This window comes from Odocoileus virginianus, chromosome 18, assembly GCF_023699985.2.
Source record: "Odocoileus virginianus isolate 20LAN1187 ecotype Illinois chromosome 18, Ovbor_1.2, whole genome shotgun sequence".
Taxonomy (NCBI): Eukaryota; Metazoa; Chordata; class Mammalia; order Artiodactyla; family Cervidae; genus Odocoileus; species Odocoileus virginianus.
The window spans coordinates 11,119,975-11,237,341 of record NC_069691.1 but is presented as its reverse complement, the minus strand read 5'-3'; the positions used below and the strand labels follow the sequence as shown (position 1 = coordinate 11,237,341).

Here is a 117,367-nt window from a genome sequence, read left to right as displayed (position 1 = left end):
CTACAAGGGTCTTAAGATGATGTGGAAAAATGGAGAAAGTAACTAATGGCAATATAGTTAGTACATTCTCCTCTTTCCCGCTTGGGTTCAGAACGATTGAGCAGTAAGACAAAATAGAGGCAGATAGGGGTCCATCTTCCCCCTTTTTACTGATTAAAGCCTACCTTGGAGAATACATCATTACACAAGGGTCAAATGGACACTCTAGCTCCATCCAGAATTAGTCAGACTTACGTGCATAGTCACAGCAGTATTGGACCAGGACAGCTTTTCCACCTGGGAAGGATTTTATGGCCTGAGTAACAGAAAAGAAACTACTTACTATTTGCCTCTACTTTGTCTTATCTCATGGACAGAGCGGACTGGTAGGCTACAGTCTGTGGGGTCACAAGAGTCGGACATGACTTAGCAACTTAACCTTTACCGCCCAGTGTAGGCACGGGGACTTCCCTGCTGGCTCGGTGATGAAGAATCCGCCTGCCAATGCAGGGGATGCAGGCTCCATCCCCGGGTCGGGAAGATCCCCTGGGGAAGGAAATGACAACCCACTCCAGTATTCCTGCCTGAGAAATCCCATGGACAGAGAAGCCTGGTGGCCTATAGTCCATGGGGTCACAAAAAATGTCAGACATGATTTAGCGACTGAACAATGTAGGCACAGACCTCCAGAGCAAAAGAATGGGAATCAAGGCATTTGGAGTCTATGCCTAGCTCACTGGGTGGCATTCCTCTGTACTTTCAATTCTGCAATTTGTAAAATACAATTGGGATGGTAATTTTTGTTTTTTACATAACCATAATCAAAAAAGGGGGCAGTTGAATCCTCAAAGGGCTCCATGAGAGAGGCTTACCCCAAGAATTCAGGCCAGTGGAGCTCAAGGCACTGCTCTGGGACGACTCCTTTCAAGGTGGGAGATGCCAGCGGTGGCCCCTGGGACACTGGCCTTCTAGGGTGTAGTGGGTCCTCGCCCACTCCTTACATTCTGTGTTCTTAATGCTGCCCCTCTCAAGGCTAGCTAATCATCCAGTAGCTAACAACTCTCCTGAACCTTGCATATACAAACTGACCAATCCAGAACCCATTTTGCTCCTTCAATCACTTTTTTAAAAAAAAAACATTTTTATTATGGAAAATTTCAAACATGCAAAATAATACAAGTAGTGTAATAATTGCCCATGAATCCATCAGCTTCAAGAATTATCAACATGTGGCCAATCTCATCTCATCTACGTCATTCTCTCGACCCCTCCCCATTTTTTTCTTTTAATACAGTAGGTCCTTGATGGTTATTTACTTTAAATATAGCAGTATGTACATGTCAATCCCAAACTCCCTGACTCTCTCTCCTCGCAACGCTTCCCCCTTGGCAACCAAAAGTTTGTTCTCTAAGTCTGAGAGTCTGTTTCTGTTTTAAACTACCTTCTTTATCAAACTCTCACACACTAAGTCAATATTCCCCTGTCCTAATCAACCCAGCTCCATGTACCAGATGACTGAGGACAGTCCCTACACAGCAGAGCCTGCCAAAATTATTCAAACTAGCTAGTCCTAAGGCTGCTTACACTGCCTTGCCTTTCCTGTGAAAACCACAGTAAAGTCTTGTGCCCCTGCTCCCCCCACCCCTCCATCTCATGATTGGTCCTGGTGCTTCCCATTGTGGTCCTATGCGGTGAAATGTGCCCTTCCTCTTGAAGACTGTAAGGAAAAAGCCATCCTGTCAATGGTAGCTGTCTCCTGAAGTCTTGGTCTCACCGTACCTGAATAATAATAAAGCCTACATTTTATTTTATTTTTTTTCCATTTATTTTTATTAGTTGGAGGCTAATTACTTTACAATATTGTATGGTAAAGCCTACATTTTAAAACAGGGAACTGTCATCAGGCCCTTCCAGAGACCCCAAAATATATCTTCAGGAGGTGGTGCAAAATGTGACTCCATAACACAGTCACTGATATCATTTCCCCTTCTTTCTTACCATATTTGTTTTTAAATCAGTAAGGTGAGAACAGAATTACCAAAAGAGCTAGGCCCTGATTAGCAACAATCTGCCCAGTTTTCATTTATTCTTGAGATTCTAACCATTGGCATCCTAAAGAAAAATAACATATCCGAACATTGATCAGTTCTGCATCTTAAGTATAAAAAATTCTTAAGTATTGTGAACACAAGAGAAATGTAATTTATGCTCCAAGCATTCAAGGTTATGGTCCAGTGAGGAAGTAAAACTAGAAAATATTAAACAGTTGAGATGATTTAGTGTTAAACAAATAGATGTGTTGCTGTTCATTAAGTTGCTAAGTCGTGTCTGACTCTTTGCAACCCCATGGACTGCAACCCTTTAGGCTTCTCTGTCCATGGGGTTTCCTAGGCAAGAATGCTGGAGTGGGTTGCCATTTCCTAGATTAAGTAAGGCACAGTGGGAGTTAAGGAAAGGGAAGAACAGCTTGCAAGTGACCTGAGAGCTAGATCTTAAAGTATAAGTGTAACTTGAAGAGGCAAAGAGGTGGGAGTACTCTTTACAAACCAATTCAAACTGGTTTTAGTCAGGACAGAAAAAAAGGATGTATTGTTTCTTGTTACCAAGGAGATCAGGCATAGGTAGATCTAGAAGCTCAGTTATGTCATCAGGAATATGTTAGTTGCTACTTCCTGGCTTTGCCAAGCACTACTTTTTTCTAAACGTTCCTAGTGAAAGTTCAGGTAAGGCTCAAGTTGGACCAGCTTGGGCCATGTGTTCTTTATTGAATTGATTGCTGTGACCAAAGGATCATGGTCTTCTGACTGGCCACGCTTGGGTCACATGTCCACCCACATGCAAACCTATGGACCAAAGGTAAGAGCTTGATGATTCCCACAGGAAATTCTGAGTGATGTTCGAAAAGGCAAAAACACTTCTGGACATGAAAGTATGACAATCTCTGGCATAGCTGGGGAATAACAACATGAGCAAGGTGGAAAGGAAAGCAAAGACCAGTCTGATTATAATCCATATTAAGAAACAGAGGAAAACGAATTTTGTTAATTCAGGTGCTATAAAATTATTAGAACCTTTCAAAGTCAGAGGGAAGAGATTGAATGAGTCACTAGGCAGTGGTGATTCATTTCAGATTCTAAGGCAGTAGAGTGATATGGTAAAAGTGGTATTATAGAACAATTAATCAGATAAGGACTGGCAGCTAAACTGTTGTGAGAAAGACCAGAAAAAGAAATTGTTCAAATAATCCTAAAATGGCATGATAAAGATTTATGCTACAAGGTAATTGTGAAGGGAAGAGACTAAGGTAAATCTAAATATTATTTTCAAAGGAAGAAAAGATGAAATCAAATATCAGCTCAGTTCAGTTCAGTTCAGTCGCTCAGTCGTGTCCGACTCTTTGTGACCCCATGAATCGCAGCATGCCAGGCCTCCCTGTCTATCACCAACTCCTGGAGTTTACTCAAACCCATGCCCATCGAGTCAGTGATGCCATCCAGCCATCTCATCCTCTGTCGTCCCCTTCTCCTCCTGGCCCCAATCCCTCCCAGCATCAGGGTCTTTTCCAATGAGTCAACTCTTCGCATGAGGTGGCCAAAGTATTGGAGTTTCAGCTTCAGCATCAGTTCCTTCCAATGAACACCCAGGGCTGATCTCCTTTAGGATGGACTGGGTGGATCTCCTTGCAGTCCAAGGGACTCTCAAGAGTTTTCTTCAACACCACAGTTCAAAAGCATCAATTTTTTGGCACTCGGCTTTCCTCACAGTACAACTCTCACATCCATATATGACCACTGGAAAAACCATAGCCTTGACCAGACGGACCTTTGTTGGCAAAGTAACGTCTCTGCTTTTTAATATGATATCTAGTAATAAATAAATAAATAAATAAATGATATCTAGTAAAGTAATACTCAAAATTCTCCAAGCCAGGCTTCAGCAATACGTGAACTGAGAACTTCCAGATGTTCAAGCTGGTTTTAGAAAAGGCAGAGGAACCAGAGATCAAATTGCCAACATCCGCTGGATCATCAAAAAAGCAAGAGAGTTCCAGAAAAACATCTATTTCTGCTTTATTGACTACGCCAAAGCCTTCAACTGTGTGGATCACAATAAACTGTGGAAAATTCTGAAAGAGATGGGAATACCAGACCACCTGACCTGCCTCTTGAGAAACCTATATGCAGGTCAGGAAGCAACAGTTAGAACTGGACATGGAACAACAGACTGGTTCCAAATAGGAAAAGGAGTATGTCAAGGCTGTATATTGTCACCTGCTTATTTAACTTATATGCAGAGTACATTATGAGAAATGCTGGGCTGGAAGAAGCACAAACTGGAATCAAGATTGCCGGGAGAAACATCAATAACCTCAGATATGCAGATGACACCACCCTTATGGCAGAAAGTGAAGAGGAACTAAAAAGCCTCTTGATGAAAGTGAAAGAGGAGAGTGAAAAAGTTGGCTTAAAGCTCAACATTCAGAAAACTAAGATCATGGCATCTGGTCCCATCACTTTATGGCAAATAGATGGGGAGACAGTGGAAACAGTGTCAGACTTTATTTTCTTGGGCTCCAAAATCACTGCAGATGGTGATTGCAGCCAATAGGGGATGAATAAAAGGAGAATCAAAGTGAAAAGCAAAGGTTGTAGCTAGAGTTACAATGATATTACTAATAGAAATTTATATTTAAAAAAAATGGGTTTCTCTTTCTCCCAATACTGCTGTCTCACAAGCCTGCTTTCTTAGCCTACAGTTTCTTTCAGTAGCCTGGATAAAGACTGCTAGAGACTCTAAGTACTGAAAGATTATGGTACCCACCTCCACCATTATATGTATTTCCATATGAAAATATTAAATGATAAAATAAGCATAAGAAGTTTAATGGTCATGATTTGTTAAATGATATTTTTTTACAATCACAAAATCTTCTCATTAGAAATTTATTTATCGATATCCTAATTCACATAATATTGGTGAAATATTTCGCTACACCCCACCAAAGGTAATGAAAACAGTATTGAAGAGATACCTACACTTCCATGTTCATAGCAGCATTATTCACAATAGCCAAGATATAGAAACCACCTAGGTATTCTTCAGTGGATGAATGGATAAAGGAGATGTGGTATATATATATATATATACATATATATATATATACACACACACACAGATAAATAAGAATTCTGAAGTTCTTATTTATAACTTTCAGCTGTTTAAAAATAAAAGTTTATTTATACGATCTTAGTAATTGAGACTACTCAATTGGGAGTATCAATTATATATAGATGAAAAGAAGGAAAAGGAAAGATGAAAAAAAGTACATGAGGTGAAGTGATCTTTTGATGGCGGATGGGACTCACATTAGCATTCAGGCAAAGAGACTCACCTTCCCTTCCAGCTCCGCTTCTCTGGTCACTAGAGCGGAGAATGGATTCCTTATTTTAGGAACCCGGAGAGATCCAGTGATTTGGTGGGTAGAGCATAGACATTCTCTTGCAGGAGTACAATCTAGGAAGCACTATTGGATTAATGGTTCACGCAACTGGAGATATACATGAATGTCTTTTCACCAACTTTTCACCACAATACATTTTAGATATTTTCTCTAAATAACTGAGATATAAATAATAAAAAATGTAAATAATAACTAATAATATTTAATGAATACATACCTTGTGCCAGATTACTATACTAAATCTAAAGCATTTGCATGGGTTAAAATTTTAATCTTCACAGCAAATTTATCAAGTAGGATTATCATTATATTTATTTTATAGACAAGGTGACTAAGCCTCAACATAGACAAGAACTTGCTTGAGGTCATACAGCTATATTTGATTTTGCTCTTTGTGATGGACACCAAGCCCTGGTTTTCACTGCCACGTTATATTCTTTTTCCAACCAATCTCCTAAATTTCTTTTAGCTGGGTGACAATGCTCCAGCCTGAAAGCCAGGATTTTTATTCCTAAAGAAGGAGGGGCAGATGGAAACTGGGAGAGTCTCTGCCACATTCAAGAACACAGTCAGTTTTTCCTCTACTGTTCAAACAGATCACTGTTTTCTTCAGCTGAGGACCAGATGAAGCAACTGGCTTGCATCTAGGGGTTGTATTTTCTAAAGAGTGAGCCACATCCAGCATTGTGGGGGTGTTCATACTCTATGTGTACGAGAGGAACTAGTAGGAGATCTTATTAACTCACATCTCATTCCAGGGACCTCCCTGCCAAACACACATTCATTTTCTGTGTCTCTCTCTTTTTCCCTTTCTTCTTTCCATCTATCCCTCTCACCTTCTCTAGTAAGCTTATATAGTGGACTGGAATTTGTTGTAATAGCATATAATTTTTCTTTCTGGTCTCTTTTCCATCTACTTTCTGAAATTAGTTTTTTTTTTTTTGTAAAAGTTACTGGAGTGGTACAGAGAGTTATATTCTCTCTATCCAACTTCCTCTCATGTGAACATCCTGCTTAACCATACTACAATGATCAAAACTAAGAAATTGGTATAGCATCATTCACTACAGAAATTAGATGCCTATCACCAGTTTTTCCACTAGTGTCCTTCCACTGGTCCAGAATCCAACCCAGGATGTGGCATTCCACTTACTCATCACGTCACCTTTGTCTTCTCCGGTCTGTCACGGCGCCTCAATCTTTCTTTTCTTCTCGTGATCTCGACACTTTGGAAAAGTACTGATCATTTGTTTTATGAAATGCCCCTCAATCGGGCTTATCCATGGTTACACTGAGGCTTTGCCTTTTCGGCAGGAATACCACAGAAGTGACGAGCCCTCCCCAGTGTAGTGTATTGGGGAGTACATGATGTCAACGGCATGTTTTTAATCAAGGGAATGGCATGATACAATCTACAGTTTTGAAAGATAACTCTGGCAGTGAGGTGCAGAGTAAACAAGAGAAGGAAGGTTGTTGTCAAGGTCCCCCTTAAAGGGCTGTTGTAACAGCCTAGGTAGGCTATGAAGGTTGTCTGAACAAAGGTTGCAACTGTCAGGGTGGGGGTGAAGGTCTGAATATGAGATTTCCAAAATAAAATGAATAGGAGCTGGGGAGTTGTTTCCATGAGTGAAGTGAGGTGAGAGAGGAAGTGAGGATAATTCCTAGGATATTAGGATATCAGGTAGATGGGTGACTCCATTATCAATTGGGCCAAGATCTTTGTAATTCAGATTCCCTAATGAGCTTTTTTTTAAAAAGTAATTTGCTGGTGTGTATGGCTGCTATAAGAGGTTGTTTGCAAGTTTGTGATGCAAAGATACGGAGAGAGAGGGCGAAAGAGATCTCCAACTACCACTTTACTCCTGTTTTTAAGTTTCAGGTTTGGAAATGCAGCATCTTTGGTCTGCATCTATGAGAGAGAAGTCAACATCTCATCACAGCCCTCATGTTCTCTGGTTTACATGGAATTTTCATACATCCTTGACAAATGTTTATGAAATATTACAGGAAAGAGTTAATATGTCTGAGTCAGGGGCAAAGGTGACCCCAGGATGTGATGGAAGCCACTGTCCTAGGGCCAGGAGGAGTATTTCAAAGAAGCTCCCTCTGGTCTTAGCCTGGAGTGGTGATGCCAAAATGGAAATTCAAGTAGAAAGCAGTGAAGGTGAATCTTTTCTGCTCATTTCTACATTAGATATAGAGGAGAGGAAAAAAGCCTCAGATTTTCTTAATGTTGGAGAAATCTACCTGAGCTTCCACTGACCTAAAAACTGGTCCTAACCCTCACAATGCATCATGGAGGGAAGAAAGGAGTTTAGCTAATTTGAATCCAGTGGGGTGTGATTACATGTTAAATATGTCTACATCCCAATGAAACAGACATTTTTAACTGGACTGCACATAAGGTTATCTGTAGAGGTTTAAAAAACTATAGATGTTCGTGACCTGTCCCAAGTGATTCTGGTACAGAAGGTGTTTTACACAGAATTTCTTTGATCAAAAGCAGCAGAAATGTAACTTGATCAGTCTCAGCCAACAGTTGGAGTGAGTTGTGAATTATCTAATGCTGCACATCAGATTAACCAACTCAAATCTTAGCAGTTTAAAACACAACTTGTACAGTTTCCTGTGGATCGGGATTTGGTGGAGGTGGCTTAACTGGTGGTTCTGCCTCGGCATCTCTCGTGAAATTGAAATCAAGGTGTCAGCTGGGCTTCAGTCCTCTAGAGGCTTGACTGGGATTGGAGGACTCACTTCCAAGGTGGCTCAGTTACATGGCTGGCAATCTGCCTCTGGCTACTGGTAGGTGGTCCTGTCATTTTGCCACACAGGTTTTTTGCACAGGACTACTTGAGTCTTCTCACAATGTGTTTGCTCGTCTTCCCCAGATCAAGCAATCCAAGAGAACAAAGCTGACGCAGTATTATACAATTTTACAGCTGGGATGAAGCTGTCTTTGAGTGGGAGGAGGGGGGCCATTATAGGTGGGACATCTATTGTTCCAAAGGCTGAGGACCATCCTTACACAGTGCTTTGGGTCCTAGAGCAAATATATGATATATTCCAACATACTATTCATTTTGTATAGGGTAAAAATGATTAAAATGAGTATCAAGGGAAGGCTTGAAGGTGAAAAATAAGAATTTTAAAAGCCTCAAGGGGTGTATGTGACTCACCTCTAACTGTGATAATAGACTTAGATCTGTCTTACTAAGTCTTTAATATCTTTAACATTTGCAGATTCCTTTAGAGTTTCTTGGATGATTTCATAACATCTTATTTGATCTTAAGAACAACCTTAGGTTTGTAGGATGGTATCTGAAAGACAGAGCTAATAATAGTGAACACCCACCGGGTGCCAGGCATTTGACTAAGTACTTTATATTCATAACCTTTTTAACCAAATACCATGAGGTCAGTATTAGTCATTTCAGTTTTGAGGAAGGTTTAGCTTCCTGGGGCTCAGAGATGTTAAGTGATGTGCCCACAATCAAGCATTAGATCCAGAAGGAGAACCCAGGTTTTCCTCTGCCAGTCCTATGTGCTTTCCACTTGGCTGCTTCCTTTTCCAGTATCACCAACCACTGATGCTTTCTTCACAGGCTATGCCCTTGACTTAAGCTTCATCTTATGGTAGATTGGGACTCCCAAAATACAGAGGACCCAATAACTGCAGACCCAGACTTATAGTAACCTAAGTACTGATTTTTTGTTTTCTTTTTTTACACTTTATTACCAGCATATCGGAAAGAAAATAGAAAGGCAAAGGAAAATATATTGAAATAGAAAAGATAACTAATTCACAGTTTGTACTGAAATAAATTCCATTTTTTAGGAAGGTGTACCTTTGTTTTATTTTTATTAAAAATCTGTCTCCAAACTAGACAACTCGAGTGGCCACAAATAGCATCTTGGCATTTCATTTTCGCTTGTTGTCTAGTTGGGTAATATTTCTCAAGTTTGGCCTAACTTTCATGGGTGTGAAAGGACAGGTGGCCTGAAAGATAAGATGCACTTTGTGTGCCTACATGTGTTTGAGTTAAATAAATAATTTTCAAGAGGTAAACATCATCTCTATTACTAATGGCCTCAAACCTCTAACTCCTCTTTTACCATACAAGTATGCAATGTTGTTTATGGCTTATTAAAAGCAACACATAATAAAAATACCTGAGATTATAAAAAATAGATATCAAGTCTCTCATCAAATAAATCTGTTATTTTTAGCTGCTGTATAGCTAAACAAAATGTCCTCCATTCACTATTGTGAAGGTGATCGTAGCTCCTTTTCTAAGCTCTGTATAACCTTTGCTTCAGTAGGGACCACATCAAAATTGAAGTCTGGAGGTTCTCTCCTCTTACATACCCTACATATCCTGGCTCACAGGACACTCAGCCAGTTATTATTGTTGTTCAGTCACTAAGTCATGTCTGACTGTGACCCCATGGACTGCAGCACACCAGGCTCCTCTGTCCTTCACTATCTTCTGGAGTTTGGTTGAATTCATGTCCATTGAGTTGGTGATGCTATCTAACCATCTCATCCTCTGTCATCCCCTTCTCCTCCTGCCTTCAATCTTTTCCAGCATCAGGGTCTTTTCCAAAGAGTCAGTTCTTTGCATCAGATGGCCAAAGTACTGGAGCTTCAGCATCAGACCCTCCAATGAATATTCAGGACTGATTTCCTTTAGGATTGACTGGTTTGATCTTGCAGTTCAAGGGACTCTTGAGAGTCTTCTCCAGCACCACAGTTTGGAAGCATCAATTCATAGGTGCTCAGCCTTCTTTATGGTCTAACTCTCACATCCATACAAGGCTACTGGAAAAACCATAGCTTTGATTATATGGGCCTTCGTTGGCAAAGTGATATCTCTGCTTTTTTATACGCTGTCTAGGTTTGTCATGCTCTCTTTCCAAGGAACAAGCATCTTTTAATTTCATGGCTGCAGTCACTATCTGCAATGATTTTGGAGCCCAAGAAAATAAAATCTGTGACTGTTTCCACTTTCCCCCCTTCTATTTGCCATGAAGTGATGGGACAACATGCCATGATCTTAGTTTTCTGCATGTCGAGTTTTAAGCCAGCTTTTTCACTCTCCTCTCTCACCGTCATCAAGAGGCTCTTTAGTTTCTCTTTACTCTTTGCCATTAGAGTGATATCTTCAGTGAAGCCTTATTCTTTAACCCCCTTATTCCAGTCCCACCAATTGCATAGTCAAGCATTCCGGTTATTATGGTAGAGTGTAGAGGTTAAGAACATGACATTCCAAATCAAATTGGATTTAGCTCTGCCACAACTTGTATGGCCTTCAGCAAGTTATTTTACCTCCTTGTGCCTCAGTTTCTTCATCTGGAAAACAACAGAATCTTCCATTGGGTTTAAATGAGATAATACATGCAGGAAGTTTAGAATGATGCCTGGTACATGGTAAGCACTCTACAAGTGATGGCTACTTTTATTGTCACATGTGTTTTTCATACATGGTTACTGTCTGTCATCATATGGAGCCCTTTCATAGTGTATAGATTAGGTGGCCAAGAGCTGTGGAGGTCTAGCTGCAAGCTAAGGGCAGTGGTAACAGCAAGCTGGGTCACAGAGTTTCAGGACTAGCCTTGTAATACACAGTAGCACAGTGGTTCACCATTTAGGGTCATGAAGTCTTGGGCTCCAAATCTGGTTCCAAAAAATGTTAGCACGGCAACTGGGTAGTTATGCTATCTTTCAAAGCCTCAGCTTTACATAGTTGCTGTGAGGATTAAATAAAGTAATATATGTAAGGTAAACTATCAAGATATATTTTCCAAAAGTTAAGACCATGACTCTCATACAAATATAAAGTGAGCATGTGTAGAAGATTCACTTCACATATGACTGAGAGAGAACAGGCAAAATGGTTTAAAGAACATTGGAGAGAGTAAAGTATTTATGGTGGCTAAAGGAAAAAGGTTGAATAAGATGGTTAATTTAGATACCAAACTGGTTAATGTACATAGCAATAAAACTGTAACATGTGGGGCTGTCTTCTTTATCAGATAAATAATTCACATCACAAGTGAACAAATTTGATTTTCATCACAATCAGCAGTTGTTCTCAATTGGGGGTAATTTCTCCTTCTAGGGGATGTTTGGCAATGTCTGAAAGAAGCCTGGTGGGCTATAGTCCATGGGGTCGCAAAGAGTTGGACAAGACCAAGCAACTGAGCATGCACACATGTGAAGACATTTTTGGTTGTTATAGCTGGGTGTGTGTGAGTGAGTGTGTGTGTGTGTGTGTGTGTGTGCGCGCGCGTGCGCCCGCGTTACTGGCATCCAGTGGGGAGCGAGCAGGGATAGTCTTAAACATCCTTCAATGCACAGGACAGCCCCTGAAAAAAAGAAATATCCGGTCCCCAGTGCCAAAGGTGCTGAGGCTGAGAAACATGGTCTATCAATTTCTACAAGTTAACATCTACTCTTCTCAAGTTTATTAATAAAATGCCCTAATCAAGAGAAAATAGCGAGTCAAACAAAGATACACACCCTGGAAGCGAGCTAACCCTGGTGGCTGGGTGGGTTGGCTAGGAAATGCTAAGATAACTCTGAAAGGACACACAGGAGCCCTGTGGCCTAGTTCTCAGTTTTGGAAAATTTTAACAATAATTGACATCATACCTAAAACATGGTAGGTACTTAGTGAAGGTTAATTATTTCTATAAATTTATAGGCCACTAGCTAGAAGTCCAAACACCCATACAGTAAAATAAATACCATACTTTTACATAAGCATCATCACTGTTGAATATTTTTTCCTGTTTAGATTGTTTCATCATGGTCACTTTGAAGAAAGTCCTCCAATACAACCTTCGGACTTACAGATAATAGATCTGTTAAAAAAGACAAGTTATATTTAAAAATTTTTCCTGAAAGCCTGATTCAAAAAACTGAGCCTCTCCTCCTGCATGAAAAACTTTACTGTCACATTGAGAATATCCAAGATTTCCTTAGGGAATCCATTTAAAGTCTGTTACAGAAAGGATGGTAAGGTACAGATCATAGGATTGCAGGCTGTGGCCCTTTTTACTGGTCAAAGTGTGGGGGCTTTTGACATTTAAAAATTGAAGTATAATTGACATACAATTAGGTATTAGATTTAGGTGTACAACATAGTGATTCAATATTTATATACACTGCAAAAATGATAATCATAATAAACCTAGTTACTGTCACCATATGAATTTATTATTATGTTACTGACTATATTTCCTATGCTTTACATTACAAAGGCAAAAAAAGGAAAAAAAGCAGCCCCACAGTTGCCCAAATTCATCTTGTATAAATCAGTTCAATAGTATTAATATATCCAATGGTTGTATCTATCCACTGGGTCCAATAAGGAAAGAAAAACTAGACTAATATGAACAAGAAAAGTTTGATATAAAGAATTTTATAAATTCTTTACATAAAGATCAATATAATTATTTTTAAAATAATAATATTTATACAAATTTAATAAAGAATAGAAAATGTGCCAAAGTGGCTGTAAATAAGTATATAACATATATTTAAATATATATTTATATAAAGCATATGTTTAAAGTATGTAAAATAAAAATGTATAAGATAAATATATCACATAAACAATATATAATATAAACAAATAATTAATTACACAATTAATGATAATGTTTTATAAATAAAACACCGGCAAGGGATAACATTTTATAAATAAAACTCAAGGAAGACTGCCAAGGAGTAAAGAGAACTTTAAAGAAGATAGAGGTAAGGAATAACCACAACCTCTAGGGCTGAGAAGAAACACCAAAGGAAGAGACTTTACCATATGCAGCCCCGCCCCGCCCCGCCCCGCCCCGCCCCGCCCCGCCCCGCCCCGCCCCGCCCCCGCCCCGCCCCGCCCCGCCCCGCCCCGCCCCGCCCCGCCCCGCCCCCACCCCACCTCCATTACTAATGAGAGCCAGACCTTGCTGGAGAAGGTATTGCCAAGGCTCAGAGTGTCAGGGAAGTAACTGTGGTGTAATGTTGGCTATATATGCTGGCAATCCATTCAGTGGAATCTGGGGGAAATCTGCCTCTAGGATGCCATGGAAAAACTGTTCCCCAGGAGATGTCTCCGCAGAGGCCCTCTGCTACAATTACCAACACACGAGAGCCACTCCTTAGTGGCTCAGACGGGTCCGACTCTTCGCGACCCCATGGACTGTAGCCCACCAGGCTCCTCTGTCCATGGGGATTCTCCAGGCAAGAATACTGGAGTGGGTTGCCATGCCCGCCTCAGGGGATCTTCCCAACCCAGGGATCGAACCAACGACGCCCTCATTGCGGGCAGATTCTAAACTGCCTGAGCCACCAGGGAAGCCCAACTCAGGGGGCACCAGAAGCAAAATCTTTCTCCTGCAACGGCTCTCCAGCGCCCCCTATCGACGATGCTTAGCATTGCTCCACTTGACAAGAGAAAATTATTTACAGGGCCCAGATTCATTTTCACAGAAGCAAAAAGGGATAATCTGGAGCTAAGAGTGAGTAAAATCAGTAACTGACACAAGAGTTATTCTGTAATACTTTTAGGGGCTGACAGTACTGATAACAGTCTGAATAACAGCCAGTGTGGGTCCTCCTGGGCCTGCATGCTATTTGTCAGCTATAGAGCAGTAACTCCACATGATCCCAGGGTCAGCAATATCAACATCACCTGGGAACTTGTTAGAAGTGCAGATTCTAGTACCCTACCCCCAACCAAAGGAACCAGAAACTATGGGGTTGGGGATCAGCAATCTGTTTTCATAAGCCCTCCAAAGAATTCTGGTACACACTAAGGTTTAAGAAGCATTGTTACAACAGTAAGTTCTAGAAACTTGCTGTTCAGGCACAAAGAGAAGAGTCAATAAGGATTTATTTGTATGAGTTTAAATCTCAATCTTTATTTATTTACTTATCTGGCTATACTGCCCCTCATGTGAGATCTTAGTTCCCCGACCAGGGATCAAACTCATCACCCCTTACAGTAGAAGCATGCAGTCTTAAACAGTGGACCACCAAGGAAGCCCTAGTCTCATTTTTTAATTTTGAAGAAGACAACCTAACTTCTCTAGGATCTGGAAGCTACCAGGGAGCATATGATTTTTACCTCTGCTTTTACATTGATGATGTGTTTCTGGACATGTGGGCATGAGTGCATCAACTATGGTCACTTTGGTAAGAAATTCTGTTTTTGACGTGCTCTTATGTACAGGTTTGATGCAGTCCCCAAAGCTGCTATTGCAATTTTCATCTGCTCCTGTGGGTGCACAGATGCGGAGTGTGATGCCTATTCTGCCTTTTCCCTATCTGTGCTTTTTCCTAGGTCTCCACCATGGCTTCAGTTGAAGGAACAGCTTGAGCCACAAACCTAAGGTCAGCACAGCAGATAGCACCATGGAGCTCACATAAGCTCTCCACTGCACCTTGCCCCTCAGATAACCTCAAGAGTTGGCTTGCTTCCTTGACAAGGCTCCAACTGCCCAGAACAGAAAGTTTCCCTTTCTCCTGACACAGCCTTTGCCTTTCCAAGCTCCTTAATTTGCTCCTTTCAAAGGAAAGATGGAGAGATGATGTACTCTCACAAGAGATTTTTCTGCCATTTTGCTTTAAAATGGAAAATGTGTGTGTGGGTGTGCGCATGTTTGTATGCTGGAGGAATTATGGCCTGGCGCTGGTCCTGCTAGTAACTAGCTGCATGGGGTTGGGCAGGTCACCAGCTCTGGTTCTAATTTCTACACTCAAATACAGAGCATCAGATCAGCTGACACTACTCCCAACATTTTAAGATTCACATACTACCACAAGTGTATCCTTAAAAGATAACTTGCTGGGCTTCAATGTCACCCTGCAGTGTAAGAGTCTATGCACAAGGCCCTCTTCTAAACACCTTCCTCTGGGCTTAACATTTAGCAAAACAAAACCTTCTTACAGCAAATTCAACCTAAAGGGATTGAGGTTATTTATGCACAGAAAAATGAAGTCTTCAGCAGATACGCTCCTTTTAGTCTTGCTAAATAGATATTGGCTTGGCCAAAAAGTTTATTCAGATTTTTTCCCATAAGATCTGATGGAAAAACCTAGGGGAGCTTTTTGGCCAATCCAATACCTCATTAACTGCTTTGATAAGAGTAACTAAATGTGAAGGCACATAGTGGAAATGAAATGCTAGTATTCTTTGTTTCAAATTCCTGACTTGTTTCTCATTGAGAGAAGTATATAAAAACATTTCGTTCTTCCCAAAATGATTTGAATGTTTCCATTTTTAATGTCTGTTAGTATCACACACCGCCCTCCCCATACACCAAGATAAATAGCCTCTCTCTGATCTATTTTCACATACTGAAATGGGGAAAGTCAAGTGTGATGCTTCTCAATCAACAGTGACAGTATTCTTTGTGTATACTTTGTGGGGAAGAGTATTTCAGAAATTTGGGGAAATAAAGTTTGAAAAGTCATATCTAGACGTCTGTACAAAAAAAAAACAATCTTGGCACTTCCCTGGGTGTCCAGCGGGTACGACTCTGCACTCGTAATACAGGGGGCCCAGGTTTGAACCCTGGTTCTGGGAACTAGATCCCACATGCTGCAACTAAAGACCCCGTGTGCTGCAGTGACAACTGAAGATCCCACATGCTGCAACTAAGACCTGGCACAGTCAAATAAATAGATATTAAAAAAAATTTTTTTAACTGTTTGGATAAAACAAATTACATCCATCGAAGCTCGAGAAAATAGCCAGGAAGGATAAGAAGAACATGTGGTAATACTTGCAGAATACTTGCAGTTGCTCACCTGTTTCCTCCTCTTTAGTAAAAGTGCTCCCCCCGCCCCTGCCTTTCCTCAGCCTGGCAGCATCCCCAGGCAGTGATTCATAACTGGTTCGATTCTATCCTGACAACTTCTTCCCAGCTTCTTTTGCAGTGAGAGTGGCCAGGGAGCCATGGCCGCTGGGGTCGCTGTTGGGTGATTTGGGGAGCCCTATGGCTGTCTGCCTCCTGTACCCAGTTCCTTCCTTGAGAGTTGACACTGTGCTGGGCGCTTCTGGGGGCCTTCCTGTGACCTCCCGATGATAGCTCCACAGGCCAAGGATGAAAGACTGTGGCTTTTCTATGACACTTTCAATTTGTTGAATTTCCCAAAAACAAGTCTTAAATATGTAATAGTTAGGACTTGAAAGTTGTTTAAAGTTTATCTGAAATTCAAATTTAACCGTGTGCCCTCTAATTGTGTTTTATTTTTCCCCCTTAAATCTGACAACTCTATGTAAAAACCCTAGACTACACATCTTGAACTTTTATTATGTAAAAAGGATTACGTCAGTAAGTTATATTAGTCAAGTTAACATACTGCTTGCATGTGAACTCATTCCTAGTATCGTAATAATTTATAAAAAGTACCCAGCATTTATTATGTTCACTCTGTGCTAGACACTGTGCTAGTTAACAGCGGGTACTTGTAATTGAGTCACAGAGGTGGGTCCTGCCTTCAAGGAGCTTGCAGTCTAGCTGGAGAGACTTCTACGGAATGAGTGATTCTGTAAGTGGCAGAGTAATTACAACTGTTCTCAGCGCTTTGAGGGAAAAGTAGAGAACCTTGAGAGCACCTATGAGGGCGGGTACGGAGAAGGGAAATCCTCGAGAAGTGGCATCGCAAGAGTGAGCTGAAGGAGGAGCAGGAGTTAGCAGACTAGTTGGAGGGCGGGTTGCGGAAGTTTGCTCTAAGCCTCAGGAGCAGTAGTGAGGCTGCGGTGACATGGGAAGAGTCCTGGTGAGTTTGAGGAGGGGAGCTTCCAGTGGCTGAGCAGCAGAGTTGAGTGATGGGAAATGCAGGCAGAGAGGCACTTAGAACGTGGATCATGGGTGCCTTGGGGGCCATATTAAGGATTTCAAAACTTATCTTTACTCTCTACTATACCTACACTATGTACTGTTGGTATCCTCACCTTACAAAGAGGAAATAAAGACTTTAATATGTTTGATCAAAAACATAAAAAGTTATTAAGTGAATGAACTGTAATTTTAGCCCAGATTTCTTTTTTTTTTTTTTAATAGTGTATGTGAGCAAAAAAACCCCCTAATCATTACTGAGTGCAAGCTAGTTACAAACTTCTAAGTAATGAGAGCTGATCAGATGAGTCTATAGAGATTGTTTAAAGTTAATTTAAGAATATATTTTATATTTATGTAAAAACTGTGAATGTGAGAAATCTATTATTAATAAATAACAAGTTGATCAGTAATTTAAATTCCAGCATTGAATGGGGCATCAATAAATTACACAATTATACAGATCACTTATCTGTGCTTTCCAATGCAAGTTGTCCTGTACTGCATACCACTCAAGTCACTGTGGCTTACTTATGGAATTTTAGACAGTGGTTTGGCAAAAACAAAATAAAACATACACACAAAAATCCTTATTTGTTAAGTGACACAAATGATTCAGCAGTTTTAGATACATATGAGAAACAATTACAGCAGTAACAAGGACAAAACACATACAAAAAGATACTGTTGCAAATTGTTGATTTATTCAATATGATCGCTACTCCTGGTAATCCCATTATTTGCAGGAGGTGGGCATCCGGTATGGGATGGTAACAAATATTTTTTAAAAATTAAAAATAGAAAAATATAAAGAGCATACTGTATGTGAGGTAAATGTTATATGATACTTGATATGATACATGCAACAAATATAGACACATTTGCATACATATATAGACTCATCCACACAAACACACACATCAGTAGATTACATATATACTGGATTGTGATCTACATCTTATTTTTTACTTTGGGTCCCATTCATAGAAGTTTGAAAATCATTGGTCTAGTGAAAATGACTCAGTCTCTGTGAGCTATGCTGTATCTGTGCACTTCTTGGTGTGAGAAAAGCATTAGGGTAAATTTAGGTCCATTATCATGGATAGCCACTCACTGTTCCCTGTGTTAAGGAAATCATGTATGACAGAGCAAACAAACAAAACAACACACTGTCACTGTACCAGAGTGCACAGCGTATCTTGGTTATGGTGCTTGAATAGATTCCTTTGAATTTTCCAGTTCACTCCAGGGAAGTTTCAGTCCATTCCAACTTTATGCTGTCACTCGCACACCTTGGGAATAATTACAAAAAGAAAAGAGATTAATGAGGAATTCCAATTGTCATTTTATTAAATCTTCACACTAACATCAAGCTGTGTTAAGATTACAGATTCTGGGACCAGAAATGCTGGTTTTCTGTAAAGAACTAAATTGAGTCCAAATCTCATTGTTTTAATCCTTGTGCTAAATTTAAGCCTATTTTCAGATATCCAGTATTATTTGCAAATCGGTATAATGATCCTTGACTTCAAAGAATGAAATAATTTGACAACTAGAAGAATATCACAAAAGGTGGCTGATACAGTAATATTCTTGTTTTGGAATGATATCCTTGGTTTGAGGAAAGAAGTATTCTTAATTTTTTTTTAAAAAGTAAGGATGCTGCGCTGAATATTTAGTGACTTTGGCTTAGAAAGTCAATGATCAGCCTGCCGCATTCTTATCACACATCTCATGCTAGAAAAGCACACATTTTTTTGTAATCTTTGAAGCATGCAAAATATAAAAATGATTACACTCTTTGACCCAGCAAGTGCTACTTCCAAAAATTTTAAATATCATTCAAGAAGAAGAAAACCAGCAACACACACACATATTTTACAGTATGTTATTTGCCAATGTAAAAATCTTTTTAACAACACTAAATATCTAACAGTAGGAAATGGTTCAATAATCTTATGGCACTTATACTACTATTACTTTATAATTGGAAATTATATTTTAAATTCAACATAAAAAATATCCCCCCAAATTCACTTTATTAAATTTTTATTTTGCAATATTTTATCCCTCTGATTTGACATCTTTCTTCTGCAGGAAGATGTCAATGTCAGGTCTTATAATTTACTTTTAATGAGCAAAACAGAACTCAACCTCGAATCCCTTAACTGGGAGAGCTATTTAGTTTTATAGTTTCATTATATAATGGACTCTACAAAGCTTATTCAACGTTAAATACTAATTTAAAAACAAAAGTAAACATGGCAATTAACCATGTAAGCCATGTAACCATGTAAGAGAGAGATTTAAATTCAATCTTTGTTTCTATTTCATTATTAATGCTTTATTACAATTATGATTCTATATGTTTAGAATAGAAAATTAGTTTATGAGATACTATAAGAAGCCTGAGGTATATTCAACGGAAACATGTGAAGCCCTTCAGAACAGCCTGGTTTAACCTCACTGAGGGTTAAACCAGGCTATGCTAAGGATCTCTCCAGGCTAGCTTTGCCAGGGCACTGTGATTGGAAGAACTGGGAAAGGTGATGGGTTACTATAAATAACGCAGTAACTTATTTATACAACTGGAAAAAAAAAAAGAAAAAAACGAATATAAATCTTGGAGGCAGGAAAAGCTGATATTCCTTGGATTTTATGTCTCCTACAACATTTCTATTCTTTTTTCTTTTTAAACTTTATCCAATATCTCAAATGCAGGCAAGATAGTCTTACGAAGGAATACTTCCTTACAAACCTCTAGGATGTAGGTAAGGAAAGAGGAGGGTGTCATAGACATAGAAATGTACTTTCCTGTGGGTTTTCAGCCCCCGTCAGAACACGCCAGCTTTTCTTGGGTCTTGGACCAGATGGCAAAAGCTGGCATTCAGTATGCTATCTGCCTGAGCTACATGATCAAGGCTCGTTCATTTTTCTCAGCAGATACAGCATAAGGCCAATCGTCAGCACGTGACTTGGTCATTAAAGGACAACTGGACCCAAGCCTAGCCATTATTGAGAGAATGGAAAGGTACAGGGGTTCAACCCCTGTAAGTATCAACATCCTGTAAGTACCCTATCAGGATCAGCAAGGGAGCCAGCAGCTCTCAGGGAAGTGGCTCTGGCTCAGGTGCTATCATTTACAAAGGCTGAGCCGCTCCCTTCACTCTGCATGATCTGTATCCACCGATGCTGGGGCCTGAGCTTCGTGATGGGGGGGCATGCCTTTCATCAGAGCAACAGATGGCAGGGGTGAGCAGGCATACCTGGCAAGGATTTTAAGTTCCACTTACAGGAAGAAATTTTAGTATGGTCCTGACATTTCTTTAAATAGGTTCATGCCTACAGGAAGGGCTGATTCTGAAACTGGGAGTGTGTTAGGATCAATGAGCTGCCTGGCTGGGCTCAAACGTCTAGTCAGTTAGGAATTTACTGAGGACACAGTAAATCTAATTCTTTCTGAGAGATGATGACATTTGCACCAGGGGAATTGCTTCTCACCAAAAGAGCATGTAATATTCTTCACTGCCAAAGTGACTCATACTGTCTTCTCCTGAGCCAGCAGATGACTGCATTTTTATGTTAACCATGAAAAGTGTTAGCTCAAACACTGCCAGTGAAAGATCTAGATCTATAGTTTTGTTTTCCCAGCACACTTTGTCATCCTTCTTCTGGTTTCTACCTCCTACTCTGCCTCCCCTTTGGGGGATTTCTCCCCTTAAATCAGGACACCATTCCTGAGCTACTCAATTACAATGTGAGTACATGATCCACTTCTAGCCAACCAAAGTAAGCCATATCCCAGGCATAGTGATTGGTTTAGCAAAAGTCATGTGACCCAAGCAGGCCCAATCAAAATGTTTCCTGGGACTTTTCAGCTGGGATAATAGGGAAAATTGGTTTAAAAATGTTTAAAATAAGGACTTTTAAACATATGCAAAACTAGTGAGAATAACATATAGATCCTTCTGTACCCAATACACAGCTTTGTTTATCAACTCATAGACAATATTGAAAAAGGATAAAACTGTCTTTTTACTGGGGCTATTGGGTTTAGGAGGATGGTGTTGCCAAAATACTTCATGTCTGTTAGTGGAGAGAGACTGACCTCAAAATACCTTCAAACAGAAAATGAGAAATTGAGGCAGAACCATGAGGACGCCATTGGCGCTCCTTAACTCAGTTGAGCCTGAAGCCACTGCCACTCCTGTACTTTCTTTCTGCTTAAGCCAGATTTAGGAGGATTTCTGTCACTTGCAAAATGTATTGTCTTATTGTCTGACATGAAAACCTTAAAGAAATATTCAATAAGTTATTTTTAAAATCTTGTGTTTATTTTGGGAAATAAGTATTTATGAAAAATCTTTGAGCAATAAAGGAGAAAGAGAACTCTATGCCTATTAAAACAAGATCATCAGCATTTAATTTCACTCAATTCAAAGAGTAATTTCAGTCCTGTTGAAATAATAGCCAGCCATTAAAAATTTTGAATTAAATAACAGAAATATCATTAAGAGAGAGAACAAAGGGTGAATATTTTCACCCTCAAAAGAACTCAAAAAGTAATCAAGTCCCTAGACCCATTCAGAGCCTCTGATTCTGAACTGTCTTCAAAGCAATGAATGAATGGATATGATCACTCTTACATTAGCATTCTGCTATACCATTCTTGGGGCTTCCTTGGTGGCTCAGTGGTGAAGAACCCGCCTGCCTATGCAGGAGACCTAGGTTCAATCCCTGGGTCAGGAAGATCCCCAGGAGAAGGAAATGGCAACCCACTCCAATATTCTTGCTTGGGAAATCCCATGGACAAAGGAGTCTAGTGGGCTGCAGTCCATGGGGTCACGAAAGAGTCAGACATGACTTGGTGACTAAAACAACACCACCACCACCACTCATGGGTATGTAATGAAATATTTTACCTGGTTGCTCCTTCACAATCCACTTTGATTAGACAATACTAACCCTTTTGCTTTGCTAGTTCTTGTGTTAGATCTTCATATACTTGTGAAAAGAGGTCTTCCTCAGATTTTGTTCCATCTAGATAAACTGAGAAGGGGAAAAAAGAATAGTTCAAATGCTAACAGGCTTATAATTAATATGGGATGCTTACTCTGGCATTTTGCATCTCTTGAGGGCACCATAAGTTTAAAGAACCCAAGAACGTAATTTTAAAAGAAATTAATAGCCATTAAAAAGAAAAATATAAAGCTGGATACAATAGGCAAGAGATTTGGGTTATTACAGGGAAATTCAAACTAGCTGATGTGAAAATTATAAAGACAAAAAAGACACAGACTTAAGTGACATTGTGTATACGCCACTTTAGGAGCACCAAATAGGTGCTTTCTCAAAACAATCATTTAAGGGAATAGTTCTCGAACTTCTTTATCAGGATAACCTGTGAAGCTTCTTAAACCATGCTGTGTGTGTGTGTGTGTGTGTGTGTGTGTGTGTGTGTGTGTGTGTCTGTTTTGTGCGTGTGTGATTTCTGTCACGTGTGTGCTGAATCTGCATTCTCCAGGCCATGAGATATATATACATATATATATATTTTAAATTGCCATAGTCAGTTTGGTATAAGAAGTAGGTTATAAGAAAATTTTGTAGGTTAAAGGAAGGAAAGAGTCTTCTAGTCAGAATATTGCAGAGGTAGGGGCAGGTAGGAGAGAACTTTGACTGTTAAGAAAAAGACGCTCTGGAAAGTTTGGAAAGACTAGAATGTGGGGAGGCACGAACAGTATAGAAATGAGACTTTAGATAAAGCAAGGCTCTGCCTTAGCCTTTGGAGACCTTGAGACCCTTCCTGGCTGTTTAGATTTTATCCCAAAGGGCTGGAGACTCTCTGGAAGCATTTAAGCAAGGTAGGAGCATGAGATGGTGGAGGTGGGGGGACAGGCAGTAGTAAGAAGAAGACATCTCTGCAACCAATGGTCCAGGTTGGAAATAGTGTGACCAAAAATGTCACGAGAGGCCCTGGGGATGCGGAAGAGGGGTTGGACTGGACTGAAGAAGGGATCATAAGAGCCTCCAGACTACGGGCCGGTCCTGTGTGCTGTCTGTATTTACCAAAGAGGCCATGACGTCTCTCACGGTAGGGGCAACTCCCTTTATTCTGAGAAGATGTGTCTGCTCTGGTTGCTCTGCCCTCCAGAAGCCTTCTGTCTCCAGCCTCCTGAATCTTCTCCATGTTGTGCTCTGTATCCCAAGGATCTGTTCTCAGTCCAGCCCCGTAGATCCAGGTATTTATATCTAAATCACTGCTTTAAGTCCCGTAGGGATCTCAACTTCATTACTGGCATGCAGAACAGATGTGCATTCCTCCTTGCAAATCCGTGAGTCCTTCATTTCTTCCTGTTCTCCAAAATAGTTCAGTTGCTCAGTTGTGTCCAACTCTTTGCGACCGCATGAATCGTAGCATGCCAGGCCTCCCTGTCCATCACCAACTCCCGGAGTGTACTCAAATTCATGCCCATTGAGTTGGTGATGCCATGCAGCCATCTCATCCTCTGTCGTCCCCTTCTCCTCCTGCCCCTAATCCCTTCCAGCATCTGGGTCTTTTCCAATGAGTCAACTCTTTGCATGAGGTAGGCAAAGTATTGGAGTTTCAGCTTCAGCATCAGTCCATCCAAGGAACACCCAGGAATGAACACCCTAAAGAGGATGGACTGGTTGGATCTCCTTGCAGTCCAAGGGACTCTCAAGAGTCTTCTCCAACACCACAGTTCAAAAGCATCAATTTTTCGGCGCTCAGCTTTCTTCAGTCCAACTCTCACATCCATACATGACCACTGGAAAAACCATAGCCTTGACCAGACGGACCTTTGTTGGCCAAGTAATGTCTCTGCTTTTTAATATGCTGTCTAGGTTGGTCATAACTTTCCTTCCAAGGAGTAAGCGTCTTTTAATTTCATGGCTGCAATCACCATCTGCAGTGATTTTGGAGCCCCCCAAAATAAAGTCTGACACTGTTTCCACTGTCTCCCCATCTATTTCCCATGAGGTGATGGGACCAGATGCCATGATCTTAGTTTTCCGAATGTGAAGCTTTAAGCCAACCTTTTCACTCTCCCCTTTCACCTTCTCCGAAATAACACCTGACAATTCCTGAGCTGTTGTCCTTGACATCTCAACTACCTGCACCCTCCGTATCTGTTCTATCATTCAGCTCCTCTGAATACATATGTCCCATATCACACCCTACAAATCTACCCTTCACAAAGCCACAAGGATCTGACTAAACAAAAATTTTACATCTACCATATCCTTGTAATAAACATCTCTGCAGAGGCTTCCCACTTCCCTTAGGACAATGACCTTTGGCCTTGTAAGGTCTGTACCCTTCCTGTACCACCACCATCACCCGTTGCTTTGTCTTTCTCTACCACAACCCTCTAGCCAGTGGCCCCTGGCCTTTCCACGCACCATACTCACTGTCTGGGTGGTATCCCACCCCCACCTTTGCCCAGTTAAATCTATCACAAAGTGGTTCAAATGTGGCTTCCTCAAGGAAGCCTTCCCTGGTTGCTGAGAGCGGACAGTGCCCCTGAAGCTCAGTGTCACAGTGCTCAGCATAGTTAGAAAGGACAGCTTGTGCAGCAAGTGTGTTTAACGTCTGTTTCCCTGATAGAATGTTGGTTCATAAGACTGGAGACCAAGTCTGTCTTATTTCCCTTGATAACACCAGGGCAGTGCCTTGTTCGGGGAATGCATTCAATCAGTATTTGTTGAATGAATTGACGATTTAGAAGTTGCTACACTTTGACAAGAGTCAGAGAGAGAGAAAAACAGAAGCCAGGAGAGCCAATGAGGAAAACGAGGGTTCTCGCTTACAGTGTCCTTTTACAATCTAATACATGAGAAAAATGCCTTCTAAAATCTTGTGTACTCTTGTGTACTTTGAGGCAATGACAGGTAAAAGTCTTCCTTGAAGGGAAAAAGACACTCACCAATTTCCCAGGAGACATTCTCCATTTCTTTTTTGTGCTTTAGGTACATGGGCCACACGTGGCCATCAAAGTACCCTGGGACGTCCGGAGGCTTGTAGACCCTTGTACTGTCAAAATATGTAGGAAACTTTATGCTGACAGAAACACAAAACTGATAAAGTGAAATAATGGTCAGAACAATGGGGAAATCACTCAAGAGATTGAGAAGGATTAAGACCATACATTTTAGGCTCAATGTCAGTTACAGAGACAACACACGATAGACGTGGTCCTCTGATCTAAAAATGAACTTTGTAACTCACTGACTACCATTCCTAATTATCTTTCCCCCCTCAAGTGATTTATAAAAGAATTGACAATATAAATAATGATAGCAGTATTGTTATGTTGTAGTAAGCTTTAAACTATCAGTGTCCTCAATGGCTGTAGCAGAATACAGGCGAATTAATTTAAAATCATAATCAAAATGAAATTGCTCCATATGGAGATTTAGGAAGGATGAGCCAAATAGCTTGTATTAATACAAGAGCCTTTTCTTAGAAAAAGTAATTTGCATTACTCCATGTCAGTGGCCATTTATGGAAAAAGGTCTTGTTCTTTGTGAAGAGTTCAGGCTTCCCTTGCTTGAAGAATATACACATATACACATATACACATTGTTCAATAATGCTGTTTCCTTGTTTTTCTTAAAGTTTGTCTTTTGAATTAAAATCCACAAAGGCATTTTCAAAACTTACCTCCTCCTCCGCTTACACTCTTCATACGGAATTGTCAGAAAATAGCTTCTATTCCATATAGTGTCAAGGGGCCTAAAATAACAGCATATTTAGTGCATATTTAGTTTTTCCCCCATTCATTCAGAGTCATTAATAGAATGGGGAATGCTTACTTATAATGGAAGAGAAGGAAACCTTCAATAATTAAGATGGGAATTTCCTCAGTGCTTTCCTCATGTGTTGATACCAGAGAGTGTGGTGGGTTTTCCATCCAACAGGAAATGGTGGACATCATTTCCTCCATGTTAAGCGCTTCGAGCACTTCAAACAAGCAGACACAAATATGAAATAAATACAACAAAGGTTTTATGCTGTGGCTTTTTATGATGAGGATATCCAGTGACCTATAAACATCTAACATCGATAAGGTGGTATGTTTGATATATTTTCATTCTGGAAAAATTTAAACACATACAAAAGTAGAGCATAGAGTGCAATGAACTCCCATGTCCCCACTTACCAACTTTGACAATCATAAACTCATTGCTTTATTTGTAACTTCTACTCCCCCTTGACTATATAATGTGTAACATTTCTGGATGACAAAATATTTATAAAATAGTTAGAAAGACAGTGACACACTGGGGAAATTACCTGCAGTATACTTGGCAAAGAATGGGTATCTTTAATATATAAAGAGCTCTTACAGATAAATAAGAGGTAAATCATTAAAATAATTTACAAAGGATACAAATACATAATACTCAAAACTTTAAAATGTGCATACTCAGAGCTTACAGTTTTTAATTCTAGAAAAGCACCCTATAACAGAGATTATCAAAGTGTGGTACTGCATCTGAGAACTTATCTGAAATGCAAATTCTCACTCTTACCTCAGAACAACTGAATTGAGCCATCTGTGTGTAGAGATATTTTAGTGGAAGGTTTTAAAATTATGAATTAATCCCTTTAATAGATATAGAGCTATTAAGGTTTTCTCTTTGTTCTGGTATTTGTTTTGATTAAGCTGCATTTGGTAAGATGGCTAATTTCATTTAAGTTTTCAATTTGCATAAAATTGTTCACAATATCCTCATCTTTTTGATATTTGTGGTATTTGTAGTGATATTGACTTTTTCTGTTTTTCTCTATTTTTTTCTTGATTAGTTTTGATTAACTTTGAGGATCACTCAGATTCATCAATCTGTAAGTTTACATCTTAGGCCAAATTTGAGATGTCTTAGACCATTCCCTTCTCCAGTGGACCACATTCTGTCAGACCTCTCCACCATGACCTGGCCATCTTGGGTGGCCTCACAAAGCATGGTTTAGTTTCATTGAGTTAGACAAGGCTGTGGTCGGTGTGATCAGATTGGCTAGTTGTCTGTGATTGTAGTTTCAGTCTGTCTGCCCTCTGATCCACTCTCTCAGTGCCTACCATCTTACTACTGGATATCAGTAGAGAAATAACTCCAGAAAGAATGAAGGGATGGAGCCAAAGCAAAAACAACTCCCATTTGTGAATGGGACTGGTGATGGAAGCAGGGTTCGATGCTGTAAAGAGCAATATTGCATAGGAACCTGCAATGTTAGGTCCATGAATCAAGGAAAATTGGAACTGGTCAAACAAAAGATGACAAGAGTGAACATCGACATTCTAGGAATCAGTGAACTAAGACGGACTGGAATAGGTGGATTTAACTCAGATGACCATTATATCTACTACTGTGGGTAGGAATCCTGTCAGGGAACGTTTAACGGGAGGATTCCTGCGTGCTGTTTCTCATAAATCCTCTGTTCCTTATCAGTTCCTGGCAACAGGAACAAGTGGAACGGCACGCTGCTCCCAGGACTGAGGTCATAGGGTGAGACACATGCATGAATCTCCTTCAGTAAACATTCTCCTTATGACAAAACTGCTTAGTCTTGATCCTCTTTCTTGAGATATGGATTGTCTCCTGACCTTATGACCATTGCTAATCCATTGTTCCCTTGACAACGGTTGCTGTATGTTTGGTTTTCTGATCTTTATCATTGTCAAAAGAAATTCCTTGTACAACAGCCTATGTATACTCACAGAAAGATCATTAAAGCACCCTTGCTCCACCAGAGGCTTGGGTTCCCATGTCTTGCTTTCTTTCTGTCTCTCTGTCTCCTTCCCTCCCTCCTGCTGATTCTCTGGAGTGTGGAAATCCGCCGAGCTCACTCTCCTGCCTGGGCTTTCAAGACCTCCTCGAGAAGGCGCCTGGTGCCTTCGTGAGCGGCACAAGCCCTGTTCAAGGGTTTTATTGGTTCTCTGCATAAATCAGGGAATATTAGCTTCTTTCTCTCACTTTCTTATCGTTGACTCTGGACCACCAGATCCATTTAAAGGTCCATTGGTCCATCAAAGGACTGCAGCAAGTGGCGCCCGAAACAGGGACCTGGTATACATGGCATCTTGGTCGGAGTGACTCAGGACCAACTGAAGTTGGGACCCTTTTTTTTTTTTTGAGGTTGGGACCTTTTGAGGTTGCTAAGTACTAAGACATGGGTCAAACAGCTGGAAAGCCCCATCATTTCTCTACTTTACTTTACCAATTGTTTAAAGTTCAGGGACTTTCGGTTTTGTACCAACAAATAGAGGCTTGCCTTCAAACAGTCGTTGAATGTAATCCTTGGTTCCCTGATAAAGGCAGTTTTGATTTAGAAATTTGGCACCAGGTCAAAGAAAATGTTGAATGAGCATCCAGACAGAGAAAAAATATTCCAGTTGATTTCTGGCCCCTATGAGCTCTCATTAAAGCTGTAATTCTGCCATTTCAAGGTAATTCTAGCCCTCCCGATATTCGACAACAGACAGAACACTTATTACATGAATATAAATTAGATGATAAAACTTTACAAAAGGCCCAATTAAAACAACATAAAATATTTCAAAATTTTCCTACTAATCCTATCCTGGCTACTCCAAATGCTCCTCCTCTGCCAACAGGCATGTTCTAAAGTCTCTCCTTTGCTAGAATCTAATGATTCTGACAACGACTCTTCAGAGACAATTTCTGACACCAAAACTGGCAATACTTTTCTGGATAATAATGAGGAGTCCTTAACACAGACTCATACTTGCAAAAAATCAACATTTACTCACTCTCCTCCATGACAGAAGCTCTCTGAATTACTGGCTTTGCAATCACAAGTCTCTGAACCCGATGGTTTCTCCGCCTTTCCAGTTTTAAGAAATCCTGATGCTCAAGGGCACATAATACCTCAATATGAAGGTATTAGTTTTTTTTACATGCAACAAATGAAAAAGGCTGTAACTGTGTATGGCCCACATTCGCCTTTTACTAAAGAGCTTCTAAATGCTGTGGCATCTTCTATTGGAAACTTTATTCCCTATGATTGGTGAATTCTAGTAAAAGCTCTCCTTAAACCAGGAGAATATCTTCAATGGACAATGGGTTTCATGATATAGCCAGAGATCATGCTAACAAGAATGCCCGAGCTGGCACTCCCAAAACCAAATGACTTTTGAAATGTTAACTGACACCAGACAATTTGATGCCATAGAAGCTCAAATACAATGCCCTTCCTTGTTGCATGAACAATTAAAAACAGTGGCCCTTGAAACTTGGGATCGAATTACTCCTCAAGGAGAGCCTACAGGTAGCTAAAATAAATAAAAATATTAAATATTTTTATTAAATAAATAAATATTTATTATTATCATTTATTTAATAAATAAATATTTAATAAATATTAAATAAAAATATTAAAATATTACAAAGATCTAATGAAAATTATGCTGATTTTTTAGCTAGATTAAGAACTGCTATTTCCTGTACTGTAATCAGAGAAGAAGCCAAAAAACAGCTTAAAAAATTACTTCCTTATGAAAATACAAATCAAAAATGTCAAAAAGCTATAGCTTCAATTCATGAGACTTAGACTATTATTGATTATTTAAAGGCTTGTTACAATCTAAGATCAAAAACTCAAAAGATACAAATGCTAGCTGAAACAATGGCTGCTTGCTTTAAAAGGAAAAATAAAAGATGCTTTAAATGTGGGTATAAAAACCATTTAAAAAGAGACTGCCCTAAGAAGGCTAATAAAAAACCTCCAAAAATCTGCCCTCACTGCCATAAAAAACAAACACAAAAAAAATACACTGGGCCAAAGATTGTAAATCTAAATTTGATATGAAAAACAAAACAAAACAAAACAAAAACTATTCCAGAAAACTCCAAACAGGGGACCCCCCAGGTCCCCTTCAACAAAAACCAGGGACAAATTCCATCTTTTCCCTCAAACCCTCAACATCTGACAGTACTGCCATCGATATACCAGCCCTAAATGATTTTTTCCTTTACCTTTAAGCAGTCCCTTCTAGAATACCTACCAGACTTTTTGGGCCCCTGCCCCCATAAATCTTCAGTCTTTTACTTGGCCAATCTAGTTTGACTTCTAAAGGAATTACTGTTCACCCTGGAGTAATTGATTCAGATTATAAAGGAGAAATTCAAATTATGATGTCATCTCAGATTCTATGGCAATTCAAAAAGGGGGACAAAATTGCTCAATTACTTCTTTTGCCTTACATTTCTATTAACTCCTCTAATGATGTACAGACAGGCAGATTTGGCAATACAGATAAAAAACAATCCTTATGGACATCATTGGTATCTGAATATGCCTGACCAAATATAAATATCAAAATTAATGGTAAAAGATTTTCTGGTCTCCTTGACACTGGATCTGATATTACTATTATTTCCAAACACTTATGGCCCAAATCATGGCCTATACAAAAAAATCTCTTGCCAAATTGCAGGAATTTCTCAAACCAAAATGCAAGAAGTCTATCAAAGTGTTCAAATCTACCCATGTGAGGGACCAGAGGGCCAACCTACAACATTAAGACCTAATGTGATAGATGCATCCCTTAATCTAATAGGAAGGAACTTCCTTATGCAATGGCAAACTCAGATATACATTCCACATTTTTCCTAGGGGCCACTGCTCATTTTACAAATAATGCAATTATTAAAATAACTTGAAAGAATAACGAGCCTATTTGGACAGAGCAGTGGCCCCTTACAAAAGAAAAATGACAGGCTGCTAAAGAACTTATAGACGACACACAATTAGAATTGAAACATATTAATGAATCTTGCTCTCCTTGGAACTCTCCTATTTTTGTTATAAAAAAGAAATCTTTATCAAGGGTGAAACAGATCACCAGCCCAGGTTGGATGCATGAGACAAGCGCTCAGGGCTGGTGCACTGGGAAGACCCAGAGGGATCGGGTGGAGAGGGAGGTGGGAGGGTGTATTGGGATGGGGAATACATGTAAATCCATGGCTGATTCTTGTCAATGTATGGCAAAAACCACAATATTGTAAAGTAATTAGCCTCCAACTAATAAAAATAAATGGAAAAAAAAAGAAATCTAAAAAATGGCATCTCTTAACAGACCTTAGAAAAGTTAATGTATCTGTGAAATCTATGGGTGCAACCAGGGATCCCATCACCTACTACTATTCCTCAAAATTGGCACATTATTATTATTGATTTACAAGATTGCTTTTTTAATATACCTTTACACCCTTTAGACCAGAGAGATTCGCTTTCTCTCTCCCTTTTCCTAATCACATTGGGCCTCATAAACGATATCAATAGACTGTGCTGCCTCAAGGAGTGATGAATTCTCCCACCATGTGTCAATACTACATAGCTAAAGCCCTTGAGCCTGTGAGAAAACAATTTCCTGACTTTCTTGTTATTCATTATATGGATGATATATTGTTTTCGGCTCCATCTGTTTTAGAAACTCAACACATGTTTGATATAGCTCAACAATGCTTAAAAAACTCTGGATTAATCATTGCCCCTGCAAAAATTCAAACCTCTACACCTTACCATTATTTAGGATTTGTTGTTAATAGACAATGTATTACTCCCCAACTAACACAGATTCGTATTGACAAATTATCAACTTTAAATGATTTTCAAAAACTCTTAGGCGATATAAATTGGATTAGACCCTCATTAGTGAAAGTTAAGTTACTCAGTCGTGTCTGACTCTCTGCGACCCCATGGACTGTAGCCTACCAGGCTCCTCCATCCATGGGATTCTCAGGCAAGAATACTGGAGTGGGTTGCCATTTCCTTCTTCAGGGGATCTTCCTGACCCAGGGATTGAACCCAGGTCTCCTGCATTAGGGGCAGACGCTTTAACCTCTGAGCCACCAGGGAAGCCCCCTAGACCCTCATTCAGTTCAGTTCAGTTGCTCAGTCGTGTCCGACTCTTTGCGACCCCATGAATCGCAGCACGCCAGGCCTCCCTGTCCATCACCAACTCCCGGAGTTTACTCAAACTCATGCCCATTGAGTCAATGATGCCATCCAGCCATCTCATCCTCTGTCATCCCCTTCTCCTCCTGCCCCCAATCTGTCCAAGCATCAGGGTCTTTTCCAATGAGTCAACTCTTCACATCAGGTGGCCAAAGTATTGGAGTTTCAGCTTCAGCATCAGTCCTTCCAATGAACACCCAGGACTTATCTCCTTTAGGATGGACTGGTTGGATCTCCTTGCAGTCTAAGGGCATTGCTAATTATCAACTGACTAATCTATTTAATACTTTGAAAGGTGGTCCTAATTTAAATAGCCCTCATTCACTTTCTCAAGAGGTCTGAGAAGAACTCTATTTAGTACAAAATAAATTACAAAAACAGTTTCTTACTCATATCAGGCTAGATTTACCTCTAGAATTATTTATACTCCCTTCTCTCCATTCTCCCACAGGACTTCTTGCCCAACAAGAACAGCCAATAGAATGGATCTATACCCACTTTAGAGGAATGAAGTCACTTACACCCTACCTTGATTCAACTGCTCTAATCATTATCAATAGAATAGAACTAAGACTCTAATTGGCTCCGATCCTCATAAAATTGTAATACCTATCAATAAATCTCAATTCAAAAACATATTACAAACTTCCACCAATTTCCAAATAGCTTTTCTGAAATATTTCAGAAAAGTTTCATTTCATTATCCCTCTAACAAGCTATGAAATTTCTTCAAAAATACGGAATTTATTATTTCCCACATCATCAGCTCACAGCCTATACCTCAAGCTGAAGTTTTCTATATAGATGAGACTAAAAACACCAAAGCCTCATTCTGGTCTCTCAAAAAATATAAAGTCTTTTACACTAAATTCCATTCTGCTCAACAAAACAAATTATATGCTCTTATTCAAGTTATTTGCCTACATCCCTACCCCATTAATATAGTCTCTGATTCCTTATACTCAGTTTTTGTATTAAAAAATATAAAAACCTCCACCATAAACTCCAATCAACCTATTATTCAACAACTTTTTCTCAAACTACAATCCATTATTAAAAACCACACTTCTCCCATTTATATTACACATATTCAAACACATTCCTGTCTTCCCGGTCCTATGACTCATGATAATAAACAGGCTGATAAACTCGCTTCCTTTGCTGCTCCAGAGAAACATGCTCTGTTGCACAGTGCTGGCTCTCTACACCAGCTATAAAAAAATCCCATACCGCCAGGCTAAAAAAAATATATATATATATATATATATATATATATATATATATATATATATATATAAATAATTGCTCTACTTGTAGACCCCTACATCTTCGACCCATTACCTAAGATATTAATCCTCAGAGATTGCAACCTAATAAACTATGACAGGTAGATGTAATTCATTGCCCTAAACTTTCTCCTTCTTCTTTCCTATATGTCTGTATTGATACAAATTCTTTTAGTTGGGCCACACCTCTTCAAGATAAAGCTACACAACATGTTATAACTCACCTATTAGCTTGTTTTGCTACAATAAAGACTCCTAATTCTATAAAAACAGACAATGGCCCTGCCTATACTTCAAGTTATTTCAAAAAATTTTTATAATCATTTTCTATTAAACATATTACAAGTATTCCTTTTAATCCACAAACACAAGATATAATCAAACAAACACATCACACACTGAAACAACAAATAAAAACAATTTTAAAAAGAGGGGAAAACACAGGAACATCACTATCTTCCTTATCTAAAACAGACTTTACTAGATTCCAAAATAAGCTATTCTCTAAACCTATAACTATTGTTAATACAGCTTTATTTGTTGTAAATTTTTTAAACTTACTGCAGGGAGATATCTTGGCAAGAGCAGAAAAACATTTCGAGAAACTGAAGGACACTTTTCCTCTGCCCATTTGGTACCAAGATGGGTTAACTAATCAATGAAAATCTGGGAAACTAATCTTACAGGGAAAGGAGTATGCTTGTATTTCTCCAGATGAATCCAACGAACTCACATGGCTTCCTCTTCGGAAGATTGGACCTAAGGGGGCCCCCGGCATTCAAAATGGAGATGAAACAACAAAAACCCCAGGAGGAAGAAATTCCAATATGGCCATGGCAGCTCTAAAGACCTCCAGAAACCACCGCCCTTGGAGATATCAACCTTATAATCTCCCCTCTTGGGGACAAATAAAAACCCTTACTAATCAAGCTGAAAATCTGGTTTCTCAACAGGAAATACCTCGGAATCAAAAAAATATTTTTGTCGCTATGCTTGCTTTGCTTGCTTTTGCTTCCCCCGCTCAGGCTGACTTGATTGATTACACTTATTGGGCTTATATACCTAACCCCCCTTTTATTGTAGGTTGTAGAATGGACAGATATAGGACCAATTGTATCCACTAATGACTCAACACATATGCCCCCTCCTTGGAGCTTGGAGGGGCCCTCTCATCCTGAGGAAGAAGGAAGACTAATTAACATTTCTCTAGTATGAGAGGAGCAACCCCACCTCCAAGGAGCGGCTGCTGCGGGCGCAGGAGGGCTGAGAGGAGCTACTCCACGTTCAAGGTCAGGAGGGGCGGCCGTGAGAAGATAGCCCTCCTCCAAGGTAAGGAGCAGTGGCTGCGCTTTGCTGGAGCAGCCGTGAAGAGATACCCCACATCTGAGGTAAGAGAAACCCAAGTAAGACGGCAGGTGTTGCGAGAGGGCATCAGAGGGCAGACACACTAAAACCACAATCACAGAAAACTAGCCAATCTGATCACAGGACCACAGAAGTGTCTAATTCAATGAAACTAAGCCATGCGGTGTGGGGCCACCCAAGATGGTCAGGTCATGGTGGAGAGGTCTGACAGAATGTGGTCCACTGCAGAAGGGAATGGCAAACACTTCAGTATTCTTGCCTTGAGAACCCGATGAACAGTATAAGAAGGCAAAATGATAGGATACTGAAAGAGGAACTCCCCAGGTCAGTAGGTGTCCAATATGCTACTGGAGATCAGTGGAGAAATAACTCCAGAAAGAATGAAGGGATGGAGCCAAAGCAAAAACAACATCCAGTTGTGGATGGGACTGGTGATAGAAGCAAGGTCCGATGCTGTAAAGAGCAATATTGCATAGGAACCTGGAATGTTAGGTCCATGAATCAAGGCAAATTGGAAGTGGTCAAACAGGAGATGGCAAGAGTGAATGTCGACATTCTAGGAATCAGCGAACTAAAATGGACTTGAATGGGTGAATTTAACTCAGATCACCATTATATATACTACTGTGAGCAGGAATCCCTTAGGAGAAATGGAGTGTCCATCATAGTCAACAAAAGAGTCTGAAATGCAGTACTTGGATGCAATCTCAAAAATGACAGAATGATCTCTGTTCGATTCCAAGGCAAACCATTCAATATCACAGTAATCCAAGCCTATGCCCCAACCAGTAACGCTGAAGAAGCTGAAGTTGAACGGTTCTATGAAGACCTACAAGACCTTTTAGAACTAAAACCCAAAAAAGATGTCCTTTTCATTATAGGGGACTGGAATGCAAAAGCAGGAAGTCAAGAAACACCTGGAGTAACAGGCAAATTTGGCCTTAGAGTATGGAATGAAGCAGGGCAAAGGCTAATAGAGTTCTGCCAAGAGAACACACTGGTCATAGCAAACACCTTCTTCCAACAACAAAAGAGAAGACTCTACACATGGACATCACCAGATGGTCAACACCGAAATCAGATTGATTATATTCTTTTTTTTTTTTTTTTTTTTTTTTTTGGATTATATTCTTTGCAGCTAAAGATGGAGAAGCTCTATACAGTCAGCAAAAACAAGACTGGGAGCTGACTGTGGCTCAGATCATGAACTCCTTATTGTCAAATTCAGACTTAAACTGAAGAAAGTAGGGAAAACCACTAGACCATTCAGGTATGACCTAAATCAAAGCCCTTATGACTATACAGTGGAAGTGAGAAATAGATTTAAGGGACTAGATCTGATAGACAGTGAGCCTGATGAACTATGGACGGAGGTTCGTGACATTGTACAGCAGGCAGGGATCAAGACCATCCCCATGGAAAAGAAATGCAAAAAGGCAAAATGGTTGTCTGAGGAGGCCTTACAAATAGCTGTGAAAAGAAGAGAAGCGAAAAGCAAAGGAGAACAGGAAAAGATATTCCTATTTGAATGCAGAGTTCCAAAGAATAACAAGGAGAGATAAGAAAGCCTTCCTCAGTGATCAATGTAAAGAAATAGAGGAAAACAACAGAATGGGAAAGACTAGAGATCTCTTCAAGAAAATTAGAGATATCAAGGGAAAACTTCACGCAAAGATGGGTGAGATAAAGGACAGAAATGGTAGGGACCTAACAGAAGCAGAGGATATTAAGAAGAGGTGGCAAGAATACACAGAAAAACTGTATAAAAAATATCTTCATGAGCCAGATAATCACAATGGTGTGATCACTCACCTAGAGCCAGACATCCTGGAATGTGAAGTCAAGTGGGCCTTAGAAAGCATCACTACAAACAAAGCTAGTGGAGGTGATGGAATTCCAGTGGAGCTATTTCAAATCCTGAAAGATGATGCTGTGAAAGTGCTGCACTCAATATGCCAGCAAATTAGGAAAACTCAGCAGTGGCCACAGGACTGGAAAAGGTCAGTTTTCATTCCAATCCCTAAGAAAGGCAATCCCAAAGAATGCTCAAACTACCACATAATTGCACTCATCTCACATGCTAGTGAAGTGATGCTCAAAATTCTCCAAGCCAGGCTTCAGCAATACGTGAACTGAGAACTTCCAGATGTTCAAGCTGGTTTTAGAAAAGGCAGAGGAACCAGAGATCAAATTGCCAACATCCGCTGGATCATCGAAAAAGCAAGAGAGTTCCAGAAAAACATCTATTTCTGCTTTATTGACTACTCCAAAGCCTTAGACTGTGTGGATTACAATAAACTGTGGAAAATTCTGAAAGAGATGGGAATACCAGACCACCTGATCGGCCTCTTGAGAAACCTGTATGCAGGTCAGGAAGCAACAGTTAGAACTGGACATGGTACAACAGACTGGTTCCAAATAGGAAAAGGAGTATGTCAAGGCTGTGTATTGTCACCCTACTTATTTAACTTACATGCAGAGTACATCATGAGAAACGCTGGGCTGGATGAAGCACAAGCTGGAATCAAGACTGCTGGGAGAAATATCAATAACCTCAGATATGCAGATGACACCATCCTTATGGCAGAAAGTGAAGATGAACTAAAAAGCCTCTTGATGAAAGTGAAAGAGGAGAGTGAAAAAGTTGGCTTAAAGCTCAACATTCAGAAAACTAAGATCATGGCATCCGGTCCCATCACTTCATGGCAAATAGATGGGGAAACAGTGGCTGACTATTTTTCTGGGCTCCAAAATCACTGCAGATGGTGACTGCAGCCATGAAATTAAAAGACACTTACTCCTTGGAAGTAAAGTTATGACCAACCTAGACAGCAAATTAAAAAGCCAACAAAGGTCCGTCTAGTCAAGGCTATGGTTTTTCCAGTGGTTATGTATGGATGTGAGAGTTGGACTGTAAAGAAAGCTGAGTGCCGAAGAATTAATGCTTTTGAACGGTGGTGTTGGAGAAGACTCTTGAGAGTCCCTTGGACAGCAAGGAGATCCAACCAGTCCATCCTAAAGGAAATCAGTCCTGGGTGTTCATTGGAAGGACTGATGCTGAAGCTGTAGCTCCAATCCTTTGGCCACCTGATGTGAAGAACTGACTCATTTGAAAAGACCCTGATGCTGGGAAAGATTTAAGGTGGGAGGAGAAGGGGATGACAGAGGATGAGATGGTTGGATGGCATCACCAACTCAATGGACATGAATCTGAGTAAGCTCTGGGAGTTGGTAACCGACAGTGAAGTCTGGCATGCTGCAGTCCATGGGGTTGCAAAGAGTCAGACATGACTGTGCGACCGAACTGAACTGAACTGAAAAGGAACAGAATTCTTGGGGGTTTTTAGTTGTACCTATTGATGGTTCCATGTAGCACACTTCTCTACCATCTTTTTCCAGATATATATGACAGGCAAAAAAAAAAAAAAGTGCCCAGGGAACTCACAGCAATGTCATTCCTCAAGATCCAAAGTCCCTAGTCAATATGCTCTCTTCATCTTTCAGAGTCTTTGTTTGTTGTATTCTATCCAAGGTTTTTAGTTATAAGAGGGAGAAATAGCAAGTAATGGGTCCAAGCCATCTTGGGTAGAACAAGAAGTACCATTAATTTTAACATATTTTCTTTACATTCGGTTAAAAATATTTTCTAATTTTCATTGTGATTTGTTCTTTGACCCATGGGATATAATGAAGCGTCTTGCTTCAGATAAAATATGATGATGTCTGGGATCTGCTTCAAAATAATACAGAAGGAGAAAGTGGGTAAGGGTATAGATGAAATATAATTGGCCAAGAGTTCATCATTTTAAAAGCAGAATGGTGAGTTCATGAGAGTTCATTATACTTTTTTGGCCTCCTTTTGTATCTGCTTAAAATTCTCCATAACAAAAAGTTTTTAAAAATCAGAAAAAAAACCCACTGATTTTCAAACACTTTGGAGTTTTCTACTTAGTCTTTTGTTATTGAATTCTAATTCAGTTCTCTGTAATTAGAATATATCTCTATGTTACTTCAATACATTGAAATGTATTAAGACTTAAAAACATCCAAAGTCTGACAACCTGTTAACATGTTTAGTTGATTTAACTTAATACAGCTACTGATATATTTGATTTAAAGCTATCATTTTATGCCATCTTCTATTTTTCCACCATCGTTTGATATTTTAGTTCTCTATTTTTTACTTCTTTTATATTTATCAGCTATATTTTGCTATATTTTAATGATTCCATCTATTTATAAATGTGATAGCTATATACTTTAAAACTATTCTTTTGGTAGTTATAAAGATTTCAACATTACCTTGACTTACCTTAAACTTGTACATTTACCTAAAGACCTCAGAATTCTGCTTAGGATAGATTCCTAGAGGTGGGACACTTGAACACACGGCATGAATATTTTAAGGTCTTTGGGACATATGCTCAACCTCCTTTTCAAAAAACATTGTACCAATTAATATCCACATATAAGTTACATTAATGGGCCCATGCTATTATTAATTATTATTGCTTCAAAAATCTATTCATTAGGTAAGTGGGAAAAAATAAGTTTAATTCTTTAACTACTTCTGAGGTTGACTTTTTACTGTACATTCATTAATCAAGTAACCTTATGCTTCTGTGAATAACTTATTCACATCATTGGACATTTTTCATTTGAGATATTAGTGTTTTTCTTTTCAGTTTGTAAGAACTCATTTAAATTAGGAATAAATCTTTGTCAATTACTGAAGATATTTTTTCCTTGCTTAACTCTTACTTTGTAATAATCTTGCTCACTAACCAATAGAAGAGGGGAAGAGAAAAAAATATATACTGTTTCAAGACACAGGAGCAGATAGTCAGTCAAAGATTTTGCCTCTCTTAAAGCTATCATGTTTCTCTAAGAACTGACTACACAACATTTTCCCTCCCAGGTTCTCAAAGTTAAAAATAAGGAACGTATCTCATGGCTCTTTAAGAGAGCTAGTTTGCATAAGTACTCAATGATCTTATTAAAAGTTGACAAGACCATTATATATGGTTTACTAGCATGATATTCCTTTAAAGGTATAAGTAGATGCTTTTCTGATGGACTTTACCCTATTGGCTTCAAAGCAGTGTTAGAGTGGGTAAGGGGTTGAAGTGAATCCATCTAAAAAATATTTACTAATCTTTTTTGAGCAGTGACAAGACCCAGTACTTAGGTCACTGGGAAAGTAAGGTCAGGAGACACATAGTCCTGAGTTTGACCCAGGCAAGATGGGACAAAGATGATTGTCTAGGTAGCTGTTTGTGTCCTATGGAGGGATCAGAACAACAGAGACCTACCTTGCCCCACCTTCAAAAGAAAAATCTATTGTTCCAATGTTTTCAGTTTTAACCATAAAACCGGGGAAAGGGTTTCATTTATTTAAACAGCTGAACATATATCAGAAACCCTTACAAAAGCATGCTTAAAGTAAAGTAACATATTTAAACTTATTCTGAGACTCTCTTCAGAGATAGCAAAGTTATTTGGGTTTGAAAAAGGAATGAACATTACCACAGGGTGTTCTGTAAGCTCATCTACTTACCATCATACTGCAGAAATCCATTTTCATCTGTCTCTATCTCAGACTCTGGCTGGAAGAACAATAAAGTACCCATAAAAACTTCAGTGCAGAAATAATACAGTCATAGAAGGAGGAGGTGACAAACCTTTAACAAATGCTTTGGTGATGAGGATAAATAAAATCAAAAATAGCTCCCATAAGTGTGCCATCTGGTGGATCAGTAACACTACTGCGTTGAGCCTGTCTTCACTACAACAGCTCAATCACTTAGCAAAGGATTTTGGATGTAATTCAAGTAACATTGCTATTGTAACTGTACCTAGCAAAGGATTTTGGATGTAATTCAAGTAACATTGCTATTATAACTGTTTCGATTTAAATAAATTATTTGAGAAGTTTCATAGATACCTTAAAAAAATCATCCTGAGATAGGACACTGCAGTTTGGAAGGTGTTTCTGCAAATTCTTAGCCAGTGTTGTCTTCCCACCATTTGTCACACTGAACCGAAAAAAGAAAAAAAAAAAAAACCAGAGAATACTGAGCAGGAAGGTGCATTAAAAGAACATAAAATATTTTAAATTGACATTACAAAAAGGATATTTCACACAATATGTAATATCTAAGAAGAATTAATTCCTTTATAGATGATACTTCTTTGTTTGGCAAAACCATAGGCCCAAGTAGGTCTCAGGAAACAAACGACAGGATGAAGCAGAAAGGTAACCAATTGCTGGGCAAGTGAACTGGGTGATATTAAATACGAAGACTTAAATTACAGCTACTGTATTGGAAGTAAATTTTTGTCTATGCTGAAACATTTACAGGTTCACACGGTACTCAGAGAAGGTGAGCAGCCCATCTTAGCACAAGCGCATGGAACTGTACATGCTCACTATGATTCTGTCTCAGTGTACAGTGAAGAAAAGTGGGGGAGTGGCTTATTAGAAGCCCACCTATCAAGGCTTTTCATCTCCAGTGGGGTGCCTCCTTTTCCTCTAATCTGTCTCCACTGGTTGGGCTGGCTGGGAGGTCCATTTAGCTTCCTGCATCCGGTCAGTTACCTGTCTCTTCTGGCTGGACTGTGACATCAAGGAGAATGGGGACCTTGACCACCTCCTCCGCATATGTATCTAGTTTTCTGGTACTCAGAAACAGTGCATAGTGGGTGGAAAGCACTTCTCCACTCAGTTAACTCAAACAGATTTTTTTTTTAACCTGGGGCTGACATAACTCTAAAGAGTCCATGGACAGATTTGAGGTCTTTGTGAACTTGAAAGAAATTTACATCTTTATTTTCACTAAATTCTAACAGATTTTTGGCATTTCATTATAAATATAAATCATAAACAACACTATTGTTAATAGTACCTGTGACTTTTTCACCAATAGAAATCACAAATAGATAGTTTCATAACATGTTGCACTTGGAGTAGACATCTTGTATTAATACCATTGATACTCATTATTACTTCAAATTTACTGTAGTTTTTAGACTTACCACTGGACAGTGCTATTTAGTGAGTTAACAAAGAAGCACGTATATCACAATGCTACAAATTTGCTTTTAAAAATACTTTTATAACTGTATTATTATCACAGTTGGTTTCCTTTGCATTCTTGTCTTTTATTTTGTGCACTTAAAACCACTACTGTAAGAAATCAAGACTTCACCATACCATCAAACGTCTATAGTACAAAAAACTCCTGACTGCACATGTATTTGTAAGAACCTGTGCTTATTCCCCAGTAAGATGAACTGTAATATGTTTATAATCTAGAAAGGGGAAAAGGATCTAATATTTTTTCATCAAATTGTTTACTAGATATAATTCAATTATTACCCAAATACCTTATACCTACAAAGTAAAAGGAACTTGATTCACAAGTTTTTGTTGTTGTTGTTTAACCTTAGTCCACACAATTGGGTTGGACATAGGCAACCTCCTTAAAAATGGAAAAGTGGGGACTTCCCTGTTAGACCAGTGCTTAGGGCTCCACGTTTCCAAAGCAGGGGGCCTCAGTTTCATCCCTGGTTGGGGAACTAAAGATCCCACATGCCATGTGGCATGGCCAAAAACAAAGTAAAATGTAAAAAAAAGGAAGAGTGGGAGGGTGGGCTTACTCTATGAGAGTAAATGCTGTTGTGAGAATTTTTTCACCCCCAACAAAAATGTCTGTAATCCATATTGAATGCCCATAGTTCAGTTTCTGAATTTTGGTTTAAAATACATAGTAAACAGGGGTAACTTTATAGCAGTATGAGCAATCTGGCTCGAAAAGTATTATTTTCTAGACCTACCTCTTTGGTTAAGATCATGTAACTGAACTAACACATTCCTTTTCACCGACTTAGCTGGAGCCAAGGAAAAATAAGCACCCCATTTTTTTTTAGACTCAGAGGAGATGGACCAGCTAGAAGGCAGTCCAGGTCAGAGAGATGGTGGGGGAGGGGGGAGAATTTAACCAGCCTGAGCCTCGAACCTATAATTAGTTTGTAACTATCCTGGTGAGCTGATACCTTAAGACTCAACTCCCCTCCTTCAGCTGCTCATAACCACGATACACCAGCAGGCTCACAGCCTCCTGTACGTGCTCTCCAACCCCAGGACCAGCCTGTCCAGATGGAGCAAATTCCATGCTGGGATATGAGGAAGGAAATGGGCGACTACTTGGGCCCACTTCCTTCTTTGATCACAAAACCCAAATAAATGCACAATTTCTAGTCCATTTTTCTAGTGTGACAAAAACTTCTAGTCCGTTTTTCATGTGATGGGTAACAAGAGAGGTCACTAGATTTGGAACATGGTATCTGGCTAGGGAAATGGCAACTCTCTCCAGTATTCTTGCCTCAAAAATCCCATGGACAGAGGAGCCTCGTGGGCTACAGTCAATGGGGTCATAAGAGTTGGAAATGACTTTAGCGACCACCATCACCATCATCTGGCTAGAGAGGAGTTAAAAAATGCTGTCTGTAATTACTCCAACAAGTGGAGAATCCCTCCTGCAACAGATATTAAAATTCCCATTGTCCAGTCGAGGAACTAAGGGTTGAAAAGTTGTTCATAAAAACTTGTCCCCCCCCCCCAAAAAAAAAAACTTGCCCAAGGTAACAACTGGAGATGAGATACAAAGTCCAACTCGAACACCCAGGGGCTTTACATTTTTTAACATCAAGGAACTTCGTGAAAATCTGATGAAGGTTATAAAACCTTTCCCTAGAAAAATGAGTATCTTCACACAAGCATTAAGTTTCACAAGGTTCATGGATGTCCCTTGAATCCTTCAGAAATTTTATTATTCCTTTCAGTCTCAAGTGAATAATTAGCTCAGTTGAGTTCAGTTCAGTCACTCAGTCATGTCCGACTCTTTGCGACCCCATGATCTGCAGCACGCCAGGCCTCCCTGTCCATCACCAAATCCTGGAGTTTACCCAAACTTATGTCCATTGAGTGGGTGATGCCATCCAACCATCTCATCCTCTGTCATCCCCTTCTCCTCCTGCCTTTAATATTTCCCAACATCACGGTCTTTTCAAATGAGTCAGTTCTTCACATCAGGTGGCCAAAAGATTGGAGCTACAGCTTCAGCATCAGTCCTTCCAATGAATATTTAGGACTGATTTCCTTTAGGATGGACTGGTTGGATCTCCGTGCTGTCCAAGGGACTCTCAAGAGTCTTCTCCAACACCACAGTTCAAAATTCTTCTGCACTCAGCTTTCTTTATAGTCCAACTCTCACATCCATACATGACTATTGGAAAAACCATAGCCTTGACTAGATGGACCTTTGTTGACAAAGTGATGTCTCTGCTTTTTAATATGCTGTGTAGGTTGGTCATAAGGAGTAAGCATTTTTTAACTTCATGGCTGCAATCACCATCTGCAGTGATTTTGGAGCCCCCTCAAAAATAAAAAATCAAGTCAGCCACTGTTTCCACTGTTCTCCCAACTATTTGCCATGAAGTGATGGGACCAGATGCCATGATCTTAGTTTTCTGAATGTTGAGCTTTAAGCCAACTTTTTCACTCTCCTCTTTCACTTTCATCAAGAGGCTCTTTAGTTCTTCACTTTCTGCCATAAGCATGGTGTCATCTACATATCTGAGGTTATTGATATTCCTCCTGGCAATCTTGATTCCAGCTTGTGCTTCATCCAGCCCAGCATTTCTCATGATGTACTCTGCATGTAAGTTAAATAAGCAGGGTGACAATATACAGCCTTGACATACTCCTTTTCCTATTTGGAACCAGTCTGTTGTTCCATGTCCAGTTCTAACTGTTGCTTCCTGACCTTCATACAGGTTTCTCAAGAGGCAGGTCAGGTGGTCTGGTAATTAGTTCACAGGGCAGCAAATTTTAAGTACAAGAGAAATATAGCACAGTGTGTTTGGAGGAAGGCAGGCAGGAGCTGCAGCTGAGTCTGACAAGGGCTTTGCAGAAGCAGCAGCAGCAGTAAAACAAAATCCTGGCCCGTGCTGAGGAAGACACGGTGAAGAGAGGCTTTCTTAGGGAGTAATGCACATGATAAGAAAGCATGACCCAGATGTCCATACGGAGGGCTGGAATCCCGAGACGAGGGGAATTTACTCACACGTCTGCGGAATGAAAGCTGGACTGGATCCTGTAGTGGGCCTGGTGGTGGCCTCCCCAGGTTCCCCCTCCTGCCACCCTGTTTCCAAGGCCTGGCCTGGAGTGACCCACTCTCACCTTCAGAGCAGGGCCGCACGGGCCTAAGCCAGTCAAGGCAGTCCCCTTGCTGTTGCCTGTGACTGTGGGTATGTGACCCAGCTGGTCGGGTCTAAGAGACCCTTGACCCAGGGGAAGCAAAGTCCCTGCCCTAGTGCTGGGCTCAGAAGCAGCACGAGGTCCCAGAACTGCTGGTGGCCTCTGGTGACCAAATAATGGAGCCAACTTTAGATGAACTCGAAAGGAGAAAGACACAGAGAAATGGAGTCTTTGGTGACACTCCTAAGCTCCTCCATCAAATCCTGCCTGTATCCTGCCTGCCCCTGACGCTAATACATTTTACTATTTTGGATAGTCCTCATATATCTGGAAATTCAGACAGCATTTTAAATAATTGGGAACCACTGGATATTGTTCATCAGGTGAGAAAAGAATTTAAAAATTTTGTACAAAGATTAAACTGGTAGAGGTATGTAGGAAAGATTAAGAGGAGGAGACTGGAATCAGGGAAGATAAGGGCTTGCATTAGGATGGTGGCAGTGAGCATGGAAAGCAAGGGATGGACAAGAGAAGCCGATGCAGAGAAAAACTGAACCTCGTTCTAACAGATGGGAGCAAGTCAAGGCAAAGTTCTGGCATCTAATTCCCTCAATTTTACTTCTAACTGATGACTCACTATAGGAATGTAAGAACAATAATATGACAATCTCGCCCAAATTACAAACTTTTAATTTCAATAGTCTTAACTATTTTATTAACTAGACTACACATAATGTGAAAGTACTCAGAAGGAAGATGAATATAATGCACTAGCAAAACAAATAATGTCCTCTTAAGTTGCTGTAGTCTTATTTGAGTGCCCACTTCTAGTTACATGGGTAGGGTGACCATATAATTTAGGATACTTCTAAGAGGCAGAGGAGTAAATGATTAATAATCATGCCATAGCAATCAGGACTACTTCAAGATAAAAATGGAGAAAAAAGGAGTAGAGGTGAGGTGGTTCCTCATTCCCCATGTCCAAAACTGAGCATAACTGGAAAGAAACAATAGATTTTCTAGGTCACACTAGAGGAGCAGTCATGTGGAGACTATTTCACCCCAAACCAAAGTAGCATCTGATGAGGCCTTGCCGCTGGTGTCAGCTTCAGAAAATAAAGTCAAGCAGGTAAATTTTGTGTACTGACTCTCCTGTTTCTGTTTACAGGAAACTCTCCCATTTCCTGGCATCTACGTAGCCAATACTTAACTGTTTTAAATTCAACAGTGTTTTAAATTCAAACAGAATTTAAATTCAAATTCTTTTCTCTTTCCTTCTCACTGCTTCTCCTTCTCCCACCATATCCACATGGAAGCACCCTTTGGACATCCTGAGTATCTTGACCAGCTACTGGTAGCAAAATTACTCACCCGCTGATTCCAATGACAAATGTTTTCATAATTGGCTTTGAAAATCACGTCTTCCTAAAATAAAAACAAACAAACAAAAAAACGAAGGCATATCATTTAGGTGTCCAAAGATAAAAGAGAGAGTCCTAACTTAGGAGGGCCGGCTGAAGGAAAAGATGCTACTGAACTCTGGGTTACCCACATCCCATGGGAGAGCTTCAGACAGTACTAGCTTCTCTCTGCCATACTGTCGTGCTAAGTGCCAACGGCGGGTAGGACTCAGGGCCTGAGAGCCAAGTCAAGTGAACTAAAAGGGCCCCGATGGCCAAGCACGCATCCCTGAGGGTCTGTTTTCAAGGCAGGGAAGAGCTGCAGAGCCAGGGGGCATATTCCAGAGTTTCATGCTCCCCTCAGGCAGATGACTTGTCACCTGCATGACTCAGTCACCCAAGAATGACCCCTTAACCCCAAGGCAAGGAGTTGGCTGAGATGGCCTCTTTTTCCTTCTGAAATGGGGAGAAAGTCACTGCTGGCCAGAGGCTGGAGGGTGCTCCAGGCACTTAAAGGGTACTCCCTTTAAGGGTGCTATTTCCTCATTCTAGGGCCAGGGTAGAAAAACTTTCAGTAATGGGCCAGCAAGTAAACATTTGAGCCTTTGTGGGCCAGGAGGCAAAGTCAGGGTTATTATGTGAGAACTTATAAGAGAGAAACCATTTCCACAAACTTTTTGACAGCATCCAAAACATAATAATAATTGAGTACTTTTTTTTTGTAATGCATGTCTACAAATGAGAAGAATGGGATTCCTTTTCTATTGGGATAACATTTCCCTTGCTGGATTTCAGGATGAGTGTTTCCTATTACAAAATGTTACAAATGTTCAGGTAGTGGGCTGGGTTTTAGCTGCAGGCTACTGCTGGCTGAACCCTAGTCTGGCGGGGGGTGGGGGGGTGGGGTGGGGGTGGTTTCATGCATGGCCCCCTAAGATTTATCAAAGCACTCTTGTGGATATTCCAAGGACCACTGTCATCTCTAAGTGAGAAGGTGAAACCCAGCAGCAGGGAACCTTAGCACAAGGGCTCTAGGAGGTTGTCTCTGCCTGAGGCTGCTTTTACTTCTGACTCTTCTAGTGGAATGACTAGGAACCTAAGCTCCACCACCCTGGTACACGCTGGCTGCCCTCCCAGTTCCTACCCCGACCTGTGTCCGGACTCCCTCTGTGGGGATGGTAGGGAGAGAAATCTGGTAGAGAGAGGGCTGGTGTTCCTTGGCTTTTCTTCAGCTTTTCCAGAACATAGTTGGCCCTTGGTGTCTGAGGGCTCCACATTTGCAGATTCAACCAACACTGAAAGTATTTATGGGAAAAAAAATTAGGAAGTTCCAAAGAGCAAAACTTGAATTTGCTGCAGCAGCAACTATTTACATAGCATTTGCATTGAATTTACAATTATTTCCATAGCAAGTCCATTGTATTAGGAATTACATGTCTAGAAACAATTCAAAGCATGTGAGAGGATGTGCACAAGTTAAATGCAAATACTTTGCCATTTTATATAACGGACTTGGGCATCTGAAGATTTTGGCATTCCTGGGTTGGTGGGTATTGTTCTGGAACCAATCCCTGCCACCCTTGATACTGAGGAACAACGGTATTCCAAATTGAGTGCAATTGGGTAAGGTGAGGTTCCAATTTCATTTACTAGCCTATGTGAGACAAGAATGTGACTGTGACAGAAATAAAATAATACATCAGGTTGGACATCTGAGTTTTACCGGTAGTTGCATAATATTGAATATATTTATCCCCATCCAAATTGCCAAAGTGTATCAAGGGAACAATTACATATAATGAGTATTGTAAAATAAATTTTTACATTGTAATTTTTCTGCTTTTGAATTATATTTTACCCTATTCTTATTTTCAATATGTCAGTGCAAGCCTGCCAACGATCCTTTTTTAGGATGGGAAAGGCTGCCCTTTATCCTGAGATGTTAGCTATCTTAAATCTTAACATCTTACATTTTTAAAACATGCCCTTTTTTCTATGAAAAATTATGTTGGCAGTAGGTAATAGTAAATTCATGTCCTTAATTAGCAAAATAAGAACAAAAAAATTCATAGATTTTGTTGTTCCTTGCTTCCAGCTCACCTATTTTTGGATAATTTGTCAAAGCCTAAATTCTCAAGCCTGGAGAGATACAATCTTAAGAGATCACATGGTCCACGCTCCTTCATTCTGCAGAAGTTGAAACTGGCCCAGGCAATGGAGTGACTTGCTCAAGGTCACACATACAGTCCATTGAAAACTAGAGGGAATTCCCTGGTGCTCCACGGTTTAGAACTCAGCACTTTCACTGTTGGGGCCAGGGGTTGGATCCTGGTCAGAGAACTAAGATCCTGCAAGCCACACGGTGCAGTCAAAGAACAAAACAAAACTAGAAACAAAACTAAACCAAATGAGTTAACTTATAATCATCTTTCAAAGCTGCTAAAAAGCACTTTACTACCAGGAGCAGAGAAAGGATGCTGCACATGTGCTGCCTTAATTGTGAGGCTCTCCTGTATAACAGACGTTATTTTGATTGATTTATTATTGGTGGCATATTTTCTGTGCCCCATCTGGAAAAATCATAGCTTTCATTAGACAGACCTTTGTTGGCAAAGTAATGTCTCTGCTTTTTAATATGCTGTCTAGGTTTGTCATAGCTTTTCTTCCAAGGAGCAAGTGTCTTTTAATTTCATGGCTGCAGTCATTGTCCGTAGTGATTTTAGAGCCCAAGAAAATAAAAAAATAAAGTCTGTCACTGTTTCCATTTTTTCCCATCTATTTGCCATGAAGTGATAGGACTGGATGCCTGGATCTTAGTTTTTTAAATACTGAGTTTTAAGTCAGCTTTTTCAGTCACCTCTTTCACCTCCATCAAGAGGCTCTTGAGTTCCTCTTCATTTTCTGTCATTAAAGGCTGTAGATATTTCTCCTGGCAATCTTGATTCCAGCTTGTGAGTCATATAGCCCAGCATTTCTTATGATGTACTTTGCATATAAGTTACATAAGCAGGGTGGCAATACTCAGCCTTGATGGACTCCTTTCCCAATTTTGAACCAGTCTGTTGTTCCATGTCCGGTTCTAACTGTTGCTTCTTGACCTGCATACAGGTTTCTCAGAAGGCAAGTAAAGTGGTCTGGTATTTCCATCTCTATGTGTACATTTTGGATACTAAACTGCAAACTGGTCACAGGTGGCATGTGCAGAATCAGCAGATTATAAAAAAGCAGCAACTCCCTAGTAGGAATGGATGACAACAGAACTAAAAAGGTTTTTCAATCAGTTTCAACAGCAGCCTGGTTCTTCTAGAAGAGTGAAATACTTCGGATTTCTCACTCAATTCATTTTCTTCAACATATTGATTATTTTCTATGTGATAGGGAAGTCTTTTTCTACTTTTTTTTTTTTTTAAACTTTGCTCCCTTTCGGTAAACACCAAGGCTTGCCTGTCCGAATACACAACCCTTGCCCCTTTGTCTTGGAATCACTGTTTCACTTAATTCCTAGTAGACTTCGAAGCTTCATTTTACTCTCGTGTAAAGTTTTTTCTTCTCAATTTTTATTACCCACCCCCCCCAAATAGAAGTCATTTATCATATTGCCTGTGCTATTCTAAATTTTCGCCCACTGCGTTTCTTGTCTCTTCCAGTCCCTGCCTCCCAGTGGAGATTCAACCTGCTAGGTCTGGGCAAACTTGCTCTGCTAAGTTCTAGATCGTAAATGTTTTGGGTTTCGTGGGCAGCTGCTCAACTCCGCTGTTAGGAAGTGAAAGCGGCCGCAGACAATACAGAGGCAAATGAGTGTGGCTGTGTTCTAATTAACTTTATGGACATTGAAATTTGAATTTCATATAATTTCCACGTACCACAAACTCTACTTCTTTTGATTTCTTTTAATCCATCTTAAAAAAAAAAAAGTGAAAACCATTCTTAGGCTGTACAGTAACAGGCAACAATGAGGGCCTCCGTTAATCACTCTCAACGCTAGAGGAGGAAGACTGCCTCCTCCGGGAGGGATCAAGATCTCACCCCTACCCCAGTGCCTTCTCCCCAAAACCTGTATGGTCTCCAGAAGACCGACTCCCATTTTAAGGATTATTAGGGGGCGTGAGGACAACACTTTCTCCTGGGCAGGCCACTTATCAGTCCATTTAGGGTGGTAGATAAACAGAGCTTGTAAGACACGGCCAGGCTCAGGCTCCAGCGCAGGAACACTCTGGAAACACCTCCAGGCCCCAGCAAGTCTGCGTGGCGGGGAGCGGCGGAGTCAGGCAGGTACTCACCGGGCGCTAGTTCGACCGCTCCCGAGCAAAACGGCACAGGCGATCGCTAGGCGCGCGCCTGTCACTAACCCGCCGCAACCCCCGAAGCTCGTTAACCAAGAGGCGCACAGCCTCTTTCCCCGCGCCCCTTCCGGGTCGGAGGCTGCCCAGAGTAGAGATGGCCAACCCAGGTTGCGTGCCACCTGGAGCGGACGCGGCAGCACGCTCTGGCCGGCGTTGGGCGGGGCGGGCCTCCGGCGTGCGTGGCCTCGCGCCTGCGCGCGCGCGCGCTCGTGCCCGGTCCGGCCCTCTCCCGTCCAGGGCGCGCGCGACCAGGCCGGCCCCGACGCGAGCCTGAGGTTTCCCCGTCCGGCTCCGCCTGGTTCTGCCTCCGGGCGCGCCGCCGTGCGCGCCGCCCGCGCTCCTGCCGCGGAGGAGCGGGCAGCCGGGGAGCCAATTAGCGCTCGGCTAGGCGGCGGCCACTTCCTCGTCTGCGGGGCCGCGCGCTCCGGACAGCTGGGTCGGCCACGGGGCGGGGCGGGGCGGGGCGGGGCACTTCGCTGAGCCGCTTTGCCTGCCTCGGCTTGTCGGGCTGCCGAGAGTAGACAAGGGTTCCTGAAGGCGCACCGCTGCAAAGCCGACAAAAAGAAACTGAGGCGCTCAGAGTGTCGGCTGGAGGCGCGTTGGGTTGACTTTTCGTGCGTGGTCTTCAGAATCAGCCGCTGCAGGAAGAGAGATGTCGAAGCCGCCACCCAAACCAGTCAAACCAGGTAAGGGAGGTGCTCGGGGGATCCCGGGCGGGCCGCGGTGCCCCGCGCTCCGTCTGCTCCTTGGCAGGGCAGGGCAGGCACGTACCCGGCCCCGAGCCTCGCTTTCGCGATCCACCCGCCAGGGTGGGAGTTGCTGCGTTCGCTCCAGGAGTCAGATCGCAAGAAGATTTTCGAGGAATTTAACAATTTTCATTTTTAAAGAGGAGTCACCCTCGGTTTTTCAGCGTTGTCATTCGCTGCAGCTTTCCCATCGATGTGGTGGCTACGTCCCATTGACGCTTTCCTGGAAGACAGGGCCATTGATCTCCCTTAGGGGAGAAAAAAAAAAGTCTTGAAATGGTTTTTTCTTCAGCCACTTCCTCTTTTTTTTTTTTTTTTTTCCTTCACTGGGTGTCACTGTCAAGTTTGAGTTCTTGACCGGCCAAAGCGAACGGGAAGTGCTCTGCTTATAGGGTGGGGTGGGTGAGCGAGTCTCCTTTGGGACTTTAGAGGGGAGCAGCAGATTGAACTTAAGATCTTGGGAAAAGCGTTTAGGAAACTTGTAGTTGAGCTCCTGACTAGAAGAGTCTAGGCTGCGGCAGGGTAATCTGTTACTCCTATTCGGAAATGTCACTTTATGGCGCTCTACAAGCCCTTTGCTTTCCTCCCTCTGTGAGTTTGTCGAGTTAAACTGGAAAGGGTGAGATTTCCTCAAAGCAGCTCTCTTGGCGGATGTTCCTTGTTCATTTCTTCTTCGATCCCTAGAATATTTTCTGGGACATGCAGAAGGAAGAATTTAAAAGGGACTGACGCATTTCAGTTCGATACTGTAACAAACTCATGCCTTCCTTGGGTAGGTCATTACAGAAACGTAGGAAATGGATGAGAAATGGCTCTGACATACTCTCAGCTTTTTTCTTCCTGATCTTAGGTTACTTCAGTATATTACAGGCTGAAATGTATCTATTTATATCCAGTTTCAAAGTAACCTTGATTAAGAGAGAGTCTTTCAGTGATTGATTTTTTTTCTTGATTTTTCTAAACTTTGGTCAAGCTGTTCAACTTTCATCTCATCCAGTTTTCTTTCTTCACCATCATGCAGTGGTAGTTTCAAGGCATTTTATTTGAAAATTCTGTACACACACATATATGACATAGTCAGTCACCCTGGACTTGAATTTTGGTGGACTGGGTGTGACTTTGCTGGGACGTTGGCTCTGGTGTGAGCAAAGGTGGGGCATGGCTAGGGTTGGGGTCTGTGTTTCTTTAGAAATGGAGTCTGATGAGGAATTTGCCTTCTAAGTGCATTTGTGGAAAATGGCAGCTTTCTAAATTCATGTATAAATCAGGACCTCAAGTAATCAACACAGCAGAGTTATTCTTTGATAACTGAGCAGAGTACTTTATTTCAAAGAAGGTCCTGAGACGCCATTCATGAGGTTTTTATCTCTAGACATTCAGTGATGTCTGTGCTACAGCTGGAGGGGCGTGGACCTGGTGTGTTTTTGTGTATTTGCCTGGGTGTGGTTTAGGGATCACACTGTGACCAGTTGGAAATACACTCTCAGGAACCGTTTTTTGTTGTCTGACCCTACTGCTTTCTCCTTCTGTTCAGTAAATCAGAAAGCAAATGGTTAAAAATGACTACTATTCAGACTCCACACTGATTTGTAAATGAGATCCAAACTAAAATAAGATCACCCTAGAAATAATCTGTCAGTGTACTAATTTACAGTGAGAAATATTACTTTTTATCCAACTTGAGACTGTGTGGCCTGGCTTAGTTGAAAACAGAAGGGGCCTATTATAGTCCTGGCTCTCATTTACAGTGTACCAGGCCCTGATCTAAGCACTTTCTGTGTGTTATCTCATTTACCTCTCACAATAACCCTATGAGGTCAGTACCTGTATTGTTCCCATTTCACAGATGTGGAAATGAAGCTAAGTCAAGAAAGATCAAGTTAACATGCCCAAGATTAGCCACTGAGTGGAGAGGAGTGGGCAGAATTAGAACCCAGGTAGTTCGGCCCCAGAGTCTGAGCTTTTAACCATGATGTTACCATGCTTTACATCAAAGCGTACCTTGAACTCGTGTCATCATGGGTACTGTAACTTTTTTTTAACCTTCCTGATAGGCAGGAAGTGGAAAGGAAAGTGTCTCTGGTCCTCAGACTTTCTTGTCACAAACGCACCCCTCGCCTGTAGCAACAAAAAGGATGGTGCTGACATTTACTTTCTTGTCCTGCAGGCAGGATAGATGGGTGAAAATATTGGAAAGCAAACTAGGAATTGGAGGGCAGGGTGTATTTAATTCTTAGCTCCTTGGTTTGTTTACACCCCTGCCTCATCCTGAATGAGACTTGGAAAAAAAAAAAAGATGCAGGAAGTGGGGTCCTATAGAGGGAGGGAAGAATAATAAGAGGAAACTGGAGAGAAAGTTATCTTACAGACATGCATGTTGTAAGGTCCTGCGAAGTTTCTAAAGAAGGCCTGTAGATTTGGCTCTCTGCTTCAAGCAGAGAGAGAACAGATCAATTACTAAGATTAGCCGTGTTCATAAAATTAAAATGTATTACTTGCTCTGAGAAGAGTTATTACAGTGGTAGTGAGATCTGAAATGAACTTCTCATGGGTGGGTTTTCTTTAAGTATTGGAGTGGACTGGACATCTCTACAAGAAACACAAGTGGGACATCATTATGCTGGTCTCTAGAGCTTCCTGCAGTGCAAGATCCAGGCGAAGCAGCATGGTTCAATTTCAGAGGCAGTGTGGAAATGAGGGGAGCTAGGTGAAGGAGGACAGAGGACTTACGGGAAGATTTTAGTAGCAGTGGACGCTTAGCTATAATGTGGGCTGATGTATCTGTCAGGGTGATTGGCGTATACTCTGTAGGGGTATCTTTTTCCAAAGGAATGTTCTTTCAGCATCCTGGTCAGTGGCTGTCAGGAGAGTCCTGCTACTTCATTTCCTTTTTTACCTTCCTGAGGTTATCCCAGAGTTTGGGTTAGTGGCCATATCCAAAATTTGTTTGCTAAACACTACTTAATACATGCAGCTTATATTTTAGGCCCTGTGCTAGACCCTGGGGCTCCAAGGAATAATAAAATAAGATCTTGTCCCTGAAGCTCTTGAAACTAACGGGGGAGATTTAGGTATCTCCAGATAATGTCTTAGATTGTTGCCTATCTGCAATTGGATGGCTGACCTTATCCATTTTGCTTAAAAAAATCTTATAGCTAAAAAAGGAAGTAATATGTTTTTGTTATAGAAAATTTAGAAACTGTAGTACAGAGAACAATAAATCTATAAATTAAAGTATAAAAGTCATCCCTAGCTGTCATCTAGTGATAGCTTTAACTGATTCATTTATTCAGAGAGGAAAAAATTATACAAAACTTCAGATCATTTTAGATGAAAACCTTTTCCCTCTCAAAGGTGTTATATAAGCAGCATATGTGTGACATCTTTGAAGTTTTATGATGTTTTTACTGTAAATATGAAAGAACCCAAAACATTGACATTTGCTTCTTCAAAGCCCCTTGAATTTATTTTCCCAAGACAGTGGAATATTTAGGCCGCTTTACTTCCATCACTGAAATCAATAAGCCATTTAAAAGAATTGGTCAAGGTCAGACAGACATCAGGCTTCCGGCCACATGGGAAGGTTATCAGACCTGCTTAGAATGAGAGGATTCTAGTCCAAATCTCATTCAACATCCTTTGGCCCATCTTTACATCTTGGGGTGACATTTTCTGATCCCCTTCATCTCATACCTCAAGTCCAGTGAAAACCATTGCCAAACTTGTCTTCACTTGCGTAATGGCCATGGGAAACAAAATACATGGGCTTGGGAAGAGGGAGAGCGAGAGGGGACAGACACACCCTTTTGGGGGGCTGATTTGAACTATTAAGTCAGAATTCTTTATTTGTTTGTCATTTCATTCATACTTCAGTAAAGCTGGGGAAAAACATTATCAAACAAATCAAATGAGCTTGGGAAAATAGTTTCAGATACCAGTATAGAGAGAGATTTTTGATTCTTTTGAACAGCTTTCTAGTACCCTATTGTATTTATTTAACCAAACCCATGAACCACGCTTCAGTCATTTCTTCTGTTAGAGCAAATAGTGTTACAACAGCCTTGTTGCTTAATGTGTGAGTATATCCAGAGGACCGAGTCCCGGCAGTGGGATTATTGTGCCAGAGGGTGTGTATTAATACATTGCCACGTTCACAGACACGTCCAAAATGCTCTCCCAAAGAGATAGTTCTAAGTTACTTTCCTCCCCAAAATGTGTGAGCACGCCTTACACAGAAACATTGCCACACATGTGATAGGAGATATTATCAAAGTGTGGTTAGAGGGCTAGAAGTACAAGGCAAGGAGCTGGAAGACGCTGAGATGGTGTTGCTAAAGAGGGAAGATTTAAGCAGGGTTTCCAGTGCTGCTGAGTAAGAATTTAGTAGGCAGAAAAGAGGGAAGTCGTTTGACATGCAGAGAAATGAAATGTCTTGACACGATGGCCTGTCCACGTTTGCTTGACTGCACAGGGCCTGAGCCTCTCTCAGAGAAGCCAGGGATATTTGGTGCGGAACTGTGAACCGGAGAAATCTGTCCCAAATTAAAGAGAAAGCCTTTTGCCTAGTGTCGCAGTTTGTGAAAAACATTATTGCTCCACACAGAAAATGAGCATTTAAATGTCCACATGTGAACCATCTGCTTCTGTGTGTATCAATTTGTCAGTGTTAACAAGAGCTGTGTGTGGTTAGTTTGCAGATGTGAGTTAAAGAGGGTCACAGCTTCAGCTCACTCACACGTCACTGGTGGGGCTGCTGAGGCCACCTCCTTTTTTATTCGTTTTTGCCAGTTGTTTCCCACTCAGCGTTTGAGTATCTGTAGAATTTGTAGAAAGTTACAAGGCAAATCCCTCAACTTACTCTTAGGGTAAGAGTTAGGGGAGAGTTCCGTATTTGTGCATTTTGATGAGCGTTTTTAAACTTGTTAGCTTCCTTAGAATTTGATAAATTGCTTTGGTTTTATATTCTTGGAACCAAAGAATGTACTCACTCTCACCCCCATCTCTGCCTCCTGCCGCCCCCATGTGAACTTGAGTTTATTGGGGAGCCAGGTCAGCGGGGGTACGAGCTGCAGATTGAGAGGAAGGGGTAGTGGGCCTGGGCAGCCCTGTCAGCCAGAGGCCGAGGAGACGGGAGGCCCCGGGCCTCCCGCTAGAGCACCGCATCAGCAGGCGAGCAGACACACTGTTCGCCGCGCGGGCGTCAGGGCGGAGGGCGTGCCAGGAGCTTCGAGAGGAAGTGGAAGAGGTGGCTGCCTGGCTTAGGTTGCTGCGGGGTGGACAGAACAGTGAAAGCCCCCACTCAGGCGCTTGTGTAGGACAAGCCGGGGGTGGAGGTGGTGGCAGCGCTGGCAAGCCACAGAGCGGTCCATGGAGTGGTGAGAGGTTGGGTTCCCCAGGGATCTGCTGGTTCTTTCCTAGTCTAGTGCTCCTGTTTCCCAGGGAGTCTGAAAGCAGTTTAAAGGAGACCCTGGAAACTGACTCTAGGGTATCTAGACCAGGTTTTTTCCAAGGCCTCCAGCCTCTTACAGTGATCTGACAACAGCTCTGAGAGCCTTTCTGACATCCCCGACTCAGGGGTTTTGCTGAGTTCTGGGAAATTCAGGGCTTCTATGTCAGGATTCTCTCGTCTGTGAGGACAGACTTGATTCCACCCACTGGTATGATACTTGTGTTGACTTCCACTTGGAGAGTGTTCTGGGGTGGCTGTATCTTCTAGAAATGTCTTGACCCAATCCATGCTTATGGAGAGGATCCCTCCAAATTCCAGTTCTCTGAGCACCGATGAGAAATGCTAGGCTGAGAGAAGACCCTTCAGGTTTTTTGGCACAGTTGGCAGATATCTCCAGACTCCAGATTTGGAAGATTCCACAGAGTCTCACATTTCCTTTCTTGGAAATCAGACTCTTAGGATTCTCTCTAAATTGTTGTCTCTGCAGGTTTACAGGGTATGGGGGCTGCTTTTGGCGCCTGTTGTTTTGATGAGTCTGTGCAAGTTTGTTGACAGTAGTCCTGTTGTTGTTCATTCGTTCAGTTGTGTCCGACTCTTTGTGACCTGATGGACTGCATCACACCAGGCTCTTCTGTCTTCCACTGTCTCCCGGAATTTGTTCAGATTCATGTCCATTGAGTCAGTGATGCCATTCAACCATCCCATCTTCAGTCGCACCCTCCTCCTGCTGCCCTCAATCTTTCCCAGCGTCAGGGTCTTTTCCAAAGAGTCGGTTCTTCATATCAGGTGTCCAGAGTATTGGAGCTTCAGCTTCAGCATCAGTCCTTCCAATGAACATTCAGGGTTGATTTCCTTTAGAATTGACTGGTTGTATCTTCTTGCAGTCCAAAGGACTCTCAAGAGTCTTCTCCAGCTCCACAATTCAAAAGCATCAGTTCCTCTGCATTCAGTCTTCTTTATGGTCCAGCTCTCACATCCATACATGACTACTGGAAAAACCATAGCTTTGACTATATGGGCCTTTGTCAGCAAAGCGATGTCTCTGTTTTTTAATACAGTGTTTAGGTTTATCATAGCTTTTCTTCCAAGGAGTAAGTGTCTTTTAATTTCATGGCTGCAGTGATTTTAGAGCCCAAGAAAATAAAATCTGTCCCTGTTTCCACTTTTCCCCCATCTATTTGCCATGAAGTGATGGGACTGGATGCCATAATCTTAGTTTTTTGAACGTTGAGTTTTAAGCCAGCTTTTTCACTCCTTTCACCCTCATCAAGAGGCTGTTTTGTTTCTCTTCATTTTCTGCCATTAGAGTGGTATCATCTGCGTATCTGAGGTTGTTGATATTTCTTCTGGCAGTCTTGATTCTAGCTTGTGCTTCATCCAGCCCGGCATTTTGCATGATGCACTCTGCATATAAGTTAAATAAGCAGGGTGACCATATACAGCCTTGACATCCTCCTTTCCCAATTTTTAATCAATCCATTGTTCCATATCTGGTTCTAATGGTTTCTTCTTGACCTGAATACAGGTCAGGTAGCCCTGAGAGGACCTAAACTGAAGGTATTCTTACTGGTGTTTCAGACAAGAAAACTGTTTGAGAAACATAACAACAAACACCATTCTCTCCAAAGTTAGTTTCTGAATAGTATATCACACTTGAGATTGTTTTCAGCCTAGTTTTTCTGTTGAGGAATAAATCATTCTCTTTTATTCCTCAGAACTCAGGTTCTAAATGGAAGTCACCCTAGGAACTGCTAATACAACCTGGGTGTACATTAAGAGCTGTTGAGTGGGAGTCAGTGCTGATGGTGACTGCCCACTTCCTCTTTCAGGGAGCCTGTCCCATCAATAGAGCTGCTTCTAATTCTTGCCTAATGTCTTCCTACTCAGGAGGGTCCAAGTTTATACCTAAATATTGAGTCCCTAAATGGTCCCTAGGACTTGACACTGACTTGGTAGGAGCTCTGTTCTCCACAATGGTTTCCTGCTCATTTCCTGATTCTCGGTTGGCACTGGATCTCTCTGATGTTTTGACATCTAGCCAGGCACTCTCTTGTTGACTGGCACTGGGATGTATGCTGCTTGGTCTGCCCAGAACCCTTGTCTTTAGCTTGCTTGGACACATGTTCCCTGTTACATGGCCCTTTGGCTACACACTGAACCTTTCCAACATGCTGTGACCTTAAGATTGGCATGGGTCTATGTCTGATCTTAGACGGACTTCCCATCGGGTGTCCATCCTTCTTCAGACCTAACCTTTGGTAGACCTGCGTACCATAGTCAGTTGTTGTTGGAGCTCTGATTTGGGGACCAATGCCATGTGCCTGGAGAGCCTTACAACAGTATCCTGCCCTGGAGCATCCCAGTTTTCATCACTGACATTGCCTGGCACTTGGCTTCCTCTTTTCTCAGTTCCATGGGCCTCTGAGAATAAACTCACTGCTTCACATCTGATGAGCAGATTTACCTGCAGTGTTAAACAAATTGTTGATTTATCAGAATCGTCTTCCCCAATGCACTTACATTAAAAAATAAGCTAAAAACAAGATTCCTGAGAGAGAAATTCCTTTTTCAGATGAACTAGTTGTTACTGATAGGAATTTAGACATAAAGATGGGCTTATTAGGGTATTCTAAGACCAAACTCTGATTTGGAGGGGAGAGAAGCAGAAAATAGTAATGGGAAATGAACATTAGCTTTGGAGTGAAATTCTGATCTCAATTTTTTTTTTAATTAACTTATTAGGTCACTTTGATAAGTCAGTCCATAGACTACCCTGGACCTCAGTTTTTTCATTTGATTCTAAATCTGATTCTGGATCAATATTGCCTTAGACTGACTTTTCAAATAATTCCTCAAATTTCTACATAATTTCATCCTGTGCTTTTTATAGAGCCCTGGGACATTTTTGATAGTCACTTACCTATCTCCCTGCTACTCCCAGTGATCAGTACTATGGTAATGAAAACATGGAGGAATTAAATACTTTTTAAAGGCAGTTCATAAATTCAGATTTCTATGAGAGAGAAAGGATGGCAAGTGGGCTCGGATGGGGACATAATACATTCTTAGTTAGGTCTGGTGTGATTTCACTTAGGTCTCTGGCTACACAGGACAGTGGAGGTTTTTTCTTGCACCTGCCTAGAAGGCAACATTGGGGTGGCTCTGCAGAAATGTGTCTGGGGTCTGCTTGCATGGGTGCCAATAAGACCCTCGCAAATGTGGCCATTATTGTCGCAGGAAGGGAGACCACTTCCAGGGCCCAAGAGTGGGCTCTTGTCTACACTGAGGAATTAATTGTCCAAGGAGATGCATGTACTGACAAGAGACTTTGTGGGGAAGGGGTGCCCGGGCAGAGAGCAGCAGGATAAGGGAACCCAGGAGAACTGCTCTGCCACGTGGCTTGCAGTCTCTGGTTTTATGGTAATGAGGTTGTTTCCTGTTTGTCTCTGGCCGGTCATTCTAACTCAGGGTCCTTTCTAATGGCACGGGCATCTCTCAGCCAAGATGGCTTCCAGCGAGAAGGGTTCTAGGAGTTTGGTAGGACGTATGGACTGGTGTCTTCTCTCTCCTTTTAACCTTTCCTAAATTATTCTAGTTGGTGGCATCTTGTTACTTCTGCATTCCTTAACTAGGACCTCCTGTTGTAAGATAACTCATGCAAGTGGTTACTAGGTGCCTGGTTGGAGGGTGGTTTCAGTTAGTGGTTCCCCTAACAATTCCCTCCCGAGAGACTTTATATTCAATGTATTTCCTGGGAGTTGAGGTACAGAGCTCTTCTGTAAATACTTCCTGTTGAGAGTGGGACTAGTCCTGCTTAGTAGAGTAGAAGTCTCTCACCACCTGGCTTAAATCGAGGTGGTCTTCACCCCAAATCAGCATTCTCCTTCATAGTAACATGAGTTTAGGCTGAAACTGTTGGACCCTGTCAGAGATCAACCTTGTAAGCAGTTGACAAAAACAGGAGCCAAACAGGCGGCCTAACAGGATGGTGGGCCCTGAAAAGGAAGGCAAAATTTGGGGTGGGGGCTGCAGGATGTGTGGCTTTTTTAAGATTGGTTGGTAGTGAGGTAACAGGGCAGTGCTCCAGGAATCTGGCACTCAGCCTGAAGTTACCGTTCCCCACCTGAATGGGGGTCTTAGTTCCTGCAGAAGAACTCAAAAAGTATCGTTATGCTTAGTCCTTGAGGAGGAACTAGGACCTTGCTCCGAGGCTTTACCACTGCCTAACTGCTCCTCCCGTTTCTATATCCCTTCCCTTCCCGCGTTAGCAACTGTTTGAATCTTCCCTTTAAAACTCAGGGAAGGTCATAGAATGAAGCCTGTATCCTGCAAACAAGAATCGGGGGACACAGAAAGGATTTGTACTCAGGATCCCCACAGAGCCATGCTCAATTGCAATTCAAGGAACTGGATGACATTGGCTATGGCCACTCCCTGCTAAAATTGGGCACAGTCCCTCAATTTGGAGAACAGGCACTGAATTGGACGTATTTCTGAGTTCCAGGTCTTGGATCTGAACCTTGTATGAGTACAATCTCAATCCCTTGGCACTCCATTTTGATGTAAAAGACCCAGTTAGAAGTAGTTGGAGGAGCGACGACTCGAATTTTAATAGACAAAATACATCTCATTCCGTGAGGAATTTGGGAGTGTGAGCCTGAAAGCCCATTTGTGTACCTTGGGGAGATTTATATGTAGTCAGGTAGCCAGTTGTTTGCTGTTATCTAAGTAGATTTTAACTTCTGATGTGCTATTAACATCTGTATAATAGGAGCTATTGGTCACTACCTGTCTCATTTATCTGCTAATATCTGATCTAATGCAATTTCATTTTCTAAAAATTTAATAGTTACAGGAGAATACCTTGAAACCGTAATGCTGCACGTACCAGCTATTAGCAGACATTGTTTTGAGAATGGTTGGTAGCATCTCAAATTTGACACAGCTCAGAAGACTCAAATTCTTAGCAATACAAGGACTTGTCTGAAGTCACATCCATAATGTCACCTAGTATTACCCTCAATATTTGAACCACTGCTATTCCATTTTGACTTTCAGTTACATATCTCTCCTTAATGGCCAAAGCAGATGTCACTGTTAATGATTTTAGTGCTTTTCTAGATATGAGAGGATGCAAGAATTGGGGCACATAAAGTCTTCTCCTGAAAGTATCTCTCTGCAGGCCTGTTCTGCCGGTTTTTCCCAGTGCAGTGTGTCTCAATTCTGATCTCCACCCTGAACTCCTTTCAGGGTGTGTCAAAGGTCAGTGGCTGCAGTGGCCATTGACCTAGTCCTTGCCAAGGCATATGGCAAGTGCCAATTTGGCCCATTCAGAGTCATAAATTTAACTATGGTTTGGGGGCATTTCTTGACCATTTTGTCCCTTGGTGCTGGGAATGCTCATTCCTGGGTCTGGCAGAGATGTCACTGACAGGCCACTCTATCTGCTGTTACTAGTCTAGACCTTGCTCAACAGTAGCCAAAAGTGTCTGGACCACCTGTCTTTATAGTCTTTCTGGCCCCGGAAAATATTCCCTGTTGTTGCTTCCCATATCTAGAGTTACACTACTACCATTGTTGATCTTGGTATGGTATGGAACTTCATTTTGTCAGAGCCAGAGTCACACATTTAGTAATGCAGAGAACAACAATTTAGCTAGCAGTATTAGTAAAGTCCTAAGTAAGAATTTAAGTCAAGAACTTCCATCAGGTGTGACCCATTATCTCCCCGATTGTCTTAATCTGTTCCATACCAATCCTTATCTTTAAGGGAAATTATATATTGGCACTGTCCATGAGGCACCTGGCCCAGTTTCTTAGGGTTACTCTGCTGGTTATCTCTAGTATGGTTTAATTTCCCCCAGCATGAGGGGAGTCTTCATGTTTAAATGACCATACCCTGGTGTTAACCTCCTGGTTGCAGGTCATGGAGCACCTGATCTTCATCCAAAGATAGGTTACTCAGTTAAGCTTCAGAAACAAACTTAGAGTTCCATTCTCATAATTCATTTAAACTTTACAACAATATAACATAAGGGCAAGGAACTAAGAAGTGATTCTCAGGGAATACAGACCTCAGTAAACAGAGTTAGATTTTGATATCCACTGAAACATCTCTTTTTCTCTAAAATTACCCTCAGTTTTGCAAATGTAGTCTACTGCTTAGTCACTCAGTCACGTCTGACTCTGCAATCCCGTGGACTGTAGCCCAGCCACACTCTTCTGTCCATGGGATTTTTCAGGCAAGCATACTGGAGTGGGCTGCCATTTCCTTCTCCAATATAGTCAAATCAAAGTTAATATTTTCACAAATTAAGTCTTATCAATTGATAAAAGGCATTTCCGAGCCAGGAAAGCCAAGCCAATGACTTGTCACAGATTTCGGCTTAGGTAAATTCTTCCTTTTTGAGGTCTACAAAGTACCTTCAGACTCCCGCACCTGTTAGGAGGTGGCTTTTCTATTTTATCTGATAAAGCTGCTGGCAGCCTAAGAGTTTCCATCCATGGAGGGGTCAGGTAGAGATAAAAGAAAAATATTTCAGTTTTGCTTACAGACGTGTAATTATCAAATTGCTGGTAAGTCATAAATTAGTTTGAGGGAAAAGGTTTCTTTATATCTGGAAAACACAGATTAAAAGTTAGTAATGTTTTGGATAGAAAAATAAGCATTATAACTGTATTCACCAGTTCACTCAGTAGCTAATCCTCTTGTTAAACTTTTGATGAAGTCATCAAGTTTCCTTAAGATTCTTTCTTACCCAGTTCCTCAGTATAATTTGAGATTTAGCAGAGTACAACTGTCTATAAATGACAGAAAGACTTAAAGAGTCATGATTAAATATCCGATCATAATGTAGTTCATAAGAAGTTTGCTGTGACATGCAACACTTTAAAATAACTAGAATAGAGCATACTAAATTTTTAGAAATTCCTTGTAATTTCTAGAATAACCCCAGTTTTAGTCACTCAGTCATGTCCAACTCTTTGTGACCCCTTGGACTGTAGCCTGCTAGGCTCTTCTGTCCATGGGATTTTCCAGTCAAGAATACTGGAGTGGGTTGCCATATCCTTCTCCAGGGGATCTTCCTGACCCAGAGGTTGAACCTGGATTTGATTGCAGGCATATTCTTTACCATCTGAGCCACCAGGAAAGCCTAGAATAGACTGTACTGTATTAATAATTTACGAATAATGTACATTATTAATAATAATACTGTACTAATCCATACTGCATTAATAATATCCATACATTATGGATATATATATTTTAAAAGGTTATCACTCATGTAATAATAATGCTCACCAAATAATTTAATGTAGTAATTAAATATTTCTCTCTGAGATGCATTATGGCCTTCTAAAACATCTCAAAGTTAACTGGAGGTCCAAAGAACTACAATTAAAAATTGATATTTGGGAAGTTTGTCAGAAAAGTATCAAAAGATTTTGAAGTTTGTCAGAAAAATATCCTATCTACTCAGTCAGATAGGATCATGGGTTGCCATGAAACAGTAGTTATTCACTTAGCCAAAGTAACAATACAGTCCATGGGATCGCAAAGAGTCAAACATGACTGAGCAACTTCACACACACACACACAAAAATAACCCCAAAAAGTAACAATAAAATATTTCAAAGACAAATACAGATCACTTAAAAGGTAAAGAAACTTAAAATCTGTTATCAAAGGCAATCCAGTATTTTAAGAAAACTTGTCCTCTTATCAGGGAGAGAAGCCTAAGTTTTAGACCAGCTTAGTTTTAAAATATACTTACTCAATTAAATTTATTCTAAACTTAGCCAGTCCCAACTATGTACAAAACTCTTTTCTCAGGGTCCAGTTCCCACAAACCTCCCCTCACTTTCTGTATCCATTACTTCTTCTTTTTCATCCAGAAATCATTAGCCCTCAGGCAGACTTGTTTTCTTTTTCCTAATAAAATGCAATTCTATTCCTCATATACCCTCTTTACTGAAAACATACATCCGGCTTCCTACTGTATACTGAAATGCTTCCTTTATTATTTCTATTAACCCTAATTACATGTTTGAATTAGAGTCCTCAACTCTTGAAAACCTTAATTTCTAGTGAAAACTAAGAATGAAGCAATTATGAACTGTCTTACTTTAGCATTCTGTAGATTGGTGAACATAAATGCCTGTGATAATTTTAAAAACTCTTGCTTTTTTATAGAGAACATCTCAGGGTGGCTCCAAGCATATTCATTAATAGTCCTAAAAATCTTTAGTTTCTCTATTTAGTAACTGATGTCTGATTATCTTACTTTATTTGGGAATGACCAAGCTATTGAGCTGATTTCCATCATTTAAAGCTTAATTTAACACAGCTGTAAAATTTCACATTACCAAATATCTGAAGAGATCATGCTCAAGTAGACATTCCTAAAACATAATTATTCTTTAAAAGTTCATGCAAAAGCATTTAATACACTTATAAAAATTTCATCATACCAAATTATTTTTCTTGCTGACAAATTTGTAACAGATATAATAAGGCCTTATTTGACTTCTATTAAACCGAGGCACAGTAAAGATATTATGTTTAATGTTGGTGACTCTAAAGACATGTCTGTGTTAATTAGTTCAACAAGCTTAAACATTAATACCAAGTAGTAATGTAATATTGAGTATTTCCCAGTTCATGTGCACTGAAATTAATTCTGGCCAGTTACCTTTTGTTTTGGGTTTTTTTTTTTTTTGAGAATTTATGTAAGCACTTAATTTCCTTTAATGTAATAAAGTAGCACTCACTTATAAATTAATTTTGATAATACCATCCAAAGGTAAAAACAAGGATAGTGCACGTATAAACGTATAGACAGTGCACGTATAAACGTATAAACGTACAGAGATCTCATAGCCTCATTTTCTAAACTTAGTTACGAATCAGGTATTACAATATAAAACTCATTAGCTTATAAATAACAGTTGGAATAAGTAAAGTTTAAAAGGCTTCTTACCCACCCCTCCCCCACCCCTCCCCCACCCCAGTCTCAGTAATTAGATATGGTCTGGATAAGTGAGCCTGAGAGCTCTGATCAGGCACACAGAGAAAATCAAGTTCTCCTGTCTGTGCTTAGTCATGTTCAACTCTTTGTGCTCCCATGGACCGTAGCCGCCACGCTCCTCTGTCCATGGCATTTTTCAGGCAGGAGATCCTGGAGTAGGTGGCCGTTTCCTACTCTAGGGGATCTTCTTGTCCCAGGGGTCAAACCCTTGTCTCTTGTGTCTTCTGCATTGGCAAGTGGCTTCTTTATCAGAAAGGAGGGTTTTAATGCTTTTCTCTAAAAGTTGATTGGTAGTCCTCCTCTAAGAGAGTGATTCTCAGCCCACCCTTTACTCTGTCAGTTATGTGGATCTGATACAAGAAACCAATTTTTTCAAGAAAATAACATTTACATACTGTAAACAGGGCTTCTGATATAATGGCACTGTTAAGAACGTAGACTTGTACTAATGGGAATAAGTTTTATTGCTGTAACTTTAGACTCAAATACAAAAAATTTGGTTCACAGTTGAAAATTATTATAGTGCTCTTGAGTGTTAATTTTTCACTAAATGTCTTTATAGATAAGGGACTGCAATTTGTTAGGACAGATGACAAGAAGGCAGGGCACTTCTGCGTCTAGATGGTGGGTACTGAAGGAGGACACATTCCTAGTAATTATTATGGAAGCCTGCAGTTTGGGTGACCACTGAATATTGGTGGAAAGCCAAGCCCTAGAGAGTGCAGAGTTTCCCCTCGTCCATCCCTGTGGGCAGAGCAGTTATTTTCACTGTCTACCCTTCCACATTATAGACAGCAGATAGTTCTGCAAGCTCAAGGGAGGGGACCAGAGGTTTTCCTAGAAGTTTTAAGAACAAATTCCAAATTCCCTATGACCCCAGGTTTCTGAAAAAGAGAAAGGATCTTCTGGACATCCATTAATGAAAAAGAGTTAAGAAAAAAAAAAATCTATAAGCAACTTGCCTTGGGTCTTAGAGTTCTGAGGTTAGTCCCTGAAAGTAAGTATGTAACCCTCAGGAATTTTATCACAGCTCCACCCAAGGCCTCAAGTAGAAGGAAGAGTTTCCTAAGAACTGTCCTGTAATTATCCTGTTTTAATTATAACTCCAGAAAACTACAGCTCTTTGTGTTTGTCTCTGTCTAGCCTTTGGGGAAATCCTCAGGACTTAATTCTCACTCCCTTGTCCTCCAAACAGCTAATCTGGTTTGGAAAAATACCTGAACATTTGTTTGGGTTAAGATTCTCCCCTGACCTTTTCCAGGAGTCATTTGGACTCTGGGTCTTTCCAGACCTTCCAGTTGTAGCCCCTCCTTTCCATAAACAGTGTTGACTTTCAGAACCAGGTTGAGTTGGGTGGAGGAACTCATAACCCAGCACATCCCCTTTCTGGGGCTGAGTCTTCAGCAATGCCAGGTCTGACCCTTGGGAGCACTTCACAAACCTTTTGAAGGAGCATTGGTATATGACTTGAGAAGGAATGCAATTAGGAAAACAGTTTCCAGTTTAAAGGCTGTTGTCTTAGTGAGTCGATGATCTTGGAATATCTTAGACATCTTATTGGTTTCATATAGGTGACCTCTCCGAACTCACTTTCCTGTTTTTGGTTCTGTTACAATTTTGGATAGAAACTTGTTTAGAGTCTCTCATATGTGCTGTAAAAGAAAATTTGAATTATTTTTTTCTGAACTGAGAGAGACTCAGTTTCAAAGGTTTTGTGTACTCTGCTTCCACTTATTATGTTTTCCTGTTGTGTTTGATAATGTTTTTCACTCATCCAGAATGTATTATACAAGAGTTTTAGGATTAACTAGAAATAGTAAAATGCTCTCACTATAGATTTGACCCCTGTTGTGTCTATTGGGTAAGTAGGAAGTGAGTCCTTTAACTCTGTTCTATGTCTCTAGAGATTCTCGAATCATTTTCTTAAATACAGTATATATCTTTGTCCCTATATCAGGTTTTAAACGGGTTCTGCTTTAAATAAAGGAAACATTTTTATCCTCATGTTGTCTTGCTAGCTTTTGTCTTTATAGAGGACTAAGACCGTTTGTTTTGTTATTGTTGCAGTTTTATTTCCTATGTACAATTGTAATTTCCAAAGGAATTAGTCATTCATGAAGTCTGTAAGCTTGTCCATATGTTATGTGCTCAAATTTTTAACAAATTTCTTGAAAAAATAGGATACTTTCCAAGGCCATTTTTCATTTATTCTGAGAGTATTTTATTTTTGCAAGGAGTACCAGATATCTAAATCTGAAAAATTCCCATTTTATGTCTAAACACAGGTTATATACATTCATATATAAATGTAATGATAAGTATTTCTGAAACATTTTTTGTTTTTTGAGTGTGTGTTTCCCGGGTCCTGATATGCAAAATGTTTCTTGTTATGGGTCTCAGAAACATTTGAGAACGCTCTAGTCCCGTCTGCACTCATGTCCCCAGCCTAATCTCTCACCGTTTCTCCTGCAGGCTTCAGGCCCATTGATCTTCAGGACATTCCTAGGCTACCCTTCACCCTTCCTGCCTCCAGCCCTCTGTCTCCATTCTGCTCTGTATTATGCTCTGCCCTACCCTGCCACCTGCCCCTCTTTGAAACGCCTATTATTTTTCCAAAAACAGAGTAGGTGCCATCTCTCATACGACCAGCACTGACCTAAAAATCTACTCACTGTCTGTGTTACTTACATGATCCCTGTATTCTCACTTTTGTGAGCATACTTGGCGTTACAGTTGCTTGTCTTTCCACCCATAAATTTTTTTTTTTTTTTGGTAGTGAGATCAGAGAGTCCCAAGAGGACAAAAGAGAACTCATATTAATAAATACTCTGCTGATAAATAAAGTGCACATAAATTTTTGGTTGTCCTTCAATAGGACATTAAACTAGACCACCTTTTCCTGGTTATATGGGATTTGTATTCTTTTAGACAAGAAAATAGAGAAGAAAATAAACATGACTTAGAATTCCATCACCCAGAAATGAGTGTTGACATTGTAGTGTTGTTTCCTTCCAGTTTTTCTCCTACGCATGTCTTTATTTTACATAGCTGATTGTATATATAATATTACCACCTGTGACATTATGTATCTCTAAAGTGTAAGCATATCTTCCAAAAGCTTATTTATAAAGGTCATAATAGATCCTTTTTTTATTAATTACTGTGATAACCTGTATTCCAATGTATGTATACCTTTATATGTTCATGCATTTCTGTTTTTCTATAATTCTGTATTCATTGCCATTACAGACTGTGTTTATGTTCCCCCCAAATTCATGTCCTGAAGCCTTAAACCCAGTGTGATAGGGATGGGGCCTAGGGGGAAGTTATTCGGGTTAGATTAGGTCATGAGGTTGGGACCCACTTGGTGGGATTTGTGGTATTTTAAAAGGAGTGAGAGTGAGATCTATGTGTGTGCGTACCAAGGAAGGGCCACGTGAGCGGGCGGTGAGAGTCAGGAAGAGCCCTCTCACCAGAAACCAAATTTGCCAGCACCTTGATCCTGGACTTCCCAGCCTCTGTCTGGAACTGTGAGAGGTAAATGTCCATTGTTCAGGTGCCCAGTTCATGGTATTTCGTTGAGGCAGCCTGAGCTGACTAAGGACACTGGCTATGGGTTTCAAAATGACAGTGAGGTTTAAAACTCTCACTGAATTCTTTAATAGCCACTAAAGAATATAATATTCTTCCCTGGTGGCTCAGATGGTAAAGAATCCGCCTGCAGTGCCAAGACCTGGGTTCGATCCCTGGGTTGGGAAGATCCTCTGGAGGAGGGCATGGCAACTCACTCCATTATTCGTGCCTGGAGAATCCCATGGACAGAAGAGCCTGGCGGGCTACAGTCCATGGGGTTGCAGAGTCAGACACGACTGAGCAACTGAAGATAGCACACACAAGGTATGTAATATTAGCTGTTATGCTTTGTTTGCTTAACAAAAGCATTTCGGCTTCTCTGTGGGGGTATTATAAATGATAAACTAATATACAGGATATACAGGGTATATATATAATATAAAGGATGTATATATAATATATAGGGCTTTGATAAGGCTGTCTTGCCAGTGAAGATAAAAACACAAGGGATAAAGTAAAAATGTACAGTAATTAATAAAAGCTAACATGGGTACATACAATGTCTCAGGAACTGCACTTAGTACTTTACATATATAAATTTGTTTAAATCCATTTAATCCCGGTGTGCCAGCAATAAAAGCTCAGATCTTTCTGAGCCACATCCATAGTGTTCAGAGCATGGACCCTGAGCCAGACAGCCTGGGTTTAAACCTCATTTCTGGCACTTCCTAGCTGTGTGGACCTGGACTCCTTACCCACTCTAACCTGTTTCCTCAGCTGTAAAATAGTGTGAATAAGGTATTTATGGTTCAGGATTGTTTTGATGATTAAAAGTTGCTACAAGTCAGCCCTTTGCATGGTATCTGGTCTGTGTTAAGTGTCCCATAAATGTGAGCTTTGATGCGTCATCATTCCCTTTTGGATTAGAGATATCAGTGTTAGGAAATTTTGTGTCAGTCTTGGATGTATGAATTCATTTGCCTAACCAGTCATTACCCAGAGGACAAGGCTGAGCCCCAGGCTGCTTGCAGGGCAGTGAGGCAGACCTACTGCCTCCTCAGGCTGTGACCCGTGCTCCTTTGGTCTGACTTGTCCTTCACTGGGTAAGTGGGCAGCAGACTTTTTCTGTAAAGGTTCAGACTGTAAATATTTTAGGTGTTGTGAGCTGCAGATGGTCTCTATTATAACCACTTGACCTTGCCATGGCAGTGGGAAAGCAGCCATGGATGACATATATGTACTGACTTCGTGCCAAAGGAACTTTATTAATGAACACTATAGTTTGAATTTTAGGTAATTTTCATATGCCATGAAATGACATTCCCTCCCAGCCAATTTAAAATATAAAGCCATTCTTGGGACTTCCCCGGTGGCTCAAATTGTAAAATGTAAAGCCATTCTTAATTCTTAGCTCACAGGTTGTACAAAAACAGGCACTGCCATCACGAGTTGGTCCCCAGACTCACCTTGTCCCTTCTTAGAAGGTGCTGTGGTCAGTGGCGCCTTTTTACTTTAAATTCCAAGAACTGAAATCAAGAATTTTTCTCCATTCTTCCTTGAGATCTCCCCACGCTGACTTTGGAAGCAAGGTGTCTTGAGATGAAGAGTTTTACGGACCATTGCTTTTTTTCCTCTTATTTTTAACCCATCAAAACATATTGGCAGTGAACTTGTCATTTGAAAAGTCCTGCTGTTAGAGACTTTTATGTTATACTGAGGAGAAAAAATAAAAATAACCAGCAGATGTGAAAATAATGAAATTTGCTGAAAGGCATTGAAAAGTATAGGCAAAGGAAAAAATGGGTAAGAAACGCACACTGTTAATAAACAGAACCCTCTTGTCAGAAAACACACTGGCTACTGTTTTTAATGAGTCTGCCATTCCTGCAGCTGAAATCAAGACACATTTCAAATTCTTTAGGTTTTTTTTTTTTTTTTTTGGATTATGTAAGAGGGCAGCAGGAAAGAGATGGTGCTGGAGTAAGGAGAGATGAAAGCATTACATTAATAGTCTTTTCTGCTAGTTATAACCTTTAAAGGTGCATGTAAATAGAGTTCGTTGGATTTGATTTAACTCATCCAAGAATGTAACTATGAAGGGAGCAGCTTATTGCTGTGCTCACATAGTGATTTTCTTTGCAAGAAAAGCATTTTATTTTCAAGAGCAGTGGACTTTTGTGGACGGACAAAGATAGAGATCTTCACCCAGAAGCCTGTTCTGAGCTGACCATCCTATTTGTGGGCGTTGGAGCCGACAAAGCCCATGGGAGCTCCGTGTTGACCTAGCAGAACACAGCTGTTTCCTTTCACCCCAGCAATGGAAGTGATGGCCTTGACTCTTGGATACTATCACATCGGCTCCTTCTGTTTTGTTTTCGAACAGAAAACATCCTGTTTCATCATGCTTGTTGAATAGAATAATTTAAACATGCCTCATGGAAATAGTAGTAATATTTTTACTTACCGGGAGACATATTTTTTTTTCATACCCACATGAGATAAAGTAAGAAGAGTAATACAAGAAGCTGCTTGTGCTTAGCTACTTGGCTGTGCCGACTCTTTGCGGTCCTTTGGACTATAGCCCGCCAGGCTCCCCAGTCCATGGGATTTTTCAGGGAAGAATACTTGAGTCGGTTGCCATTTCCTTCTCCAGGAGATCTTCCCAATCTAGGGACAAACCCAGACCTCCTGTGTCTCCTCCATTGCAAGCAGATTCTTTACCTGCCAAGCCATGGGGGAAGCCCAGTACTCCCTGTATTCACTTAAATAAATGTGAGGAATATATGTGTAAAATCAGTTCTTTTTTTCTGTAATTTTTACTTTTTAAAGTAATTTTCTTTCTATTTCTTTTCAATTGGTTATAATTATTTAAAATGGTTAGAATATCTGGTTTGGGGGTGATGAGAGAATATTATATTTTATATGTTAGCTGAATTTTGAGATTCATAAAATAAAAGAATATTACCCATTCCTTAGAGTCCTGTAGCAAATCTTTAACTTGATCAGATAGTCTGGAGTAGTGGCTCTCATACTTTTTTTTTGACCTTGACCTCCAGTAAAAGATAATATCTTTTACTTAGTGACCTAGTACATTAAAAAATGCACATACTATATTATCTAGGGTGAAACAGATTACCAGCCCAGGTTGGATGCATGAGACAAGTGCTCGGGCCTGGTGCACTGGGAAGACCCAGAGGGATCGGGTGGAGAGGGAGGTGGTGGGGGGGAGGGACCAGGATGGGGAATACATGTAAATCCATGGCTAATTCATTTCAATGTATGACAAAAACCACTGCAATGTTGTAAAGTAATTAGCCTCCAACTAATAAAAATAAATGGGAAAAAAAAAAACAAAAATGCACATGCATAGACACACACAGATACACATGAGCAAGGGGTACATAGAAATTTACCTTCGCCTCACATTTCTTCCAAAACCTGCCATTCAGCTTTGGGTGACTGACCAAATGGTGAAATGCATACTTCAGTGTCATTTTTGGCACACCTTGTATTTTATCAAGGATTGTAGATTGCTTAGGTATTCCTCATGCCATGCTAGTGATGCAAATAAGGCATGTCATTTGGATTTATTGTTTTCTTAATGTTTACTTTGAAAGACAAGTATATACTCTAACTTTAATTTAGTTCTGATATCCTCTTTGTACTTAATATTTGAAAATTCTCTCAGTCAATTGAAAGTATACATGTACATTTTTATTGGAGAATAAAATATTGTGGTAATTAATGATGATTGTGAGGCTGTGGATTTTAAGTGTCCAAATGTTATTATATAAATAGTTAAGATCATAGATGTGAATTGACATTGTTGAGAGACTATGATCCCTAATAATTTGGGGGAAACCATTGTCTCTTTATGGAATTTTCAGTGAAATTGCATCACCAGCATTAAGCAAATCTTTAAGCCCAGGAGATGCAGAGGAGGTTAAGTCTTGACCCCAGTAAGTTTCTGTTAGGGAGGAAGGACCTTACAAACTTTGTGGCCGAATCATCACAGACAAAAACTATGCTAGCAGAACTAGCACCGTAATATCTTGATTGTACACAGACCTCATTTTATAGAGAATGTTTATTTAGTTTAGCAGAAGCTTCATTCAGGCTACAGTTAGCAATGCTGAGGAATTATAGTTCCTGCCCTTTTATATCAAGCTTTAAAAATGGGTCTACTAGAATTTTTAATAATAAAACTGTAATCATAATTAATTTTTCAATAAAATTTCAGATTTATCTTTGTTTCCCAGCAGGTCATTCTGTAAAGTCAAGGTTTACCTTTGGTAAATGTTGATTTTAATACTTGACCATTTGGCATTATGTAAAAATATGTATTTGGTAAATTTGTAAAATAAACACTCGTGTCTCTACTCATTTGTCCTGTCCCAGTGAAACAGAAGTTTCACAAAATCATAATTGGTTCCATTATGTGCAGTGTTCTCTGGTCTTTTCTGTTTTATTTAGTATTTTTAAAAACTAGTAAGTTAGTTTTGCCATCTACTAATATGTCATGATCTACAGTTTAAAAATGTTGAGACTCAGTGTACCCTGGGGGTAATACCATCTGGGAGGGGTCATTTTTGTTTGCAATATTAGGATGGTTTTCTTCCTCAGAATGCTTTTAGGATCTCAAAGACATGTTAAGACTTGTAAAAAATAAAAAAGAGTAATTTTCTGTAGTGGTTGTACCAGTTTACACGCCCACTAGTAGTGTCTGAGAATTCCAGTTGTCCCATATCCTTAACACTTGGCGTTGTGTTTTTAGATTTAACATCATAGTCAGTGTGTGGTAGTTATCATAGCCATTTTAAATGAAGTCCATCTAAAATGTCTCATGCCTCCCAACATTTTTCAGCTGAATATAAATGAAATAGTTGATCTGTTAGTTCTGATATTTTGAATAGTCATTCTCTTGCTGTTTATGGTATGTTTATCCATTGTAGTGAGCTGTCACCTTTTATTGCTATCATACTGGCTCAGACTACAGCTTCTCTGCTCTTTCATCAACAGAGAATAAAGTAGATTAGAAATTTTGTGTTTGGGTTTGTAAGCCCCAAGTCCTTCTAGTGCAACAATATGTATTGTTGTTGCAGACCTCAGAAACAGCGCATTCTCTTATCAGTTGCCCGTTCAGGTCCCTGCCCCAGATCCCCTTCTACACCATCAGCCTCAATTACTCTGGACAAGGATTAGTTTAGTGAAGTCGGAGAGTGTGGATGAGGGGAGCAGGGACAGTCAGCCTAACTCTAGAGGAAAGCAGTGTTTGGCTTATGACTAGTAGACTCAGCTCTTCACTACGGGTCTGGGTGGGGTTTCAGAGAAAAGAGAAGGGAGTGCCTGGCAAGGTAAGGAGCCAGCCACTGTTAGTGTCATGGGAATTTGCTTATCTTGCTTATGTTACTACTGAAATCCTTAGTACCATTCACACGCTAGTTCATGTTTATGAGAGTCACATAAAGCATCAGGCAAAAGATCGGGCCCGTTTCCAGTCTTAATTCAGGGTGAATTCAATTCATGCCATCTTCTTGGCTCCACTTTCTCCCTTGTGGCGTGTAACTAGACTAACGTGAGAAAATGATCAAGAGGGAGGGCACCTGAAGAAAGCATCTAATTTAGCCTCTCGGCAATATACAAGAACACAACTCTTTTGCATTGTGAATCCGCCTTCGTTAAATATGTTTGGAAGTGATCAGTGCTATGATTTATTAAGATTTTTTTACTTCAATGTCTGCAAAGACTATGCTGAGCTTCCCAGGTGGCACTAGTGGTAAAGAATCCACCTGCCAATCCAGGAGATGCAGGAGACGCGGTTTTGATCCCTGGGTCAGGAAGATACCATGGAGGAGGAAATGGCAACCCACTCCAATATTCTTGCCTGAAAAGTTCCATGGACAGAGGAGCCTGACAGACTACAGTCCATGGTACTGCAAAGAATCGGACGTGGCTAAGCAACTGAACACACACACACAAGGACAATACTATAGAAATACAGAGTACTGTGATTTTTTTTCCTTTCATTGCTCTGTGTAAACCTGTACACCTTTAGAACATTGCACACAGTTGAGTTAACTCATGATGTGAGAATGATCAGTGAGTTAAGTCTTATTAATTGGTATTTTCTTGAAAGGCTCTACCCATGGTTGGTAAACTGTAATCCTGAAAGTCACCTGCTCTTCCTCTTTATGGTATTCTTTCATAACCTCTGCCTGTTCTTTGTATTCTTTTGTTTCAACTTGACTCAGCTCTGAGGATGGAATAAATTAAGGTCTTGGACTTTTTTTTTTTTTTCCTGAAGACGCAAGAGCTGGGGTTTATTGGGCTTGGGCAATTGCCGGTTCAGGCAGAGTTTGCTCCTGGGCAGAAGAATCACCACCTCAACTCTCGGTGCTGCGGGGGGCTGCCCCGTGGGGCCCCTCCCCTCGTCCCTGCACACGTGATGTCACCCCCTCCCGGTCCCTGGTCTCTACTCCTTCACCAGCCGGTAGATGTGGTGCTGAGCCCCGTACTCGCTGGCCGACACCTCGAAGACGTACGCCACGCACAGCAGGGCCTCCTGGGTGTCTCTGTTGGTGACCACCTGCAGGATGGTGAAGTTCTCCAGCACACTGTTCATCATGTACTTCTCAGGCAGGTGCTTCAGCTTGTGGATGAAGTTGATCATGTACTCACAGAGCGGGGAGCGGTGGATGCGGTAGGAGTAGTGGCCGTTCTCGTAGCATGCGTACTCGGTCCAGAACTTCACGAGGAAAAAGGCGTTAGAGGGTCCGCGTTCAAAGAGCTCCTTGAGGCTGCCCTTCTTCTCGGGGAACTTGTCGTAGATCTGGTGGATGTCCACGGCTTCCAGGTAGGGGTTGCTGTAGCTGGGGCTCGACTGGCCAATGTGCACAAATAGGTGCTTGTTGTACATATCGGGGTTCTGCTGCCGCTCCAAGAAGGCAGAGAACTCCAACATCCAGAGCTTGGAGCTGGCCACCCTGCGGCCCTGCCATGGGGGCGCGGGGGGCGCAGAGGGCGATGGGGCAGGTCCTGCCGGAGATTCAAACCCTGGCAGAGGCAGTGACGGCTGGACAGTGTAGGTTTGCTGGGAGAAAGGTTTCACATCGTGGGATGTTCCGGCTTGGCCCGGCAGAGCTCCTTGCCAAAACTTTAGCTTGGCCTGGATCTCATGGGCTTTTTGCTGAGCCAGCACCTGGATATGGCTGGATACCTGCTTCCTGGTGCGGGTCTTTCCTGTCCGGAGCTTGATGTAGTGGGGCGATCAGCTTATTCCGACCGTACATCTTGCCTTGGTCCGACAGGATGATCTTGCGCCGACCACAGGGCGGGTAGATGGCCAGGGCCTCCTGGAAGCTCTGCTCAATGTCAGGGCTCCACACACCCTCCGCATCATTGTCGATGGGCTTGTCCAAGGCCTGGCTGCCCCCAGAGACGTTGCTCCCCTCGGGGGAGTTGGGAGAGCCCCACTCGTTGGAGGTAATGGTGCCGGCCTTGCCCTCCAAGGCTCCGCTTGAAGGAGCGCCCGTTGGATCTGGACAACCGGGCCGGTCCAATCTGGACTCCGTCATCTTTCCATTGCAGCTTCTACAGAACACGTCTGATCATGTGACTCCTCCACTTAAACTCTCGGTCTTGGACTTTTGATATATGGGTTCAAAGGGATCCTCACGGGGCTAATTCTCAACATTAATTGATTAAAAGATTTGTGTGTGAAAGTGTTTTCTGCAGCATTACATGAAGAGAACACTCCCTCATGTGATGGCCTGAAGAGTTGCCTGATACTCTCTGCTTAGTATAAATAGAGATGAATAAATCTCCAACTTTCTTTTTAGTTGTGTGCATTTTATAGTAAGATAGTCACAAAAGGATCCAAAGAATCAGAAGCTTAGTCACACTCCATTTTATTTTTCTCCAGGTTTTAAAATTTAAGCTCGTTAAGTTAACATTGGATATTGTTCCCAAAGTCAGCCATCACTTGTCTCATCACTGCCTTGCTCTCAAAGGAGCAAAAAAGTTCTGTCATTATTGATTTTGGTCACCAGTGTATACTTCTTTGTGAACTTCTTTTTGGAAAGTTTGATGTAATCAACATAGTTAACCTCTCCTTAGACAGTTAGGTCAGCAGAAAATATTTCTCCTTCCTTTTAATGTTTCCTTTCTTAGACCTAAGGATAGGGGGTGAAAAACAAACTCCAAATGAAAAAGAGTTTTCACTTTTGCTTCTGGAAGTGGCACTAGAATTCAGATTGCAAAAATAATGCTTTTTTGCAGCCACAGTAAGTAACGGGATTTGAGCAGCTCTTCTGTATTAGGGTGTTTAGAAGAAAGAGTGATTTCTGTACCTCTGTGCCTCCAGTGAAAGTACCTTTTTTTGTTTTTGTTGATAATAAAAGTAGTACATGCTACTTTTATTAGTAGTAATGAATTTAAACCATGTATGTAAAGTAGAATATGAAGATTCCCATAATCGGTGTTTCCAATCAAGATGTGTGTGTGTTGTCAACATAAATGGAATGTGCTTGGCATACTGTTCTATAACTTGTTTTTTCCCACTGAATATTTTACAGGCATTTTGCCACATCAGTGTCTGTGAGTCTGTCTGCAACATTCTTTTTAAATGACTCTATCATGTGGATGAATCGGAGTTGATTTATGTCATCCCCTCTTGATGGACATTACGTCACTTCTCATTTTCTCATGTTCTAAACTTGTGTTGTTCAGGATGCTAGCCACCAGCCACTTGTGGCAGTTTAACTTAATTCAAATTAAATGATGTGTAAAAATGAGTTTTGCAGTCACATTAGCCATATTTCATGTGCTCGGTGTGAGTAGCACAGATGGAGAGCTTTCCCATCATTATGTAAAGATGTATTAGACAGTGCTATTCTAATCTGCTGGTTTTCAGACTTCTTTTTGAGTGCATGTTCCTTTCTTTTATTCATCCATTCTTCATCCCTTCAATAAATAATTATTAAGTGCCTCCTATGTGCTCGGCATTGTGCTAGGTACTTCGATATATCATCCATAAAACACTTGCCCTCATAATGCTTAATATTCTATCAGTGAAAGGTTTTAACTGATTCTAATAATGTATTTTTGGTTTAGTTGCTAAGTCCTGTCCAACTCTTGCGACCCCATGGACTGTAGCCTGCCAGGTTCCTCTGCCCATGAGATTCTCCAGGCAAGAATACTGGAGTGGGTTGCCATTCCTTTCTCCAGGGGGTCTTTCTGACCCAGGGGTTGAACCGGGTCTCCTGCATTGCAGGCAGATTCTTTACTGCCTGAGCCACCAGGGAAGCCCTATATGTATTCTATATCATACTGTTACATTTTAAAACATGTTAAAATATGAATGAAAACAAATAAGATAAAAATGTGCAAAATTCCATTGTAAAAATTTTTTTATTAGGATATAGTTGATTTATGGGCTTCCCAGGTGGCTTAGTAGTAAAGAATCTGCCTATCAAATAGCAGGAGGCAAAGGTTTGATCCCTGGGTGGAGAATATCCCCTGGAGAAGGAAACAGAAACCCACGCCAGTGTTCTTGCCGGGGAAATCCCATGGACAGAGGAGCCTGGCAGGTTACAGTCCATGAGGTCGCAAAGAATTGGATGTGACTGAATGACTAAACAGCAGCGGCGGTTGATTTAAATGTTGTGTTGCTTTGAACTGTACAGAAAGTGAATCTGTTGTAAATACACGTATATCCACTTGTTTTTAGATTCTTTTCCCACATAGGCCTATGCAGAGTACTGAGCAGAGTCCCCTTTGCCACGCCGTGGTCCTTACCAGTTATCTCTTTTAAAAATGTACATAATTTCTGAAGTAGTGTTTCTGTGTCCCACCATGGGAGCCACTGTCTCTAATGGTGCTCTTGGGCCAGGCAGTTATCTCTAAAGCTTCTTCCAGTACTGAAACTGAACTGTTGTCACATTTTAAGTAGGTCTTTGATTTTGATATTTGTAGGCTTTTTCCTATACTATTTGCATTTGTCCTTATATATTTATTTAGCAAGAATTTATTAAGTTCATACTGTATGCCAGGTAGGTGCCAGGAGATTGAACAGGTCAGGGTTCCTGCCCTCACATGAGACAGGCTTGCACATCAGTTATTTCTGATACCAGGTATTATGGAAATGCAGCGAAGGGACATATAAAAAGGGAGATGGCTTGGCAGAACAGAGGATGTGTGCTGTTTTCTCACGTACTCAGTTGCTCAGTTGTGTCCAGCTCTTTGCGGCCCCTGGACTGTGGCCCGCCAGGCTCCTCTGCCCGTGGAATACCGGCGTGGGTTGCCATGCCCTCCTCCAGGGGATCTTTCCCATCCAGGGACCAAACACGTGTCTCTTGCATCTCCTGCATTGGCAGGTGGGTTCATGGTTTGGCAGAACAGAGGATCATTCTCATGAACATGACTCATTTGTGGATTGCACTCTGTTGTGGGACTTAATGGAATCATAGATTTGTCCAACAGGTAGTTTTTTTTTTTCCTGGTATTTTCCTTTCTCTTGGAAAATATAAAATCATAAGCCATTGATTTAAGAATATGTAATTACTGTTAATTTTCCCATTAAGCATCTTTAAGTTTAACTGTTACCTTTCAGTTTTTAAAATTAGATCTTCGGGTTGGAGAGGCTTTACATAGGACAGAAGCTAAGTAGAAATAATTAGGTAGCTCCTGTTGTTTGAGAGAGGGAAGCAAAATCACCCCCCAGAGGTGTGTGTTTATTCATACTTTCATTTAACAAATATTTAAGAAAATACCTTCTATGTAGAAAAAACATTTAATTCCAAAATAATTTCTCAAGAGGCTTTTAGTTAGGGAATTCTGAAGAATATAAAGGATAATAAATACTATTCACCGAAAATTTACAAATGAAAAACTGATCATGTGTTTTTTGTTTCCTTTCTTTCAGGGCAAGTTAAAGTGTTTAGAGCTCTTTATACGTTTGAACCCAGAACTGTAAGTATATTGGTCCCAATACTGACATAAAGGGATTTTCCCTGGCGGTTCAGTGGTTAAGACTCTGTACTTTTCACTGCAGGGGACACAAGTTTGATCCCTAGTCAGGGAATCCTGCATGCCACAGGGTGTGACCCTGAAGGTGATTTCATTTAGATACTTCCTTTTGTCTTAAATGGCCATGACCTGCTTCAATCCTTCAGTTGACTATGGACAGAGTCTCATGTGGTTCAGCCCCCTTCCCAGCCCTCCTGTCCTCTGCTCCTTCCTCTTGGTGGATTATTCCAGTCGAAATATGGTGCACAGTAGAACTCACCTCTGACCTCTTTATAGACCTATGGTTCTGCATCCCTATAAACTCTGATTACACCCTTCCTCTTCCATAAAGACTTTCTGATCATCCCCCAGTGGAGTGGGATGTCTCTCGCTGCTCTGAATTCTACGCTTGGCTTGAAATCCTGCTCACCAGGACAGTGTCTAGGGTGGAGAACACAGGGGTTTCAAGCTGCCAGTAGCTTTAGGACCCAGTCTGCCTCTTTTAACAGCTGTGTGACTTGTTAAATTCAGAAATTACCTAACTCCTGTGCCTCTGTGTACTCTTCTGTAAAGTGAAAGTAATAATAATAATTTCATAAGATTTTAGTGAGAATTAAGTGAGATTATTGTGTAAAGCTGCTATTACTATTAAGCAGTCATTGTTACTATTAGAAGAAGTAGTGATTTCTATATTCACAGACTCTGGTTGTTTAGTCACTAAGTCGTGTCCAACTCTTTGTGACCCCATAGACTGCAGCACGCCAGGCTTCTCTGTCCTTCAGTATTCCTCGAGTTTGCTCAACCTCATATCCATTGAATTGGTGATGCCATCCAACCATCTCATTCTCTGTCTCCCCCTTCTTCTCTTGCCCTCAATCTTTCCCAGCATCAGGGCCTTTTCCAATGAGTCAGCTCTTCACATCAGGTAGCCAAAGTATTGGAGCTTCAGCTTCAGCATCAGTCCTTCTAATGAATATTCAGGGTTGATTTTCTTTAGGATAGACTGGTTTGATTTCCTCTCAAGAGTCTTCTTCAGCACCACAGTTTGAAAAAAGCATCAATTCTTTGGCACTCAGCCTTCTTTATGGTCCAACTCTCCAACTCTCTTAACACATATTTTTGATTGGTTGAACATTGATTACTTTAATTCAACTCCAGTTCTACTCCAAGATGGAACCTCTGCAGCTTTTTAAAAACCTTAGTTATTATCAAATGCACAGGAGAAAATCGACATTTAATTCATTGCATGCTAAGTCATGTCCAATTCTATGCGACCTTATGGACATAACCTGCCAGGTTCCTCTGTCCATGGGGATTCTCCAGGCAAGAATACTAGAATGGGTTGCCGTGCCCTCCTTCAGGGAATCCTCCCAACCCAGGGTTCGAACTTGCATCACTTTCATCTTTTGCATTGGCAAGTGGGTTCTTTACCACTAGTGCCACATGGGAAGCCCATTTTAATTCATTAGGGTCTTTGTTTTTGGCCACACCACACACCTTACTGAACTTCCCCAACCAGGGATTGAACATGTGCCCCCTACGTTGAAAGTGTGGAGTCTTAGCCACTGGACCACCAAGAAAGTCCCTAACTCATTAGGTTCTTTACATATTCCCTATTTAACATGCTATTTTTAATATCCATGGTCCCAAGGATCCTGGGCTATAGAGCAGTGCTGCTAATTCATTCTGTATGCACTAGATGGTCATTAATGACTACCCCATGCCCTGCTGGCCCCACACTCTGCTCCTCTCCATCTCCCCTCAATCCAGATGTTAGTGGGGAGGCATCTGGCTGAGCAGGTAGCCCCTAGGTCTTAGGGGGTCTTCCTGACTGGTTAAGTGCCCATGCTTTACCTGTTGTTCAGTGTTTTGAACATCATCCCAGAACTAGGTTAGTCTTATATTCGTTTTCTGAATGAGAATTTCTGTTGGACAAACTCAGTTTGGTCTCTCTCCCCTGAGACCAAGTAGCCGTCTTCTCTAGTGGGATCAGTATACCCCCAGTACATCCTAAACTCACCAAGCAAGTTGGAAGGGCTGAGCTGTGAGACCATTGCTCACATGTGCAGCACCCCAGGAAGACCTGGGTCCAGTTTTTTGCTATTGTACTACTCTCAGGAGTAGGCACAGAAATGCCCAACTTTCTTGATGAGCCACTGAACAAGAAGGACACTGGAAGCTTGTCGCTCCTGGTTCTTCTGGCCAATCTATTTCTTCTCTGTCTTGCTCGAAGGTAAGGTAGTCCTGGCACTACCAGCCTTGTTTGGCTCTCATTTCTTGCCCAACCCTCAGTCTAATAAACCGCCATTTAGAGGTCCTGCAAGACTGGATAGACCAGTGTAAAGTTGCACTGATGCAGAGAGAGCAGAGTTTCCTGTGTGCTGGATTTGTGTTGGTTTCTGCAAGGAAACCAGTAGGACCCACCTCTATCATATAGTGCTTGCTGGGCTTCTCTAGGTTTACAGCACTGTCTGTAGTGGAAGGAGCCCTAGAATGGGATTCCAAAAGCTAAAGTAGGAGTCCAGTCCTACCGCTCACACACTGTGTGATTTGTGGCAAGTTCTTGAACCTTTCGGAGCCTGGTTATGAGATGGAGATTATACCCATGACCCAGCCCTGCCTTAATGGATTGTTGTAAGGATCAGATGAGATTAAGTATGCTTTGCAAGTATATGGTACTGCTGTTGGCTTTGCTGTATTGCATTATGTTGGGGTAGGGTAGGGAGAAACAAGAGATAATTTCCACAGCCATTGCCTTTTATCCTGGTCATGACACCATGGCAACCAGTAATGGCTATGCAAGATGCTCCGATATGACGGAAAGCAGAGGTGGCAATGAAGGACAGGGACTCCAGGATCTGCCTGTCATGGTTCAAGTTCAGTGTCTGCTATGTGTCTGATGTATGGTCTTGGACAAGCTTCTTAGTTCTGATGTGATGATAAGAATAGCACCCACTTCACAGTGTTACTGGTGAGATTATAAGAGTCCATATCTGTGCCTGGCACATGGTAGTACTATAAAGTGCTAAATGAAAGCATCTGTAGTGAATTTGATTTTTTTTTTCTTTTATTAATTCCCTTGGCTCCAGATTGACAAAAGTGAAAAATTTCAAGAGGATGTCATAGTCTTTCCAAAAATTTTCATAAAATATATATTTGCATAAACCAAGAAAATTAATGCCCTGAGAATTATATGTTACCAAGAATATATGGAAGAGGAACAAGGATATACATTACCTAGTTTGTACTCATCCCCATAACATCCCAGTGGCCAACGAGTAACTTGTTCTAATACCTTGTGGTTTTTCAAGGAGAGAGGAAAAAAAGAATATGGTTAAAAAGCAAAGAACAAACTAGAAATAGAGAAGTGCTTACTTGGTTATGTCACTCTTTTCCCATCATGTTCCGTGAATATGATGCCAGGAATTTAAAAGTAGATCTTCATTGAACAGTTTACATTAAGTGTCCCACAAGTGGTTTCTTAATGGAAAATATGAATATTGGAGATAAAAATCTAACTTTTAAAACCATGAAATTGCCTTGTTGTCTATACTGCCAGCAGTCTGAAGAATTTGATGGAGCACCTCCTCAGCTCAGTTAGGAGAAACTGCTCCTAGTTTCTATGCAAGAAGATATTTTACTCTTACTAAAGAGTAGCATTTGTGTGTCTGGGAGCTATTGATTAAAAAGAAAATAAACCATCCATTCTCTTTTATCTGGATGAAAAATAGCAAGACTTTTTTTACCTGACTGAAATCAACTGCCTGTTGTTGCTGCCTTAGTTGGAAAACAAGTCTGATCTAATACATGGCTGAGGCAGACACTGCTACTGAACGGCATTCACTAATTTACAATCTGAAATAGTGCTGAGAAGTTTTGAAATGACTGTACTTGGTGACATTTTTCAAATCATGCATTTTACCAAACCATGAATGACAATAATTATTTGAGACCATATAATTTAAAATATTGAGGTAAAATTCACATACAATTAACCACTAAAATAAACAATTCAGTGACCTATAGGCGCAATGTTGGGGAGCTGTCACCTCTGTCTAGTTCCAAAATATTTTCGTTACCCCCAAGGAAAACCCTGTACCCATTAAATGCTTACCTCCCACTCTTCCAGGCTTTATTCCTTTTTATGATGAAGACTAATTACAGGGACGTGTGTGTGTGTGTGTGTGTGTGTGTGTGTGTGTCTGTATGTCTGTGTGACTGTGTATTCTTTGTTTCTTTTTAAGTCATTTGGTTCTTTCTTAAAATGTGTCTTTTGTTTCAAGGGTAAATGATCTTATTAAGTGTGGAAATTTAGGCAAACTTGACCTTTGTAATTTTAGAAGGTCAGAACTGTCAGTAGAGATGACTCTGTCACTTAAACATAAGCACTGATTGAGGAGGATTCATTATTAGACATAAGTGGGCAAGGTTAACTTCTATTCAAGACATTGAAGTCTTTCAAAACTTGTAGAAACTCAGAGTTACTCCAAAAAAAATGCAGTTTTCACATATACCCTGTTTTCTTTACTTCCTTATATTCTGCTTTTTTCTCTCCTCCCAGAAAGATAAAGACCATTATAGTATACTAACAAATATACTTGGAATTTAGAAAGATGGTAATGATAACTCTATATGCAAAACAGAAAAAGAGACACAGATGTACAGAACAGACTTTTGGACTCTGTGGGAGAAGGCGAGGGTGGGATGTTTCGAGAGAACAGCATTGAAACATGTATGTTATCTATGGTGAAACAGATCACCAGCCCAGGTTGGATGCATGAGACGAGTGCTCGGGCCTGGTGCACTGGGAAGACCCAGAGGGATCGGGTGGAGAGGGAGGTGGGAGGGGGGATCGGGATGGGGAATACATGTAAATCCATGGCTGATTCATGTCAATGTATGACAAAAACCACTACAATATTGTAAAGTAATTAGCCTCCAATTAATAAAAATAAATGGAAAAAAAAAAAAAAGAATCATCTAAAGGAGAGAGAATCTATTTAGATCGCCAGCGAAGGGCAACCTTATTGTCGTAGGGGTGGCCACTGTGTCCTGCATGGGATGCTGTGGTGGAAAGTGAGTTCCCTTTCTGGCCTCTGACAAGTAAGCCAGTTTGCAGCAGGGAACTCCTAAAGTAAATAGTTTGTTTCTCTGATTACTTATTATTTCCATCCCACATTGGTTGTAATATTGATCATAAATCATCAGAGCATTTTAGAGAAAGATTAGGGAAAGTCTTAGAAGGCTTTACTCTTTTTCTTCTAAATGCCTATTTGCAGTAATTTTAAAATGTTTGTCATTGATCTACATAGTTTCAACCGATTTTGTATAGATATACTGTGTGTAAGTCTAGTCTCTGCAGATCGAAGTGTAAATTCAACAAATGTTTCAGGAAGTGCTTTCTAGAGGAATTCAGACATTTTTTGGTTACCTTAATTGTTTGCTATGTTTTATATATGAATGCATATTGCATCTAAATATTTATGAATTGTAGTTGCTTAAAGCATGATACACTATTCATTTATATTCAGGGAAAATAATAATAAAGATTGTCTCTGAAACTAAATAAACTACTGGTGCAGAGTCACATTTCCTGCCCAGGTCTGCAGCTAAGAGAGGAGATAAACAAAAGGAAAATGAAAGAGTGAAATAAAATTCATTTCACTAGCATAATTGTTATTTGTATGGAATAGTAACCACAATCAGAAATATCAAAGCCTTTTAAAAATATTTTTCACACCAAAATTATGAAAGTAGTGCATGCTGATGATAGAATTTTATGCATAATTTTGATCTTATCCTGTGTGAAATGTGGTGCCCTACATTTTTCACTCAATATGGTAATGTAAACATTTCTCAATATATGAAACTTGCTCTCAATAGTTATTATATTGTGTGTGTGTGTATAATTTTTTTGAGGGGGGTTGTGTGGCTTGCAGGATCTTAGTTCCCTGACCAGGGATTGAACCTGGGCCATGGCAATGAAAGCTCTGAGTCCTAACCACTGGACGACCAGGGAGCTCCCTCAGTTCAGTTCAGTTCAGTCACTTAGTCATGTCTGACTCTTTGCGACCCCATGAATCGCAGCACGCCAGGCCTCCCTGTCCATCACCAGCTCCCGGAGTCTACCCAAACCCATGCCCATTGAGTCGGTGATGCCATCCAGCCATCTCATCCTCTGTCATCCTCTTCTCCTCCTGCCCCCAATCCCTCCCAGCATCAGGGTCTTTTCCAATGAGTCAGCTCTTTGCATGAGGTGGCCAAAGTACTGGAGTTTCAGCTTCAGCATTAGTCCTTCCAGTGAACACCCAGGGCTGATCTCCTTTAGGATGGACTGGTTGGATCTCCTTGCAGTCCAAGGGACTCTCAAGAGGCTTCTCCAACACCATAGTTCAAAAGCATTAAGTTTTCGGCGCTCAGCTTTCTTCACAGTCCAACTCTCCCTAGGCGTCATTTAATTTAATAAAGTTATGCTGATAAATGGTATCTACTGATGGGAAAAACAAGATGTTTAATCAAAGTGCCTGGCTTCATTCAAAGAGTTTGGTTGGTCCAAAAGCACATTTTGTCCATGTAATCAATTAACCCCTTAGAACTGTTTATGGTTCAGACTAGGTTACTGCTTCATATCTTTCAGCTCTTTAGCTTTTAATTGAATTATGTATTAATTGTTCTCATATATGAGATGTTCATTCTTTCTGAGCATGAAGAGATAAGGTAATGGTTTTCTCAAAATAAATAGATAGTGATGTTGATATGAAATGTTTAGATTTGAAGCCTAATCATTTAGGAGAGAGCCAAACTTCTAGCTGTTTTTCATGGTTTTGATTCTAGACATTGATCCTTTTATAAAAATATATATATCGCCTTTTGAAATTTTTACAATGAGGAACTTTTATTAATAATCCTGTTTTGGCATAAAAGCAACTTTCTTTTATTGTGGAGGAAAATAAGATGGTGTATGTGGAGCTGGGAATTCTTGTTATATTAATTCTTTGAAGCTTTTCATGGGAAGATTCACCTTCTTATACCTATGTTAGTTTGTCAATAATGTTTTGTTATATGGTTTATGTGCAGATTTAAGTATGTAAAATCTATGCTGTCTATAAGGATATTTTAGGATTTGGAATTTGTGTAATTATTTTCATGATTGTGTTCTAATTCATGAAAAAAATCGCATGGAGTAAAACTTAAAATTTTTTTTTCTTTAGCCAGATGAATTGTATTTTGAAGAAGGTGATATTATCTACATTACTGACATGGTAAGCCCAGTTAATATTTTTTCATACTATGCGTGAACTAAAGATATATGACTATTTTTCAGTACTTTATTTACATGTATAGCTATATAGAAATACATACACACAAGTCAATTCACTTAACACAATTTGTTAATAGCATAAGATTGGAAGTAACCCTATGTCCATCAGTAGGAAAATAGTTGAATGAACTTTGCTCTATATACAAAGAAAGTATTATTCAGCTATAAAAAGGAGTGAGGAATATCTCTATATAATATTATGGGGTAATTTAAGTGAAAAACAGCAAGGTGAAAAAATTGTGGATAGTGTGCCTTTTCTTATCTAAGAAAGGATGAGAAGATATACGTATACTTATTTTCCTCAATTTAAAATAAAAAGTCAAAGGAAGAGTTATACATTTTTAAAAAGTAGTTTCCTCTCTGAAAGGAAAGGGAAATAGAATAGAGGAAATATATAGACGGAACAGAGACTTTTTAAAAAATTATACCTTGTTTTGGAGAGCACACTTTGGAATCATGTAAAACTTTTGTCTAGTTATAAAATTAAATGATAAAAAGCAGTACCTGGAAATGAAAAGCAGAATGAATCAAATGAACTTAGTTGTATCCCAGAGAGGTACAACACATGGAAAGGAACTATTCCAAGTGACTTTAAAACTCAGCATTTTGACTGAATATCTCTAGTCAGATAATATAAGGAACAGAGAGAACTGCCACCCCCACATTATAAACTGTTTTTAATCATGATGTTGTTGGAGAAGGGTTGGTATTGTTATTCTGAGATTGCTGCATGCGTGTTGCAGTTTAGAGCAAATGAGTCAGTAGGTCAATGATGTAGAAAACTGGGAATTTCAGCCTGCACGAAAGAGTAAACAGATATATATAAGATCAATGAAGTTAAGTAGCTCTACATTTGAATTGAAAGTGTGTTTTTTTTACGTAAAATAAACAAAAATATTTCTTAATCTGTCCTTTGAGTAGGCCAAAAAAAAAAAAAAAAGACCATCCCAATAATAATATATTTCCCATTGAAAGGAAATAAGTTATTTTGAAAAATGTCTGGTACTAGGTTGAGAGCAGCAGAGGTACAAGATAAGCCCAGGACATCTTCCTCTTAGAAAGCAAGGAAGCCACCAAAGACTAGGAGGGTCACACTGCAAAAACACTGGAGCTAAATAGAAGAGGCGGCCACTAGTCAAAGACAGGACAATTTGAGCAATTAGGGCAACAATCCCAAGGATTGAAATACATCTACTCTGTTTAAATTCATGAGCTCCTAATGGTACTTAAAAACAAAACTAAACATCATTGGTCAACCTGAGAGAATGCTAGGGAACCAACTTTTTATTCTGGCAACTGTTAAGGAAAAGAATCAGTATTTCTTCTGCCTTTTCTTTATGAACTTTATCTCTGGGTCACGTGAGAGTTGATGAGGAAGTTTGTCTTTAAAGTAATATTCTTGTTATTTAAGGGCTTCCCTGGTGGTTCAGCAGTAAAGAATCCACCTGCAAGGCAGGAGACACAGGTTCAATTCCCGGGAAGATCCCCTGGAGGAGGAAATAGCAACCCACTCCAGTGTTCATGCCGTTGTCATTTCCTTCTCCAATGCATGAAAGTGAAAAGTGAAAGTGAAGTCGCTCAGTCGTGTCCGACTCTGCGACCCCATAGACGGCAGCCTACCAGGCTCCTCCGTCCATGGGATTTTCCAGGCAAGAGTACTGGAGTGGGTTGCCATTGCCTTCTCCGTGCTGAAGTTGAATCTGAATCTAATTAAGCCTTTAGAACTAATGAACAATTTGTAAACAATACGGGGAACAAAGGAACACAATTTTTTTATAACAAGGGACACAACATGCAAAATCCAGACTATTTGAAACTCTTTAGAGCAAACTATTTTCTTCAACAAGTATATTGTGAAGGAGTGACAAAAAAAATATGAAGGTGGAAAATATAGACTAAAAGAGACTTAAGAGGCAAATCATCCAGTCATATTGTGTGGCCTTTATTATGAGACATATCAGAAATTTTGAATATTGTACATATATGATGATATTAAGGAATTGTAGAAAAAAAACTCTAAGCTGTGATAATGGTATTATCATTATGTCTTTGAGAAAGTCCTTATCTTTCAGAGATTCATATTGAAATATTTACAGATAAAGAATATGATGTCTAGAATTTATTTCAGAGTAATCTGAAGGGGAGGGAAGTTGTGAGTGAGGTAATACTTGAAACAGTATTGGCTATGAGTAAATAATTCATGCAGTTAAGAAATGGGTATGTGTAGGTTCCTTATATGATTCCTTCTACTTTGGTACAGATTTGCATTTTTTTAAATGATTAAAAAGTCACCAAAAAAAAAAAAGTGAAATAAATAGATCTTTAGAAAATCAAATATATGTATATCTTGAGACTAAGAAATTAGACTTTGGGCAAAAAAAAAAAGCCCAAGGCTAGTCTAAACTAAGCATAATTGTTTCACTTCTCTTTCATGTTATCTCTGTGTGATTTGTTGGAACATTGGAACTCATTGATGAAGTGTATTTGATTTGTTGCAGGCAGATGTGTGTATATTAGTAATTTAGTGATAAGGGGAATGGATAACCATAAGTAGGGAAACAGGAAGCTTGATCAATGTGACCAGGGCTGATGGACATTTGGTAAAGCAATAACTCCACATTTGAATTGGAAGGATGCATTTTATCTAAAATAAGACAAAAACATCTCTTGCTCTAGCCTTTGAAAAGGCTAAAATGACACCAGCACGAACCACATGGTTTTAATTGAATGTGAACTGGATTTGGTGCCACTTAATTTAACTCTTCTTTCACCAGAGTGACAGCAATTGGTGGAAGGGTACCTGCAAAGGCAGGACTGGACTGATCCCAAGCAACTATGGTAAGACGGCTGCAGTGGCCTTACTTGGGCTGTATTTTGTGCATTCTCCATTATCTGGTTCCTGAGGCCTTTCTTCTTTCTCCTGTGGCTGAGAAATTGATGGAGTCATTGCTAGTCTGGGACATTTTCTACTCTGAGCCTTCCCTTAATAGAGTGGTCATGGACCCTGGAGGTGCTTGAACTTGACTCTGGCTTAAGAAAATGCCCATTGTAACATTCTTGAAAGGACTTAAGGTTTCCAGGGAAATGCTTTTGGCTTTACTTTACTCGAGGTTAGAACATTTTTCTTTTTCTTTGCTTTCTCTTTTGTTTTTTAGACTAGCCCTTTCTTTAGTAAGTAACCTTGCCTTGTTATGTTAATTAATGTCTGGGGCAGTGATGTTCATTAAATGAATAATAGCGCAGTGAAACGTGGGTCCTGCTATGAAGCCACTTCAGTTGCAAGGGGGACAAAGCAGACTTCCCTAGAAATCTGCCAAGTAGCAAGTGCACACAAATTGATAAACCAAGGGTCCCGCTTTTTAATTCTTCTTCTAACAATGAGGGACCTTACTTAAGGGACTTAACTGGTGCCCCTGGGACCATTTCTCCATCTGTATCATGAGACGTCTGATTCAAATCACTTCTAAGGTTCCTTTGGACATTGTAATTAGATAACATCCTCAGACCAATAGTGCTTGCATCAGGCACTAGTTCCAAACACTGTAAGGTGACTTACAAAATTTCTAGGAAGCACTTCACAGTTCCTAGGGGAGGGGAGGGGAGAGGGGGAGAGGGGAAGGTTGCAAAGGAGAGGAGGGGAGGGGAGGAGATGGAAGAGGGAAGGGAAATGAGTGAGGCTAAGGCCCTTCACACAGGGCCCTCACTTACCTGGTCTAAGGGCCATACCATTCTGGATTTTAAAAGGCTTTAAACATTTCTACACTCCTCTTGGAAATCCCAAATAAACAACTTCTGTGCACTCCCTTCCCAGCTGCTCAGAGACACGGAGGGTGCAGTATGTTCCTCAGTTACTAGATCCTTGGTAGGCAAGGGAGTGTCCAGTTACAGCCCTCTGTGGTGGGAGGGGTGCGTCTGAAGTCTCATTTGAGCAACAGTCTTCATGTGGTCACTCCTGCTGATTCTGGGACAGCAGTGAACACACCTTTCTTAGAGGCAGGTAGGCGTGCTGATTGCCCTTTCTGAATACAGAAAGCGAAATATTTCTCCTTTACCCCACCCGTCTTATGCATGCATACAAGGGAAATAATTATTTTCAGCCATCTTCAAAGCAGGGTGTTTTTAAAGAATGTAAAAATGAACCTCGAATGCTTTCTTTTGCAGTTTCCTGACTGAATTTCTTGTTGAAATATTTGAGCAAGCTAGTATGCAGGCCTTGGATCTATGTGTTTTTATTTATTGTTGTTGTTCAGTTGTCCAGTGGTGTCCAACTCTGCGACCCCATGGACTGCAGCCCACCAGGCCTGCCTGTCCCTCACCATCTCCTGGAGTTTGCACGAGTTCATGTCCGTTGTTTTTATTTATACTTCCAATTAATTGCTGCACTTATTTCTGTTTATACTCCCAGTTGATTGTTGTGTTATTGTCTTAACTTGGTTTCTTTTGGAAGCACAAAACATCACTTTGATTTTCTGCCATGTTTAAAATCCACAGTAAGTCAGGGTTGCTGTATGAGGGAAGGTCCTGGCATTTCTGAAGCTTGGGTACTAAGCTGGCTTCATGGGATCCTTTGGGTGGCCTTCTCAGCATCGACTTGCACTTTTTCTTTTCAATCTAGTGGCCGAGCAGGCAGAATCCATTGACAACCCATTGCATGAAGCTGCAAAAAGAGGTAGGTGTGATTCTTTTCGATTGAGATAAATAGTACAGTAAAACACACAGATAATAATTATATAGTTTGATGACTTTTGACGAATGTATACACCCGTGTAACCAACACCCAGGTCAAGATCCGGAACATTTGCATTATCCCAGAAAGTTCCTTTCCCAGTTAAATCCTTGCCTCCCACAAAGGCAGTCTCCATTCTGCCTTCTTTCACTCTACAGAAATGTGGGATTTTAATTTTTACCATGTCAACAAATACTTTGGAGCCCCTTACCTGCTCTGTGCTTAGTGGCAAGTGAAAGGCATGGTCTGTGACTTTCAGAGCTTCGAATCTGGCGGGGAGAGGTGTGTGTAGCACATCTTTACAAGACATTGTGACAAGGACACTGGTTGAAGTGTGGGTCAGTTAAACAGGCTACAGAGGCCAGAGTGAGTAACTGGCCTCACTCTGGGCAGAGGGTTGGGACTTCTCAGGGGTCCAGGCTCTGGGAGAGTGTTGGTGTAGGGCTGGTATGTATGGGAGGGTGGACTTGGGGAGGAAGGGAGCACCAGAGATGGGATTTGTATTGGGCTGGCCAAAAAGTGTTTGGATTTTTTCTGTAAGATGTTATAGAGTACATGGGACTTGATCCTGTTGATCAGCGGTTCTCCACTGAAGAGTAATTCCTCTCTCCAGACTTCGGGACATTTGGCAATATCTGGAGGGATGCTGGCATCTTTTGGGTACAGGCTGGGGGTGTCACTCGGCACCCTGCAGTGCAAAATACTGCTCCCGTAACAGAAAATCCTCCAGGCCAAATGTCAGCTGGACCACTGTTGAGAACCCTGCCCTAGATAATGGGGAGTTTTTGTCAGGCTACAGTAAGCTCACATTTAATTTAGGTTTTCTTGAAATCTGAATATATGAAAGGAAATTATTGGTTTAGGATTATGCAGAAATAGAACCACTAAATTGACATTTAAAATTTTCTAGATATTAAAAAAAAAATTTTTTTTTAAAGTAGATATTTAGGGCATTTAGCCAGAGGATTTTAAATTAATAGCTATACTTCAGCATAAAGAACAGCAAATTTGAGTAGTTATTTAGTTTTTATGTCCTTGTAGGAACTGAAAGTGTGTTTTAAATATGAATATGAGTAGTGTCTGCTTGTTCTTAGGTTTGATTTTTTTCCCCCCCTCAAAGTTTTAGGATTTCACAAAGGAAAAACAGTTTTTTCTACAGTGTAAAAATACCTTAGGTAGACCCATTTTAGCAACTGTTCCCATTAACCTACCATTAAAAATTGATGTTAATGCTTTCCATTAATAAACTGGAAGTCAAGATGTACCATAGAGAATGCATTACAAGGGCAGGTTTTAATTTCAGACTTGCTGACTAATCCTTTGCAAATACAAATTTATGCAGGATGAAATTGATTTAAAAGCAAAACAAAACAATGAAAAAATGTTTCATGTGTTTTTCTAATTCTAAAACATTTTCAGGCAACTTGAGCTGGTTGAGAGAGTGTTTGGACAACCGAGTGGGTGTTAACGGCTTGGACAAAGCTGGAAGCACTGCCCTCTACTGGGCTTGTCACGGGGGTCACAAAGGTATTAGTACATTTTGTTTGTTACCGTAAATGTCTTTGCCACTAAAAATGTGCTTCATCGAGGGGAGCCACAGTTACAGAAATGAGAGAGAAAAATCGGTTATTCTTTTTAGATTCTTCAGAACATCAGCCTTTTAAAAGTCCAGTTCCTGAAAGTTCTGTAAAACTGTAGCTGGAATGTGACTGGTCAGCCTCACTGTGGGCACCTTTTCACTTAAAAGAGTGGAAGCTTCCTTTCCTCTCTCAGGCTTGGAAGAGCAACAGGAAAGCAACAGTAATATAAAAACAAAGCCCACTGTCTAACCTCACGGAAGCAGGGGCCACAGTTGACTCCTCTAGCTTAGTTTATCCTCCACAGCTTTTATGATTTACGTTCTAAGTTTAAGATTTAAGAGAAAGACAGTATTTGCTTGAGTTGGTGATTCAGTTGATAACTTTCTCTCTTATAATCAATAATAATGAGAGATGGAATTTCTAGATGTATTTCAGCCTGGCTGAGAATCTACCACAACCCACTCTCTTGCTCCCTCTCTCTACAACACACAGAAAATAATCCCAACAGTAACGGGAAACAAAGAATCCAAGAAGTTAAATAGCACGGCCAAAGGAAAATATAAGCACAAATTAGTGATAAGAGTGTTAAGTACCCCAGCAAATGTAAAAATATTCCTATCATAGATATCATGTGAAAATGCAAAAGCCAAAATATTTGAAAAAAAATTTCCCTAAATAATTCTGTTTTTTTGAGTCTTAAGTCTTCTATTTACATAAATGTTGAAAAATTTGTTATAAGGAGTTTTTTAAAGATTCTTCTAAAAAGAATCCTTTTAAAATTATTATGCAGAGTCTTATCAGGCTTTTATTCCCATTCTTTAAAAAAGATTATTTCTATTTGAATTTCAGATATAGTAGAAATGCTGTTTACTCAACCAAACATTGAACTGAACCAACAGGTGAGTTTGCTTACGCAGAAATCATTTAACCCGCCTGCCTTGCTCTCTAAGTACAGATTATAGGTGTGTAAAATCCTGTCTTGAGGTCTTGGAACTCAACTTTTCCCATTTATTATCTTCCATAAAACTTTTAATCTAAATACTTCAAGCACATAGTTAAAAGTTATTTTTGCATTGAAGTGCAAACTGTATAAAGCTCAAAATGCCTACCATGTTCCTCCTCGTGTATCACTTTAAGCTTTTAGTGCTTTCCTCTTATCTTCACATTACTGAGAAATATGTTTGTGGAGCTGTCTCATAATTCACCATCTTCATAAGTGTTTTGGAATCCTATCTGGTAGGTAGCAATTCATGCTTGTCAACAGCCTGTCATCTTCCACCACCCAACTTCCAATCTTTCCTCCTTTGGTTCTCCTAATATATCATATCATAATTTTTGGTTATATTACTATGTAATGCTCATGGTATTATGGCTGTTTTAATATTGTCGCTGTTTATATCATTTCTTTTGTTTCTGTATTTATAGCCTTTTATTTAGGACTTTATTTTTTGAAGTCCTTTGTCTTTTGACAAAGACCTCTACACTGTTTTATACTCTCTTAATATACTTTTCTAAAATGTATTTGATAGTTGCTTTCTTGTTTTTCTTCCTGGAATCATACTGAAAGCCTCCATCTTCATTCTCTGATTGGAGCAGCTTGATCTCGACGGCTCTTTGATGTCTTCCTGGGAAACCTTTCACCGCCCTCCTGTGTTGTGTCCTCACTTTTCTGAATCCTGTGTCTTCCATTAGTTGAAGAACACGTTCAATAGATTCCTGAGAAAGGGGAGCTTGGGCTTGATTATTTGGCTGATAGAATCTGGGTTGAATTGCTCTGTGTTTTTGAGCATGTACAGTAATAATTCAGCAGTCTTTTTCAGCCACCGACTGCCCCACTGTTTGGCCTGAGCACACCTGCCAACTCCACCATGGTGACGACAGAGTGGCCCAGGTTGCTTCTGTAAAGCAACATTCTTCCCCTGCTTGGTGGCTTTTTGGATATGCATGCCCTTGGTGGCCTGGGCAGTTTCACAAGTGTTCTGAAAGTGAACATGAAGATCGGAACCTCTTGATTTGCATGATTTCCGGGTTTTTCCGGGTTTTCCCGTGTTTTTCCGGCTCAGGTGAATAGGGAACCATTTTTAGAGGTTACTGCAGGCTGCTTACCAGTTAAGTATTTATATACATATTTTAAAACATTTCCTGCTATTCACCATACTGTATCTTTTCCCTCTGAGATCTGTTAGTTTTGTTTTGATCTTTCTTCAAGTACAGGACACAAATACATAGCGCCTCAGATACACAGGGCCTTTGTCCATTCATGTTTGGGTGTGACTAGAAGCTCTGTGTGCTTGTGGGGCTTACTGACTGGTGGGTTTCTCTGTAGGGTGAAGGGTGAGGTCCTCACTGTTTTTCTGGCTTACGCCCAGATGCCAGCTAAAACAGTTACTTCCTCCTCTCTGTTGGGGCTGTTCAGCTCTATCAGAGCAGCATTCTCCAGCCTCCCTCCTGGGGGTAGATGCTAGACTGTACACACTGAGGCTCTGTGTGTGTGTGTGTGTGAACACACTGGGGCAGTGGGGTATGTATGTGTGTGTATGTACAAACTGGGGCAGTGGGTGTGTGTATGTGTGTACACACCAGGGCAGTGGGGGGTGTGTGTGTGTGTGTGTATGTACAAACTGGGGCAGTGGGTGTGTGTATGTGTGTACACACCAGGGCAGTGGGGTGTGTGTGTGTGTACACACCAGGGCAGTGGGGTGTGTGTGTGTGTGTGTATGTACAAACTGGGGCAGTGGGTGTGTGTATGTGTGTACACACCAGGGCAGTGGGGTGTGTGTGTGTGTGTGTATGTACAAACTGGGGCAGTGGGGTGTGTGTGTGTGTGTGTGTGTGTACACACCAGGGCAGTGGTGTGTGTGTGTGTGTGTGTGTGTACAAACTGGGGCAGTGGGGTGTGTGTGTGTGTGTGTGTGTGTGTGTACACACCAGGGCAGTGGGTCATGTGTGTGTGTGTGTACACACCAGGGCAGTGGGGTGTGTGTGTGTGTGTACACACCAGGGCAGTGGGTGTGTGTGTGTGTGTGTACACACCCAGGGCAGTGGGGTCATGTGTGTGTGTGTGTGTACACACCAGGGCAGTGGGGTGTGTGTGTGTGTGTGTGTGTGTACACACCGGGGCAGTGGGGTGAGGGTCTGTGGGGTAGGCAAAGGCAGCTGGCAGTGGGGTCTTACTGTGCAGTGTGTCGGTTCTTCAGCTAGCTCCCTGCTTTTAATTCCTGGCCTCATTACCACCTTCTCTTATGTCTCCAAGTTCCATAAGCTTGGAAACTGTCTGGTTAACTTCAAAATATGGTAATTCTACCATCTGTGCTGGGTCATCTGTCAGCAAGGAGAGAGAAAGGTGATCTGGGGCTTGGGGGTTCTAATTACTCCGTAGAAATACTTGCACCCAGTACTCTTGGTTTCACTGCCATGCCTCCTTCCTGCTCCCGAGTCTCCAGTTTCTCATTCATGCTGGTTTCTCCGGGGATAGATCTGCTTGCTTCCCCCGGTATCTCCCACTGTGAGCATCTGCATTCCCACGTGTGCTCTGCCAGTCAGTTGCTCCTCCGCCATCGCATTCCCTCTCCCCATGTGACTCATGGCTCATCTCTTAAGTCTCTTTTCCCTCTTTGGAATTTTATATCGTTTTGTCACTTTGTTCTCATTTTAGATTTACCTAGGCTAGAGTAAACCTCAATTTGTGTATATTTGCAACCCTCAGTCTCTTTTATAAAAATGCTGCTCTCTCTTGTTGTCACCATAGAACAAGCTGGGAGACACAGCTTTGCATGCCGCTGCCTGGAAGGGTTATGCAGATATTGTCCAGTTGCTTCTGGCAAAAGGTAAAGTGCTTAGTTTATCTGATCTTGGATCACTCTGAAAATCAAACTCCATCGAACTACACCATTTAAAAATAGTGGGGAAAATAATGGGCTTCTTATTTTACAGCCGGAATTTTGATCTCTGTCTGCATCACGGAGTTTTTCTGATAAGATAAAATTATTGAGGTGGTATCTGTTTTTCATTTTAAACTTTGGTAAGCTTTAACATTATATATGTTACTTTTAGTAAGAATTTATTTTTTTAATCCTACATTTCTGCAGGATTAAAAGGACCTAGAAGGAAGGGTTGTGTGTGTGTGTTTACATCCATGTGTGTGCACACATACAGAGGAGATCTCTCGAGAAAGCTGTGTGGGTAAAGTTGCTGAGGCCCCAGGTTCTCACAGGCAAGTCTTGATTAGATAAGAAAGGATGCTGTGGCATAGTGTCCTACTTTGAGCTGAGCAGGTGCTCAATGTATAGCAAATGAGAAGATGCCTTGATTCCATGTTTTTACACAAGTCAGAAGGAACAGTGAAATAATGGACTCAACCATCTATTCATCTGTTTGTCCTACAAGGTTTAGTTAACCCTTATAAGGGGCCAGGGATATCACCACACACTGCACCCTGGTCTAGAAGGCTATAATATAGGATACTTGAGTTCCCAGCCTGCATGTCATGTGGATGTACTGTCATTAGGGATCCTCGGAGCAATGTTGTGAGTTTTTGATTTGAAGTTTGTTGATGATGTAAACTCTAGGAATAAGAGATTAGACACCTTGATGACCTCTGTAGTACCCCTCAAAAGTATGCCAAGAGATGTGTTGTCTGCTACAGCAGTCACTAACCACACAGGCTACTGAGCTCTTGAGGTGAGGCTAGTCTCAATTGAGATGATCTAGAAGTGGAAAATGAACATCAGGTTTTGAAAACCTAGTGCGGAAAAAAAAGTGATGTATCAATAATTTTTATATTGGTTACATGATGAAGTGATAACATTTTGCATATACTGGGTTAAGTAAAATATGTTATTTAAATGAGTTTTATGTGTTGAAAATGCTGCCACTAGAAAAATTTAAATTACATCTATGGCTCACATAATTTTCTGTTGGGCAGCACTGGCTGAAAATGGTTTTCTTCTCTGGCATCCTGTCTCTGAACATATCCCATCCTGACAGAAATCACGTATGTGAGTTCTCAAGTGTAAAGTAAGATAGGATTAATCACAGAACTGTGAACCTGCAGGGTGTTTGACCTGTGGCACAGCAAGATAATGAGGTTTTCCATATAACCCCAGCTGTGGATGGATCTCAGGCTCTTCACGAGAGATCTTTCACACACAATCACCATATTCCTAATTAAATGCACTTTCTCTGTCTTTTTCTTTTGTCTTTTTTTCCTGTTTTTTTTTTTTTTTCCTTTCTTGGCGATATTTTTGTGCATGTGAGTTTTAGCATATTTATTTTTTGTTTACCAAAGAGGATGTGGTTGTAGAGAAAAGGGCACTCTCAAACACTGTGGCAGAAAGTGCAAATTGGTAAGCCTTCTTGGAAGGCAATCTGACAATAGCTAACAGAGTGAAAACAGACATATCCTTATATTTCAACACTACTTCTAGAAAAACATCCTTCAGAAATACATAAAAGATGTATTTCAAGGAAGTTCATGGCAGTATTGTTGTGATAATGAATATTAGACTCTAAGTGCCCCTCAGAGAGGAGTGGTTAAATAAATGTTGGAACATCCACAAAATGGATTAATTATCAGTGTTTAAATAGATTGAGTTATAAGTATGTGTACTACTAAGGAACAAATAGCATGATATATTGTTAGGTTAAAAAAACCAAAACTAGTATGGCAGAGGCCAACACAATATTGTGAAGCAATATTCTCAAATCAAAAAAAACATCAAAGATATTGGTTATGAGTGAGGAGAGGGAAGAGGGAAGGATAAAACAGAGCTAGGGGATTAAAAGGCACAAAGTACTGTGTATAATAATAACTATAAATGGAATATAACCTTTAACATTTGTGAATCACTATTGTATGACTGAAGCATATAGTATTATACATCAACCATACATCCGTTTTTTAAAATGGAAAATACCACTGGCAAAAAAAAAAATGCATCAAATTACAGACCAATACCTGTAGTATGATTTTGTGTATGTGTCCACGAATGTCTGTGAATGCACTCTTGCATGTAAGGGAGATGGGAACTGATGCCCACTTGTTGGGAATGGTCACCTGTTGTGGAAGGTAGAAGATGGGGAAGGAAGGGGTTAGTTGAGAGCTGAAATGAGACATAAGCTTTTGTTTAGCATATGTCTGTATTTCCAAATCTTTGACAATGAGAATATATTTATGAATTTTGATGTAATTTATAATAAAGATGGGGAAAAAGTGAGTGGAAGATGGGCTATGCAAACAATGGATTGCCTCCAGATTTCAAGGTTTACTAATTCTGCTAATAATGTTTGAAAGTATACTTAAGTATTAATCTCCTCAAGCTCAACTCACATCATCTTTTCTAAAGACCTTCTTGAACAAAAGAGGCAAAGGGTGTATTGCAAGGCACGTTGAGTCTAACTGATCTAGTGTTGTACATGGAGACTGTAAACTTCTCAGGGAAAACTTCATGTGCAGTTCTACAGGGACTTGAAAGGAAAGGCTGTATGTCAATTGTATATAATTATTACAGATGCAGCAGTAAGCTCCCTGATTAAAGATGCCAAATATGCTATTGCTGTTTCATGAAAGTTTTACTGAAAGAGCTTACTTCAGGGCCAGATGATTCTGTTGTTAGTTTTGCCAAAAGCAGTGTTTTGATGGAAAGAGGATTGGCTGCTCTATAACTAACATCGTTACTGTTTGTTATATAAGAAAGTAAAGAGAGTAAATCCTAAGAGTTCTCATCACAAGGAAGACATTTTAAAATATTTTTTAAATTTTGTATCTATATGGGATGACGGATGTCCACTCAACTTGTGATAATCATTTCATGATGTTTGAAAGTCAAATCATTATGCTGTGTGCCATAGGCTTATAGTATTGTGTGTCAATTATATCTCAGTATACCTTGAAGAAAAGAAAAAGAGGAAAAAGAAACTTAAAAAAGAAAAAAAATGATTGGCTGCTACTATAGAGTCTTCAAAACACCTAATTTCCTTTCTTGTGTTGGGGAAGGTGCTAGAACAGACTTAAGAAACAACGAGAAGAAGCTGGCCCTGGACATGGCTACTAATGCTGCCTGTGCCTCTCTCCTGAAAAAGAAACAGGGAACAGGTACTTGATTTTAATCCTTTTCCCTCATAATGCCGTCACAACTTAAGATTTTATCGATTCAATATTGGGGAAAGTTTTTTCTTGCTGAATTCTACAGGTGATCCTAGAGTTAGATTTTATATTCTTGGTCTGAATCAGAACCTCCAACATGGACAAATATATCTGCACAAACAAATTTGTAGAGACATTGATCTTTTGCTGTGATTAGTATGTTTCTTTTATTCCTTGCAATCAAGTTCTAATTACCTTGCTTTCTATTGTATTTATATATATAAAGAAATATTTCTATTTCTTTTTATCAAAGAACCATTGTTTCCATACTCTTGTTTTAGATTATGTTTTTTTTTCAGATTTTTTTAGATTTAGATTTTAGATTTTTTAAATGAAGGCTAATTGCTTTACAGAATTTGTGGTTTTCTGTCCTACATCAACAAGAATCAGCCATAGGTATACGCATGTCCCGTCCCTCCCAGACCTCCCTCCCGTCTTTCTCCCCACCCCACCCTTTGGCCTGTCGCAGAGCACATCTCCCCTTCTCCCTCCTCCCCGCCCACCTTGTCCATAGGTCTGTTCTCTATGTCTGTTTCTCCATTGCTGCCCTGAAACTAAATCCATCAGTGCCATCTCTTCAGATTCCATATGTATGTGTCAGTATATGATATTTATATTTCTCTTTCTGACTTATTTCACTCTGTATAATGGGCTCTAGTTTCGTCCACCTCATTAGAACAGATTCAAATGCATTCCTTTTTTACGGCCGAGTAGTATTCCATTGTACCACACCTTCTTTATCCATTCGTCTGGTCCATGTTCTAGCTATTGTAAATAGTGCTGCAGTGAACACTGGGGTACTTGTGTCTTTTTCAGTTTTGATCCTCAGGGTGTATGTCTAGGAGTGGGATTATTGTGTCATATGCTGGTTTTATTCTTCACTTTTTAAGGAGTCTCCATACTGTCTTCCATAGTGGTTGTATTAGTTTACATTCCCACCGGAAATGCAAGGGTGTTCCCTTTTCTCCACACCCTCTCCAGCATTTATTGTTTATAGACTTTTTGATGATGGCCATTCTGACTGGTGTGAGGTGGTATCTCATTGTAGTTTTGATTTGCATTTCTCTAATAATGAGTGATGTTGAGCATCTTTTCATGTGCATAGCCACCTGTATGTCTTCTTTGGAGAAATGTCTCTTCATGTCCCTTTCCCTATTTTTGATTGGGTTGTTTGCTTTTTTGGTATTGAGTTGTATAAGCTGCTTATATATTTTGGAAATTAATTCTTTATCAGTTGTTTCCCTTGCTATTATTTTCTCCCATTCTGAGGGTTGTCTTTTCACCTTGTTTGTAGTTTCCTTTGCTGTGCAAAAGCATTTAAGCTTAGTTAGATCCCACTTGTTTATTTTTGTTTTTAATTTCCATTACTCTAGGAGCTGGGTCATAGAAGATCTTGCTTTGAATTATGTCACTGAGTGTTCTGCCTATGTTCTCCTCTAAGAGTTTAATAGTTTCTGGTCTTACATTTAGGTCTTTAATCCATTTTGAGTTTATGTTTGTGTATAACATTAGGTAGTGATCTAATTTCACTCTTTTGCACATAGCTGTCCAGTTTTCCCAGCAGCACTTATTGAAGAGGCTGTCTTTGCCCCATTGTATATTCTTGCCTCTTTTGTCAAAAATAAGATACCCATAGGTGCATGGGTTAGTCTCTGGGTTCTCTTATCTCGTTCCATTGGTGGCCAGAATTTTGGAGTTTCAGCTTCAGCATCAGTCCTTCCAATGAACACCCAGGACTGATCTTCTTTAGGATGGACTGGTTGGATCTCCTTGCTGTCCAAGGGGCTCTCAAGAGTCTTCTCCAACACCACAGTTCAAAAGCATTAATTCTTCTGCACTCAGCTTTCTATAAAGAAAGTACAACTCTCACGTCCATACATGACTACTGAAAAAACCTTGACTAGATGGACCTTTGTTGACAAAGTAATGTGTCTCCTTTTTAATATGCTAGGTTGGTCTAGGTTGTTAACTTTCCTTTCAAGGAATAAGGTTTTATGAGTGGTTATTGCTGAATATTTTTTATTTATGTATTCAAGAGTTTTATGATTATAATTTGTTTCTGTTGTAAATGATGGTATCAATAGGCTGTGATCAAAATTATTCTAGACTTTGGAAACTTATCTGTTCACAGTTCTGTGGGTGGTTTTTAAAGATAGAGTGTATGATCTCAAAGATAATATCTATTGATGTGGGAGAAGAGGTTTGAAAAGTTTACATGCACTTCTATAAAAGTGAATGGTTTGGTGGTTTTGAAAAGGTGTTAAAAGAAAGAAAAGGTGTTAAACACATTTGTGCTATTCATGGTGCTAATCAGAAACTGGCTGTTTATTTGACTTCTCAGTATGTAGCCTATTGAATGTGCCCCTCCAGATTCATTCTGATATGGTGATTTTCCAGAAAGGAGTGCTAGAAGGAGTAGAAGGATGTGCCTTGAACCTGTCTTCCCATCCATCTCTCCTTTGTCCCTCTTTCATTCTTCATTAGCCTCCTGGCCCATGAGAAACCCAGAGGGGTATAAAAAAAGATGCTTGGTTGGAGAGAACATTTGAACTCAGTCCCCCTGCATTGGGAGCATTGAGTCTTAGCCACTGGACTGCCAGGGGAGTCCCATGGATACATTTTTACTACTGTTTTCTAGAAAGGAACTATACTTAGTCGCTCAGTTGTGTCTGACTCTTTGTGACCCCATGGACTGCAGCCCACCAGGCTCCTCTGTCCATGGGGATTCTCCAGGCAAGAGTACTATAGTGGGTTGCCATTCCCTTCTCCAGGGAATCTTCCCAACCCAGAAATCAAACTGGGGTCTCCTGCACTGCAGGCAGTTTCTTTACCAGCTGAGCTTCTGGTGGGGAGGTGCAGGGGAGGTGGGCGGTGGTGGGCAAAAATGGAAGACTTAGCTTTTGCATGTGTTCACATTGCTACTCATCATTCTGGACTTTTTTTAGTATTGCTTTAGAGTCCAAAGTTTAGTCTGATCCATGTTGGTGGAGAATCACCAAAACAACTTTTTAAGAAATTTCCATTATAGAGGACAAGTGCATGTGTTTTCATTTTATCCGTAGGGTATTATCATTTTCAGAGTTCTCAAACTTGCGTCAATGAGATATTCATTTCTGTTTTAATCATTTGAATCAAATTCCCATTCATGTTTGAATTCTTGGGAAACTTATTTCTCCCTCAGGTATCCCTTGATATATGAGAAGAGTCAATATTATGCTGTCCCATAGTCCATTTCTAGCAGAATCAACAAAGTACAGTCAGTTGCCTGGTCTCCTGGCTTCATCAGTTAAAAAAAGCAAACAGCCTGCCTCTCTTCTTGGCTTACCAAGGGTGCTTCCCAGAATCATCCTTCTTGCATACATGTGTGCTAAGTTGCGTTAGTCATGTCTGAGTCTGTGCAACCCTTTGGACTATAGCCTGCCAGGCTCCTCTGTCCTTGGAATTCTCCAGGCAAGAATACTGGAGTGGGTTGCATGTCCTCCTCCAGGGGATCTTCCCTTCCCAATGTTTGAACACATATCTCCAATGTCTCCTGCTTTGGCAGGCAGTTCTTTACCACTAGTGCCACCTGGGAAGCCCCATCATCTTCCTTACTCATCATCAAATTCTCATCATAGTTCTCCTCACAAATCCATTGCTATTTCAGATAAGTGTTTGTTCCAGATTTTTATTTAACCTCAGTTCAGGTATAGTATAAACTATTAAGCAGTTAGGGATTTCTTAATTATTTAAGCCATGAATGTTCACTGGCAGAGCAACTCATTCTTTAAAGAAATTACTCATGCGTAGATATATACAGGTTCTACTAACCAAGTAAGAAAGTTTTTACCAGCTGAGTGGTGCTCCCCAGCAATGTTTTGACCAAGAAGCCATATTTGAAGCCATGTGGGAGAGACCATTTTATTTGAGGTAGACCTCCCACTCCCTGCTGCCTTGGTTGAGTCAGGAAGAAAGACTGTGACCTAATTTCCTTTCTCTGTCGCTGACTTCCTATTGCTATATTAGCACCTCCAAAGCATCCTGACTGAGGAGTACCAATTTCTTATGAGTTAAAGGTTATCAGTCTCATGCACACTGTGTGTGATTGTGATAGACAAGGAGAATATCCCACCTGCTCAGACCCCAGAGAGCTACACCTAGAAGGCTCCACATGAGCAGCTGGAGCAGGAAGGAGCAGGTGACAAAACTTTTCTCTTTTTTCCCTTCGGTTTTTTTGTAGCCTTTGTAGAAGAGGGCCTGGAGGTAGATGCCCTTTTCCCCTGTCTACTCCAAGTATCTTCAGTCTACCTCCCCAAATCTGTGCAATGCTGAATTCAGTATTGAGGTTAATCTTGGGACCTGGCACACAGAACCAAGAAATGAATTTTCATATTTCAGTTTTCATATTACCTTTTTCTCTGCTTTTTTTTCTTGCTTCATTCCCCTAGTCATCCAGTTAAAGTTTTTATAATTTGTATTTTGATCCTAGTTGGAATAAGAGCTTGAATTCTGGGTCATACAGGTAATTGCCAATATGAACTCTAAACTAGAACAGGTATATTTTCATATTGTTGGCCACTTTTGAAAGTACCTCTTGAATTTCTTAAAGGGACAAGATAATTTACATGCTCCACTAACATGAAGAGTAACTTTAGGACATAGGGGTAGGGTCAGGCCATGATTGTGGACTGAACTTTGAACCTTTAAGTTGTTCTTCCAGTTTTTAAAAGCTGCGGTATAATTTACACTAACTAAAATACATAAATCCTAACTGAACATCTTGATGATTTTTTTTTTTTTACTGTGCTTTGCTTTTTTTTTTAAAAAAATTCATTAACCTGGTTTAATTCACACTGAAATTTTGTTGTTGTTGTTGTTTTTGGCTGCATCATGAGGCTTGTGGGGATCTTAGTTCCCCCATCAGGAATTGAACCTGGGCCCAGAAGTTGAAGTGCAGAGTTCTAACCACTGAATGGTCAGGGAATTCCCACTGTGCTTACGCTTATTAACCACAACCCCGATCAAGACGGAGGACATGTCCCACATCCCAGAAGCCTCCCTCAGCATCCCCTGCTTCTCTCACCATAGATTAGTTTTGCCTGTTTTCGGACTTGATATAACTGGAATCAAACAGTATGTGATTTTTGGTGTCTGACTTCTTTCATGTAACACGTCTATGAGATTTATCCACGTTGTGTTTTTCTCTCCATCATTTATTTATTCATTTGTATGTCTGTCTTAAGTTCTGGTGCTTGACTTGGAACATGTAATCCAGGGCAGTGAGATTGAGGAAAAAATGGAAGTGAGGTAGGGGAGGCTGAGAAACACTGTTGGGAGGTACATTACCATGATGGTGACGCCCCAGGATGGGCTGTGAAGATGCAGCTCATCATCAGCACTTGGCTGTGTTGGAAGCTTCCAGAGAAACTGTGTCTCAGAGTCTGTAGAAGGAAGGAAGGAAGAAGGAGTTTCTTAGCCTGCCTGTCTCTCACTTTCTGTTTGGTCAGCATTTGTATCAGGGCAAGCTATCTTTCTCTTGCTTAAAGCAAAGTGCCAAAGTAACGATTGAAGGATGGAGAATATTTCCGATATAGCAAAACACAGGATTGTGGTAGCAAAGTACAAAAGAAAGGGGAAGAGCTTTGCTCTTTTTGTCTTTTTGTATTTAACTTAAAAAGCTACCAGTTCACAGTCAGTCGTGAAGTTCATGGGTGTGTGGGGGATAGAAGAAGATACCTTCCTCCCAGGTCTCCAGAACTCCTCTGAAGAAGAATGGAGACAAATACAATCAACCTGGACACTTCTGGTAGTTTGGAAGCTGGTGTGAAATCACTGAAGCACACTTCTGTTCTGCTTCTACCCACTTGTTCTTTTCCCTTTCTTTTTGTTCCTTGTATAAGATACAAGTTGGTTTCTATACCCTCACACTGAGTCTCCTCTGCCCCTCCATTTTTTTAAATAATTATTTTCCTATACATATTCTTTAAAAAACTACAGTATCATCAAATATCTCATTATAGTCTATATTTACCATTTTCTTTTATATATTTGTTTATTCTTTGCTTACTTATCTATTTATTTACAGATTAAGTAGGGTCCAAATTGATAGCTATGTCTCTTTATTTCTCTGCTTTTGTTTTTCAATTAATGTTTCCTTCCCTTCTCACTTTCCTTGTTGTTTGGCCTTGCTTTTTATTTGTTAAAGAAATTGGAACAATTTCCCTGAATTTCCCAGTCTAGACATGGCAAGCATGCATTTCCATGGTGTTGTTTGCCATACTCCTCTGTCCTCATCTTTTTGTCAATTGCTGTTATGTTCAGAAGCTTGGTTAGACTTAGATTTTATCTGTCTTAGGGGTAGAGGGAAGAGTACTTAATAAAGAAAATTGTGTTCTTCTATCAGAGGCACATAATATTAATATCTATTTGTCACTTGTCCTGTGATGTTGGCATCCATGGATGATTATTGTCTAGATCCATTGTTTCACTGATGGTTACAAAATGGTGATATTTTAATTTCATTCCCTTCTCAGTTATTAGTTAGAACATCCTATAAAGAAAAATTTCCCCTTATCAACTGTTTGCTAACTTAGAGCGATAGTTTGTATAGCAGGGACAGAATAACAGTTCTACCTCTGAAGGCCCTTCAAGAGTTTTCAAAGTAACCTGCTGGTTCTCTATTATTTTTTGAAGGGAGCCAATGAATTCTCTTCGGTGTGTGTGGAAATATTTGCTGTGTTTTGATCCAGTATTGTTAATTACTGGTAGCCTACCTTTGGCTAGAGGAGACCCCTTCTGGTTGGATCCTGAGCCCTTTTAAAATGATGCTGCGTTTGCTAGGATCCTTGTTTTATAGCTTAAGAAGGGGTTTCAGGTCCATCTTTTATAGTTTCTGTCCCAGACTTGGAATCAGTCATATCTCCAATGAGCAGGGGCTTATAGTATTCAGAGACAAATGTTCTGGGTGCTATAATACACATTTATTGAGCTCTAACAATGTGTCTGAGTAGACTCTGGGAGTTGGTGATGGACAGGGAGGCCTGGCATGCTGCGATTCATGGGGTCGCAAAAAGTTGGACACGACTGAGTGACTGAACTGAACTGAACTGAACAATGTGTTTATACTTGCATTTCAGTTTTTCCCTTAAAACTATACCTGTGTAACCTGTTGCTGTAGGAATTTGACTAGATTATTTGAATTTGAATGGACAGGTGAACAGATAAAGATCAGATACCTTCCTTTTGAACTCTGTTTAGGGTTGACAGCATTTGATGGGGTGCAGCTCTTTCTGTTTTAAAACATTATTTATTTTTCATTTCAGTTTCCTTTGCTTCTGCATATTCTTTATCAATATTTGCTAAAATGAAACTGAAGCTTCTGTGTTTTCATTCTCTTTCTTTTCCTTTCCCCCCCTCATTAGTTATCTTTCTACCCCGTGACCTTGCCTTCAGGTAAGGCTGCAGGTGTGGACTGGCTGAAGCCACCTGTGCTCTTGGCGTTGGGAGAGGAGGTTTGGAAGCACAGTCGTCAGGGTGGACGGGCTTCTGGTGTGTCCCACGCTGGTCATGGTGCATGTGGCTGCTTGTGTTCTGTGGTGGGAGACAGACTAATGCACCTCAGCACCGCGTCGGTTGCTTTTCTGCGTGTCTGGGTGACATGCGGACAAATGTAGCTGTCAGCCTCTGCGGCGGCAGGAACTGGTCAATTAGACTGGCAAGCAAAAGTAGAGAAAGATCCTTGGGGGAAGTACAACCCCTGGGAGCTTTGAAACTGAAAACAAAATCCAAACCATTTCTAATTTTTCTATTTTGCTTTCCCCCCTATTCCTTTTAGATGCAGTCCGATCATTAAGCAATGCCGAGGACTATCTTGATGATGAAGACTCAGATTAATTCCCTTCCGGAGCGTTGAGATCTGAAACTTCTGTTGCTTTTGCCATTTCAAAACCTTGTCTTTGTCAGAAGAGTGTTGGTAACTGTAAAAAAAAAAAAGTATATATGAATGTGGCAGTATTGCACTGTGTTTGAGTAAAACTTGTAAGTGACTAGTTCTCACCTTCGGCTTGCCAATAAGTGACTGGATATTTTGCTGTATAAAGTACATGTTTGCTCACCAGAGTAGAACAAGAGGAGGTTATTTCTATTTATCAAGCTTAAAGGAATTTTAAGAATTTTTTTCTTTAAAAAAGTCAGGTTTTTTTTTTTTTTTAAAGTTCTTTACCTCAAGGATCGAGATATTTTGAATGGATTTTTCAAGGGAGGAATGCTTATTATAATAATAAACCAAAAGATTTAACAAAATTGTCAGCTATTCTGACAAAAATAAACATTTTAAGAGACTTTCTTTTGTCTGTTTTATGGTATTACTCTTTGCTGATAAATAAATAAAGCTTTTTATATTTAGGTAAAGCCTGACTTGATTTTTCAAAATACATTTTGTATTATTAGCATAGAAGAATCATAGCAGCCAAATTTCTTTCTTTTTTCTGGGTAGAGTGCACTTTATTGTTGGTACAAGACGAGGTGGGGCTCCTTAATCCCCTCCCCTTCTTCAGGGGCTGTGGGATGGAAACTGTGTGGACGTGGGAGATTCTCAATGTGTTAGGGGATCAAGTTGGCATAGTAGTGGAATTTCTGTTCAGCCTTCTCTTGATATATTGGCTTTGATTAAAGTCAAGGCAGCAATCATTGAGGAGATACATTTCTAATAAAATACGTAAACTTAAGAAAAAAAACTTTATATTGTATTGGGGTATAGCCAATTAACAATGTTGTGATAATTTAAGGTGAACAGGGAAGGGACTCAGCCATACATATACATGTATCCATTCTTCCCCGAACTCCCCTCCCATCCAGGCTGCCACATGACGTTTAGTAGAGTTCCACCTTGTTGGTTATCCATTTTAAATACAGCAGTGTGTACGTGTCCATCCCAAACTTAAACATTATGAGACTTTCAGTTTTCTCTCCAATGTTATACTTATGTGAAAAAATCTAGCAGCTCGTTACAGTTTGCTTAAGGTTTGAAAGATGAACAAAAAAATTATTTCCTTATTATGAAAGATACTATAATTTTCCATAATGGAGGAGCCATGAGCCATGAGATTTTTTTCCCCATTCAGTTTTTCACTTTGGTAAGTTATTTTCTCTAAACATGGCTCTAGTTCATAATGATCTGGCTTCTTTTGATAAAACATCAGTACATTACATGTACTAATGAAGTGACAGTAGAATTTGAGATTCTAATTTTGATCACAGTAGTGATGATACTAAAGAATGACATGGCCATTGGCATTTGCCTAGATTTTAGGCCCCAGAACCAGAAGTATGTTTTGCAGGAGGACTTTGATGCTAATTTCAGAAAACACATTGGTGAAGAGAAGGAAATGTTTGAAGAAGGAAGTGGGCTAGCTCAGGAAGTGAATAACTGCCTGTAGAAGCGTTTCCTCTGTCTGTGACTTTGGTTTTTCTCTCCATGGGTGCTTTGAGAAAGGACACCCTGAGGAGCCTGTTCAAGGTCTGTCAAATATCCCAAACAAATTTCAGTAGAAAGAGATCTGTGCAAGTATTAACAGTGAGAGATGAGCACAGAATCTGAAATTGGTTTTAAAAAAAAGGTATTTTATTTTTAAAACAAACACCTAAATTTAAATATTTTTATTGCTTTATAAGCATAGTATTGAAAATATGAAATCCTCGCTGAAATTCTTTTCCCACAGAACCGTTTAAGTATTTGTTTTTTAAAATGGGAAATCTCTCAACTTTTTATTCTTGTGTACTTTGGGCCTGGGACCAGTCAGGATAGATGCCAACTAAGCACTCAATTATTATTTTTTTTAACATTGGTGGAGATAATAAAGTTTGTAGAAATATAGATAATTTTAATGAAAATACTATGTACTTGATGTAGATTTATAATGCATTTGAGGTAAAGAGGCCTTCCTGTCATTGCTTTAACATTAAGAGAATTCTAGAAAGTTGGCTAACTGTATACAATTTTGTTGGCAGTGGAGGGCAGGCTTAGGTATATACTTGGTTTTTTCTGTTGAGACAGCCACAATACACAATTTGGCTGTGGTTGAAACTCCATGAGAAAATTTACTTTGCTTCTTGTTTATTCAGTTTAGCTTATCTGAGCTTTCTCAGAGATTGTTTAATGCTGAACTCAGCAACAAAATTCAGTTCCAGGAAATTGCCACCACTCAGACTCCGTGCAGAGGAGAGCTTTGATTATATTCTAGAAATGACATTGGAGGTTTTACTGCAACCCGAGCTTTCTGATAGTCACTGTGGCCTGAACTCCTTCCCAGCCATTGCATCCTTAACAAAGAAGATGCCTTCCAGCCCCTCGGGCAGTGAGAGACTGGTCCAGCTATTGGCCCAGTGTATGTGCTCAGTCGCCCACTTGTATCCGACCCTTTTTGACCCCATGGACTGTAGCCCGCCAGGCTCCTCTGTCCATGGGGATTCTCCAGGCAAGAATACTGGGGTGGGTTGCCATGCCCTCCTCCAGGGGATCTTCCTAACCGAGGGATTGAACCCAGATCTCCTGCATTGCAGGCAGATTCTTTACCATCTGAACCACCAGGGAAGCCCATTACCTCTTGCAAAAAAGCCCAGTTTTTATCGTAGGTTTCCATTTTAGTTTCTTTCCAGGACCGCTGTGTTGCAAATTATTTGTTGTCGAAGTGCCATGTGTTAGAGTTGTCAGTTTCTATGTTTCTTCAGTGATCCCCCCTCACCCCTATTGGATACTTTTAAAAATAGGATTGGCTATGTTGTTACCCAAAGGGATATGTTGAGCAAAACAATGATGACCTTCTTTTTTTTTTTTTTTTCCATCTTAAAAACCAAACTGGAAATGCTGAAAATGAAATCTAAGATAATTTTAGGCAGAAGAAAGCAATGTTTCCATATAAGCTTTCTTCATAAATGTTTTTTACTGTGTAGAATTTCTGATTCATTGGTATTTCTTCTTTTCTTATAAATAATGCTTTCTGATAGGCTACAAGAGTCTGACATTGACACTGATCGCCCACACTTCCCTGTTAACTTTGACTTTGTCCTAAATTTTGTGTTGTAAATACGTATGCAGCAGTAATACACCCATACACTGTGGAGTCAAACTTCAAAGTGTCTGATTACTAAAAGTTGAGGTTTTGATGGGAGAAGTATTGCGAAAGACCCTGCTCTTGCTATTTTAACTGAAAATAGCTTTGGTGAACAGTTTCTTTAAGTGAAGGAAAAATTACAGACCACAAATTTATGGTTTCTGTCTCTTTATTTCTTAATAACAAGCCTGTACATCTTCTCCTCCCTGAAAATGACATAAAATTAAATAAAAGAACCATTTATTAAATGTCTATGCTGCCAGTTCTGTGCTAGGCACTTTCATAGACATGATGTCACTTGATCTTTACAGCAACCCCGGGCAGCAAACATGAATGCTCTTACCTTTTTACAGAGAAGCTAAGGTTTGAAGAAGTTAAGCAACTGTCTGAAGGTTACACTGCTTGAAGGTGGAATAGCAGGTCTGGTTGACTCCTGAGCTCACGCACCTTCTGCCTATTGCAACTGGCAGGTCACACCATTGGCAGCCTGCCAGAAAAATAGACACAGACCTGCTCCTTTTCTGACTCAGGCTTTGGATGTAGCATCAAATAAAGTGAGCTAATTTAATTAAATGTGTTATTTAACTAACCCTCAAAAAGAATTAAAAAAAAAAATGATCTCCTTTTTTTACCCCAGAAAAATTTTGGCAACATTTTTGGGTTCTTCCCTGCTGGCTCAGACAGTAAAGAATCTGCCTGTAATATGGGAGACCCAAGTTCAGTCCCTGGGTTGGGAGATCCTCTGGAGAAGGGAATGGTAATCCACTCCAGTATTCTTGCCTGAAGAATCCCATGAACAGAGGAGCCTGGAAGGCCACAGTCTCTGGGGTTGCAAAGAGTCAGACATGACTGAGTGACTAATACACAGACAACCCTGGAGAAATATGATCTAATGAAGCAGGTCGTACCCTCAAGTTCCCAGAATTTCCAAGTGAATGCACAGTAGACTGAGTAAGTGTTAAAGAAGGAAAGTCGAGATTAGCAGCTATTCACCTTGCTCTGAGTTTGCACTGTTAACTTCAGCATTTCCCTCAGATAGTCTGAGAGCTCCTCACGTATTTCCACCTCACCATGAAAATAAGTGCACCCCTTCGGAAGGGTCAGGGAATGTTTCTTACACAAGTGTGTGAGCTCATCGTGGACACAGTTGTGACCTCAGCTTCCCAGGCAGTTCTGCTGTTCTTCTGCCGGTGCCCTTCTGCTTATGGTTTCCATCTAAACTTGCACTGCTGCCAACTAGGAGCTGAGTGAGGTCAGGCTCCTGGCTGTGGCTGGAAAAGAAAGTGGAGGAATCTGAAGGTGTGAGTTAGACTGAGAGGAATCAGGAAGGAAAATCGAAGAAGAGACAAAAAGGAAAAGAGGCTAATCAGCAAAGGAGATAATGGTGACCTTCTCTAAATCACCCATAGTTCTGATATAAAAGAAGAATGCTTCAAGAAGTCACTCAGAATATGGGCTTTGGAGTGGAATTCTCTGATTCAAGCCTGGTTCTATTGCCTGTTGCTGAGTCACATGGACAGGTTACCTAAACACTCAGATTCCTTAACTATAAAACGGGAGAACAGTACCCATTGCCTAATGTTAAAAGGATTAAATAAAATGATCTATGTTGATGACTTTGGATAGTACCTGGCAAAGTAACTGCTAAATAAATGTTTGCAATACTCATAAGCTTGAATGAGGAAGTTTTCATTAAAAACAAATTGATGTGTGCAAATGAAGAATGTGTTAACAAACTTGTGTTTCAAAAGCACTGTTATTTGTGAAGAGTGGATTCCCCAAAATGCTTTTAAAATGGGGGGAGGACAGTGATACTTCCTTACGGTCATTTAGGTGTGTTTACATGTGGTAGTAGTGGTTTTCAAGATAAATACACTTTCTGTGAAGTATAGGGAAGAGTTGCGTAACTTGACCAGATTGTTACTATTATTATTAAAATAATTCAAAGATGAAGTGAGGAGATTATCCCTGCCACTGCTTCAGTTTTATATTGTTGCTTTGGAGTGGTTTGATGGGCTTGAAAGACCATAGGTTCTCTATTTGGTATATGATGATTTCGAATTGAAAGGGTATTTGGTGTTAACCATTTTGCTCTTATTTTGTTGTTGTTCAGTTGCTCAGTTGTTTTCATATCTTTGCGAGACCATGGACTATAGCAGATCACTTTCACTGTCTCCTGGAGCTTGCTCAAACTCATGTCCATTGAGTCGGTGATGCCATCCAGCCATCTCATCCTCTGTCATCCCCTTTGACTGCTGCCTTCAGTCTTCCTCAGCATCAGGGTCTTTTCCAATGAGTGGGCTCTTCCCATCAGGTGGCCAAAATATTGGAGCTTCAGCTTCAGTATCAGGCCTTCCAATGGATATTCAGGGTTGATTTCTTTTAGGATGGACTAGTTTGATCTCCTTGCAATCCAAGGGACTCTCAAGTATCTTCTCCAACACCACAGTTCAAAAGCATCGATTCTTCAGTGCTCAGCCTTCTTTATGGTCCAGCTCTCACATCCATACATGACTACTGGAAAAACCATAGCTGACTATACAGACCTTTGTTGGCAAAGTAATGTTTCTGCTTTTTAATATGCTGTCTAGGTTTGTCATAGATTTTCTTCCAAGGAGCAAGCATCTTTTAATTTCATAGCTGCAGTCACCATCTGCAGTGATTTTGGAGTCTGAGAAAAGAAAGCCTGTCACTGTTTCCATTGTTTCCCCATCTATTTGCCATGTAGTGATGGAACTGGATGCCATGATCTTAGTTTTCTGAATGTTCAGTTTTGAGACAGATTTTTCACTCTCCTCTTTCACCTTCATCAAGAGGCTCTTTAGTTCCTCTTGGCTTTCAGCCATAAGGGTGGTATCATTTGCATATCTGAGGTTATTGATATTTCTCCCAGCAATCTTGATTCCAGCTTGTGCTTCATCCAGCCCAGCATTTCTCCTGATGTACTCTGCAGTTAAGTAAGCAGGGTGACAGTATATAGACTTGATGTACTCCTTTCTCAATTTTGAACCAGTCTATTGTTCCATGTCTAGTTCTGTTTTGCTCTTATATATGCCTTCAAAATGGAAACAACCTATTTAAATGGGTAAGTTTTGCAACACTGTATGTTTCCGCCATAAGGTCAAAGCTTAAAGAATTTGGTCTCCCAGTGTCAACCATATATGGTAAAGCAGTAGTCCTCAACTTTTTTTGCACCAGGAACTAATTTTATGGAAGATAGCTTTTCCACAAATGGACAGGGTAGGGGGCAGATAGGATTCAAGCAGTAATGCCAGAGATGGGGAGTGATGAGGAGCCGCAGGTGAAGCTTTGCTGCCTTGCCCACCACCCACCTCCTGTTGCCTCACTGGTTCCTAACCAGCAGAGGAGAGGACCAGAGGACCAGTACTTAGTACTTGTCCAACTGCATTGTCATTATACCCACCGAAGAATCCTAAGAATGAAACTATGGTATGTTATGTTTCCTTTGAACCAAGAGCCCAGTAAACTTGTAATGACTACAAGTGAGTGAGAATAAAAGGTCAGCTTCACTTCTTCATTTTTTATTGATGCACCTTGCTTATTTTAATGGCTTGTATATATTTTTATTGCTGTGTTAGTAATGATTTCACATAAATTTGCACCATTAGGAAAAATCTCATTGTGTTCAAATTAGTTTGTGGGTCTCTTCTGCTGCATATAATTGTGGTTTAATACTAACAGTACGCATCCAGTACTATGAAATTTTCCTTTTTCTGCAAGTTGTGTAGCAAGCTTTATTCTCTATATGTCATTTTAATTTCTCTTTCAACATAATTTCTTTATTGTGAGAAAAGCCACCAGTACTCGTTTTTGAAGATTGTTTCAATTTGTACTATTTTCTTGTTCTGTATTTCATAAAATCCATGAAAATTCTTTCCTCACCTCAATACCAGTAAGGAGTTTTAAACTGTGATCTGTGTGTGCTGAGTTGCATCTGACTCTTTGTGACCCCATGGACTGTAGCCTGCCAGGCTCCTCTGTCCATGAGATTTTCCTGGAAAGGATACTAGAGCGGGTTGCCCTTTCCTGCTCCAGGAGATCTTCCGAACCCAAGGATCAAACCTTGTGTCTCCTGCATTGGCAGATGGATTCTTAACCACTGTGCCATCTGGGAAGCCCAATTGTGATCTGAGGGATTCTCTATTATTTTGATCTTTTGGGTTACCTCATGCTGTTGCTTAAAATACTTTTAAGTTTTTAATTTGAAGTTGTGATGGCCTGTTCCCAAACATTTTTTATTGCCCTACATGAGTTCAAGTAAAGAAAAATTGGTTTCACTTAAAAATATTGATTAAAGCAAACTAATATTTAAATGCAGTTGTTGGATAATAATAAAATCATCACTATGTGTATTTCCACCTTTTAGAACTTTGAAACCTGTATTTGTCCTTTCTTCCCTATTCCTTTATCCATTACATCTAATTTACAACCCTTGTGAATCCTAACTCTAAAATGATGTCTCTCAAATCTGTGCTTTCCTTTCCATTCCCACTACTACTGCCTGGATTTTCAAGGAGGAGTTGGAGTCTCTGTTTTGGGGGTAGCATCTAAGTAGAGGTTGGTGGTAAAAAGGGATGTCCTTGAGGATTTGAGGACAAACTGCAGGCAAAAGACACCATAATTATAATTAAGAAGAGCCTAAGTTGAGCGCCGAAAAATTGATGCTTTTGAACTGTGGTGGTGAAGACTCTTGAGAGTCCCTTGGACTGCAAGGAGATCCAACCAGTCCATTCTAAAGGAGATC

General features: G+C 40.4%; 2 protein-coding genes and 1 pseudogene across 8 annotated transcripts; 1 reads left to right on the top strand and 2 right to left on the bottom strand.

Moving 5' to 3' along the window:
- Positions 1–17,963: 17,963 nt before the first annotated feature.
- On the bottom strand, positions 17,964–51,102 carry NMRK1 (nicotinamide riboside kinase 1). 5 transcript variants are annotated; one of them, XM_070480342.1, is made up of 11 exons: positions 50,878–51,101; positions 47,748–47,892; positions 46,569–46,622; positions 41,427–41,552; positions 40,881–40,971; positions 40,494–40,542; positions 26,120–26,267; positions 25,968–26,039; positions 25,231–25,337; positions 22,247–22,330; positions 17,964–18,573 (listed from the first exon to the last, which is right to left on the bottom strand). In XM_070480342.1, the coding sequence occupies exons 4-11, from the start codon at positions 41,441–41,443 to the stop codon at positions 18,554–18,556; spliced, it is 588 nt and encodes a 195-aa protein (XP_070336443.1). In that variant the 5' UTR covers positions 41,444–41,552; positions 46,569–46,622; positions 47,748–47,892; positions 50,878–51,101; the 3' UTR covers positions 17,964–18,553. The 5 variants fall into 5 exon arrangements, with proteins under 5 accessions (XP_070336443.1, XP_070336444.1, XP_070336441.1 ...); XM_070480343.1 differs by lacking the exon at positions 41,427–41,552 and having other exon boundaries at positions 22,204–22,330; positions 50,878–51,102; XM_070480340.1 differs by lacking the exon at positions 41,427–41,552 and having other exon boundaries at positions 47,742–47,892; positions 50,878–51,100.
- Positions 51,103–51,385: 283 nt separating this feature from the next.
- On the top strand, positions 51,386–109,831 carry OSTF1 (osteoclast stimulating factor 1). Of its 3 annotated transcripts, none has more exons than XM_070480336.1 (11): positions 51,386–51,626; positions 80,659–80,705; positions 87,953–88,003; positions 90,837–90,900; positions 92,678–92,731; positions 94,208–94,315; positions 95,218–95,267; positions 98,117–98,195; positions 101,363–101,461; positions 108,913–108,943; positions 109,326–109,831. In XM_070480336.1, exons 1-11 carry the CDS (start codon positions 51,593–51,595, stop codon positions 109,363–109,365), a joined length of 657 nt encoding a protein of 218 aa, XP_070336437.1. In that variant the 5' UTR covers positions 51,386–51,592; the 3' UTR covers positions 109,366–109,831. The 3 variants fall into 3 exon arrangements, with proteins under 3 accessions (XP_070336437.1, XP_070336438.1, XP_070336439.1); XM_070480338.1 differs by lacking the exon at positions 51,386–51,626 and adding an exon at positions 76,509–76,590; XM_070480337.1 differs by lacking the exon at positions 108,913–108,943 and having other exon boundaries at positions 51,389–51,626.
- LOC110147791 (transcriptional enhancer factor TEF-3 pseudogene) lies at positions 75,847–77,311 on the bottom strand (annotated as a pseudogene).
- Positions 109,832–117,367: the final 7,536 nt, after the last annotated feature.

Bases quoted from the DNA above. Each gene is read 5' to 3' on its own strand.
- NMRK1 (XM_070480340.1), bottom strand. From the start codon at position 46,597: ATGAAAACATTTGTCATTGGAATCAGCGG. The intron at 26,268-40,493 runs GTAAGTAGATGA...GCTTGTTTGAAG, and splicing joins TGGATTTCTGCAGTATGATG to TGCTCGAAGCGCTTAACATG. The intron at 22,331-25,230 runs GTGAGTGTCTTT...TCCCCTTCTCAG, and splicing joins GAATGTCTCCTGGGAAATTG to TTTATCTAGATGGAACAAAA.
- OSTF1 (XM_070480336.1), top strand. From the start codon at position 51,593: ATGTCGAAGCCGCCACCCAAACCAGTCAAACCAG. The intron at 88,004-90,836 runs GTAAGCCCAGTT...TTCTTTCACCAG, and splicing joins TTATCTACATTACTGACATG to AGTGACAGCAATTGGTGGAA. The intron at 108,944-109,325 runs GTAAGGCTGCAG...TATTCCTTTTAG, and splicing joins CCCCGTGACCTTGCCTTCAG to ATGCAGTCCGATCATTAAGC.